The 105043-nt window shown below is 44.4% G+C and overlaps 1 protein-coding gene across 2 annotated transcripts; it reads right to left on the bottom strand.

The window, feature by feature from the left end:
• Positions 1-8573: 8573 nt before the first annotated feature.
• Positions 8574-64904, bottom strand: TRIM71 (tripartite motif containing 71). Of its 2 annotated transcripts, XM_074891732.1 has the most exons (5): positions 64493-64904; positions 63990-64450; positions 23377-23544; positions 12793-12927; positions 8574-10025 (listed from the first exon to the last, which is right to left on the bottom strand). In XM_074891732.1, the coding sequence occupies exons 1-5, from the start codon at positions 64902-64904 to the stop codon at positions 8574-8576; spliced, it is 2628 nt and encodes an 875-aa protein (XP_074747833.1). The 2 variants fall into 2 exon arrangements, with proteins under 2 accessions (XP_074747833.1, XP_074747832.1); XM_074891731.1 differs by having other exon boundaries at positions 63990-64904.
• Between the last annotated feature and the right edge of the window lie 40139 nt (positions 64905-105043).

The raw sequence follows: 105043 nt of genomic DNA, 5'->3' as shown, positions 1-105043 counted from the left end.
AATCTCCAGAGTAGAGCTGGGATAACACCTTATCTCCCCATGCTGCTGCCATTGTACTTTGCCTCCAGCTACCACCAGGAAGGTCACTTTTCCACATGGGCACTGGGATGCAGGGCCTGCAAGTTCTGCTCTCAGCAACTTGAGCATCAGGGAGTGCAGATGTTTATAGGAGAGGAAGCCAGCAGGACAGCCCTGGGTTTGCCCTCAGGACCTTGAACAAAGAAGCCACAACTGACAAGAGTAATAGCAAATGTATGGAACAATGTGCAAGTTGTAGAATGAGTACAAGTGTGTCCCTGCCGCAGGACACTAGCCATCGTGAAGCAGTACTGGCAGAAAGCTCAAGACCTGCTACTGTCCCTCTTCTGTTTTGTTAGATAAGTGGCTTTGCTACTTTTCAATGCTTTCAGAGTAATAACCAAGTAACTGACTTTTTCAATAACTTTTCTATCACTGTAGGAGGTGGCACCCACTCTGACCTCAGGTAAGGGCAAGCAGTTTAGAAATAGGAAAAAAATAATCGGGAAACAGTATCTAGAGATCACCTTTCTGAGGGAGGGAGAAAGGGAGCCCATACATCCCTCGAGTCAAAGCAGATTGACTGATTAAATACAAAAAGGTTGAAGATGCTCGCTGTGTGGTCCCAGGGCCTGAATAGAGAAGTATGTTCCCTGCCCTTCCCCCCCAGGCATGCGGGGCATTCACATGCAGAAGATGCTAATGCCTGACTCCGGCAGCGCCCAGCTCCCTTGCAGGCACCCAGCGCCCCCCCGGAGGCTCGGTGAAGGGTGGCAGTTGTTGTTCCCCAGATCCCGCGCATCTTATCACAGCTGCATTTGCATGTCAGCAGAAGCCTTCAGCCCCGGTTCTTCCCTCACAATGACTCTTCTGCCCCAAGGCAGGTGCATTGAGCAGAGCAGCTCCGGGATATTTTTTTTTTCCTTGCCTGTAGCACTGCTACTTAAAGAGAGCAGAAGCAGCAGAAGCTGGGCTGTGTGTTAAGAAGTCAGTAATAGTTATTATTTTGGTTTGGGACACTTCCTGAAAGAAAGGCTGCCTGTCCCTCTCTCCCACCCTCCCTTTGCCTCCAGGATCTCACCCCTGCAGTCACACCCTGGCTCCTATCCCCACCAAAGGAGAAAGGGGTTGCACTCCCTTTCCCACCATAACCCCTGTTGGTATCTCAGCCTTGTTGCTCACATGCTGGCATGGGCTCAGAGCTAAAGGTTTTGGCAAGAAAGTGAACAACAGTTACCATGAACATGGTGCAAGAACAGCGCAGCACTTGTGCAGCAGTGTCCAGAGCCATGTCATGGTGCTCAGCGAGCTTCCAGGCTCTGGTTGTCTTCAGGGAGAGAGCACAGAGAAGCCAAGGGACAATGGAGTACACCACACAAAGCTGGTCAAGTTGGTAGTCATGAAACTCACCTGAACAGCCTTTCCCCTTCCTTTACAGGGTCTTCTCCCTCCCTCCTTTCAACTTGAAGCAACCTCTGTACTGCTGCCCCATTACCAGCTGCTCCAGCAGGAAGAAAGAGTTGGTCTGGGTCAAGGGTTTTCGTGGATAGAGCACAGCATGGTGCTGAGCACTCCTATGGTTGTACACAGCTGGGGGCAGAAAGCATCTCTGCTTGGAAGAGCTAGTGCAGTCGCAGCACTTTCAGAGACGAATCTACCTCCACTGCTACACATGCTAGGAATTCATTCAGTGGCCTTAATTCTCAAACCTTACTTATTATTCTCAAAACTTACATCTTCCCCTATTCACCATTTCTTTTCAAACCTTTTCCAAAAGTAATCAGGGAAGAGCACCTTTTTTGCTTACCCAACTTAATGTTTAGTCTGCTCTGCAAGATGCCAGATACACTATTAAACGATCTGGTGGCTTTGCTTTACACTACCACTCAGTAAAAGCATTACTTTCACAGTTGCAAAAGTGAAGAAATGGACCTAAAAACATTAAACCAGGAACCTTCTGGCAAAATACTGTAAAAACTGCACAGAGTAGGGGTGGTGAGTTCAGTATCAAAGCCATTTCCTCCAGTCATGACAGTGAGGCTGTTTTTTTAATAGACCAGACAACTAAGAATTTGTCACCGCATCAACACTCTTTTCGAAAACACACTTCTCTCCACAGCACCCCAACATTTCTTCTCTCCGTTCAAAACAGGTGCCTCTGGTTAAAGTTTTCAGCAGTCATCATCTGGAGACAGCCAGGTTCTCATTCAGGCAAGTGCTTTTTCCTTTTTGCATCCTGACAGAGAGAAGACTTTGGGTAACACAAACACACACACACAAGTTTGCCATGAAAAAAACTCCTCACATTTATTTGATTAAACAAAAATAAAATAAACTGCATAGGAACATTTTAAAGTCCAGAGAGACACTGACTTTGTTTTAAGGCTGCCAGTAGCTGATACATCGTCTCCTTGCTACATCCTTCAGCCTTCCCTATGGACCACAAAGATACATTCAGAAGCCTCCATTAACACAAGGGTTCTAACATTTTGTTCACTTATTCTACATAAAAGTTCACACAACCTGTCATGCTTTCTTCTCTGCAGTACTCAACATGTGACATCCAAAAATTATGTCTCTTTGTCCAAGTAGAAATGTGATGCCCTTTTTGGAGCATGGAAGTTCTTGTCACAGCCTGTCTCATTATCAGTTAAGATATAAAAGCTCTGAGCAGCTCATTAAAAGCAGAACACTGTCCTGCTGAGACATTTTTATTATTATTAGGAGAGCAGCATGATTAACCACTAAAGTAGAAGAGAAACTACTGCAATAGAAGAGGCAACTACAAAACCAAATCGACTCAAGATGCTCAACATCCAAGGACTGAAAATCATTCTGGATCCCGATGCAAACCTCCACTGAGGCAACGCTACTTAAACACCAGTAATGAAGTTTTGTAAGATGGGACCATACATCCACAGTCAATTAAATGACGGGAGAAAAATGCACATTTGTGACATTGGTTTCATGTGGATAACCTCCATTTTGTTCAAGGCTTCCAATTTCTATTTGGCTTAAATTGCAGGTGTGTGTTCCAACACCCTCACTACTCCAACAAATTGTGCATGAACCAAGCAGCGCATGACAGGTTAATGCACAGTACAAACAAGAGTCACATACAGTAAGAAACCCCCACCAACTCAGGTGACTAAGCACACCTTACAAACTAGTTAAAAACTTTTTAGTCATTTTAGAAAAGAAACTAAAAACCCAGAAACAGACATCTCTCCCTCTGAAGGAAAAACTACTACATTGTCTGGAAAGTACTCTACAAACCTATAAAAGTACTTTTTTTTTTTAAACTAGTCTGGTAGTTCAAAAGGAAGTTACTTAACTACATCACTACACAGACACTTAACATTCAGTCAGTAAGGCTCTACGAAAAGAGCTTAAAAAATTATCTACCTGAGTTTGTAAGTTGATACAATCATTAATAGAAGGTCTAAGACCATGCAGGTACACAAAGCATTTTAGAACCATTATTGGTTAAACAATGATGGAAAAAGATGCCAGTCTGGCTCGTTAACCCGTAAGATCACTTAGAGACATCAATGTACATTTTCCACCATAACATTTACCAAACCCAACACAGCCTATTGTTATTAGGGGTCTCCTGTACCCACTTCTGTCATCCCCTAATGTAAACAGGGGAGCAAAAAAGGTTTTTTCAATATAGTAATCTGAGAATGTGCTTCTGCAACTTTACTCCACAGGTAAAACAAGGGGCATGTTGCATGTCACTACTAAAGCTGCATAAAACCCCAACATACTGGTTTTAAACTGCCTCTCCTGAGAATGTCTGAACCTAAACTGCCCTCCAGGAATAGGAACTTGGTTGCTTTGTCATGGTGGAAAAATCCCATTGAGTCAAGAAAGTTACGAATACAATCACCAAGTCAGAAAAAATCAGGACCTTATTCCCTTCAAGCATTTGGTATAGTGTTGTGTTTACAGCAACCATAACATTAGTCTTTCCAAACAGCACAGATTTGTAGGCATGCGTGAAAGTTTTTCTCTTGTAGAGAGAAGACCTAAAGGTCTTACGGACATAAGAACACTGCAAATGAACATGAAGTATGTCATGTCAGCTAGTAGTGTCATAATACTGAAAGAAGTTTACATTTCCATACTTCGTAGTGAAAACAGAACAATCTCAAAAGTATTTCAGGTATCTCCGTCCAGTTTGCCTGAACATACAAACATTTGGTTTTATTTACAGATTCTCCAGCAAGGGCAGCTTAATATTTCCATGGGCAGGCAGCAAAAACAAAAGCAAACAAAAGCAAGAAGTCACCACATAGTACACACTCAGTATCTCTGTTTCAATTAAAATGCTTGTCCAACAGGCAGCATGAATCCTTCCCCCAGGCAGATTCTCAATTATTTCTCAAACCTGTCTGATGCTAAATTGAGGTAGACGATTTACTTCTGCAAAGTGAGGTAGAACTTCAAGAAAAAGATAGTGGCATCTCTAGTTGTGCATTTTGTACCACAGCAAACTGGGTTTCAAACTCCCAAGGACTCAAAGACCAAAGGTACAATATTTGTCTAACGCAAGTACCAGTGTTCATTTTTTATACAGCTCCAAACTGTTTGTCTAAATATCTCTATCTTTAAATACCCTATTACCTTTTGGCACCATTTGGCTTACACTCCTTTTTTTAAAAAAAAAAAAACAAAACACTTTGGCACAATATTTTTTTTTTTAAACCAGAACTGAACAAAGAAATCTTATGATCAAAGTTATGGCATAAGCCTAAAAACCTGCTCTCTTCAGAAATTAATTTTGGTTTAACTGCAATGTAACAGACTGGGCCCATTTTCCTGCAATTCCAAGGGAATGCCACATCCAAGTGCCCTGCTGTTCTTTTTTCTCCCAACTTGGTTATGTCTGGCCCCAATACGCATTAGTTTCCAGGTGTTGTCATCCTTCCCTTGCTTTCTTTACAAGTTTAAGGTTTATGGGCTTCCTGGAATAAGTTGTATTTAAAAGGTACTAAATAAAAAGGAGTGAATTATCTGAAGGACCTGCATTATCAAGTACTGAGTCTGCTTCAGTTTGCTACTGAAGTTCCTGCTTAAGTAGTTCTGAGAAAGAAACAAGATTGCTTCATAGGCTGAACCCAAAACAGCCATACTGACTGCCAATTAACATTTTGTCAAGCAAAAAGTTCAGAGAGCCACTGGTTTAACCCGGCATAGTGAAATTCCTTTGGGAGTTCTAGTAGACAGGTCTGTCCCCCACATCTGCTGTTCCCCAGCCAGAGCTAAGAGAAAGAGGCACACGCTCACCTCACCTTTCTCCAGGCCATTTCCACTAGCTAAGAAGATTACTCTGAATGCTTGTTCGGTTTGCAATCTGGCTTCAAAGCCTTATTTTTTCTCTCTGCACACGTGTATGTTATGATACTGGGGCATTAACCTGAGAACATGCATAGCCTGAGAACAAGCACGGAAAAAACAGAGCAAGGTTTGAATCTCATTTATTACTTTTTAAAAGCCCCTATGGGGCATCTGATGTTGGCATTGTATGTTATCACTATGTATTTTCATTGCATATAAACCACTCCCCTTTTATAAGCTACATTACCACTCTTCAATAAGACCAAGTGTGCTTAGCACTATCTAATACAAAGGTAAGGTATTATTTTGGGTAGCTAGATAGTAGTGTTTTTAAAACGAAAAAGCTCCCCAACACATGAGGTCAAACACTTGAGGTTTGGTTTGTAAGCAAATCCCACTGAATTAAAATGACAGCAACTTAGAAAGAGTTGAAGTCATTCCTCTTCCTGACAGAGCTGGACTCAGGGTTTGTGCAATGGCTCCGTACAAGCAACGGGCAACTTCAGTGTCTGTCACCTACATGGTGCAGGCTGGAGAGGGCCAAAGAGGTTTCTGCAGTTCAACACAATCCTGAAAGCACACCTAACTTTTGAATGCCTGAAAAAACTCCCTTCTAGTCCCAGAGAAGGGGGAACCCAACAAGCATTAAAGCACAAGAGCATTTCTAGCATACTCCAACACTGTCAGCCACTCTGGTCAAGGTATTAAAGAGACCTGGCATTTTTATTAAGACATGATAGGATAAATGCAAGGACACCGCAAACTAAAATTAAAGCTTTTTAAACCAGTTTTCTTTGGTATCTAGATCTTGCAGGCTATTAGTTTTCACAGCCCAAGCTGCAAATCATTTTTAGACTGAATAATACAAGACAAACATGGACATCTGTCACAACTGTCAGCCACCCCCAGGAAGGGAGGCATGAAGAAGAGGCAAGCAGAACTTGAAAAAGTTGAAGGTAAACTAGCTTTCTCTCATACCCATTTTTTGAGTGGCCACAGAAATTTAATGACAGACATCTGTATAAAAGATTATCCTTTAAAGGCTATTTTTAAACCATGCTATCCTAAGATTAAGCCTAACTGAAACACACTGCTTTGAAGAGTTTGCTTCCTTGAGGCTTTGGCTGAAAGGCAGCACAGTTATTTTGTCTTATTTAATTTAGGTGTTTTTCCTCACCCTTCTTTCAAAAGAGGTTTTGTCATCTCAAATCTGTCTGTCTCTTTCTGGTCCTATAGTTTAAGCCTCCTAAAGTGGCAGCTATCTGTCTGCACACATTATCAGGATTTCTACAAAACCCAGAAAGTTAACACTCCTTGGAGGGGAAAAGCAGCAAGAAGGAAAGTGCACCTTGTGATTTCTCACAAACTTGTAAAGAGCCTTTCAATCTCAGGTCGTTTTTGTGCATGAAGGTTAGCAGAGAGATGAACTCTTTCTTTGGAGGATGGTTAAGGCTCTTCAGACTTTTTGATAACAACCATATTTACATTTCAGAGATCTTCTCTTGCAAACAGTAAGGTAAATCCCATGGCATTTCCAAGCCTGTGAGTACTGACACATGAATTTTTCCAATTGCAGAGAGAGAAAAAAGCCTTCCATTCCCTACTTTAACCATTCTTGTTTGCCACCCTTAGCCAGAGGGTGAAGCAACAGCTCTGTACAGACCGAATCTGCATTAACAGCTAAACTGGAACGCAAGAAATTGAAGAATTAAACCAAATACTTCCAGGGACTCAAAGTCACCTTTTGCTAGAGTTCTCTACTCTCCCCCCAATTTTTTTTTCTCTCAGAAAAGCTGTTTTTATATCCCCAAAAGGGTTAACTTCCCCCTGCCTCCAAGCTTTTAAGGATCATATACATTTATTTTACACAGAATTCTTTGGTACTGACCTGGAAAAAAGCAGCAAAGCTTCATCTTGATGCAGTTTGCCTTATGCTGGTACTGGTAACTTTTCACTTGGATCTGTAGTAACAGATACATGGAACTACAGGCCCACCCCACCCTAAAAACTACAGTAGACCTTCCTGAATTTTTCAGTCCAACTCTCTGGGGAAGCCAGAAGATTTTTTTTTTTTAAAAAAAAAGGTATTTTTTTGTTACTGATAGTTATTGCAATCCTCTTTAAACAGAAAAAACTGTTGACTTCTCCAAAATGCACCCTGAATCTCCAAAGCTGTGCTTATTTCTTACTTTTGGAAAAAAGGTACCACTTCCATTCTAATAAATCCATCAAACGTTATTCCCTTAAAGTCTCTATGGGGAGGGGCAAAAAGAAGCTAGTCATTCACAAGAAAGTAAATCAAAAGTGTTTGATTTCCCCTGTTTCAATGCTCCTTGTAACCTCTTCTGTTATCCAGATTAGGCGCACTGATAAAAGAAACAGTAACTTTCTTAAAACTAATTTAGCTTTCAGGTGAAAAGGGTAAAAAGAAATACTCAATGACAGGATACATTAAAGGAAGCCTTGCTTTTTACCTAATCTTTACAACAACCGCACTAAGTCACTAAAATGAACAATTTGGTTTAAACTTAAAGAATTTTTGTGCATTTTCATCAGCTTCACTTTGTGCTGTTGGATTACTGTGTTTCAGAAAAAAAAAATACACAGAAATGCCAAAAAGATGCAAACTTGCTCTTCCCGGCGAGTGAATTCCACTCACTTTCACAAAAAGTCATCTGGGAACAAGACACTGTGCTCACCAGTAAATCAAACACACTGAGGTATAAAAAGGAGAACAGGAAAAAGTTCTCTGCTGCAGCAGCAATTCAAAAAACAAAAGTCCCCCCTCCCATGTCCCCACCCACAGAACTGCAGTATGGTCAAGAACACAAATTCTCTACGAACACCTACTAGCATTTTCTCCATTAAAAAAGTTACAGAGCCTTTTTTGGCTTAGTCTACAGAACTCGCCACACAAACCACCTAATGTGCACAGCAACACTTGTTTGTGCATGAAACCCCGTCAGGGGGAGAGGTAAAACGTTCTGAACTGTGAGTGTGTGGGGATGGGGAGGGGGCGAGAAACCGGGGAGGGAAGGGAGGACAATGAGGTAGATAGAATTTAACTTTACAGGCTCACTCCCTGCAGAAAAGATAAGTACATTCATCTGTAAAAAAATTAAAGATGAGGTAGGTTTGAATTAACGTTGTATTTTTTCATTTTCTCTTAGAAGAATTTCCCTGAGACAGTTTCTTCCTAATTCAAACACAGATTAGAAGACGAGAATTCGATTGTTTCCAAAGTCGACCACAACAATCATGCCATCAGGGGTGACGGCTATACCTGAAGGACGGTCCATCTGACCAAAGCCGCTTCCCTGAGTGCCGAACTTGCATAAAAAGCTACCATTTGACTCAAATATCTGCACCCGGTGGTTCCTGGAATCGGCCACGATGATGCGCCCCTCCTGATCCACCGCCACTCCCTGCGGGCGCAGGAACTGGCCGTTCCCGGTGCCCTCCGAGCCCAGAAAGCGTGCTGACTGGCAATCTGGATGGATGACCAGAAGGCGATGGTTGTTGAAGTCTGTCACTACCAAGTGGCCCTCGTGATTGAAAGTCACACCTCTGGGGGAATCAAAGTGCTTCCAGAGTGCCCCTTCGAAGCCATACTTATTCAGAAACACACCGTCGGGCCCAAACAGCTGAACACGATGGTTCCTTGTGTCAGAGACCAGGATCTTGCCCTCTGCGTTGACGGCCACATCCCACGGGTAATTGAATTGCCCGTTCTTTGTTCCTTTCTCCCCAAACTTCAGAATGAACTGCCCCTCAAATGTGAAGATCTGGATGCGATGATTGTCCTTGTCAGCCACAACGATCCTACGGGAGATGTCACAGGCCACGCCAGCAGGACGATCAAACTGGCCCGGCCGGGAGCCCAGTGTGCCAAACTTGTGATGGAAAGTCCCGCATGGTTTGAACACCTGGATGCGGTTATTACTGCGGTCAGCAACAATGATATAGCCTTCTTTGTCTACACTAACCCCCCAGGGGCGGCAGAGTTTGCCGTCGCTGTCTCCCTCGCTGCCAAAGGAGAGCCCCGGCAGCCCAATGCCTATGTAGCTGCGGCCAGATTTCACCACAACTTTGAAGGGGCTATTCTCAATGTGTTGGTTGCACATCATCACGGATACCAGGTGCTCTCCCTCTAGCTGTGGACGGTAGCTGACCAGGTAGGTCCCGTTCTGCTGATCACTGACGTCTGCCCCGAAAAGGTTTCCATCCGGGCCCATCACCACTGCAGAGATCATGTCACCTCCTGAAAGGCGAGGCTCACCATCATGGTCATAGCCTATCACTGTGAAAGAGGCCACTTTTCCCTGCAGTGCACGCTTCAGGCCTTCCCCGGTGGCTTTAGTCAAAGGAGCAAAAGCCCCGCTGCTGACAAAGCCCATTGATTTAATGGCCATATACAATGCCTGGTCAGGGGGAGTGAACATGATCCTGTCATCTTCTTGTGGCTGGAGAAGGCCTCTCACATTCTTCAGCTCCTGCACCTGAGCCAGCATGCGGTCCCGAGCCAGAAGAATATCCATGGTACGACCCTCCTCCAGGACCTGCTGAACAGCACTAATGGTGTTGTCCAGCTTATTTAGGTTCTGACGTAACTTTTCAACTTGCAAGTAGAGCGACTTAGCCTTGACTTGACGAATCTTTTCCACCTTGGGGAGGGGACGACAAGAGGGAGAGAAAAGCACACTTACATCAGGAAAGACAACCCGTAACACAGAAACATTTCCTAATGTTGCCCTTCTACATAAAAGCCACTTGTGCATGTTGACACAGAACTGCAGAACAAGTCTCTAAAAGCCATGATGTAGAGAAGCAGAAATGAGGAAGAGTACTTCTTTATCCGAATTCAGGATTATTATTCCCTCCTATCCTCCAGCTAAAATCATACTTTAACTCTGCAGATGTGCTGCACCAGAGTGCCATTTGAAAGGAAGAGTCACTTGCTTACTAATAATGATTTGGTTCCTCAAATGCTATTCTGTTTTCTAATTGCAAGGTACTGGGCAGATCATCTGAAGGTACATCTTAGACTCCAGAGAGGACAAAAGTTACCGCAGCTGAAGAAAGAGCAGAGGCTGAGGCACCTCTAACCAGAATTGAGACCAATTTCAGAAGGTAGGCTGTTATCACACAAAGCTGAGGCTAGGAGTCAGCATCAGCTAATGCACATGGGCTCTTGTCATTCCCCTGCCTGCCAGAACTGCTCTCATGTGACTGGATAATACCAGACATCTATCTCCAGGGATTTTTAGGGTTCAATTATTTTAATATTTTCTTGCGAATACTGGCAGTCATGCTGAGCTAGTGCTTTACAACAGTATGCTTTACAATATCACTTCAAATGACAGAAGGTCACTGCCAGTCCCTGCTTGGGGGGCTGAAGCTCAAGAGAAAATGGTTTGTTTGTAACTATTTTATAAAACCCTGTGTTTATCTTTACTTGTGAAAAATCACTTTAGGCCATCTGGCAAAGACACCTGCCTTGTAAAACCAACAAAACATGTAATTGCTTTACTGGTGCAAAAATACATTTCCTTATGTCTGAATACCTGCTTGGCTGCAGAACAATACCAGCTATGTATTTTAATGAGGTACAGCTCACTGTCTGAAGACTCCTTGGTTATACACTGACTAGATAACAGATGTACAAACATGCTATTTCATTTAAAGTTAAGGCATGCAGGTTTTACCAGACTGTTTAAAAAGAGTCAGAGATGCTTCCTCCAACAGATTTCCAAAAGAGATTACTAACCTTAGGTCTCATCTTAATCTTTATTAGCCTCAGCTTTGGCACCCAAAATTATTCCCTAACACACTTCACATGAAGGCTTAATACACTCCGCTTTTTTTGCTAGAATTGTTTACCACCACCACCCAGTTTCCTTCTTAAAATAATGTTTTATAACCTGAAGAGAACTTGCTCTCAGTGCAGACATTCTCTAGTGCATTTACACAGCCCCTTGGGATACAAATATCTTCGGGGCAGTTCTTCTCCTGTACTAGGAATACCTCAAAAGAGAAGCTTCTTGGGGAAGGCTAACTGGGGAAACTGAACTCATCTCCCTCAACCCAAATACCTCAGAAAAAGCACCATCAGATGTACAGTAACTACACAAAGTGCATTTTTAATCTTGCCACTGACACTTATAAAAACTACAGAAAATCAAACTTCCCTTTTAGGGGATTAAGTCTCACTGTAGCTAGACTAGTTCCCTACAAAAAACTCTTACCAGAGGGGTCATTTTGCTGCCAACTGATATTAAACCAGAAAATTACTGTTCCAATCAATGCTGATGGAGAAGAGGCAGGGGAGAAGTACTTTAGCAGGATGGCACTGCTTCTTGGCAGCATGTGCCTCACCAACCACATCCTGCCTGGCTCTGCTAGTATAGGCAGTGACCACACAGCACCTGCTTTCCTGACACACTTTGCCTGGTGCAGCTACATATTATAGGAGCATTCTTAATTTACTCCTAAACTTTTCCCATCTTGACCACACATTTTTGCTCCCCTATACCAGTATCAGCAATCATGTGGTCACAGGACAAGTCAGTTTGACTCACTGATCTAAAAAAATCTTAATTCAACAGCAGAGCATGGGTTTCTGTTCAATTCTACAGGTGGGACCCGAAGGGCCAATCCAAACTAACCTGTGCTAAACAAGCAGAGAAGAGCCATGAGCACTAAATTACCTTTCCAGAGTAAGAAACCTTGCTGTTACTTCCTTTCCTTCTCTCAAAATACCACACACACATCACAGCTGAAGCAAGTGCAAGAGTTTGGCATTGTGGCAGATACTCTTGCCAGGGAGTATTCTTTTCTTCTACTAATAAAATAAAAATCAGAGGGACACTACCTTCATTGAGAGTAAAGTTAAGTTTTTAGATGTTGGGACAATGAAAGCTAAGTCTTGCAGAATTTCTACTAGTCTTTCCAAGACCTTTCTTAGACACAGCACATACAGATTTGCTCGTTTCCTTTGTTTATGAGAAGCAGATCACATAAGAAAACCCTATACTACACACCTACTACAGCAATGTCTTAAAGAGGTTTTAAAGACAGTCTTTAAACAAGGTGTGTAAAGGCAGCCTCTTCTCCAGTCAGTGCTGCGGTGGGAGTCAGGGCTGTGAAGCCGGCAGGGGGAGTGCCTGCCCTAGCCATGGGGCTAAACTTCTGCCAGCATACAGTAGTTCCTCCAAAAACCCAACCATTTCTCAGATTAAGAGATACCTTCAGCACAAAACCAACCAGGGCCAGAATCCAGCATCCTATTACCTACAGAAAAATGTTCACAGTAAACTTGAGTGTTTCAATTCAGTGTTCCTTGGGAGAGTATCAGAATCTGGCCATATACTAGTTAAAAAGCACATTTTCAATTTGAAAAGGCAGTTCAAACCAGAAATGTAAGGTGCATACCTTCCAGAGCAGCTCACACTCCCGCTCTTCCAAGGCCTTCTTATGTCTAGTAGTCACTGCTTTGACTTCAGACTGTACCACCTTCGCCTTCATCTCAACCTGCTCTGCCACAGCCTGGGCCTGTTCAATACTCAGCTGGGCAGAAAAAAAGACAACACACTTAGGACTCAACCAAACCAATTAGAAATACATCAGAGGACTGCTGCTTACATTTCACTATCCTTCAGGCAAACTCAAAGTGACAACTCTTGTTTTTTTACTAGGCCTTCACCTACATTTCATATATCAGAGCCTGAAAACTGACTTTTTTAAAATCTATTACACAGAGTTTATGCCTTCAGTGTACCATGCACCAACACCACAGGACTACGTTCCTTGTGCAGTTCCAGAAAGCAGCTAGTATGAACTCAAACAAGAGACTCACATAGAAATTCATACTCATGTTTTCCTACGTATAAAGAACCCAGTTTGTTTTGTCCATCAGAATAGTTCAGACCGTTGTTGTGTGATGGTTCTGCTTCTAGTAAGAAATGACACTGTAGGGAGTATCATCTATGCATCTGAGCTGCACAGAAATACACCTAACAGTATGTGAAGTTAATCAGTTTTAAAAGAAAAAAACAAACATTAGATGGTTATCATTAAAAAGCATTCATATAGTTACTCACACCTTGGATAGACACCAAATTCTTTCTAATAGAACCTTGTAATTCTAGTATTTTAAAAACATTCTGTAGTAGTATTCTGCAAATACGCAGAATTCATCTGGAAGGAACATGTCTCTTCTCCCCTCAAAGAAAGAATTGTTTCCCTGAAAAATCCTTCCCAAGCTGCTCCCAGTTTCACAAAATATTACAGAAAAGGACATAAAGCCAAACAGGATAAAGAGCAGGCAGATCTGAAGGATCACAGTTTCCAATGGAAAGGGTTCAACAGCTTCAGTTAACTGAATCTTTTCACCATCTTTGTCTGTCACACAGTGAACCAGCATTAACATGCAAATGAGGTCGTGAATCTCCAAGAGGTTAAAGGTACTGGTTTATTAGTTATAAAATTCTAGAACAAAATTATGGTATGTGAAGGTATTCAGCCTAGAAAGACAGAGCTCGAGGGGGATCTTAGCAATGTATACAAATACCTGAAGGGAAGCATACAAAGAGGACAGAGCCATCCTCTTCCCAGTGATGCACCCCCGCCCCCCCCCCCAGCAGCAGGCCCCAGAGGCAATGGGTACAAACCCAAACACAGGAGGTTCCTTCTGAACATCAGGAAACCCGTTTTCACTGTGAGGGTGACTGAGCACTGGCACAGGTTGCCCAGGAGGTTGTGGAGTCTCCATCCTTGGAGATATTCAAAAGACATCTGGACACGGTTCTGGGCAACCAGCTCTAGGCATCCCTGCTTGAGCAGGGAGGTTGGACAAGACCTCCAGAGGTCCCTTGCAATCTCAACCATCCTGATTCTGTGACTGTAGCATCAACCATTTACTTTTTTCTCTTTTCACAAGCTTGGCACATTACAGTATCTTTATTTCTAGAGTGTTAATATTAAGCAATATACACAAGACATCTAAACACACTAAACGGGACTACAGCTCGACAAGTTGTTGACAGCTGAGAAAGTAACTCAAACTCACCTTTGTTTTCCACATTACATACTGAAAGTCATGGAAATAGCCATGGATATTTGTTTTTAAATACAACATTTTAGATAGACTTTACAACACACCTTTCCCCCACCCTGGTCTGAGGAACTGGTCCATTTCAGAACTTGAGCTGTTTCAGACTAAGTAGCCAGGGAATGCGCTAGCAGAAAACATCTTTAATCTTCAGAAATGCAGGCTTGATAAAGTGGGCAAAAATGTAACTTAAAGGCTTTACTGTGCATTCAGGGCCTTATGGAAAATATCTTCAAGTTTAAGTTTGCATATGAGTATGTACCAATCTAAGAACCACCTGATACAACACCCAGTGTGATTCTGCTTTGTCTAGAAATTCAGACAGGGCTTCTTGTTATCTTTCGCGTAGTTAGTTGTTAGTATTTTCAAGGTCTGATCTGGCAAGTTCTACAGCATCTAGCTTATGCCAACAATGGGAGTGCTAAAACGTAAAAACAGAAGTGTACTGTTACTTGGATATTTTCATTCCAGGTTGTTATTTTAAGACAACTAGTTTGCATTAGATGTATTCTTCCAGGTCAGATAGGAGTAGAGAACTGAAAGGAAAAGGAAGACTAACTTGGACAGGTGTTTAGTCTTTGGAGACAAGATGAAGACAACCCTGCGAAAATAAGACAAGGCAATGTTTCTCATCTTTTATCCAAAGAAGTCTCTCGCAAACTGGCAGGGAAAAACAGGAGTGCTACTTGACAGCCCCTCTGCAGCACAGGGCTCAGTAGGAGGAATATGTCTTTCAGCTGTTCCTCCTTCACGCAACTCCCAGGTCAGCCACCTTCACTACATTTTTAACAGGGAATGTCTTCAAACTCACAGACAGTCTAAACATCCCAGTCCCACTGGAGGCAGACCTGACCTGTCTTCACACAAAGCTTTTGGCAGACAAATTTGACCCAACAATTCAAGTCGACAGAAAGTGAAAGTCTCATTACAACAATTAGCAAAGCAGACATGAAGTCACAACTGGCCACCAATTAAGGCTTCCTAAAAGCCAGTAAGTCTCAGTCCTAGCTGGAAGAGTCCACATGTGCCTCTATCATCTCTGCTTTGCCATTCAAATACAGAACCAGCTTCTACTGCAGGGAAAAGGTATGTGATTCTTCCAAAATAGACCTGGATTCTTGTCAAGTACAGCAAAACACTCTCCTTCTCTTGCAAAGAGAAACAGGTATCTCCTTGAGAAGTGTTAGGGAAACCATGCTATCCACTCATATTCCAATTCTAGCAAGCATGTCTGTGAAAGCAGGAAAGTCTTGGTTTACTTGTTTGAGCTTTTTATGTATGCTTTCCTCATACCTTATAGGTAAGAGCCATCCCAACTTCCCTCACAGTTCTTCACTAAAACCAGAGTCCACCTTTCAAGAACTCCATCACAGAAGGAGAGTTATTAACTCCCTGTGTATGCTGTGATCTTTCATCTGTAGGGACCAGTTACAGTAGGGCAAGTAACTATACTCAACAGCACAAGGTTGCCTACCAACAACTCATGCTATCATCTGGATTTATGCTTACTTGCCTGAGTCTGAACAGCTCAGATCAGTGAGGGCTGCCCAAAACACTAAGGCTCTAATATTGTCCAAGATATTGGTAAAGTTTTAGTAAAATTCACATGATCCTGCACTCTAGCAAAAGAGGCTAGAAAAACCTAGGAAGGCTAAAGCTGACCAGCATCAAACACACAGCAGCAGGCAGTGGTATGGGGGGGAGGAGAGGGACAGCAATAGGCAAGTTATCTGAAACAAAAGCCAAGAGCTTTAAGTACAACTTTTGGAAGCCTTCTTTACATGGAAATCCCTTGTTCTCTCCGATTACTGTAAGATATCACAGATCTGCCATGATAACTCCCTCCTGCTGTTCTGCAGGCATTTCCTGTGCAGAACTTGTCTCAGAGAGGTCAACTTCTTCAGAAACATGCTAAGCAGCAGCATTTCTTATTCTGGTCAGACACCACACAATCTTTTTAACAACAAATCCTTTTAAAGAAAAGCAGCTTTTATGATGCGCTCTCCTCATGGTATGTCATAATTATTCCAGTGCTAGTCAATGAGATAGTCGGCCAGTTCACATGCTTGGAAAAGAGAAGACAAGGCCTGTGTTTAGCAAAGAATTGCACTGTGTTACTGAATTTGAGACAGAAAACAACTATTTTGTGTCCTGCTGTTGGCCAGTACAGTAAATCGCCTATTTGCAGCCATACCTATTCACTTGTGACTTCTCAGGGGCCCAAAAATGGCCAATACCACTCCCCATTCTATTAGAGATGTCACCAGTGCCCTGTGTTAAAAAAAAAAGAGAGAACTTTGCAATGTTTCTTGGTAAATTCTAGGTTTGAAACTGGTACTTCCAATTCCTCAGAGTAAAATTTAAATAACAGTGTTTGTGCAGGTGATATGAACCAGACAGAGGGCCACAACAAAAGGAAACCTTGCACACACAGCTTCCAGTGGGGCAGACAAAGCGTGTTTCCATGAAGGAAAGCAATGCAGGCATCTATCGCTAGCTACTGCTACCAGCACATTTCAGAATTTCTTGCTCCTCTCCCACCCAAATAGCAATAAACAACATTCAAAGCACACACTAGCAAGAGAGGACAATGGCATGCAGTATTACCTGTACTTTCAGATTTCAAAGCATTTAATGAGGATTATTGAATGTGCAGGTCTTTGGTTTTATTCTCTGGACATTTTGTCCAAACAGAAAAGGCTACTTTGACAGCTCAAGGTAGCTATTCCTATAATTCATACAGCATTTTACATCTTTCATTAGACCTAGCTCTGCATAAACACCCCCCCAATGTAAAGTGTCACTGGCACCCAGGGTGAGCTTGTTACAGTGGCTTTGACATGGCAACTGCTGCTACAACACAAACCTATAAAGAAACGGACAGCAAGAGCCAGAACTAGCAAACTCGGTTGCACTTGTGGATATCTGGGCTGACTACAGAGGGGTCCAAATTAGGATTTGCCATTTTGTAGAATGCCAGTTTCCAGCCTTTTTCACATTTCCTGTCTTCTACTGGACATTAGGAACAGGAGCATCAAGTTAACAAAAAGCTTTCTACAATTTAATCTTAAGTTTTCCTATGGAATATCACTACACCCAAGTTTTCACTAGTGCTGCTTTTTTTAAATGAAAAATTATGATCAGAAGCATACAACACTCCAGGAGAAAGAAAAACCATTACAAAGCATGTATTCTGATGGACTACAAACAAGAACTGCAGAGCTACTGTAAAGGTGCCGATGCCGATCATTGCATGGTTTCCAGTCTGATACCCAAATTCAATCAGTGTGTTCACAGTTATGTCCACACAGCAGTTATTTAAGGAGGCTAACTTAGGTATCAAACAGCAGAGCCTATTAATCCAGATCTAAGCCATGAGGTTAGACTGTATGAATTCAGTTCAGAAAATCACCTGTTTGTACAAACCGCGGCACAACGTGCCACTGTGGCAATACCATGAGATATGTAAAGGCTGCTTATGGTAACTGTATTGCAACTCATCAATGCTAGCTTGCATGTGCATTTTTTAAAAGGTCCTTAGGATTTTTTATTCCACCCATCCAAAGATGGGAAGGAGGTATCATTTTCTCAGGCATTAATTCAAACATTTAAGTTTGCTAGTCTAAGTTTTCCAATGAAGCTGCAAACCTCTGGAGAGAAAATTCAAACTGAAAGCAAACTTAGTTTTCTTCAGAGGAATCCTTCAGTATTTCAGAGGTGAATGGACCACAGCTAACAGCTGAAGAACATTAAATACACAATAGAGAGGATTTACACTTTAAACACTAAGGAATTTAAGAGGAAGTTAATCAGACGGGAAAAAGAAGCTTTGAGATGCATATTCTCTGGCAAACAACTCTCTAGCTTTTAAAAGCACATTAATTAAAAAACTTAAGGAAACCTTCCCTTGTATCCCAAGTTAGCCTTCTTCCACCACATGGAAGGTGTTCCATCCATAGTTTGCTTTCATTTCCTTAGGGGAAACAAAAAGATGCAGAGGGCTTGTTTTCCAATTACTTATCACTGTTTCAGAGCAAGATAAAACAACCAGAACATAACAGACAGCTTTCTCCAGCATCAAGAACTGGACATAAACTTCCTAGTGTTCTTATACCAGAAAAAATTAACTGGAAGATACTATACAAAGTATAGTTGCAGTAAAGATACTGGGATTTAACAGACTTAGCAGTGGCTTTGCAGTAATATTGGTGCAACTATAGCACAAGCCACAGTGGTTGCACCAATTTAAAGGTTTCAGCCTAAAAAGTGTAAAATGATGAAAAATTCTCACATAGAGAGAATTTTAAAATAAGCTTTAATGGAAGGAGGGCTATAGGCCAGGTTAACTTAAGACAGAAACTGACACTTTTGTTTGTACTGCAAGAACAGACTTTTTGCCTACAGTTTTAAGCAGAACAGTAGTTTGGACAGTGACACATGTTAAATTTATCTTCCCTGATAACCATCTGCTCATATGTTACACTAATGAACTCACTAAAATACAACACAGAACAATAACTAGAAGTACAAAGAATTCAGCCTCTGTTGATACAAATCCTGGACTTAGAAAAGCACAATTGACTCCATTTTGTTTACAAAGCTTCATTTCAGATTCTCAAACCTGCAAGTCTGACTTCAAAGGCACGCACAAGGGTGCCTGAGCTAACTCAATGTGACAACCCCAGAACGATCCCTTGCAGCACAGCGGTGCCATCCTTCTCAGGTATCGACCTCCCAGCAGCACAGATCCATATGGCAACCCACAGGGAAGCTTCCACTGAAGGGCAGAGGCTCAAGGCAACAGATCAGCTTCCTCCTCTGGCTGGACAAGTTTAACAGTGCCTCCCTCCCCCCCCCTTCCCTAGAATAAAGTTGTTAATCGACTTCATACCACCTCCCCCACAACCTGTGAGTGCCTTAATGGCTGACTCAACTTACCACCAACTCCTAAGCCTTTCATGCTGGTACAAGAGAGTGGCTCCCTCTATGTTCTGCACATGACCAGTCTTCACTGAATTAATTTAAATGTGAAAGCCTGCACTGTCAAACACACTAGCAAAAACAACTATAGGCTCAGCTAGGAAAGAATTTGTGTTTCCAATAAAACCACTTTTAAGACAACTGACATGAACAGATCAAATTGTATTTTAACATGATCACCTGGAAATTGACCCTAAACAGGAATGAGCACTCAATGCTTTACTGTTACACAAGTGCATTAAATTACACACACACATACATATATACAATTACACATGTATAGATGTATTTTAAGAACATGACATTTTGAAGAAGCCATCTATCTTTCATCATAACAGATTTACGTTCAGTTTGCGGCCCAGTCCTTGGAAAAAAATCTGAAAGAAGACAGCTAAGTGTGCACTTTCATGAGGTAAAACAAGGCAGCAGGACAAGCTCCCTGTATAGAAGGGCAACAAGTGCTGCTTCCCCTGACACCATTAATCCAGTGTCAACTTTGGCTTTCATATCATCCTGTGAATCAGTTCAAGTCTCTGAAAAGGCTAGAAAAGTATCCCTGCAAGGAGGATACCTTTCCACTGAGACAAGAAAGAGGTCCTATGAGCAACAGAGTTGGGTGTTTCTGCTCCATTCCCTGGCACCATCAACAGTCCTTGTAGCATTGCAGTGACTCAACCAAGGGGCTGACCCAGCCAAAAAGTATTCCCACAGAAAGGTTACCCTTTCAGCTGGATCAGCTCACCACTCAGGCACACAAGCACAAGTTCCTTGTGTTAGGGACAGGCTTAGAAATATATGATCCAGGCCAGGATCAGCGCAGCAGGGAAGCTTTCCATTGCTACAGAACCTCACTGAGGAGGAAAGCAAGCTTCTTGCTGCCAGGCTTACTAATTCTTGCAGACAACTTCAACTCCTTTGAAAAGTGAGGTTTGGACTTTTCAGGAGTGACAGACTACATCAGGCTTCAGTGGATCAAGAGGCTGAAATGTATCCCAACTCACAGCATTTATTTTTTTTTTTTAAAGTCTGAAAAACAATCTTTCCTCCAAAGCCGCAGGAAGAGTTTAAATAAACATTTCTTCCTAAAAGCCTTCAACTTCGGTTAACCAGATACTCTCCAGCCAGTTGACTCATGGCTTGATTTCCTCTCTGAAATGCCCTTCAAATTCCACCTTTTCCCCTTTACTCTCAACTACCCCTCCTCATCCATCCTCAACCATCTCATGTCAGAGAGCTATCACTTTCAGAGCCTATTAAGGAAGGGTTACTAGTACAGCAGTATGAATCAGTCCCACTAAGAAGTGGGGCTTTTCTTTCTTATTTTTCAAGCCTCTTAGCAGTCCAGTCTGTGTTCCTCATATTGCATCTTGTACTGGTATTTATTCTGTTGACCTCTTCCAAACTTTAAGAAAAGCACTCAAGCCAATTTCTTTTAATTTAGAGTGTAGTTACTTCAGAGTTTAAATTCATGCTGACATGCCGTCTCCTCCCTAGGATAAATATATAGCCTCACAGTCCTATCGTTCCAAGAACAAGGAAAACTCTGCTCCATGAAAACTTTAAGAGTCTTATGCTGCAGGCTCACTGCATCAACCCCTGAGTCAGGCATCTCTGCTTTTAACTACATCACATGCTCTTCTATAACTGTTGCTCAGGTAGTAGCTGTCTTGAGTCGTATAGTCTTCCTGTTCCTGCATATACACACAGAGATTACCACCTCCTCAACTTTATCAGTGATCTGCTCACTCACTATCCTTTTTCTGTACAACAGTCCAGATTAAAAAGCTCACTAAACTAATAAAAAACTCAGTTCTTGAAAAGCATGTTCATTTTACAGAATCTTTATGGAAGTTGCCCAGTTAACACTTCCAAGATAGCCTTTTAACCTGGATGGGCTGTAGTTAGACCAGGGAAAAGCTGTACAAACTAAGTTCAGTTGGAGGTGCTTGTTTGGGTTACGTGAGCGCAGTCAGTACCACCCACCCTTTACCTGTAACATCACCAAGTAGTCAGCTCACCACAATGGCAGAAGCCTCCAACATAGAAGCCAGAAGAAAATGGGGGGCAGCGAGCAAAGTAAACCCATCAGGAAGCAAGCAGGCACAAAAGCATTTATGCAAGAGTAGTACTCAATGATATTCTGCTGGTTTCCACTCCAAGAGACAGTCCCTTCTTAGATGATTTATCTGCACCAGTTAGATGATTAAGAGCCCTGGAGGTCAGAAGCAGTAATTTAATTACTAACAGACAAGCCCTTGTCTAGGACAGCCTGCAGAAATTCAGAACACTGCACCAGTGAGGTTCTTTAGTATAATCCCTTCCTTCTTGCTCTTTTTGGGGACATGTGAAATGTTTCAGTATGGATACTGCTGAAGAGCCTTATGATCCAATTTAAACAAATCTTGGAAGAAGCTAAGGTTTGCAGGATTCTGTCTTAAGATAGAGTTTTTAGTTAGCCATCCAGCTCCAAAAACTTGGGTGTTTGCTCTTCTGTTGTAACAAGTTAACATCACAAGCTAAAGGGAGACATCAACAACAGTTTAGTATCTATAGCATCATAATACTTACTATTTCATTCCACAAGCGCAAAGACTTAAGGAGAGAAAAAAAAAAACTTAGCTGCTCCTGTCCCACTCAAAAAGCTTGAAGTTATAGTTATCTGACAGGCTAAAAGTTATGGCTTATTCTTGTTACCCAGTGAGGCAGAAAAATTGTCACAGAGCACTTCAAAACAGCCAGTCCCTAAGACACATAAGCTGTACATCTAATGGCCTGCCCAGAGTACACAGGAACTCCACAGTGCTGCAGGAAAGTGATCTAGGAAAGACTGAAAGAGTGGTCACTGCCAACAGCAATAGATTTAACAGCTTCTATTTATTAAGAAAATTTAAGAGACTAACTGAAATCCCCATCTACTGGAAACAAGCGAGGATGGGTGGACAACGGGTTTGCTTGGGTTTTAATTATTATTGTTTGTACCATGCATGTGCCAAGAAAGTACACCGAATTCAGAAAGTAAGTTTACTTCCTATAAGTGGCATTCTATCAATGTTTACTCAAAAAAATCTTATTAGTTAAATCACATAGAAGTGTTGAGTTTCAGAATAACCAGCTTAAATCTAGAGCATCTGAGGCTAGCAAAACTAGAAGGTAGTGTGGAACGTAGCTTCCCACTATGCTTTCCCCATCTTAAGTCTCTTTATACAGGCAAAACTACTGGTAATATCATAATAGTTACTGCTAGATATCATTCAGCAAAAGTAACTATCTACCTATCCCTGCAACTTAATTCCCTATGTAAATTCCTTCTGCAGTTTGTAGCACTCTACTACCTTCCTTCCAGTCCTTGCCTAGTATTTGTATTTGCATTATAACACATAGCTGAGGTAAGATACAATAACAGGCAGCTGTGTGGGCAGAGTAATTCTTGTATAGAGATAGCTCCAGATTCTCTGCACAGATGGGTCAGAACTTTCACACTAATCCAACAGCTGATTAGTATTTTATATTTGGTGGCAACACTGAAGACACAGAGTCATAGGTAGTTACAGCGCTAGATACTGTACTGGCATGAAAGATAGCCGAATATAAGTCTCAGTTGTAAAAACAAAACCAGGCTTAGCACTGCTATACAAGATCAGAACTTTCTTCAAAATGCTTCACGCTCAAGTGCATTTGTACAGAGCTTCATATATATTGTAATTTACATGACAGGATTATGCTGCAAGAATGCAAAATTCATATAACAGCACTTTGTTTTCAGTTCCACAGCCACTTCTGTCAGAGATCTGAGAACAGAAGGGGTGAGAAGACTGACAGCAGAAGCAGAGAGCTTTGTGCCTTGACACCTTGCCCTGTAACAGACAAGCTGGGGAAGGCAGAGGGAGAAGGAGGGGAAAATAAAGTACAAGTTGTAAGTATCTTACTTGAATAGCCTGTCGTCCTTGCTGAGCATCTGCCAGGAGCTGAATGGTGAGAGTCCTGGAATCCTGTAGGGCATCTTGGAGGTAGATAAAGCTGTGACCCACATGTCGTCCCATGGTACATTCCCGACATATGGGGACAGAACAGGTATCACAGTAGAAATGCAGTACCTAGAAGAAAAAAAATATCTGCATCACTATCTAATGAAGAATTAAAGAGAAAACAGTGCCAGGATGAAAAAATCCAACAGCTCAGCTACAATGGAGATGATTAGAGGCAGTAGCAATAGGCAAAGACTTCACAGTAGTTTCTCCACAGAGGACGAGCTATCTCTTCCAGTAAGCTCCAAATCATTCTCTTAAGTTAGATGGAAGTGTCATTGTTTTCTTTGCAATACAATACTAGGAAGAGTGTCCACATCAGCTCCTCTTAAGAGCGGAAGCCATCTGCCAACACTTGCAGATTGGAGATGTCATCTATGGCAAGTTTCAGGTGAAGACTTTTCCTGCATACACAAACACCACATTTGCTTAAGTGGGTCATTTAATAATCACTGCACTGGAAAACTGCAGCACCACCACACCCACCTCCCAGAAGGGAAAAACAAAATATGCATGCCAAGAAGCATCCTCCCCCCCCCCCCCCCCTCCCCCCAATCCCTTATGTTCAGGGTGACAATATTAGGCAAGAGTCCCTCCTGCCACTCCCAACAGCAAAGCAAAAAAGCTTCACTATGACATACTGTTTCTATGCTAGTGGTACTTAAGAGATGCTTGAGTTGGAGAACAAGCCTGGAACATTAGCATGCCCATCAGAATGCTACAGTGAACTGTGGGTAACCACTAAAACCCCATTCCATTCACAAAGCACTTAAAAACCCTATATTCAAACACAATGACATCTTACAAGATGTTAGCCTATAAAGCTGGATTCATTCATCAGCCACAACTGTTCCCATTCCACCCAGTAGAGGGTAGCAGGACACAGAAATAGCATCTTCCATGGATGTGTGTTTTCTTAGAGGCAAGCAGAAATCAGCTGTTTTGTTTTCAAAGATGCAAGTGAAGGAGTACAATACTTCCACACAGAAAAGTTCAGCATTCTAAGTCTTACTCTTAACTACATACACTATTTTTGTTGGAGTGTGACATTAGAAAATCTATATTGCCACAGAACAGTCAAAAATGGCAAACAAGGTTTCATACTACAATTTTTCAATCACCAGCTACTTGAAATCTACCTTGCAGAAAGGAGCAAGAGCAGAACAACGATTGGACAAATGTTTGACATGCTTGTCTTCTCACAGCTGTCATCCAGTCACTCCCAATTCCAGCTAACAGTTCATGATATGGTGCATAACATCCCCCTTTCCCTTCTCCCTTAAAAGGAAGGGGGAGGACAGGACAGGTGATTCCCTCAGATTGCCTGTGCTGCATAAAGTGACATTTTAAACTCATATAAGCGCAACAGCTGAAGCGGTATATGGATTAATTTCTCAAAGGGGTATGTGTGTGTTAGTAAAATCTGACATGTGTGCACAAACCCTCCTTTTTTTTTTTTGAAAGTTTTGCTGTAGAAAAACTGGAACAGACTGTTACGTTTTGCTTCTGTTCAAATACTAAACCATCAAGCAGTGTCTCAGATCATCTGCCTTTTCTAAATAAGAAGCTGCCTTGGCTCTGAAATGTGTTATTCAAATGCATTATCTTCCTCAACTAGAGGGTTCCTTGTTTTTACACTGCGGTTGTCTAAATCTGTATACAATGTTCACTTTCTCATGCAGTTCTGTAATTTTGCTGTTGAAATTACAGGGAATGTTTATTACATGTTGCTGAATGACTCCACTTAACAACTGAGAAGTTGAGAGAGAATGAAAACCAAGACAGGGTATCAAGTTAAGTCATATGAATCTGATATACTTTAAAAACATACAGCAGGGATTTGGGGCCTCAATCAAGCAGAGCAGCTGAAAGGAAAATGGTGACCATATGAACAGAAGTCCAGAAGCAAGCTAAATCTGTTATTAGTCCTCCAAAATAGTCAACACCAGAAGCAAAAGCTCAGTAAAACACCACAGATCAGCCCTGTCACCCGGGGCCCTCCTGCCGCAAGGTAACAGCATCCAGTGGTAAAGAATCATCCAGCCATTCAAACCAAAGAGAAACAAAGTTTGAACTGTTCAGTTGCCTCTTGCCACCCACCAAAATGTGGTGAAAACCACTGCTCCTGAATTTAGAATGAAGACAGACAAGAGTCATAATCTCACTTCAGAAATATGCGGATTACATAGGACATGGCAGGGAAAAATCTTGGGTAAACACTACAGAGTCATTGATAAAGCCTCATATTTGTTTCTTAGTAAACAAAATGGTGAAAACAACCTAGACTTAAATCTGAGAGCAAAGGAGTTAACAGGCTTGGGCAAAAAGAAGTAGACAGCGATGGACTGATCTCCATCATTACACTGTTATTTAAAACAGTTACCTTAAATACAAACAGGAGGAAACACAAACTCATAATCCCTATTGCTCTCAGTGCAGAAGAGAGCTAACCACTAGAAGACTGGAAGAGTCAGCCAGCTTCAAGATGAACTAGGTAGGAACCCCCCAGAAACTCCCTTCTGGACACAAAGGCCACAACAGAAACCCCAAACTTGGCAGAGGTACAAGAGCAGCAATTCTTCTCCTGTGGTCAATCCCACATACTCACTGTCAGGAGCATTCCCAACAGGCCATAGATCAGCTCTACCCAGCAGTGGGGCCACACTCCCAGAGAATTAAGCTGGAAAGCACCCAGCTGTGCAGGGTGCAACAGCAAGGGGGGTTTGTGCCAGCTGGGCTAACAGAGCTTGGGGCACAGCATCCAGCTTGTCTGTGCTTGCAACTACAACCAGGCATTTATTGTTAAACTCAAGCCTGCTCACATCCCAGTCCCTAGGTCATGGCCACAAAGGTCACGTACTGCTAGATTAAGTTTCTATGCCCGTTTCTAAATAGAAGGGGGAAAAAAATAAGCCAATACACACATCCCCACTCCCAAGCGAGACCTACTGCAAAAAATTCATACCAACAATGTAAGTAGGACAACACACAAGTGTTCTCAATTCAGATTTGATGCACTTGTAGTATACCTAAAAGGTTGGCAGAGACTCCCCTTCTTCCATTTCAGCAGTGTGAAAAGGCCACCCCACATTTCACTTGCACTGTTAATATAACAACATACCGCTCCTTCTATGCTCATTATATGACAAATAACAAGACTGGTCTTGAAATGTGGATGGGTAGGGGCAGTGGGAAGGAAGGGTAGAGTAATACTAAGTCTTCCATAACAGATCAGTTTAGGATACTCAGCTTAAAGAAAAAAAACAAACTACACACAAACCAGGGTACTTGAAGACAAGTCCTAAAACTTCCCCCCTCTCCACCTTATCTGAAGAGGCAGAGATGACACAGTCAAAAGATCCATCAAGCTGTAAATTAACTATTGTCCTGTTAATTTCACTATTTTCCCAAATGTATGAAAAAAATGTTTTGTAAACAAAAATCTTCAAACATGTAGGTTTTTCCAAACCACACAAATGTTCTGATAGGCAGCAAGGAAAGAGAGAAATTAAAAGAAAAGCAGAGATCTCCTTTCAAAGAAATTCAGAATTGTGTAAATTGCATTTAATGATTTGTTTACATAATTAAATAAGTAAAAATAAAACAATTGTATTTTTTACTTAGAAGCAACTGTTTTTAAGATAAAAATTGGTGCCTTTCCAACACCCATTTTGGTAACTATCTAGTAACAGAAAAAAGATTCATAAGCAAGTTTAGTAGATTTTTTTTTCTGAAGAACTGCTTCACTGCATTAATTAGTATTTTAGAATTTCCACCAAAATTAAATGAAGAGAGAAGTCAAAAGCAAGAGGGGAACAGTTTTAGAGATAGTTAAAAGTGATTTATTTCAAAATAAATCAGCTATGGGTTGATTATTTCCCAAACAGGAAATATTTCCTGAATTGGTGGCATACAATTTTAGACACAAAACAATAAAGGGAGCCTACTTCAATTTAAACAGAATCAGTGAACCATATTACAGGGCTATTCATCTTTTACAGCCACAGCAGCCCAAGAAATACAACAGCAAGGCCATAAATGTGATTGCTTCAGGAAAGGCTGTACAGTGCACCGTAAAAACATTTTACAACAGCAGGAATTCCTGGGTGTCGCTCTCCCCATTTTTTGGTCCATCTGCTTTCAAAGGGGGCAGGGGGATGGGCGGAGATGTTGTTAAACGTCCCCTGGGACTGCACAGCAATCAATCATCATCTGATGAATGGCCACTAAAGTTAAACCCTGACCCCACTCCACAATTCCCACACCAGCGCTCCTCTCCTTACTGCTGACCAGCTTCCAGCATGCGCCCCCCACCTTCCAGCCCTCACCAAAATTTCCCAAATACCAAGCCCAGACAAAAGCAATGGAATGTAGTAGGCACCATGACAGAGGAGAATGCAGCAGCAACAGCATCTGAGGAGACTTATCCTTAACCTGTGTTTTAAATAAACGTTCTTTCAGTTCCCTTCTCCTCCCAGCTTGCAAACACTTTCGTTTCTCTCATTTCAGAGCACATTTAAGAGCATATATGCATGCAGTTGCCAATAAAGCATGTTGAATCTACCGTGTTTAAGCATTTGTTTTCTGTCACAACATTTCAGTGTCTTGCAATGATTTTATTTAAGCCTACAGTATTAAGAATTTGTACAAGGCAAAAACACATTAAGTCACATTATTGAAGTCTGATGCTCTAAAAGCTACTCTAATCTTAACCAACAATTAAAAAAGTCTACAGACAAAACAGTAGCCTCTTGGTTTCTGCTTTTGGAAAACTTTCAGTATGGCATTTGTAAGTTAACATAGTTTGAGTTTATGACCAAAAAAAAAAATAATCATACTCACCATAGTCAGCCTAAAGTTTTCCATTACTGAAGGTGTTTTATTATCTAGATCCCTTGACAATAACTCAAACACCAGTGGCTTTGTTAGGTAGTGTGTAAGGCTTAGATGACTACGAGTTCAGTATAAACTATTTTTCCAATGAATTTTGGTCTTCCTCCCTCAGCACTCTTTGCTTGTTTAGTGGGTTGTGTCCCATCCATTCCGTGTTGTCCCACACACACACACTGGAGAAAATGCTGCTTCCCTGCATCATGCATGCAAATTCATTTTTTTAAACACCGTGTAAGTACACCACTCAGGATGACCAGTTCAAAGTTTGGTGCAGATAATTGTCAAGTTTAAGTGGAAAGATGTAGTATTTTTACTCTGTAGGAAGCTGGTCCTTAGTTTCCATTTTAATAGCAATTGTTACAGTTAACTTACTTCACACCATTATCAGAGTAGCATTTTAGGAACCTTAACTTCTGCACTGATATAACTCTTGGAATTAAAATACTAACTGTAAACACTGAAGATACAAGGGCAAGCCATGTGATACACATCAGAACTGCAGACTATTTCCCAGTACACTTGAAACATTTCACTTTCAGATACTTGGAAACCTCATGTTTCTGTACCAGTTAATGATCAGATAACTCTTAGAATCTGTGTTTTGACTTAATGCTCCACTCCCACCAAAAGGGACTGTTTTAACACCAATTCTCCTCACTGTACCCAGTGGCAATGGGAAATGGTACACCAACTTCAGAAAGGTCTCCACAGCAGAGAAGAGTTAATTCCTTAATTCAGGTCAATATTCTAGTAACAAAATTTCTACAAGAATATGGGCACCTTTGAAGCATTACAGCCCTATACTACACAGGGCATGCAGCATGCACAGAAAGTTATACCAAGTGGGATTAGTGAAACCAGTTAGCTATTTATTACCTTCCTTTGCCACTTGGATGAACAGCGATGGGGTTTGATCCATTAAATTCATCAAGTGCAAGAGGATCATTCTGCCCTTTTGTTAAATTCAGTTTGATTTCCTTACTCTACCTGGAATAATAAAAGCCCAGCTAACAGATGACTAAGACTCATGCAAATCTGTGCAAATAAAACTAATTCCACATGCATTTTTTCCAGCACTAGTGTTAGTACCCTTCCTTCCCCAGATGCTCCAGTGGGTTCTGTTCCTTGCTCTAGTTTCTCAGCCACGCAGGTATTTCTTGGCCCAGCACATGAGGAGGAAGGAAGTTCACTAAAACCCCCAATCTAACCAGCACTGCTCCCAATGTGAAACCACACACAGCTCAAGGCTGTCATTTCACTTCACCACTTAAGCTGACAGCCACTCTACAAGTAAGCGAAATACCTCTTCTGCCTTCCTCCTTTCCTCCCCTTTTCACCGCTCCTCCAGTCTCAGTGAAGAGATTGAGGGATCTTCACAAACAGCAGAAAATTAATTTTTGAATGAACTGTTTTGTATCAGCTGACCCTGGGATCAGAATAGCAGCAGGGCTAGCACAAGAGAGGCTGAAGAACCCACAACTAAGGAGACATCCGATGACATCTATTAAATATCAGCTGAGCTACAGTACTAAGCCACATGGTTCAGCTATGGTACTGCCAACCTCACAGCTGGAAATCAGTGTAAATCTTCTCATTGATAGCATTCATCTCAAGCTGTAACTGGAGGAACAATATCTAAACCCAAGTTGAGTCTGATAAGCTAAACAGGCTGTTAAACCAAACTGACTACCACTACTGTCAAGATTTTTGATGTTTACCTTCAATCCTGCTGTGATATCATGAAGCCAGTAAAGACAGCTGCGTGTTTTAGAGAGTGGTGAGGTGACAACATTGGGTCGGTCAAATCATCTAGGTTAAAAGCTAAGGTTTTTTGGAAGACACATAGGTCCATTAATCAAGTTTAGAAAACCCAAGAGGTATTAACAGTCAGTTGGGAGTGGAGCAGAGACCATTGAAGTTGTCTTTGCCAATGCAAACAGCATTTGCAAAATCCAAAAGAACCTGAGTTAGAAGTGACAATCAAGATCCACTTCATTCTGAAGGCCAGATCATCACTGTAATGGTGCGACAACAGGCTGCAAACTGGGGCTAGAGGACAGGAAGTCACACCTTTGACAAAGCTGGTTTAAGAATCTGCTGGCTCCAGCATACTTTAAAATTGCATCCTCTGTGTTTTGAGTTAAAACCTTATAAATAAAACAATGCGATGACTCTAGCTCCTGGTCATAGCCACTCACCCAGAAGTGCAGCATCCCAAGCATTCCTCTCAGCAGCACCTCTGCCAGCTGCAGTACCCCACTGTTCATCCACTCCAAATACGGAGGGAGCACACCACCACTCACCTGGGCTTTGCCCATCTCATCAGCTAGCTTTCTAAAAGCCATGAGTGCAAAGTAACTTGACCATCTGATCTGATGTACTACCTCAGAGATCCCAGTTACTGATGGACTGGGAAGAACATATCATATCCACCTTAACTCATCACTCCAATTCTTCCCAAATAGGGATAAGCAAGGCTTAATATCCTTCTAATGTTAATACTGAGGTGGCACAGGTATAATTACCCACAGTGGGCTGTCATTTAATTACTGCATAACTGTAAGTCTGTGTTTTGCAACCTTCTTTTACAGAAATGGGGGGGGGCTGCGTGCAAGAAAAATCTGTATTTATTTTTAAAAAGTCATATCACCTGCTTCAACACTACAGCAGGTCAAGTAGCCAGACTATGGAAAGATGCAAGAGTATCAGTAGCTAGTAGATTACTTAGCCAGTGATAAATCAGCTCTTTTACAGATTTCAATAGAGGAGACCAGCCTGTGCTTCAACATGCAACTCATTAGCTGTTTAAATGCAGCTTCTGTGCCAAATCTACATGACATGAGTAGCAGCAGGGTGGTCTTGGCACAGGGGACAGTGGGTGGATCTAAATATTCAACAGTTCAAGCAACCAAGCTAATAGCCTGCTGTGGAAGTAGCTATTAAGAGTGGGTCAGGACCCAGTTCTACTTTCAAGCTCATCTGTCCAAGTTACTGCTGTAAGTCCCCCGCAAACCCTTCAGTTGGGTCTCCCTAACTCTTCAGCTCTCAAAGCTAGAGTGTCTCAAAGTTCTCAGCCAAAGCTTGGCCATGATTTCAGTGATGCTGCAAATCACAATGGGTTGGCAATTGCTTTGCTATTGCACATGGCGTTTTGTTTTTAGAGAGAAACAAACTTCAACACCTCTACAAACTCCTTACATAACATTTTCTGGTTACATAGCTCAGCATTTGAGCTTTTGAAACTTTTCCTTCTATGCACAAGAAGGGTTAGACTAGGAGTCAGGGTACACTTGAGGCTCCTGCGTTCTGCTCTGACCAACACCAGTACAGGCCTTGCCTCTCAAAACCTCTATTCCTCAATTCTGTGCTGTTCCTACACCACTGCAGAGAACACTACCTCCACTCAGGTCCTCAGCAACTGTGGATCTTCACATGGAAAGCTGACAACAAGGATGCAAACAAGCAGTTAAAGAATGTTTTGTCTCTTAATAAACTGGAGACAAACCTTATTCTTTTTGATTTGAAGGGGGAAGGGAGTGGAAAGACAAACAACCCTAAAGTTCCCAGATTTCACTCAAGGGCCAGCTAGTCCTCATGCCGAGACAAGCCAATTGTGAAACATCTTAAGCAGACAGGCTGCATGCAGTTTGCCAGAGTTTTCTTGATCCCACCACAAACAGGTCATTTGTAGGATTAATTTTCTTATAGAGCTAGTCTAGTCAAACCACCACTAAGAAAACCTACTTTGGTGCAACAGATCCACACTAATATTTTTAGAGGGCTTCTCTGGGGTGTCAGAAAGTCCATCTTGAATTCATAACGCTCAATTGTTAGGAAAAAACTGAGTATGAGAACTAACACATTTATCCAGGGAAACTGTAGCTTTACCTATTTTAACTTTGACAGGTTCTACCCCAGTTTTTTTTGTTTGGTGTGGGGTTTTTGCATTGGTGGGTTTGTGTGTGTTTTTTGTGGGTTTTTTCCCCCCCTTTGTTTTAAGCAGTACTAGAAGCCTTGGTTCAGAAGAGTGTTCTTTAGAACATGTTTGCACTTACTCTTTCACACAGTGTAATGCTTCAATTACATCACCTACTGCTTATGGGCTACAAGAAAAAAGAAAGTGCATATTTGAAAACTCCCACAGTTGAACCAACACATGAATCTCAAACTGCAGTAGCTAGAGAGTACTAGTAAACTAAGCAATTCGGAAGCCTGAGCCCACTTCGCAGCTTTTTTGTCTAGTTGTTCCCCCTTGCTTGTATGGCCTTACTGCCAATAATAGGAAGAACACAAGAACCCAGAATCAAAACAACTAGTAGAGAACAGTGTTCAAAAAGTGATGTTCCAGATAAAGCCATTCTGACATGGAAGTACCATTAATATACAACCAGAAATATGAGGTAGCTCAACATCTTTAACTTCTATCTTCAAGTGCATACTCTATTTGGGGGATGTTTGTCTGTACCAACTATTCACTTAATTTAATAACATTACATAATCTCTACAGAATTTAAAAAAGCATCTCTTTATACCTTTTTTTAAAAGGAGGATTTGTGTTAGTATGAAGGAAAAAAATCAACTTTTAGACTAACAAATCTCAAAGTCCTTTTAACAAAGAGGGTTAACATACATTTAGCAAAATGAAGCAATTCAGATATCTAGCACCATCACTACTAGACTCTGGTAATTCCAGTTTATGAGTAACAGCCTGGTAGGCAAGAATCAGTCCACATACTTGTACAAGACACTATCCCTCCCCCCATTTCCAGTACCAGCTCTTCAACAGAGATTTACCTAGTATTATGCAAGCTAATACTGCTACAGAGATAGCAATTACTGAATGGATTAGGCTGCTTGCAATGACTACTTGTGGTTAAGACTTAAGACTCTTCACATATACAAGAGTTAAATGCCTCTATCAGTTTAAGTTTAGAAGTAGAACCATAGTGATCCTATGGCAGTTTAAACTATGGAGTAAAACTAATTAACAGCAGCAGAAATTTATGCATTAGGGCATAAGCTGATCACCTGGGGTATCACAGGAAGGAATCCCTCCCTCACACTCATTTTCTCAGTGGGAAACTGTCCAGTTGGCCAAGCATGTGAGGCAGGCAGGAGGGGGAAGAAAATGTCATCCTTCTTCCCCCTTCCCTCTCCCAGCATTAGGCATTGGCTACTACTGCGGCTAGTGTCTGATGGGAACAGTGCAGTTCTGCTATTTCTCCCACTTCTGCCTTGCACCTCTTCTGTCTTCAGAGGAAAGCTGTAACAAGAACAGCCATGGTACTGAACGCCCCCAGCAGGAGCTGTTAATTATTTTTTTTCTTCTTTAATTGTGAAACAATCCATGCCTATTAAACAAGTCCAGTTACCACCGGTGCCATATGCACATCAAACTCAGGTCAAAGTGAATATGACCAACTATAGGCTTTTATTAGGAAATACAGGCAAGACGGTTGTCTGGGAAAACTGACATATAAACCCATTCCAAGTGTTTTATACTGCAATGTTTTTAGTTACTGCTTATGTGGAACAGGTTTTGTGGAAAGCACAAAGGCAGCACTGAATTGGCCTACTCTGTTCTTTGCGTTCCCTGCTCCTCTTGCCTTACTCTGTCCCTAACACTATTTTTACAACTATACACCCACATACCAAGTCCTTACAGAATAAGGCCTTTGAAGGAACTTCTCTTCACTGAAAGCCAAAAATGGCTGACACGAACATTTGGAAAGTATCTTTTCAAAAAGCATTCAAGCTCTCCCTCTATACCATCATCCTCTCAGACGCTCACACACTAAAAATATGCATGTGTAAAATTTTTACTAGCTTAAGTACACATGTTTTAGAGCAGGAAGAAAAATTACGACATGTTGAGGTTTCAGTTGGGATTCCTCATAAACGAGGAATCTTAATTAAGCAAAAACAAATTTGAATTGCATTGCAGGACAAAAAAAAAATATTGGTTTGCTCCAGACATGAGGCAGTAGTTTATAAAAGCGTTATTATATATTGTATCATAGTTCCTCAGTTAACTCCATTAAATTGTCCCATCCATGTCAAAAATAATCATTATTTACTCCCAGCATGGGACTTAGCACATACACCAGAGCATCTTACTCAGAGAAACAATGTTGTCCTTGAGGATCAAAGCTTTGCTGCTTGTAGTACAATACCAGACTAAATTCGTCAGATTGATATGCTTGTTACAATTACTCTTTATTTTTAAAAGGATTAAACAATCGCATTTTATGAAAGACTCCTCATGGCAGTGTTATCCTATGGGTGCTGGCACTCTTATTACTTCCTAGTAAACTCTAGTATTTGAAGTTTGTTTTGGAAGACCTAGCTGTCTTAACAGCCACAGGGCATTTCAATAATCATATAACAAACACTACTGCAGGTTACTCTTTAATCCCTTGTGAGTGAATGAGTAAATTCTTGTCCATCTATCATATAATGACACAGCTCTGCAGTTACTGCCAAAAAGGTACTGTAAATCATAAAAGAAAAACCATGTAAGAATAAGGAGACCTGTTCCAGGAAGTCAAAAGTGTTTGTGCAGAATAGTTTTTTCTATCACTGTAGAACAGTAAGAAAAACAGATAAACCCTTGTTTACAAACCATTGATACAAAATGAAAGACGTTTTTATTTCTATCTTAAGATTTAAGACAAGCCCTGATGGACAATTTATATATAGCTGTTTGCCTCTCTGGCAACAGACTACAAGAAAGACCTCCTAAGTTTCAAAAATTTAAATTACTCACATGCCTCACACTTATTTCCAAGTGGGTGAGATACAGGCACAAGCAAGTTTAAAGCCTATGGTTCCCACACACATAAAGTGGTCTTTTTTTAAAAAAGAAAAACCTCCCCCCAAAAATACTTTCTGCCTTTCTGTCATAGATTTAAGTGTTGCATGGTGTTCTACTGTAATAGCCCTTTTCCTCATGGAGAGGACTTAAGATTGCTTTCCTTTTGAATTTGGGAGAGGTGGGAAGAGGTAAGTATTCCAGGATGAATATTCAATTAAGTAAAAACTGAAGCAGAATTACTACTCCTTCAAACTGCAGGGTAGATTTGAGGTGTTTACAGTGAATAAGAAACACCAATAAGTGCATTTTGTCACTGTGCCATAGACCCCATTATTGAGTATTGTCTCAGTTTTGGAAGAGCGAGGACAATCTTCCACCCCAGTCAAGGTTTAAGTTATGATTGATACACTCTATTTTTAATCCATTTCACGGAGCTCCCATGGGTTAAGTATATAGTGTACACATTCATAAAGCCACAAATAAACTCTGTTGTAGAACAGTCTAACCAAACTGTAGTGGTTTGGTGCCACCCTGTCATGGTTCAGTGATATATTTCAAGGACCTTTTAAGAATTTGAAAGCATTTTGATTTTTTAAGATACTTAAATACTTTGAAGCCTTCAGTTGAAAGCACCAGCCTTTCCAATAGCAGCACCAACAGTTCTACATAACACTAGCTTTAGATTGCTTCTGTATTGTGCACATAAGTTAGCCTTACCCTAAACTTTTAACTGTAGCCTTGTTTGAGCTTTAATTCAGGAGAAATGTTAAGTATAGAAGGCTTGCTCAATCATCAGTGAAGGGAAGAATGAAGTGAAAAGGGATAGCTACAAAGGTTTAAATCCTTGCCCAATTCTCAGAGACAAAAATACACACCAGCCTTACTACCAAAAAAACCTATTTTATGGCAAAATCCACGCTGCCTTGTTATATATATAATACAATTCTAAGGAAGGATGCCATAAGGCATATGGAAGTGCACCATGAACACCTGCATTAGAAACATGCTATTTCTGACAAGCGCTGGCAGGAGTGACTGCTGTTTAGGTACACCAATTCACCAAAAGGCCAGGTTTACACAAGGTATGGTTCCCCCCCACCCCAAAGAGGAAGCAAGTAGGCAAGGCAGAAGAAATTTTATCCTCTCCGAACAATCAGCTGGAAGTTTTTATGAACACTCTTGTGTACACACAAGTCTTGCATGTTAAGCCATGATCATTAGTTTTTTTATGTATTGCTAACTAGTCCTACACATCCTCTGCCTGCTAAGAAGTCGGTCTGAGGAGGTCATATATTATTTATTCACTCAAAAAAGAAAAATACTTCTGACAATCCAGGCAGAAGAACAGAACATGCTTAACTAGATTTCCAAGCACAAGACAACCTATCGAGTCAAGTCTGCTTGGTCAAAAGATTTTCCATGAAGCCACTGCATGCCTCTAGAATATTCTTCTATGTAGTGTTTTCTAGCACAGGAACTCACAAAGACAGTTATGCAGAATTAAAAAAAAAAAAAAGGGGGAAGGCCAGGCTTTTGGACAGCATCATCATGCAGTTCTTTCAGCAACTGTGTGCACAGTGCTAAGCACTGCTGGTTTCCTAAATAAGTTATTAGGTTTATTTATTCCAAGACACAAATGGCTTATTGGGACAGTGTACTGGGCGTGTGTGATCAAGAGTGTAAGGGAGAATTAAAACTCCCTAAATTAACACAGATTTCAGGGAAAGCTGCATCTCTACCTTTGTCCTCTACCGAAAGGTTAACTTGCTGCACCCCACATACCACCTTTTCTATCAAAGTAACAGAGCAGCTTTAAAAGCCACACACAGGCAAGTACCTCTGGTAGCTTACTACTAAGACAGATCTACTGCATCAGGAACATCGCTTCCTGTAACGCTGCTTTCAAGTAATAACCAGACCCACTGATTCACTTAAGATTTAATGAGATTACAGCTTGAGGTGATTTGACTGGAGACCATAAAAGTTTTAGGAGCCCATCTGCTCTGCAAAACTAACCTCTCACACACCAGCCCGGGTATGAGCTGACCTTCTGAGAGCTGCAGTGTAGTTCCGGCAGGATTCAAGTCCGATTGGTACTTGTGATGGGCAGACAGACCAGACAAAACAAGAGATTTGCACTTTCAGGCAAAGAGGAGTTACCATATGCATCAGTACTCGAGGGGGAGTCTTTCCAAACAATCAGCAGGCTTTTCATGAATAAAAAGCTGGTCACCTTAGGGTGCTTATCCCAACATTATCACACCATTAATAGCAAATTCAAACTGTACTGGCAACGGCTGCAAAACTACCGGTATTGCAAAAACCTTGCATACAGCAAAAATCCATGACAAAGTACTCTTGACCAAATGCTGTAGTGCTTAAAACCCACCCCCACCTCCCCCCAAAGGAACGTCCTAGTCACAATCAGAACTGCTTTCCATCTCACTTTACACTTCTATTCCCCCACCAACAGAAAGCACGTGCTTTTTCAAGAACCAACTGGTTATTTTTCTGATGTCTCCCGGTATCAGATGGAACATTGACTTTTCTTCCAATAAAAAGAAATACTGATTTGGAGAGATTGAGGGCAGAAAGAGAGCTACTGTTTTCACTCTGTTACTTTTTACAGACCTGTAGAAAAGCAGCATTTCACCAAGACTGCCGTTAAAATACTTTAGATGTAAACGGTGGACAAATATTCACATTTTGTTATTCTAAACCTGACCTTGTTAGCTGTGGAAGAGTCGGTCTCACTGGACAGCTGTATTTTGTAGCATAAAAACATTTAGGTGCTGTTATTTTTCCTTCCCCTTGAAGGCCGAGATGTTTTGTTGTTTTGTTCTCACTTCAGTAACAGGCCTCAATATGCAAGTTACATCTGGAAACAGACAAAAGCCAACTGCCCAGCAGTATTGGAAAATTAAAACATTGGGTCAGACTCAAACGGACTAGGAAGCCAAAGGTCAAAGCAGCATTAAATCATTAGTTTCCCAGCTGCCACCAAGGCATGGAGTTGACCTTTGATTTTGTAAGAAGTGGTCCAAGCAATTTTCTGGTGGCAATATGGGCAATCTGGCACAGTGGAATATTATCCTTGAAACGGGTGGGTGGGAGGGAAGGAGGAGTTTAAGGTCTTGAAGGCAAAGATTAAACTAACACTTTAATCTCTCCAGACCAAGTTTGTACTGTGAAGCTGCAAGTGCAAATAATGAATATGGAATTATCAAACTTTAAAGCAAAGACACTCAAGCATTTGAATCATTCAAGTAGCTTTTATTCATCTAGCAGGGTGAGCAGGTAAAATTTAAGAATATTAATGCACTTTAGAGAATACTAGAATATTCTATTTCTTTCCTGAAATGATTGAAGTTTTCAGAAATTACAGTTGAAAGCAGTTTACTTAGTTGTGTATTTTTAGAACAATACATCTGAGATGGAGATCATGCTTCTTCAGACTGAGGAAGGACCAGAACACTGCATTTTGTACCTTTGTATCCCCATTAATGATCACTTTTTTTACATAGTTGAGGTATCAAAGGCCAGATTCTTATTTTGTCTTTCTCTAGCCTCTATGATCTTAAGTTTCATCTGCTACTGCCCTCTGGTAATAGTTCCCAACTGGTCCTTATAAACTGCCCCACTGAATGTCTGTGTTGTACGTGACGAGTTCTGGTCTGGCTGCTTCCAAGTTCCTAGGAAGGGGTGGTTTTACTGCTGCTTGGCAAAGAGCAGCACAGGTATCAAAGGGGTTTCTGACACAACCAAGCTACATTTGAAGAGCATGTTTGATCCTCCATTAGCAGCTGAGCACATGTACACACATGCAAAACAGTTTGCAGGCAATCAGCTGTTAAGAAACTTCTGTGTATTTAAGACATTTCTGTGTGTATTTTTGAAGTAATTTCAAGCACTTTCCTTAATCTAAAAGGGTCACCCAGTCCACATTTTATTGTAAGGGTGATAAAATTAAAAGCTGTTGCTTTCCTTTGTGTTTTAGGGACAAAATTGTCCAAACAGAAAATGAAGAACCCCCTCCCCATCCTATACCTCAGTGTTCCAGGATCAGGCATTACCAGCTAGTCACCGCAGTGACTTTAGGCATGGACTGAGTCATATATCCACAACCCCTAGTGGTGGGGGGGAGGAGTATTTTCAGAAACCTGCAATTAGGCATTAATTACTTGAGTAAAAATACATCCCTGTGCTGCTAGCCACCCGGATGTGTTTTGGTTTTAGTTTTGTTTGCTTTTTAATATAATGAGTATTTTCACTGGCAAGGTGAAAAGCACAACACCTTAAATACTTCAGTGAGTAAGGATGAGCAGAACAACCTCTCTTCCCACACCCTTCCTTTCTAGGAAAGGTTCAATATAAATATATTGAACAGCCAATACAAGTATAAGACATTTGAACATATAGACTGTTATATACTGGTCACAGAGCTAACCACAAGCAGCAAGACCTCTCTCCAAAGAACCTAATGCTAAATGCTCCAATCAGTGAAAGAATATTTACTAAAACAGAACACTGTAAGACCATACAGGCAATTTCTTAGAGAAAGCAACTTCAAAGTTAATCTAGTTGGCAAATTAAGAGATACAGACAGGGAGCTGATCTTAATTCTTTCTGCAGGTACCCAAATCCAGGTAGCATTGAAGGAGCAAAACAAATAACCAGAAGCCTTATATTACAGAGACTTGAAAGACACATATTTCCTCATCAAGACCTTTCAGAGGGGAAAAAAAAAAAAACAGCACTGACTTTTTGCTTGGTTAGCATTCTGGTTTACTTACATTAGCACAAGCTCAAATTCACTGCTGAGACACCATGGAAGTGTTACCCTCACTTTATGCAACCTGCGTGTGCCCACTCTTTCTTAGAGAGAAGATAGGTTCTACCACTGTAAGCTTCCCTCCAAGAAAAATACCAAAGCTTGCATCAAGTCTGCAATCTACAGCTGGAAGTAACTCTTACAGCTGTTGCTGCACTATGTTCCATGGTCCTGAAAGGGGTAAGGTGTATAAAGCTAAAAAGAGGCCTTGCTATGACATTGGTTTCAGACTAAGGTGGCTATTTCTAGAATGGGATACTACACTGACACAGCTTCTGCCCATAAAAGCTTATGAAATCCAGCTACTTGGATACCTTCTTTCCTGGAAAAAAGTTTATTGCTTGAGCTAGAACTAAGACAAGATTATGCCCTAAGAGGGTTGCGGGGTTCAGGTATACTCTCTGGACCATAACCAGCAGTCAAATGCTGGACTAGCACTAACAGGTAGTCATTTGCTCTTCAATAGAACACAGTATGGCAGTGGAACAAGATGGGAATCATCCAGGTGACTGACTAGCCCTGATCTTGCCTCAGCCCTATTCTGGCTGCCATGTGAAACTGAAAAATACCTTCTCTGCTTATACTAGAAAAAAAATATTTTCCATTAGACCTCCATTCTCATCTCTGTAAATAGACCAGAGCCAGGTCTTCAAGTTTACAGTAGATGAAAAACACCCTAAAACTTGAAACAATTCGTAAGAAACTCCTGGAGAATCACTAATGGTTTTTGCAAGCATCCAGCCTCAATGATGAAAACAATCCTGTGTATGCCCCACAGCTGAAGTTTTAGAAATAAGTCAAAAGGCCATTTTTTGATTGAATAGGGTAATAACTGCCAATACAGTCCAAGATAACACATGAAAAGAATAGTGTTATGCAACTATCCCCTTCTACACCCCAACTGAAGGGGTTCATTTGGTATCACCTAATGACAGTAAGGCATCTTGTAGCCTTCTATAGTGAAGGTTAGAGAGAAGGAAGACAGACCTTTGGGAGTTACACCAGGGGCAATCAAGAGGCCCCCTTCTGTGACTGCATGTCCCTCCTCATCTTTGCTGCTGTGTCTCTTATCACTAGAGCCAGATGCTAGGGGAGCCAGCAGAGAGCCCAACAGCCACCAGCAGAAGCAAGGGACAATAGCCTGGATGTTCGGGTGTGGTGGCCAACAGCAGCTAAAAACAACTACTGAATGCAAAGTCTTGGGCATGACTGAAAGCACCCCCACCCCACAGCACCTTCTGAGAGAAGCAGGAAAGACATACAGCTCCCCTCACCTAGCCACAGACCTCCTACGCACTGTGCCAGAACTATCAGCCTGAAACATCCTTCAGTGCAGACGGTTTGTTTTACTTTGTCTACTACCAAGCAGGCAACAAGCCCACTTCTACCTTCACAGAGATGCTCTCATGAAAGGCCCTCTTGCCTCCGAATCCTTTGTGATGCACACAAAGCAACCAAAAGGTAGTTTTTTTGTGATGTGATCTTTTTGCTTGGTCCTAACATGGCTGCTCTGGGAAGTAAGGAGACATTACTAGCCATCATAGTTTTCTTACTGGGAAGAACCTACCTGAGGGCAGTAAACAAAACAGAATTTGGAGCTTCCTCCAAAACCAGCAGTTAAAACCTAGTAACCCCCACAGTTTCAAGAACAAAGGGCTATTGTGTCTCAATCTCAGACTCCAAGGGCTTAGGGGACCAGCTTTCTAGTCAGCTCTCTCACTCCATGCAACTGAGTTTCACTAGAGACAGAGCTTCCAGTCTGTTTGCTTTCAGTAGAACAACATCCAGTTCTACTTTCCAGCTCATGGTCTACTTCTACCTTTGTTTTTTCCACTATCCAGAAATGTGTGTGCAGGTCTATGCTTTGGCAGTCACATGGCTCAGTCCCCTTTGGAGCCATTCAGAGCTTAAGTGGGGGTCAAATATGAATCCCCAGGTATCCCTGAGTAGCACAAAATACTCTTGGGAACATGGATATCTAGCATCCCTCTGATCTGAGCAAGGCCATGAACCTAGAACAGCTTATCAGCCAGCATCATTGTTCAGAGATACAAGGAAGGTTAAATGATTTATTTCTAGGAGATGTTAAGTCCTACCACTGTTTTCTTTTCTGCTTAGAAAAAAGCAAGGGCCAAGAGAGGAAGACTGTGTCTGACATGCAGCTGCACAGAAAGAGGTTCTATGAGAAGAGGAACCAGACCTTTGCTTTCATCCCATTGGCTTTCTTCAGCTTAACTCTCTCCCTTGGAGCTGCCATTAACACCTTAGAAAAGGAAGCACAAGCTACAGCAGCTTTCTTAAAAAAGAGATTACACTTGGACGCAGTAGGTCAGAAAAACTAGCTCAGGCAGAAGTGAAATTTGAAGTCTAGAGGGGTCTGCCTTTGGGAATTTTGGTTCAGCTGCCAGCCAGAGGCAGTAGGGGAATACAGGGACCCATGCGTAATTCAAACAGAACAAGTATTCCTTTCTGCTGCTGATATAATCTGGGACTGGCTGGCAGCAGACCCTTGTACTTTAAAGTCAACAGCTCCCTTAAAGGCTTATCAAAGATGTTGTCAGTAAAGACAAACATGGCATTTTCTCTATTAAGAGGTACCCTATATGATCTCTTAAGTACCTTCCTCTGCTGGCATAAAAAAATAGAGGGAAATTAAGTCACATGCAGTATTCTTGATGCTGCCTTACCTAGGATGGAAATACTGCAGATAGAGAAGATTAATATAGTGCTTTAATCTGGTAGATCAGTAGCTGAAAGCCTCAGCTAGGTAAAGCTTTAAATGTGACCTTTATAAGCAAAACTGATCTTGCAGGAAGTTGCATGCTAAAAAAGTAATTCTAGTGTAACAGGGGCACTCAAGATGCTTGAGATCTGGAGCTAATACATACCAGGAAGGGATTTCTTTTCTTGGGAGAAGGGAGGAGTCAAGAAGGAAAAAAGGAAAAAAGCTTACTAAGAATGTTAACAGCAGACATTATATCTAATTTCTTTGCATTCCTTCCCCCCTCCTTTTCCTCCCAGTTTTAAAAAACAGGAGCAAACTTGCGAGTTAAGGATTCTGATCAATGCAACATGTTAGGAAAAGAGAGCAGGAGGTCAAGAGGAAATGATTAATCCTGTGCAGAAGACTGGCAGGATGGGTCCTGGAATGGCTTACCAGAACAATGCCCCCACTAATAAGCAGGTCAAAAGACCCTTACAGTGAACAGAAGCCCCAGTTACACTGTACATTAATATTCTTCCCTTAACCCAAAGTTACCTTTGTTCATTAAAGCCAGATTCAGAAAACTAGTGTCAGTTAGAAGACAGGTGAAAAAGTTACAGTGCCAGACAAGCAGCAAATCTGAAAGATAAAGGATCACAATTTAACAACTCTGAAAGTGTTAAGAGCTCCGTTATAAGATATTTGCAGAAGGCTTCAGTAAACTGAGGAACAAGGGAAGAACCCACTATTACAGGTTTCCGTTGTAACACTGACTTTGTGTTCAGCTCATGCAGTGGACCAATGCCTCTTCTTGATAAAGACCGCTCTTCCATTAGCAGCATAGTTTAACATGCTGAAGAAAAAAGAGCAAGCAAATTCACTGCAAGCAATACTCTGGACTTCAAGGCACATGTGGTTCAAGGTTTACTGTAAGAGATCACTGTTTAGAACTGTGGTCTCATGGTGCCAAACAGAAGCAATGCAATCCTGAGAGATTCTCAGCTTCAGGTAGTTATCCCAGTCCCACCATTTCTCCCCACCAGTTTAGTCAGCATTACAAGTCCCCAGGGCTGCACCGTGGAAGCAGTCAGGGGAAGTCAGCTCTACTTCCAAAGAGATTAAAAACTTATACAAAGCATTCATCGATTCCATGATGCAGCACACAATAAGACCTCACAGATTTGTGTTTGCAAGTACGTATGTAGCAGGGGGTTCACAACTGCCTCAAGGCTGACCCAAGAAAATCCTCCTATTAAAGGACTGCCACCCGATCAGCATCCCCCCTGTTTAGTCAACTCTCTCATGCAAGCATTAGCACCTTGTAGTGCCATCAGAAAGCTGATCTGGCTGAAGACTACCCTGAACTTGTCCATAATCTATAAAGCTGCTCAGGAGTCAGCTCAGTTCCCTAATACGGCTTGTTGTACCGATGTTGGGGAAGTGATAGGAATACTACTACAGGTGTAAAGGCCGGTGCTGACGTAAAAGCAAGTGGTGGGGACAGCCAGCGGGGGAGTAAGAGGGGCCAGCCTGCCCCTCCTCCCCGCAGCAGCATGCACTTCGCTGGCTGGGGCCACTGCAGAACCACAGCCTGGAGGAGCAAAGTGGTGGGGAGGGAACGCCCTCCGGCAGCATTGCTGATTGCCTTTGTATCAGCAAACAGCCTCCATTTTGAGGAGCTGGAGGCATTCAGGGCAGCGTGGAAAGGCCAAACATCAGCTTCCAACGACTAGGAATAAAAATGGCAGATTCATTTGTATTAAGCGCTTTCCAACACGGGCTATCGTTAATGCCTGCAGCGGGTCCCCCCAGTCACAGGCTGCTTCGGTGTACAGTGAAGATTTACCCTTCAAGTCCCCCTCCCCTGTAACCTGGGCGCTGAGCCCCCCTCCCACCCCATGCCAGAGGAATAGGGCTGCACACAGAGCTATGGGCCAAGCACAGGACTTCGGCAGCAAGACCAATCCTCACGGCACAGTAAGTGAGAAACTCAAAACCTCTCAACTTTTACTAAATTGAAAATGAAAGCAAGGGCTAATCGTTTTAATATATTAATCTGCATTCTTCTCCCCCCACCCCCCACTTTTCTGCAGGGGAAAGGCAGACTGTGAAACGGTACACAGGTTTCAAAATAGGGAAACCTTTGGCAGGTCATTTCAGCCAGGGAAATCCACACCTCTCAAAAGCAGCCTGAAAACAAGGCTACAGTTTATAAGCATGATTGGACTCAGCTCTTTTGGTTAAGACAAAATCCAGCTAGTGTACATGTAAGTTTATGCCAGCATTTAAATCCCATCAGTATAGGCACAGTAAGCAGGCACAGCCTATTCCAGTTTGTGACCTCTTTCAGGTCTGCTGACAATCAACATATGTTGGGCCACTAATTTTTATTAAATCAGTGAATGAAACTGAAGTTTACCCCTTCACGTCTGGAGGAAATTGAGTCAGAGTTTTTAAATTCAGTTTTTGCAAATCCATTTCCCTATTTAATCCACATTTTCATAGGGAAACACATTTAAAAGCATTAGTTTTAGGCCTAAGCTACCCATTCCTTCAACATGTATTAAGAGAGACTGCCTTGATTATGACACATCCTAGACACACACTTCAGAATCTGTTCCCCAGCACAAGCTGAAGCAGTCTCAAAGCTGGGTTAGGTTGTACATCTCTCCACAGAATCACAAGCCAGTTTTCAGCAACACATGGGTAATGAAAGCTAAAGCTCCTGTGAGCTGACCAGATTGCTTTCTGCACCTCGTGCACAAATACATAGGACAACCCTATGTGGCTGATTCAACATGCCAAATACAAAGATGTTAAAAAGCCAAATAATTGTTATCTGAAGCTCAGCACACGTGCTGAGTTCAGTGCAAACATCCATTTTGCTCTGCCTCCCCACACAAAAGCCGGGAAAGTGGATTCCAAAGTTCAAGCACTGTTACTACAGAGGAAATGCTGAAATGAAATTCAGAGTCTCACTCTAGCAACGTTTCCACAAAATTTAAAGGACCAAGTGCCTGGACACCTCTGTCACACCAGTAACATGAGAACTAGGCTGCACCTCCTAAGCCTACATACTTATTTTGTCCTTATTCCATGACTAAAACCTCACAATGAGCAATAAAATACGGCTCCTACATCTACAGCCATTCACTGACATATAAGCCTATTTAAAAATGAAGTGGCTAATAAGTTTCTGAACAGGTAAAACTAGTAGTGACCATTATTAAAATAAGGGGTAACATGAATTCTTACAAGAGCCATTTCTTCTGCTGCCATTTGTTTCTCCTCTGTTCCCTGCAGTTCATTGTAATACACATTACCCAGGGTGGGGGGTGGTAAAGGGACTGACTGCTAACCAAAAGCTAGCACCTCACAACAGCCAGACACACACAGGTTGTGATGTAAATGCATGAGAACATGCTGATGTTTTAAGACGCTCTCCTCCTATTTTGTGTGTAACAAGATACCATCACAAGGGCAAATCCATTTCAACTATAGATGAATTTTATGAACAGGATCAAGTCACATTGCTCTCCTCCCTGAAAGGTGATTAACCTTTAAAAAACAGAACCACCATCCCACAAGTTTAACACTGTTCTTGACTAGCATAGATTGCCATTGATCCACCCTTCATCCTGCACTTTGTCAGAAAATTCCCCTCAAAATAGGAACTACACTGTCTTCTATCTGCCCCACATAATTAGTCTTTCCTTGACAGTCACCATCTTTTACACCACAATCCCCACAAAACATCAAGCACTGCTCAGACCCAAAATCAGTTTTTAATGTGGTCCCTTTTAATGCAAGTACAAAAGCCCAGTCTGCTGTCAGTGCAAGCATTTTTATGGAGTTGCAAGCCTCCAAATTCCACCCAGAGCAACACTATCCTTTTTGAAACTTTTCCCAATGGCTGTCTCAAAGCAAGAGCCCATAAAATGAGTTTATTTCATCAAACTGGAAGTTGTACAAGGGGAAACAGTCCTGTGAACACCACCATATTTAACTCGTTAGACTTTTCAAATGTTTTGGATTTTGACCATTTCAGAGAGGGAGGAAAGAGCCTTCCTCCATTTACCAGCCCTAGCCATGATTGATTTAAAAACAGTTTAGGAAAACAGAAGCAAGTGCAGGGCTTCCTTTCAACTTTGAAGAGAAAGGTATCTTGTTGTTGGCCCTCCGGTCACATTCTGTGCTGTTTTTCCTTAGGACCATCTAAACAAGACAGATGTAGCCAGTATCCAGGCAGCAGCTGAAGCCTGAGCACTAAAAAGGCACTCTGGGGTGGGGGATGGAAGGGAAAAGAGGGACAAGAGAAGGAGGAAGCCATTTGGCTATAAAAAGGATCTTTCTTTCCTGTTGAAATGCAATGGTAAAGAGTGTCAAAATGGCTTAAGGGTGGGGAGGTCAAACATGTTTTGAGATGTTAAAAACTCTTAAGCTTTGCCAAAAAGACCGAACAAATCTAAAGGTAGGTTTTTGTTCTTCCATTCAAAATACTCAGCCATCGTAATAGCTGCAAGCAATTCCGAAGTCTCCATCATCTGTTCACTTTTATCACAAATTAGCCAGAACGATTCAGTTAGTATTTTATCCTAATGAATCTGCCACTACAAAAACACTTCTGAAGATTACCGTTTTCCAGTAATTTTCAATGCATCGTATTTGCCCATCCTTCCTCCCTCCAGCAAGCCTCCATTTTAAAAATCAGTCATTACTGCTTATGCAGTATGACTGACTCTGCAATAATAAGGATGCTGGAAAATAGACACTAAATAGCAGTTTTATTAATGACACAGCATCAGCACAATACACCTTTAATCTGCATGCCATCAAAACTATAAACACAGAGGGGTTTTTTTCTGAACAACATTTTTTAAAAATCTCTGGGACTGTCATATTACTTGCCATTTAAATCCACAAATGAAATTTCAGAGGTCTAAACCATACAATTCAAAGCTAGACAACTAATGGTGCTTACAAAAAGTCAAGATGCAAGAAAAGGCTTTGTAAAGCTTGTCTACTATCTTTCAGCCTTTTCTATTTCCCCACTCTGTAAAAAGGAAGCACATAGCTTGCAGAGTAAAACCTTATTTGCTATGGCTACAGTAAGTCTTTAAGCAACTCCAGCTTATTTTCTAGTTTGTACTGCAGTAATACAAGAGTGAGTCCTCATTTTTTTTAACTCGGAATAAATAATTTAGTGATATGAAATAAGAGCCACTGGAGCACAGACTGGCACCCCAGACACACACCACACCCCCCACTACTGATGAGGAAGCCAGGCTCACCCTTGTTCTCTCTTGGGCCACTCAGGTTCTGCTCTATAAAGCTGAACAGCTCCCAGAAAGACTCCAGACCACCATCCCAGAAGTCAGACTTAGAAGCCCATTCATTTTTACACCTGCTTCATTTTGAGAGGTGTATACAATAAGGATATAAATAACAGAGCCAAGTCACTTCTCCACCCACTATGACCTCCCACTTCCACACTTGAAGGGGCTGGTGTAAGGAGACCACCTTTGGGAAAGGGTTTAGAGCTGCAACTTCTGAACAGATGCTGGAAACCCAGATCCTCTATTCCCATCATAGAGCTTAAATTACACATCAAGAAATTAATTCCATTTGCCAATATAGAAGTCAGGATGTTGTTACCATCCTGACAATCCTACTCAACCACTGAAGTCCTCTCATGTTCTCTAAGCACCTTGTCTCTGTCTCAAGTTTCTGCACTCCACTAAAACTTGTTGCTTGGGGTGGGGATTGCACTAACTGGTATTACAGCCCTTTGGGATAGGGGTGCTACTGACTGCACCAGAGCTGTTCTTCAGGAAAAGTCCTCTAAGAAGTGGCAAGTCAGACTTCCCTCTCACTTGGGCATGTTTTCAGCAGGAAGTCTTCCCAGCACTCCGTTGGATTGGCTTGTTAGAGTAAAAGCCAGCATCAGGGGTGTTCCTCAAGGCTGGCTTCATATTTGGCAGGTTGACATGGCTGAAGAAGTCACTCTTCTCTGTGCGTTCTCAGTAATAAGGTTCACTGTGCAACCTAACACTTGGCTAGGACAACACTGGATACTTATAGGAAAAGACAAGGCTGCTTACAGCAAGAAAAGGCATTTGGGTAGAATCAGAACTTCCCTCTCAATTGGGAAATCTTTGAGAATTAAGGGTTAATTATTATAACCCCATACAATAGCTGCAATATTTTAAACAGCCCTTCAAGGCAGCTTCACTAAAACTATCATGAACATGGTCAGAACCCAACATGAGCCTTTCCCCAACTCTGCGAATTCAGTATTTGATCAACATTGTTTATTTCAATTTGGTCAAAACTAAGATCAGTAGGAAATATTTTGTCAATCCCTTTTTAGAGCATAAAGGCTGAATCCCCTTGTGCTGCCTAATTGTCTGGTTAGCTAACCTAACAAGGACAGAAGCTCATCTTAGCCTAGTATATTTTTAAGGGAGGTATAGAGAGAGATGGATCAGAAAGTTGAGTCACTGAACCAAGTAGTACCCCCTCTTCCTTCTGTTCCAAGAAAGAAATCAGTAAATGATTTAGACTTTCATACAAAATCTCAGGTCTACAGAGTATGCAATATTAAGACTTTCGCCACACAACCACCTGATTATTCAGAAGCACAGCATCAGAAAACATCACAAGAAATAAGTATTTTTAAAAAGGTCAGGACAAAGACTAGCCAAGAGGTGGCAGTGTTTCTGTCTGGTAAACAAGAAAATTACTAATTGTTTATAGCATTCTAGTAGGGTAGGAAGTCCAGTGGCAAACAGTGATATACTGCAAGAGGCACAGATTTTAAACTGTTCCTCTCCCCCTTTCAGCTGCAGCCCAGTTAAACTGAATAGCCTCTTCAGGCGCTACATCCAGTTCTTGGTTAAAGCAATTGCTTTAAGTAGCAGCAGTAGTATACTGCTACAAACGTCTGGATTAATAATAATTGGATGCTTCTAGACAAGAAGGTGGCAATATTTTAGTGGTTAGTAAGCATAAACGAAAGCACTATAAGAGTCTATGCAGGTTTTTTTTATCTTGACAAAGAATTCTCAGCTTCAGAATAAGTATTTTAGCTTTTTCAATTTGACTTAGATTTACAAAAAAGAAAGAGTAACTGTATAAATCAGTACTTAAATTTCACTTGGCATTTAAGCTAGCCTAAGGAAATCCCAAGACTGCCTCACCTCTGAATTTTTAACATGGTTATTGAACACTGGAAGATGAAGTTTCAGTTCACATGTTCAGTGCAAAGGTCACAAGCTCTGCAAGACCATGATCAGAAACATTCCAGGGCAGTGTTGCTTAATTCATGGCAACAGCTTTATTTAACAAAAGCACTCAAGGAATGGTTTCCCTCCGTAACTCCATATGGGATCAAACATGAAACAAGTCAGCTTACTCCAAGAAGTGGCTTCTTTGACCACATGAGAGCTGGGTGTTTTGAGAATTTGTTTGGCTAGTTTTGTTTCTTTTTGTTTGTTTAAACTTTGGTTTATAAAGATCTTTCATTCTGAAAGCATTTCTACCTAGTTGTAGCAGGAAAAGAGCCATGGCATACATATTCAGCAGGAATGTCTCCCCTGCTTGGAGAAAAACAGATACATGAAATGGGGAAAAACAACCCACACACCACGATATTCAGACTCTCACTGATTTAGGAGAGTATCTTTCAACAACAGCCATTTGCTCCTAGTGAACTGCTGGCAGCAGTTTGCCTGGGTCAGACAGGGGGTCTCTGAAGAGGAGTTTGCTTTCTTAGATCACAAGTGTAGTATTTTATATCTTTTCACATCATGTTGCTCGAAGACATGTGCTACTTCATTAGAATATATGCATCCAAAACAGTTTACTAGGTTTACAGCTGTGGAAGTCACCTTGGATTATTTTCCCCTACTTCCCTCCTTAGGGCAAGGGACTATATATCTGTCTGTCAAAGCATCTCTGCCACAGGAGCCAAATGGAAAATTGCCAATCTGTTTCCAAAACGAGAATCTGCTAATACAGCTGGCAACGATGTCTTTACACACACCACAGGAAAAATCGTACCAGCAAGTTTTGTAGTAAAAACATAAGCCACAACATAGAATGAGATAATTGTTCTCAAAGCAAGGAATAAACTAAATTCTGTCAGTTCCTCAAGAACAGACAACTAGAATAGAATTATAATGATATTATACTCATTATAATGAGTAGTTTGTCAGATTTCCTTCCCAAGGTAAGCCATAGACAAATGCACTTGAATTCTGCAAGAAGGTAACACTGTGTTCTCATATGCTGAGGAATACCTGGAAGAGTAAACAAGATTTCCAAGACAGCGTACCAATTCAGGGAGTCTCTCACCTGCTGATAGCATATTTGGATAGCACATCATAATCTCAGCTGGGAGCTAGCACTATTCTATTTTTTTATTTTGGTGTTTGTTTTAATACACAACACTTCCTCTTTCCAATCTATCCGCTAGCTTATGAGAAGTGTTTCCTTTTGTTTCCTCCTTTGATGGCATTAAATTAATTTAAACTTCATACAATAAAAGCATTGATGAAAATTCTGTCTTCTGCTCTAGCCAAGATGGTATTAAATTTCATGCATTATATGATATTTTCAGTTTAGACCATGTTTTTTTCTGTTGGTCCGTATTATAAAACTAAGGTTAAAGTGTGTAAGACAGGACATCTTCAAGGCTTCCTCATGATAATTTTAGATACAAATTGGAATGAAAGGACATATTGTGGACCAGTTACTCTAGAACTATACAGCTTTCCATGGTTTTTTTCCTGAAACAGCTGTATTGAACACTGGTGAAAACAAAACAGCAGTTCTGACAGGATACTGGTTCAATACATTATTGCTAGATTGATTAACTGCCAAGACTTATCTTTCATTTAGGAAAAAGAATAAGTCAGTCTTACTATGCTAGCCAAACCCTCATAAATAGTATATAAAAATTATGTTTATGTAGGTATACTGACAATATACAATGAAGACAAATGAATAGCAACAGAAAAAGCATATTACTAAACAGCTGAGAAGAACGAACACATGCGCCATGTTTAGACAGAGACTTGCACTAACAGAAAAAGGAAGACAAATTACAAGTGAGATGTTTAGTCACAAGAATGCTTTATAAAGAAAAGCAGAAATATGGCTTTAACCAAAAATTCATTCAAAGCATCCAAGTTATTTAATTCCCTTTCAAAGTTTGGGTTGTTAAGATTTAAGGCAGAGCTGGGGAAGGAGAAGAGATTAACAGGTTTGGACAAGAGAAAAGGAACTTCGGTACTTTTTTCCTCCTTCTTCCCTACAGCATCTTCAGCTGCAGGGTCTTGCTGCCTCCATTGTCCAGCAATTTCAGCCAGCCTGGCACTGGCTTCCTTCCTCTTAGATTAGAGCCAGTTCACCCTGCTACTTGTTGCTGATCAGTGTGGAAAGGGATCAGATACAGAACACAGGCTGTCTGAAGGGGGCTGTAGCAGAAAGGAAATGCAGATTTAGATGACAAGGGATACCTGTGCCAAGGCTAGTGAGGCAACTAGCTGGGTTCTGTGTAAGCCACCTTCCTTTGCCTGCATATCAAACACTACCTCCCTCCCCCTATAATGAATGCAACTTTCTGTGCCTGGACCCTGCTTAAAGTCCACACCATTGAGGGGTTTCATCAGCTTGAGTTCCTTAGCAGCCCTGTTCTTTGCTGAATGGCATAAGCTGGCATCAAGAATAGGTTTCAGAAGTGACATCATATATGAACGAAAACGCTAACCTTAAATTGTATTTACAAGGATGTTACTGGAAAAGCATGACTCCTCTGCAAGAAACTGGTTGTCAAATAAGTCAGCTGAGTAAGTCCTCCACAAAGTTTTTGTGGCTAGATGAACAAATGGGAAACCAATTAAAATAAAGCTAGTCAGTAGTTTTAACACTCTAAATGACTTCTATGACTATAAAAATTGTGGTCCTTTCCATAGATAAATAAAATTCAATTGCTTGCAGCATCTAAGGACTGAGAGATGAAAATGAAACTATTAAATGAAGGAACGGTTCAAGGTGATTTGTTTCATTTTGTAAAGGTAACACCTGTACTTTTAAACTAAGGTTCTCCCATTTCTACTCTCAACTTGGAAAGTTTTTGGGCATTGTTACTAAGAGACCATGATAGAGACACTAGTAACTACTGTCAGTAATCACGTACTACTTGAACTCACTTCACTGACTTGTGAGGCATAGGAAAAGTAATGAAAGAACTGACAAGGAAGTGTCCAGGTGAAAGAAGAGCTTTGGATCTACTCCAAGCCAGAGTGTACAGTATGCCACTACAAGCTTAAGCGGCCAGCCATAGAACGCAGCTACTCCAGTCTTTGCAAAGACATGCTGACTTACCTATATCCCATCAATGCAGCGGCTCATGCAAGGGGAAATGAATGTACACACTATGCTAATTTACATTGCAGTGCTTCAGAACTTCCAGAATCTCTCTAGTGGTTCTCTGGAAGGCCTATCTTCCTAGACCATAAAGAAATTTTAATTGTAACTAGCAGCATCACATACAATTAAATAGCTCCCTGAAATTATTTCAAGCATAAGCCACTCAGAATGGAAGTCCCCACCCCCTTCAGGCTCATATGAACATTGCCCTGGGGTATTTCTACTTGTCTTTGGTACAGAGACAAAGAAGTTAGGCTGGCTTGACACAGCTGCTGCTGTTTAGACAGTAACAGTTCAGATTCAGAGGTACTTTACTGAACTACTTTTTGACAAGATGCAAAGATGGGATAAACATCACCTTTGCCAGAAAGGCAGTAACATGAAGATAAAATCATGTTTATTTTGACAAGTCACAATTGTCTTAAACTTATCCCATCAAGTATATCAAATCTATATGCATTTGTGTGCAGTCTGTCATTGGGAAGAGCACCTCTCAAGAGTGGCCTGAGGTTTGGAGCAGACAGCCCTCCAGCAGCATGCCACTATGCAGAGGAAGTCAGCTCAAGACCCTCCAAAAGCTTACTTCCACTCACACCAGCCTGCCTAGACTGCACTCTAACCTCCATACTAACCATCCCACCAACCACCATTGAGGGTAACTCAAGCAAGCAAGCCATGCTTCAACAACAGCTTTCTGTATCCCTCAAAGGGTCATACATTAGTTGTCTCTGCTCTAGAAAGAGGCTCAGAGTCCTTGGAAAAAAAAAAAAAATAAGTAATGCTATAAGAGAGCAAGAACTATAATGAAACAATGCTGTCAATTTAAATACATCTTGTCTAGAATGAAGAAAGCAGACACCTTCACTCTAAGAAAAGGGCATGCTGTTACCTTTTGGGACACTGTCAACAGCCACCATTTATAACCCTGATCTAATTCCTAGTTCTAATCTTATCACTGCTTCCATGATATTGGGATGGGGCAGTTATTCCACCCACCCCCTCATAATGGTATTAAGTACAACAGGGAAAGCAGCAAGAAGAGTATTACATCCTCCCCCTGTTACCATTTTATTAAGTACAAAAGCAGTGCTGGGAAGGAACACTGGGACCTCAGTGTTCCAGTAATTCATTTGTACTTCATCTGCTCCAATTCCCTGTTTCATTGTTGTTTGGTTGGTTGTTATTTCCTTCAGGGTAGAATCCACTCCAGACCACTGCCTGACATTTCCAGTTCTGGGGGTTTTTTAGGTTGTTTTTTTTTTAATTATTATTATTTTTGCTTTTATTTTTTCATAAACTGTCCCTCTTCTATGTTTAAAAGCCTTTAACTGAAGTTGACACCAAATGCATCGTGTTGGGACACCACTGCAACATTACAGCTGCTTCTACTGTAACTGGAGGGGCAGAAGTTATATTTACCATTTGTTCAGTCAATTCAATATGATACAATAGATAATTTAGTTATCTGCACAATAGTTTCTATAACTTGCAAGCACTTCAGTAGGAGAATCACAATTTTCATCTTCCCCTACAAATAACCATTGTTCTCTGAAAGGAGATGGTTCTCACAACAACTTTAGCTGGCTTATCAGTCATCAATTACAGAAAAACTGGTTTCCAATTTTCTCATCTAGCCGCAAAAACTGCGTTTAAGGACACACTCAGCCGGCTCATTTGGCAACCAGTTTCTTACAGAGAACTCATGCCTTTCTCAAGTAACATCCTTGTATGGATCAAGTATTCTTGAAATTTGAGTGACTTTGTCTAGCAGCCTGCAGACCCCCTTCACGCTCCAACTTCAATGTATTAAATCTCCAGTGCCTTTGGGCACACCATATATAGCAGTGGGGGCGGGGTGTGCTGCAGGGGGGTGAAATTTAACTCTTTACCAGCATTGCTTCTAAAGAAAAAAGGAGGCTCGGAGGGAGGCACGATGATTCTTTCCATTCTCTAACAAGTTTTTCCTCAAAGTAACACAGTCATTCTGCTTCACGTATACAGGCACTTACTAAAATATTTCAGAACTATATAGTTGACTTCCAAACCACAGAAAGACACAGCAACAGCAAGCCCCTAGAAGCTATCTGATCGTTATCTCTTACACCCTCAATCACCTGACATGGCATTACCCAAGGTTACAGAAGCTGAGGAATAGTAAACCTTGTCAGGCAACAGGGACCAGTACCGACTAGTTCACTGGCAATTCGCAGACCACGCTACCAGCCCTCACATAAGACAGCAGCATTCTCTGGCCCCTTTTTGCAGCACTAGGTTGGATTACAAAGCTTAAGGCAGCCATAATGCAGACAAGCTTTCAAGCTTTGCTTGCACCGAAGATTTAAGGCTAGGGATTTTTATATTGTACACCTAACTGTCTGACAAGTGTGAATGGCATGAGTAATAAGAACCACCGAACTGAAGGGAAAGGGAACATGGGAGGATTTGAAGTTTGATAGCTGATGTTTTCCCCTAAATAATAGTTTGCCTTTTGTTAACCAAGAGCAGCTGAACAATAGCCTGTATAGTATTTGTCTTCTAGCATGTGCCTGCCACTCTGGACAGCAAGTACCTAAACATGCAAACAGAACCCACACAACCCAACATGGGACAAGGGGAAGATACAGCAACAAACTCTTAACATTAGCATCTGAGAATTCTGTTGAAGTTTGATTTCTGAATGTCAGGTCCCTGACAGCCTTTTAATCCAGCCAAACACAGCATTTGTTAGTTCTCTACATTTACAATACCTCAACGAGGAAAAGGAAATATTTATAGTAGATGGTAGTTTGTAACAACACTGGCTATTCACAAAATGTATGGAATGAGCATGTAATACAAGCAAGTAACTAGAAAAGATAAGGTTTAGCAAATGTGACTAATATACCTTTAAATAAAATACCTTTAAATATTTTGGTTATGCACTGAGACCAACATTAAAGGGAAAATGCTGAAACACAAGTTTAGTTATTACCTTTACCTCACTAAAGGACCCTTCTCCCCCCAAAGCACTGAGATCCAAGGCCAGGCAGTTGCTATTTCGCCAATCCTGGAAAGTACTGGTACTGAGCAGCCTTGGTGATTATTTGTGTGATCTTAGTAAAGATTATATCATAGTAACAAATAGGAGTAAAACATAACTACTGAGGTAACAACAGGACAACAGTAGCCTTTGGTTGGATTAATCTGTCCATTTCGGAAGCAAGTTTAAGGTATTTCACATTTCCTTGTTCAGTAGAGACCATTTCCACTACAGCACTGAAGACATACCTCACAGTCCCTAAAATTTTAAATATTCAACTCTGAAAAGTGACTTGCACCCATTGCTAGTGAGACAAGTTTAGAGATTGCCTCAAGTTACCTACCTATGGCTGAAAGGTAAGCCATTTTCTCTCAAGTCAGCACCAGTGCAGAGGCATAATAGCACAAAGTACACAGAGTCATAAAACAATAAGCTTCTCATTTAAAGTTTCCTGTTCAAATCTTAGTCACTTCAAAAATTTTTCACCTACATATGTAGGAAAACCGCTGACCAGACATCATCCTATCCAAGCAGCTCACTATCTGAAGTTTTAGAAGTGCATGTTACACACTCAAGTGAGATAACAGGAATGGAGCTCTTATTTCTTACAGCTGAACGTGTAACTATGAATTCATTCTTGTGAGGAAGATGCCAGTATTGCACACATATCCAAGAGGCAGAATAGAACATTCATAAACCTCATCTGTGGGTACTGAGTTTTACTCCTTTTCATACTGAACAGCTAAAGCATTCAAAGCTCGTCAGCATTTTTAGTTCCTAAATAGTTGAAAATTTTGTTCTTTTGTTGAGGGTTAATGAAAAGGAAGAAAGAAGTAACTTAAGAGTCAAAAGAACTTTAGGAAAGAAGTACTACTCCTGTATTAGCCACACACAATTTCTCTTCTTTAAGATGGGAAAGGGAAGAGATAAAGTTGTCCCCAAGTGATACTGCATAGTAAAGAAGCTTTTGAACTGAAGTTAGAAAACAGCAATTAGCATTGGTCCAATTCTTTAACATGTTTTTGTTCTATTCCTGTGACTTTCAAATTGATTTGGATGCACAAGAGTCATGTGTTAGATAAGAGAACCAAACCCATCCCACCCACATAGCCCTCCAACAAGCACAGCCAGGGAAAAGTGGAAAACAACCCATAGAAGGAGCCGCAGCTGAGCTCATGATGAGAACCACCAGAACAAGGACATATGCCTAATATATTTTAGGATCAGGGACACCTATTCATTACATTAACCAATACTTGCATTGCCAAGCGGTAGTCCCATTCCCATCCAGTATTTCTACACTTTTAATTAAGACTTAGAATGATAGGGTAAAAGCATTACTAAAAATTATGTACTATATAATTACGATCCAAGATTTTATGTGTAACTGCTCTATTGAAAGTGGATTACAGCTAAAGACAATAAACCCCTCTGTGAAATCTTATCTGTAGTAACATTAGTCTTGCATTCGGTGCATTGTTCGTACAGCTTAAGATCTGTGCTCTCAACACATCATGATTCTTTGTCTGATGGAAAGACACCAACAACTTTGCAGGAAGGAAGGGAGTATGGGAGGAAAACTAGGAAGAGACAGGGTCAAGACAGTATTGAAAGAGGAATGATACCTTCTTAACTTTGAAACAGAGGAACTAGGTAGTTTTCCTCTAAGGAAGCATGGTCTAGCAAGCACATTTACATGCTCTGAAGATTTAGCTGAAAGGAGAAACTCCTACACACAATGCAAGATTTCATCACTAAATTGAAGCAAAAATTCAGTCAGACACTCTCTCCAAGTTATAAGATACACTTCAAGACATCAGCTTTAGCAAAACTGAAGTTAAAGAAAATTAAGTTCTCAGTATACAGGAGACTAGTTTCATGCCTATTTATTGTATCTACATCCCAAGTCCTATTTTCTCAAGAAAGTTATTATAACCTCAGAGGTCTATGCTGCAGCCTGCAAGTTTCTACTGTACTGATGCAGTTGGTTTTTTGAAGATGTTCTCAAAGTAAACACAGTCCTTAACAGACAACGCATTTGTTTCTTCTGATTTTAACTCACTGGAAACTATGTGAAGTCATGTTTAATTAGGCCAGTAGTGTAATGGTATCATGTTATCACCAGGAGAAAAAAAATAAAAACAAACTTTGCTGTATTTACCCTAAAATGTTCAGAGTATTTGAACATCAGTCACAGCAAAGCAGGGGAAAGGAGGGGAGGTTTTAAATTAGTACCATACTGGACACAATCAAGTCCAGCAAAGTTTTCATTCTCTTAGAAAAGAGAAGTAGTTAAATAAAATACTTTCATATACAGGGAAGAGCCAGGAGCTAAAGGTATGCTGGGGAAGGGGCAGCTAAAAGGAACATAAGGCAGAGTAATCTATGAGGTGACCTGTTTAGCACCAGATATCTGAACGTTATTTGTAAGTGTGAAATTAAGAGACTATTAAAACCCTTAATCATTCTGAAGATGTTAAGTCCACAATACATAGACCACATATGAACAAATTAACTCACTGCCTGCTTTCTTCACCAGGAAAAAATTAAAAAGGAAAACACAAGTGTCACTAACTGAATCTGAAGTACTGTCTTCAGATTAGGCACCTGCATTTGATATCAGAAAAGACACAGTAAGTACAATAAATGAAGGATGCATCAGTATGAAGTATATGCAGTTTCTCAGATACAGTGGAAGTATGAATTTCTCTAGCTCTTGTGAACATTCGCCTCTAAAACTGAAGCTATAGCAGCCACAACAGCAACACCACAATGAAGTATTATATGTCACTACCAGCGCCTCCAGGATGCACTCCTAAAAGTTTTAATCATTTTTTGTTAGGAGGTAAAACACCCTAACCCTTATAAAAAGGAACAGCAAGAGCCTGCATCACATACTGCAGTTTCACATAAATAGCCCTTGAGCAAGAGACACAGAAGTGGGGGCACAGGCATATTCCCTTTGTGTTAGCCAACTGTTTCAGTGAGACATGCGGGTGGACAGCATTAAGAGCACCATGGCACAAAGCTCAGTGCTTGGCAGTTTTGGCAAGCCATTACACAAAAGGGATATCTAACCTACCCTTCCTTCCTAGCCACACAATTCCTCCTTCTCCCTCATACAAATTCAGTTTGGGCCAGATTCCTCTGCAATTCAAATAAACTTCTACCAATGCTAGAAGAAGGAAGAAGGGAAAAAGTTTTCTAACACGTGAAACGAGTTAAATTGACCTAAAAAGAAACATCTCCTGAGTGCACACAACCAAGCCTGGTGAGAACAGAGGAGTAAGCGAGATCCCGTGAGATGTTAAGACAGCTTGCTCCCTATTGTGAAACCAGAGATTTACCGAGCAGTAGAGCAGCTTAGATACAAATTCAATCAGCAAGTTTAGCCAAGGTACCAGCTAAGTAGCTTTCAGTTTAGCAGACAGTTATGTGTTTGAATGCCTCCCCATATACATACACAAGCCTTCAGAACTTTTGGGGTTTTTTTACAGTCTGTAAGACAGTAAGGCGAAGTGTTATTTTTTTGTAGTCTAAAAAGACAATAAATTCAGGAACATATGCAACTCCAGAATTCAATATAGCAGTCTAATTTTAGCCAGTCTTACCCACATCCACCGATACCCCCATGAGCCATTTCAACTCACTGATCTGGCAAGAAACTTCTGAGTTTTGTGAATTAATCCGATCAGTGAAGAATCTGACCAAAGCCAGAACTAACACAAGCAAAAGGAAGGAAAAGTGTGGCTAAAGGCAAGGGGAAGGAGAACTTTAAAGTCCTTTCTTGCAGTGGGAGGGGAGCTGTGGTGCTACAGGGTTTTGCCTTGTAGTCTGTGAACCACTTCTAAAATGGAATCTGTAAAGCAATATGAGACCTAGGGGGTCACAGACCATTAAGTTGACTGAATTTGGCAACTCCGCACTTTCCCTAGAAAGCGTTAGAACTCTGCTATTGAAGTGTTTTGACCATCTACCACTTATCACCAAGTGATTCTAAAGCATGTAGCATCTGAGAGTTGGCCTAAAGGAAACCCCATGCTATTTAACTTGAGACTTGCAGCCTCTTCCACTTTCTGCAACAGCAAATGTGTATAAACTACCTGGCTTCAAACAAGCTAAGTATCCCACAGCTGTTTCAACATTTTCTAAGCATCTGGTTTGGTTTGCAGGCTATTATTGAGAATTCTATAAAAAGAAAAAAAGAGGTGCTCTTTCAGTCAGAGAGATGAGACAATCAAGCACACTGACATATCAGTTAGCATATTTAATTTAATTATGGATAAGACTAAAGTAAAAATCTTTTTCAAATTTAAAGTCCCATTCTAGTGGCTTCTATGACAATAACATCTAGTTACTACTGTAATATTGGTAATTCTATCCGTACAACAAACAGAAGAAAGAAAGAAGAAAGTTTTCAGGGTTGCAACACAAATATTGCTACATTGGTAGAATGCTTTGAAACATCTGACTGAGATGAAGCTGCCCTGATAGCATTTTACCTCAGTGAGGTTCCAAGCAGTAAGCAACCAGACTGGGTTTCAACAGCACCTCTATGACAATGAAGATTGTCTTTTGCTTGGTTTTGTTTTTTTTCCAGGAATAGTTTACCTTCTTTTCGTGCACTGTTGTAGTATTTGCTGGCACTAGCCACTCCGAAAACAGAGTTCAGAGTTCCACTTTCTTTAATGCCTGCCACTACAGTAACAGTCAACATTCTCTCTTGTCAGTGACTGTATGTACTCATAGCACACAACAGGTTACTGGTGTTTTACATGAGTCAACAGCTCAGCCGACATCAGAACCAGCTCAACTAAAAAGAGGCTGCTCCAGACACACCAGTAAAGAGCTGCCATCTACATTTCTCCACACTGAAAGGATGAGCAACTGCACTGATCTTATCTTGCCAATGCATATCTGTAGTCTTGAGACACCCAGTAAGTAACCACCCACAATGCTACTTCCCTCCTCACCTGACAGTCTCAAAATGGGGGTGAAAGGAAGGGAAATTATGGGGAATGGTCAGTGCTTCCCAGGAAGAGGAGTGGAAAGAACAAAGAGGAACAGAACCAAAGGCAACAAGTAGTGACCTTGGAAGAACAGGAGTTACCTTGTTCTAGGTGAGGAGGTAGGGAGCCAGCTGCTTTGGTCCAGAAAAGCCTCAGGGACAGGGTCAGAGTCAAACTCCTTATAACTGATCTCAAACAGGGTGTGGAGGATACATTGTGGGGAAGGAGAACTCCGCATCCAAAAGAACTACTATTCTAGTAACTTACAAATGAGATCTGCCTGTGCTTAAACTTACCTGCACAACATCAATGTCTGAGGGAATATCCTGTTCTGTCACCAGCTTTTCCCACTTACATACCGAGCAGAACTACGGTTTATGACCACTAATATTAAGGTTCCAAGCTACCATTCCTGCCTTGCATTTTAGGTTTGTTTTTACGCTATTAGACAGCCAAACAAAGTACTTAGTGCATCACTGAAGTACTCTCTTGGAAGGCTGCCTTTCTATTATCGTTCCTTTTATGAGGCTGTAAATAGCATTCTTAGAATTAAACAAGCAATAACCCTCACAGTTTTGCAGCCACCCTTTATCAAAAAAAAAAAATTGTACACCTCGCCCACATTTTTAGCGAAAGTGAGAAAGATTTACAGCATAAACTGTTCCCAAGTCAGTGTCTCTCCCAAACGTTTCCCCTTGAGCATATAATAAATACTTGCAAATACTGATCAGGCACACCCACATTAAGGAACCACACTAAACTCACTAATCAAGAACAGCAGTAGATCATTAATTTGCAGAATAAAAGCCTTTTCTCAACAGGAGCTGAAGGCTTGAAAATGCTCACTTGTTTTAAAACAATTTCTAGGTCTACAGGACACAAGGACACCCAAAACCAATCCTAAGAGACATGCACTCTTTTCAAAGCACACTGCTGAAAATGTAAGTAAAGTAAACTGATGAGCTTTTTAAGAATTTACTTCTAGAAAAGCTGTACAGTTTAACCAAAGCTAGAATATCTTTTTCCCCCTTTGCAATTTAAGCTTTTTTTAAGTCTACAAAATACCATGGAGCTCCTGTCCCAGCTACTCTTCACCAAGTGGCGAAGGACATCTGCTTTAGAAGCTGGATAGTCTCTGCTGTGGCGAACAGCCCTCCATTGTCTCATTTTACACACTTCAACAAGAAGTTCTGTCATACTGAGAACACAAGAACTAGAAGCTTTTTAGCCCATCCCACAAGTCCAAAGTCATACTCCAAAATGAATGCAGAAGCATAGCTTTTTTAGCTTATTGAGAACACCGCGCTTCATTTCATTCTGGCATTTCAGTATTACTTATGTACTTTAGGAAGCTCAGTAGCAGGAAGATACTTAGATACCACAAAAAGCTGTAAGCAGCCCAACTGCCACAAGGTTGCTGGTTTGTGTTTGGGTTTATTTGTTGGTGTTTATTTTTAAACTTCCTTGCTCCTCAAGCACAACCCACCACCTCCCCCGAATGCCATTTTAAGGTTTTTGCTTTTCCACAAAATTCATACTGTCTCCGACACTAGCAACTTTAAGAATTGAGAAAAGCTCTTCCAGAGCTTTCTAGAAAACGATTTCAGAGCTACAGCAGCATTAGAGGATAGGAAGAGCGTCCTTGCAAACTGAAGACAAAGGCATCACCACATTTCACTAGGTTAAACGCCTTCAGGTATCAGTTAAGCAAGCATCCCACAGAAAACTCTTGTACTACCCTGTCCTCAGGCAGGTTTTTTCCCCCTGAAGCGGCTTGTTGTGTTGCCCGATTTCAGACTGGGAGGAAACTACCTCCAACACTGAAGTTACTGGAAAATTCCAGCAAAATCCCCCGCGTTGACCCCCAGAGCAGAAGGGGGGGGACGGCAGACCGCCATTTTCCCATTTCAGATGAAAATCAAGTTTCAAACTCTCACAGCAAGAAGCTACGTCCCGATGAAACTTAAGACACTTTCAAGTACATTCTTAAGAAGCCGCAGCCTCTTTTAGATCTGTGCAACAATACTTAGGATCACCAGAGACAAAACTTGGGAGCAAAGTGTTTTAAATAGACCACGTAAAGCAGGTTCCCGTTTTTGTATCGGTCAAGTTCTCATTTGCACCACAGAGGCAGCTAAAATGTTGCCCAAGAGCAGGAGATGCAGCTAGCACAGGCAAGGGTGAACATCTTTGCTAACTTTCTATTTTCAATATTAAAAAAAAAAGTCGTTTTCCTCGTTACAGTTATCTTCCTTCAATATTTATTCGTTTTGTCTTTCTTCGGTGGAGTTACCCGCCGAACACAGCACCAAGCAGATTCCACGCAGTAACTTAACTCTGGGGTACTCCCGACTTTTCTCGCTTCCATCGCCACGGTCTCGCCACCCCTCGGTACGCGCCCACAAGCTCCCTCAGCGTCCGCTGCCCCCCGCCGCCTCAGCGGCTTCCCGAGGCTCCGACCGCCACCTCCCGGGACAGCGGCTCCCGCACCTCGCAATACCCCCCCGAGCCCGGCTCACCTCCTCCTCCTCCTCCCGGGCGGCGGCGCCCGGGGATGCCGCACGCCTCCCCCCCGCCCCCCCGTCAGCGGCTGCCGCCCCCCGCCCCGGCCTCCGGCAGGGCACCCCCCAACCCAACCCCAGCGGCAAGCCCCGAGCGCCTCCGCGGGGGAGGAAGCGCCGCGGCCGCCGGTCCCCACCGCCCGCCCCTCCGGGTGCGAGGCGCGGAGCGGGGTGAGGTCCCCTCTGGCGCCGGCGAGGGGCGGGAGCGCGGCCGCCCCCCCCCCCCCCAATTCCGCGCCCTCTACTCACCTCGTCGTCGTGGTGCTGGCAGTAGCTGGCCCGGTCGGGGAAGACGGAGAGGATGTTGTAGGGCGAGGCGGGGTAGGGCGGGCTGAGGGCGAGCGGCGCGGCGGGGCCGGCGGCGGCGGGGCCGGCGGCGAAGCGCTCGATGAAGTGGTCCTTGGTGAGCCGGACGCGCTGGTGCGCCCGCACGCAGTTGTCGCACAGGTGCTCCTGGCAGTCGAGGCAGCGGGAGCTGGCGGCGTTGCCCTCGTCGCAAGAGCTGCAGCGGGGCTCGCCCTGCCGGCTGTGGGGCCGCCGCAGCAGGAGCGCGGCCGAGCCGCCGCCGCCCGAGGAGGAGGAGGAGGACGACGTCGAGGAGGGCGCGGCCGAGGCGGCGGCAGCGGCGGCGGGCGAGGAGCCGGCGGCTCGGTGCGGCGGCGGCGGCGGGCGGCCGTGGTGGCGGTTGTTACCGCCGCCGCCGCCCCCCCCTCCCCCTCCTCCTCCTCCCGCGCCGGAACCGGCGGCGGGACCGGCCCCGGCGGCGCGGCCGTTCTTCTGCTCGTCGGCGGCGGCGGCCACGACGACGACGTCCAGCAGGTTGCTGAGGAGGAAGTTGGAGGAGGGCAGCGCGTCCATGCCCGAGGGCTCCGAGATCACCACCTTCTGGTCGCAGATGGGGCAGCGCAGCTTGAGCGCGTCCCCCGCGCCGGGGTGCCGCTGCGCCTCCAGGCACTGGCGGCAGAAGGCGTGCAGGCAGGGCAGGACGTGGAGCCGCCGCGGCGGGCCCCCGCAGGAGGAGCCGCCGCCGCCGCCCCCGGAGGAGCTGGAGGTCTGCGAGGAGGACGAGGAGGTGGAGGAGTTGGAGGAGAGGGGAGCCGGCGAGCCGCACATCTCCTTGCACAGCGGGCAGATCTGGAAGTCGGACTCGGGAAACGAAGCCATTTGCGATGGGCCCCGAACTCCCCGAGGAGGGGCGGGGGGTAGAGGGAAAAAAAAAGTATCTCCTCTCCCTCACAAAAAAGAAAGTGGGGGCGGGGGGGAACCCACAGGAGGCGGGGGGCGCTTCGGGCGGCGTGGGGAGAAGGTAGTTCTGCAAGCGGCTTACGAGCAAGCTGGCATCGATCAGTCGTTTTGCCAAGTGGGATCGATTGGCCGGTTTTGCAAATACGGTGTCATCGATCCGGCGGTCCGCAGGGAGCTGGATCCTCGCCTCGTACCTCGCGGCTGCCGCTGCCGGGCTTGCTGCTGCGGGGGGGTATTTTTGGTATCAAGGTGTAGCTGTCCCGTTCTCTCGGCAAATGGATCCTCTCTTCCCTCACATGTACTTAACCCCCGATCCCCCGTTGCATTAGACAAGTTGTATCGATTCCCGGAGCGGTCAATACCTCACACAGTCTTCTCATTTCCCCCTTGGGTCAGCAGTTTGACAACGTGGTTTGGTTACTTGTCTTCCTCCTAAACGGAAAGTGCATGGGCGCCGATCGCCCGATCCCCGCCGCATCCAGCGGGGACCGGACCTCTGTCCGCCGGGGCTCGGCTCCGGTTCCCACGGCCGCAGGACGGGGTCGGGGCGCCGGGGCGGCAGTGCAAGTCCCTCTTGGCCGGGCGGGGGGGCAGCAGGGGTTTAACTCAAGTTTCGCTCTTTCTTCTTGGGGCGTTGGGTTTTTTCCTCTTTTCCTTTAAACCTGTGCTTGTCGGGGGGGAAGGGGAAATTTCGTTTCAGTTCCCCCCTCCACTTTTGCAATCCAGAGCAGCTCTAGGAGAGAGAGAGGCACTGAAACACAGTGGCCAAGCAGACTTCTCCGGCTCCAGTCCTCCCCCGCCGACGCCTGCTCCGCCACCGCATGACTGGGGGGTGGGGATGGAGGGCGGCGTTGGTGCCCACCCCACCGGCAGAGACTCACGCTGGCGGGACGCGGAGGAGCAGGAGGAGATGGGAAGGGAAGGAAGAAGAAAAGGGCTCCGGGGACGGCTAAGGAGAGGAGCACTCCCCTCCCTTCGCTTCTCCGACCCCCGGCTCCCGCCGGCCGCCTTCCCCGGAGCGGGGCTCCCCGCGGAGGGCAGCGCCGAGCCCGCCGCGGCCCCACCACACGCGGTGCCCGGCGGCTGGGTGGCTCTCCCGGCGGCGGCGGGGCCGCTCAGCCCCGCGGGCTCGGCGCGGCTCCCACACGCGGCGGCGGCGGCCGGGCAGAGGAGCAGCGGCAGGTCCCCGCCGGCCGCCCTGAATTATTCATGGGGGGTGTATTATATTCGCTCGCACAAATTGGAGCCGCTGTGCAATGCTATCCGAGAGCGCTACGCTCGCCCCCTCCTCCTCCTCTCCGGTTCTCGCTCGCTCTGAGCCCCTGCAGCGCCTAGGATCACATTTCCTTTGTCATCTCGCCTCTTCGCGTGGTGTTTTATTGAGAAAACAAAAATAATATAAAACCCGAAGAGGGGGAGGGAGGAGAGGGGGGAGGAAAAAAAAAAAAAAAAAGCAGCCAAAAAACCCCAAACGCCCGCCTCCCCCGCGATCTGCCGAGCCGGAGCCCACCGGCCCCGGGGGGTGAATTAGCAGGAATTACTCACTGATGCAGCAGCACCGTCCCGGGCGGCGTGGGATCCGGGGAGAGCCATCGCGCCGGGCGCCTTCCCCCTGCCTGGCGGGGTGTGGAGGGGCAGAGCCAGGTGGGGAGGGGAAGGGAGGGGGGGGAGGGGGGTCACGAAGTCTCAGGGCGGGGGGCAGCGCATGGCCCGGCCCGGCCCGGCTCGGCGTGGCCCGCAGGGCTGGCTGCGGCTCGGCCCCGGCCCCGCTGCGGCCGCCGGCACTGGGGCGGCGCGGCGTGCGGGAGCCTTTTAAGCTCCGACGGCGCGGGCTGACTTCCGCCCGGCTGCGGGGGGCGGCGGGGGGCGGCGGCGGCGGGCAGGAAACATTCGCCCTCCTCCTGCCCGACCTGCCCCCATCCGCCCGCATCCAGCCCCGCCGCCCCCCGCCACCCCCCCGCCATTTCTTAACAGCGCTGGTTTCGGCGCCGGGGACACCCCCGCCCCCCCAACCCCCCCCTTTTTTTTTTTTCCCTTGGACGCGCTTCGGCCGCGGCTCCGGCGATTGCCACCCCCCCCCCCCCCCCCCCCGCGCCCTTTTTCGGTTTGAGATGCGAGCGGGGAAGGAGCGGGGCTGCGGCGCCGTTCTTTGAAAGCATCGGGGCGTCAGTGCAGCTTGAAACATTAAGTCGCTCGATTAATTGTTTTCTTACGCCCAGTCGAGGGGTGAGCTCCGGCTCCTTTCTGCGCCGCTGCGGTTGCTGCCGGGTCCGCCGTGCCCGGGAGGGCGAGCCCGGGGTTTGCTGCTTGGCCGGGGGCACACGTTTCCTCTCCTTTAAACTGACGCGATGAAGTTAGCAAAAATGAGCGGCGATGCCATTTGCGCTGCTGCGAGACCAAACTTAAATAAAACCCCAACAATTATTTGGTTTTAACGAAACGCCTTGCAACCAGCAAGTGCCAAAAAGAAAGTTTCAGCTGCAGCACGACTGAGTGGCCACCCTCTTGTCTCAGAGGGGCTCGGACTAGCGAGGGAGGACGCATGGCATTTTACCCTGAACAAGGAAACTGGAAATGGTGAAAAGTTGTGAAACGTGAAACTGGCTTAGGGCTTGGAAAGTCAAAAACATAGGAAAAGGAATACAAATAGGAAAAGATACAGATTTGTGAATGAAAGCATCTGTAAATACGCAAAATAAACTCAAAACAAATTAGTGTTATGTAATGATAATAAATTTTCAAAAACGCCACAGAAAAGGAAAACTGGCTATTAAAATATATTGAATGATGTTCCTCCTCTGTTTAGGCCTTAGATAGGCAAGTAACTAACGCTATTTAGGCCTTAGGCACACAAATAACACTAACTTACACTGCCTACCTAAAAATAAAAATGTCTTTTGTCTTTTGCTGGCAGATACTACACACAGCGATGAGCCGTGCCTGCGAGGACCCCTCACCAAAAGCCCTTCAGAGAACTGAGAAACTCGGGAGCCCTAATGTCCTTATGCAAGACCAAGAAATGGGAATAACCGATGAAGTCCAAGAGGCAACTAATGTGCATTAAGTTGTAAACAAGCATGAATATTTATTATGCCCCTCAGTAGTATATTCAGCTGGGAACTCGCCTTATGTATTGCTAAAGGATTTGGCTCGGGGGCTGTGTTCTTTAGATTACATACCCATATGTTCACATTTGAGCATGCAGGTAAAACCCACCACAGTTTTGACAAGCAGAGGTTAAAAAATCATCAAGCCTTGCCTCAGCTCTGTTTGTTTGTCCTGTGGTTGCTGCAGAGAGTTATGATGCTGTGGAGCTTGTCCTCTTCCAGATGAAGCCAGTTAGTTGTGAAGAATGGTAACTCCCCGAACACCAAACGTGGTGGTTGATCTGTTTGGGTTTACCAGACAACGCTTTCCACTACCTCCCTCAGTAGAAACCGTCATCTTTTGCGTTCAGAAGTATTTTAATTGGGTAGAAATTCCCAGATGCATGTCTCCAGGCATATCTGACACCCCTGCCTTCCTCAGTGACAGCTGTTTGCTTTCCAGCTAACCGGCTGAAGAGGGGAATTCTGTGCGTCCATGCTTCAGATGGCTCTAACGGGTTCACAGGGCTACCTATACGCTGCGGAAGGTCCTTTTTGCTGACAAGATCCACTGTATTTGTGCCAAAGCTCCTGAACTTCGTTTACAGCTTACACCCTCCCAGAGCTTGTAAAAGGCTATAAGCAATTCACTGTCCCTGAACAGTGGGTCCTTATTCCCCAGCTGTCATCCTTGTATTTGAGCACCTCTGTCTTTCTAAATCAAAGTCCTCCTTTTCTTCTCCCTCCGCCACCGCCAAAGGAATGCAACGTTTCGAGGCTTCCTCTGATTACAGATGGCTTTCCGTCTTTGTTATGAAAAACGCTGAAACGAAGCTAAAGGGAATATGCCAATATTATACTCCGTTCTGAAACATTAGCTGCTGGAGCACTTGTGTGCTCAACTACACAGCAGATAGCACCATGCATTTTTCTGCTTAGTGTATTGACTCAATGGTTTTCGATCCAATTAACTTGTTCTACTATAAAAAAACCCTCAACTCTCCTCAGATAGAGCAAGGCCTCAATGTATTTCATTTGTTTCCTAAACCAACAAACACATGGGTGAATAACAGTGCGAGGGCGATAGGTGAAGTACAAGAGGCTTCTGGTTCCTTGGTAGACAGCAGGATGAGAACTTATTTTTATGATTTTTCCCTGGGAAGCTAGTGCTTTGCATTTACCCTTTTTGTTTCTTAAAAACAAAAGAACAATAGCTATCCTGGTTAGCGGGGCTATTGTCCCTCTGTGCCAAATAAATGAAATCTCATTGCTTACGTGAGTGTCTGAGGCATTTCTCTGTATTCTGCTCGTTCTCCTTTGTGTCGCTCTGCTGAGGTTTCTCGCATTTATTCCCTTCTCTTCAGTATTTTTCACACCCGCTTCTCTCATCTGTCTTTTGTCCTCCATTTATACGCCATTGCTGGACTGAATTTGAAATGGTGTAGTTTGTACTAAAGCCAAGCCCATCATTTAAACAGTGTTGAAATCATAACTGTGTCAAGATCACATCAGAACTGTGTTAAAACATTAACCGTTAAAACATTCTAACAATGCTAAAATCTGGGCATGACTGGCCAGATCTTCAGAGACACCTAACAAGCATCAAAATAGTTCTGAAGATACGGGCCAACTTCCACCTAGTGGGAAAATCTATTTGGCAACATTTGTCTGTCCTTGACTAACTGCCTAGCCACTGCAGCTAAAGTAAGCATTAAAAAAATACCTTTTTTTTTTTGCTTTTCCCCCTTATATTTCAGTGGAAAATAGGACATTGAGGTAGAAGACGGCACCTGAGTCATTCTCTAGCATCTGCTTCCAATGTCAGGATGCGCTTCCCACTGTCTGTACTTGGAAGCTTCGTTTGCTTGAAGGAAAGCATCTGCTTTCTGCCAGCAGCACTACAGGACCAACAGAACAGTGTTCCTGCCAAAAGCAATACAGCTGGAAAAGCCAGGGGTCTGGAGGTTAAAAGCTTTGTTAAATAGAACCAGGTACAGTAATTGTGGGTTTGGGGATATTTCACTGTAATTTTAGAGGCAAACATTCACATAAGGAGCTCTCCCCTATACCACCTGCGTGAAATGGTCCAGCAGCCAGATACTGTTGCCCTGCTATGTTGTGTGCTAAGGCAGCGTGCAAGCTCAAAGCTCATCAGGGCTTGTCAACAGAAGTCACTGAGTAGCTGGTGCAAGTCTCTGAATGTGCACAGATAGTAATAAACATATAGGACTGAACTTCTGTTGTCGTTGTTGCTGTTTTGCACCTAAGGACCCAGAAGACATCTCCATCTCCAGTATTGCTATACCAAAGATGTCTGCAGACACAAAAAGCCAAGACAGTGGTTCATCGCTTCAAGTTCTGCATATTATTTTCTAGGGATTATAAAGACCTAAAGCTCTCTCTGTCCTGGTGCCCTTGAGAATCCTCTTTCTTCTTTATTTGTTAACAAAGAGGCAAGAGACACAGCATTGCATCCTGCTTGGATCTTTGCCTCCCACGCTCAAGAATTCAACTAGGAAATCAATGTATGAAGGGAGCACTTCCAACAGGTCTATCCACAGGGAAAGGCTTCAGCAAGACCTTGATGCTGGTGCAGTCTTTGGGGATTTCACATTTGTCAAATAGTGCCAGATAAATGAAAGAGGAAGGTTTTGCTGTTGTTTTTTAGCTCATTGTTAGCAACTTATTCATTACACTCAGAGGAATATCCATCTTTTTTTTGGCTTTCACCACAACTGTACTCCGTGGACAACTGTACACTTAAGTCCAGCCACTTTAGCCCTGATTTGTGCTTTTTTTTTTTCCTTTCCTCATTTTTCCTCTTGCGAGCACAAACTTCTAAATTTGCCTCAGATTCCAAATTTGCCATGCCTGCTCTCACATACTGACTCTCGCTCAACCGTATATCTGTCATTGGATCCATTAGTAAGTACAGTAGTAAGTTCAACTTTCTGCATGTGTTGCTGAGCTTCCTGTATGGTATGCTGGATCTTGAGCAGGGTGGAGGGTTGGGGAGCAAAGAAGTAAGTGTTGTCCCTGTGGTATAAATCATTGGGAACTGGATTGCTCAGCATATTAATTCAAGATCTTGACACCCCCTCCTCCACCCATCCATCTCCCCTACAGCAGGGTCACTTGAGTTTAAAGATGTGCTTGTTAGGATGTGATGGGATCCAGAGGGGAACAGAGATAGCCTCCCCTATACACATGTGCAAGTGAAATCTGTAGATCTTGTGGGTGTGCATCTTCCCAGCTCTACACCCTTCAAGGACCGTGGATCTTGCACTCAAACAGCTGACATTACTTTTAACCCCAGAGACATGACCAGGTTTAGGGATCAATCCCCTACTCTCTATTCCTAGAGAGAAGTAAATCCCTACCGTCTTGCCTTATAGCACTGAGCTCTGCAGGCAACTGAGGCAAAGGTGTCATTTTTGGATGTGCTAAAGAAAGGTTTTTCACTACTATATTGATAGAGTCTCTCAGAGCACCTTTATGCTTAAGCCTTGATCTAGCTCTCCTACTACTTGGTATGCACCTGAGAGAAAACTAAATGACATTTATTTTCTTTTCTTTCCCATGCATTTTGATTCATTCCTTCTTCCTTTCAGAAATTCTGCCTGAAAACTATCCATTTCTAACCACATAATGGGATTTAGCACAACAAGGACTTGTAGTGCCTTTACCTCCCAGTGACTGCATCTCTAAAACCAGTTTCCTCTTCCAGACTTCTCAAATCTCTCTCTATTCACCATCTGTTCAATCAGATTTCTTGTTAGACTGAGTACCTGTGTTGGCTTTAATCTCTGACGGTGACAGTGAGACTACTGCCCTCCAGGATGGGCTCAAGGCCAGAAGATGCAAATGTCTGTTCTTCTCCTCCTGACTCTACCCTTAGCCTGTCACAACTTTCAGACGTGATGCCTACCATTAAGAATGGTCTCAGTCCAGACTTTGGCCCTCAAGGAAGTGACTTCACTGTCTGGGTGTTGGACTCATGCAAAAACTGATGCTGGATAGTATTAAAGGCTCTCAAACTCACCTTCAACAAAATGTCCCATCAGATCGCTTTGCCCTTCAGAAAAAGCTTGGCACAATAGACATCTCTTGTAAACATGCTCTGCAGGTCAAGAAATGCAAGCTCTGAGCAGCTGGAGGTAGAAAGCAGGTGCCAACTTTATGGGCTAATAATTGCAAATGTTTTGTTATTAGCCTACCGTTTCCTGACACTGCTGCTGCTCTGATACCTCACTTCGCATTTATCCTCTCCGCACAGTTAACTCGGCTGTAACTCAAAAGTCTGCCCTACCTTCGTTCTTGTTCACATCTGCAAGATCCTTTTACTCAGCTGGGGGAGTGCTTTTAACCTCAAGAGGTGGTATATGCTAATGCTTAAGGGAGAATGGCTTGTCAGCTGCTAACGCTTCCCCACAGCTGTGTAAACTCCGGGTGCGGGCAGCTGTTCCCCTCCAGCTCTGGCTGCAGGAGCTGGGAAGCCTGGCACCCTCAGCTATTCATTGCCAGCCCCCATTCAGCCCCTAAACCAGGACATGTGGGTGTCCCTGCTGCAGCACCGAGATGGCTGAACGTATGCTGGGAAGGGTGAAGCACTTGTGTAGCCTGTTCAGAGGGACACTAGTATCTTCCATCTCTTTGTCTGGTTGCAAAGAGACATCTACATCTTAAGGCTATCTGCATCCAAGTGCTGACCTTCCCCTTCTGCCTCCTTGTCATTCCCCGGGGGAACTGGACAGACTGCTTCTTCCTCAGGGCCATGCAATGTAATTCCCTGAGCATCCGCAAACTGTGACCCTCAAGTGCCCTCCGATGATTTTGTGTTACATGCAGCACTAATCCTGACGTGCATTCAGGTGCTGCTCTCTCCTGCAGCTGCCCTGATCAAGGCAGGTCAGTTCCGGAGGCATAAATTGAATGCAGAGAGAGAAAAATGGAGGTATTTCTGCACTGGCCTTAGCAGGGAACAGGGACAGTATGTGCAAAGAACATGCTTCTTTACAAGAGTAAATGAACAAGCAAGCAGCCGTGCAGGGTGATAACCGAAGTTTCTGGTTCAGGTGAGTATTTGTTGTGTTTCCTGTAGGGAAGGCTGTAAGGTGGACTCAGAGGAAGCTTTTGCTACCTTGCATCGTTCGGTTCCTCCAGACTCAGGTTACAGGATGAGGCTGTTATGCGCTCCTGGGATGTGCAAAAGGTTGGAGTCTCAGATCCTGGCTTGTCTGCAAAGTCTCTGGGAACAAGAAGTGACCCATGAAGAGGCCTTTCCCCTCCTTGCTGCTCCACGAGGGAGCCAAGGAGGGAGAAGCTCTTGCCTGGGCAACTTTCCCTGGCAGTGGGAGTGGGTGGCTGTCTCCTCCCCTACGTGGGACCCCGACGGCACCTGTGCCATCCTTCATAAAAGTGGACTTACAAAAGCAGCCCATCACTCATGTCACAGTCCAAAGCCTCTCTCATGTGCCACTGAGAAAACAGGCAGCTGAAACCCTTTGGGTGAGAGCCTCCTCCCAGAAAATGCACCCCAAGGAGCCGCGTGTTTCTCAGAGGCTGTTCAGTGTCCCTCAGCGGCGTGCCTCTTCTCTGGGCCCAGAAGGGCCCTGTGCCTGCTGGTGTAAATCCTTCCCAGTATACCTCCACCACGGGAGCTATAAATAGGCTGGGGGATAAGACAAAGGGAAGCTTTCTTAAAATGAAGGATACCACGGGTACTGTTTGCAGGAGTGGGAACTTTAAAGGGGAGGCAGGGATTCAGAGAGATTTTAAAGCTGTTGATTTGGCTGATGCTGTAGGTCTCAGAGAGGGGAACGCTGTCACTCTGAGGATCTTTTCCCTGTTTCGCTTTACTAAAGCAGGGTGTTGTCTCTCCTTTCAAATAAAACTCACATACATTTACGATGATGGATGGCTGCTGGGAAGAGAAGTTTGTATATATTCTGTTTGCTAGCCGCAGAGCAGTGGAGTCGCGTTGAGCCTGACAGCCCCTTTTGTGAACCACTGCCTGGCAGTACAGATGCTCATTTGTTTAAATAAAAGCAGCCAAGGGGCTTGTGTGGTCTCCGCAGTGCAGACCCTACCCTTCCTCGGTGTTTCACAGCTACCGGCCTTTGGATGCTACTGCAAGCCAGAGAAGTAAAAATAAGGAAGGAGGGAGCGAGCCTCAGGAAGCCAAATCAAATGGCGGTAGCAGCATCTCAGGAAGCTCGCCCAAGGTGGTGGGGTGCAGGGCAGGTGAAGAAGATCAGAAGCGTAGGAAATCAGGGAAACAGATGTGGCCATGCCAGGCTTCGGGGAGGGAGCTCCTGAGATGCGGGGCCGGCATTCCCATGCGTTCCCATCTGGCGGTGAAGGAAATTATGTAAAGTGGAGGGGCCAGGGGCCCCCTTTCTTTTTTTTCTTCCAATTCTTTTCTCCCCTCACTTCCCATGATGCAATTAAACAGCCATTGCTGACATCATCATGTATGCACGCTGAATGCAGCCATTGTGTCTCGGCTGTGGTGCTGTACTATATATAGATTAGTTGCCAATCTCTGCTATGTATCAGCAGGGAAGACACCCAAGGAATCAAGTGAGCAGTTGCACTGTAGGACTCCTGGCTTTTGTCCTCTGGCTTCAGGACATGATGGACTATACAGTGGCGCTAGAAATAATCAAAGATAAGTGATTCGGAGACCAAGCCAGGAAACTTTTGAAGGATTGATTTGCAGCAGTGGTAGGAAAGCAGCCTTCTAGGTTGTGATGCATGAAGCAGAAAGACAGTTCGACCCAAGCATGTTGCTGGCTTCTTTTATGTAAAAATAAATGGTTAGTCAGTCATCTTCCCTCGCCAGTCTCTGTGCCAGGCAACATTAGATAGCTGCAGATCCTGCTTCCTTGGCCTTGGGTAGATGGAGGAAAAAAATCCACGGGGGAATTGTGGGTTTGGCCTTCTGGGCACTTGAGGGGACACAGTCAGTGATGTCCCCTCTGTGTGTTGTAAATGCACCCTGCAATCTACTGTGCAAAGACCAAGCGGAGAAGCCAGTGCCTGTCTTAGCATTGCCAGTGGCATGAGAGGGTGAGCATTTGGGGAGGACCGCTGTTACATCTGCAGCCATCATGTACCAGGGAATCCTTCGATGCTGAGCCTGTTCAAGTGATCTTGCCCGCACTAGGTTAGGGAAATTGGGTCTCGCATTTCCAATGGCAGGATTTTCTTTTGCAGCAAGACATTAGCTCCTTCTGCCTCCCTCCCGCCCCGCCCTTTGACAGGAGGCGACAGGAGGTGGCTAAGCCAATCTAACAGCTCAACACTTCAGAAAGGGGCAAGTCCTGCTCCTTCCCTCTAGCTCCTGCTCTTTGCTGCTCGTCTCTGGACACCCAGGGCAGCTGACAGCAGGGGCTGATGAGTGCTTGAGCAGAGGAGGTGGTGGGACCAGGGAGCTGGACCAGCACGAGAGGGTTGGGGTCCCTGGAGGTAAGCAAACCCTCCCTGTTCATCAGAGAGCTGTTAGATTGATTCAGACAACAGACAATTTGAGGGTGTAAATTGACCCTGAAAGGAAAGCTTTGATGTTGGAGGCTTTTTTTTTTCTTGTTGACTTCACTCCAGGCCAAATTCCAACTAAACTGTGGCCACTAGCAGCTTTCTCAATCATTTCATGAAGTCCCATACCAAGGTGATGAGACCGAGTGCTGCAGCAGCCCCAGGCACTCACCTTCCTGCCCTTACAATGCCCTTGGGCCAGTCACAGCTCTCTGTTCCTAAGAGGTGTTCAAATCTTCACTCAGTAAATGGTACTTTTTGTTGCTGTGGCTCCTGCTAGGCATTCAAGAACAAGCCAGGTAAAAATGTTTATTTCTTGTAGTCCCTGCAAGAGTGGCTGTTGCATTGGTAGCAGTCAGAGAAAATGCTACCAGGGTGGTTTTGAAAATCTTCAGGGATGGAGGTTCCCCAGCCTCTCTGTGCCCCTGCTCCCATGTCTGACCCACTTCTCACAACAAAGAAGGTTTTCCCTTATGTCCAGGTAGGATTTCCCTTCCTGCTACTCATGACTGCTGCCTCTTTTCCTTCCAGTCTTCTCAGGCTAAATAAACTCAGTTCCTTTAGCTTTTCTTCACACACCATGCTCCAGTCCTCTAACCATCTTAGTGACCCTCTACTGCACTTGCTCTAGTATATCCATATCTTTCTTGTACTGGGAACCCCAAACTGGACACAACACCCCAGGTGCAGTCTTGCTACTGCTGAAAACAGGGGGAAGGATCCCTTGACCTGCTGGTTACACACTTGCTGATCCAACCCAGCCTGGAGTTAGCCTTCATCCCCGTGAGAGCACACTGCTGGCTCGTGTTCAGCCCATTGCTCACTGGGACGCTCAGGTCCTTTTCTGCAGAGCTGCTGCCCAGGCAGTAGGTCCCCACTGTTGCAGGGAGTTGTTCGAGATGAAGTGCAGGACTTTGCATCTGTCCGTGTTGATCTTCATGAAGTCCCTGTTGCCCCATTTCTCTAGTTTGTCCAGGTCCCTCTGAATAGCAGCCCTGCTCTCCAGGGTAATGACCTCCTCCTGCTTTGACATTGTCTGTGAACTTGCTGAGGGAACATTATCTCCCATTGTGCAGGTCATGGGTGATATTGGTGTAAACCAGTTCTGGCCTCGGTATTGATCCCCAAACTCACTACTCATAATTGACTGCCTGATGGCTCTGAATCCTTGACCACTCCCTCTGGAGCCTAAGCATCCAGACAATTTTTCACCCACTTTCTCATCCATCCATGCAGCACATACTGCCTCAGTTTGACTACAAGGATGTTATTGGAGACCATGTTGAAAGCCTTGCTAAAGCTAAGGAAAGTGGCATCCACTGCCCTCCTCATCCCTGCAGAGCAGGTCGCTTATTCCATCGGGAGGGCAGGGAGGCTGGTCAGGCACATTTTGCCCTTGGAGAACCCATGCTGGCTATTTCTAGTCACTCTTCTGTCCTTTGTGACATGGACACAGAGTCCCTCAGGACTTGCTTCACAATTTTCCCAGGCACTGAGTTGAGTCTGACCAGCTGGTCCTTCCCCAGATTCTCCTTTCTGCCTTTTTTTTTTTTTTTGAAGGCAGGAATCTTTCTCCAGTCATCAGGGACCACTCCTGGTTGCTATGATGAGAGAGTATGGCCTTGCAGAGACATTGACCGTCATCCCCAGCACCCTCAGGTGCATCCCCTCTGGTCCCGTGGACTTGTGCGTATGCAGCTTACCTCTGTGGTCCCTAGCTTGACACCCTCCTGTAGTGTGGGGAGTGCCTCTCTCCCCTAGTCTGTGGAACCGGGCTGAGACCTTGCCAATAAAAGCGAGGCAAAGAAGGCACTGAATAAGGCTTCTCCAGGTCCATCATCAGGTGTCGGCTAGGTAGGAAGCTGTATGCCAGGGCACATCACAACTTGGTGGGGTTGGTGTCTACCCCATACGCCACTCAGGAAATTAGATGTCATTTAAATACAGAGCAGCTCATTACAGTTCTTGCCTGACCAGATGAAGTCTGCCTTTCTCTCAGATGGCAGCTAAAGTTGCTGCTGTGGAGTAAAAACGTCTCAGTTTATATGGACTGCAAGTCAGCACAGCACCAGGTCTTCCTCTAGCACCCAGCTTTGTGTGCACCTGATGGTAGGGGACAGCAGAGTGGTCCCCAGCATAACTCCAAGCTATTCAGCATGTCTCTAAGTCTGGATTTGGGACAGATTAATGCCAGCAGTGGTGCGTGTGCATGTGTGTCGCATTTTCCATCACAGCCAAGTGTCCTTTGACTTACCCAAGCAGAGAGCAGAAACAATATCATGTTTTATGTCTCACCAACCAAATCCAAACAGGATAGTACATGAGATGATGCTAACAGCAGACCTCAAGTCGGGCATTGATTGGCAGATCAGACACAGACCTGGTGGAAGCTGACGGAGGTACAAAGCAGCCTTCAAGTAAGATAAAAGGAGCAAGTGAAGATCCCTGTGCGGCGTGATCACTACTACTGTAGAAGCCACCACTCACAGCATCACTGCAAGCATTGCGCAGCCTGGAAAACAGCAGCCCAGCAAAGCCCCAAATACTGCTTATGGGGGACAACACAGGACAGTGACAGTTAATGACTGCAATTAAAATTGCAGAACTTTTGCGGTTTGACCAGTGACCAATCCATGGTGTTACAGTCTACTTTTCAAACAATTGAAAAAATCACTGTATTGGGTTTACAGATGTTCTTCAAGTGGAAGAAGAAGACACATTATCCTACACCATTGCTACTGTTAGTAGCCTGATGTGTTTCCGTTTCTGCTCATGGCTATCTTCACCAGTAAAAAGGAAAAACAGCATCAGAGCAGACAGAAAATACCGTGGTATTTCTGGAGGTACGAGGGAATGCTTTGTATTTCCTGGATGCAAACAGTATTTCTACTTGGTAATAGCTGTGCTGGAACCGATCGTCTTTCAGTCATTGTCTTTTTAAATCCCAGATACGGAAAACCTATATTTTTTTAATTGATTTTGTATCTTTTCTTGATGTAGCTTGATACAGCACCCTAAAAGCTTCCACTGAACTGGGTAATTATATTTTGTTTTTAAGCCAGAAATGTTTTAAATTTCCCATGATGTTAAACAGCTCCAAAGATACTTTGAATATTGGCCAAAAGCATGGCGAGGGCCAATGATTGGCTACATGACTGTCGAAACAAAACTCCCAGAGCACTGAGCACCCCTAGGAAACTGGGCATCTCAGGAAAATTAAAACACCCAACTCCGACAGCAGGAGCTGAGAGTTGAGGCAGCATCTGCCCTGCCTCGACTGCCCTTGGGCACCTTGCCATGTTGGCCCTGGCAGGTAGCTGCTCTGCGCTGAATTAGTGTATTTGTCTTTTAAGATGAAGTTTTGTTAAACTTTTATTCTCTGACTGCACAGATCCAAAAGTTAGGAGAAAAGTTGATAAAAACTGTAGTTCCTCAGCAGGGAAACAGAAAAGCGCTACCTTTTCGCAAAGCCTGAAGCGCTGATTCTCTCTCCACATGGTAGACCGAGGGTGTCTCCAAAAACCCGTAAATAGCTATCTGATCCCCGCAACAGTGATCTGCAAAGCTATGAAGCCGTCTCTGCTTTTCAGGTTTCTGATGCAAGCGACTTGCGTAATACCTCAGGCTTGCAGGTATAGGACCCGTAGCCAGGCCATAAGGCTGAATGCATATCTTATCCACCTTGAGGCCAAAATAGCCTGACCTTTAGATGATCTTCGGAAGATGATGAATAATGTATTGCATCTCCCAGAAGGCTGATTTCTGCCCATAGAGTAACTGACAGTTTTCCTGACATCAACCAACCGTGTCAGCTTGTATCTTTTTGAAAAAGGTTGTTGAGGAGAAAAACCTGTAAGGTGGAGGAAGGACTGCTTCAAAAAGAAGTCAAAAACTACTGCAACCATCAAATGGGAGTGACTCCTGGGACAGCCCTGCCGCCATGCAATGCCTGTAATGTCAGGATTCTCCTGAGCACAATAAAATCTATCAGAGAAGAAACATCAGCAGGGCTGGAGAGAGACAGCGAGAACCAAGGGCAAGGAGAGCACTTCCGAGGAGTTAATTAGCGTTGTGTTGGTGTTTGTGGGTGAGCAGACCTGTGAGCAAGGGCATATATTTATGAGATTATTTAGAAATTCCCAAAGAAGCTCTCTTTGTTGGCAAACGGCAGCACCGAGCCAGCACTGACACACATACTAGCTGATATGAGAGAGAATTTAGATGTCACTCGTTATGGAAAAGGCATTACAGGATAAAGTCCAAGTCCTTTCGTTCAAAGAAATCTCCAGGACTGCTTCAACCTAGCCGCCTGCCATCTCTGTCCACTTCCCACTGGGCTGGGGCTGTCCCCAGGAGCCCAGGGGGCCCTGGGACCAATTGGGTCTTGGCAAAAGAGACCAGCCGGGTCTCAGGTCTGTGCGAGGGGGCTCCCCCCCTCAGGTAGTGGACCGGCACCCTCCCATGCAAGGAAAGGCTTGTCTCCCTCTGTTCTCCCTTCTCCTGGAGTTGCCATTAAAAAGGCCCAGAAAGAGCAGCCTACTGTCAAGAGTCACCAAAGTGACTCTTAAGCCCAGAGGGAATTTTTAAAGTGATTTCATGCTTAGAAGTTTACACCTGTTCGGGGACAGGTAAAGCTCCTAAGCCCCGCGTTGGTGCTTTTGAAAATGTTGTGCCATGCCAATTAGCCACAGACGTCTTTGCAGAGTAAGAATGATGCTGCTTGGGTTTCCCCTGTTTTTCTGGGCTAGACCATTTCCTGGCAGCAAGCCTGAGCTCTCACCCTCATAGCACAGCATGGACAGCAGGAATGGGCTGCGCTTCCTTCTGGTGTGGTTTTGGGGCAGTGCAGCTCTTTGATGCTCTGTCTTGCTCTCTTTGCCACCCTCTTGGCACTCGCCAGCACTCCAGTGGGCTGTCTGCCTGTTTGCTCTAGCCCAGTGCTCTCAGCAAGACTGGGGTTGTCTTAAATGCTTTTAGTAGCGGGGTGGCCACTATTAAATGAAAATACACCTCTTAAATGAAAATATATCTTTAGACATGGCAAATGCCTTATCTAAAGGGGCTTTTGGGGAACAGCTAAGTTGCAGGGAACCACATTTTCTGCCAGCTCTTCACTGGAGTCAATACAACATCTTCTAAAAAAGCCTGTGTGCAGGGGATCGTATCCATCAGCAGGATTGGAACTGATTGGAAATAGGAGCACAGACTTCTTTTAAAACATAATAAAAAGAGTGCTTCTCTATGACTTATTACATATTCCTTATGCTTAAGCTGACACTACTTATGTTCCTTACGTGCTTTGCTCAGTTATGATCTTAAGCACTTGTATGATTTTAAGGACCTGGAGAGGCTGGCTGGCTTCACTGGATGCTGTTTGTGTTTAACGTGATGCGGGGGTTATGCTGCAGATATATGCTACAGTCTAACCAGGTAAAACTACCAGTTTTGACTCAAGCATGTTTGGTCTCTTATTTTTCTTGGGGCTTTATTTTCTGAGGTGTTACTCCAGAGTCTTCTCCATGCCTTTGGAAGGTAACATCCATCTTGTTGGGACTTGCTGCTTAAACTGCGTGGGAATGAAGGGCCATTTGACTTGCCAGGCTGCCTTAGGCCTGCTGCAATCTTTTAGCAGCTTGGGTGACAAAGCAGGAGCTGTGGCTTCCAGGGTCTGTGTTGCTCTGCAAAGAAGATGAATGCTTACCTGGAGGAAAGCAGGGACAAGGGAGCTGGGGATTCAGTGTCTTGCCACTGAGGGCAGTGGGTAGGAGAATGGCTCCAGAATATATCTCTGAGTATACCAAACCTTTACAGGAGAAGATGGCTGAACATGGCTCCCCCTGTTCTTCTGACCAGTGGGTCTGTGCTCAGACTCCCCGAGGTCAGGGTGGACTCCCATTGCTCCTCTGCAGGCTGCATTCACTTGGCTGAGCTCGGGCTGGGGCAAAGCCCACTCCTGGGGCGGGGTGAGGTGGACACAAAACCCTTCTCAGCTGCTCTTCAGCCAGCATCTTCTATCACAAGGAAAGATGACAAATTGTTTGTTAAATTATTTAAGATATTACTGACTGGTTATGAATTATTAAAGTGTTTATTACTTACCATTTGGATGGCAACTCAGCACAGAAAATCACAAGCCTTTCAAGAAACCTGAGGCCAGCCATGGCTTGCCAGACATGCTGGGGACTCTGGGGTGAGCCGAGGTGGTGGGCGCAGCAGCATCTGGTGTGAGAAAAGGCACTGCTAAAGCCTGGAGCATGTTGCAGCCTGCGCTGCTGCAGATGGCTTTGCCACTGGTGCTGCAGTCTCACAACCTCCTGCCACTCCTCCCAGTGCTATTTTTATTTGATATTTGCATGATGGCAGAGCTAGGACCCCTTTGTACCATGCGCCATATGAACAGACTGCAGCGACAATGCTTGCCCCAATGGTTTGCTCCCTATTACTGCAATTTTCTTATTAATTAAAGTATCTTTAGGTAGGAGAGGACACCACTAAAGCAAGAATATGCTAACTCTCATCAGCAAATGCATATATTTGTTTTATGGTTTTGTTCTGTTAAAGATACTTGAAGTTTTTTATGCCAGCCCTTTTTCCCTCCTTTCCAGCCTCCCCCATGTTTGGGGTTTTTGCTTTCTGTTTTAATTTTCCCATTCCTTGAAACTGTAATCACGTGCTGATCATTAGGACTTCTGTTCAATGCATACTTATCCTTTGTGGTCACCGTTCAAGAGTTGAGATTAGTGATCAAAGAAAGAGTGTGTCTTATCTTCCAATGTTATTTTGAGAAAGACAAAGCAAGGAGATAAAAGTAGCCCGTTTGGACATGCAGCTCTGCTTAACAATACCTCCACATCACTGTCGAGACAGTCAGGATTGGGCATGTGGTTAAAATATAACTCGTTGGAGCAAAAATTCTGCTAGTGAGTTCTGACTACCTAACATGGCTGCTAAAAAATGAGAAGAGGTTCACAATTACACTTTTGGCTGAGCAAGAAGAGTTTGATTTGCAGGCATACGTACGTGATGACATCCAGCATCCACAGGGTAGTCAGCGATTGCTGGAAATCTCTGAAAGTGTTTGTGAATACAGTCAACTGAATATGTTTGTCCTTGAAATGCACTGTTTCTTATTTAGTATCCTGTGTTCATTTTTCCTCCCTTGCAAACATTTCAGTCATTCAGCCCAGGAACTGATTAAACCACCCAGTAAACACAGTACAGATGTCAAAGTGAAAAATTCACAAGCTATTCATAACAAGCCATCTGCTGAAAATAATTTGTCTAAACTATTTGGGGAAAATTTACGAAGTAATGAAAACGCTCAGAGATATTTGGGAAGATTCTAATTACCAAAAATCAAGAGAAGGCGTAATGATATGTTTTGGATACAACTGAAATCTTTACAGCTCGTTGCAGGATTTGGGATAATAAATGCTCTTTGGCCTGCCGTGCTAATTACCGGCTGCTCAGTTTTGAAGCACGTAAACCTGTTTCACGTTCATGATTACCTTACAAGAACGAGCAGTTTGGTGGTAGTCTGTGGTCTGATTTATATTCCCAGGGCGATAAACGGCTGAACTCCCACTCAGGCTATATTTGGACTACACTGGAAATCCAACCTTCAGAAATTCAAACCACCCAAACAATAACATACAGTTTTGCTCAAGAAAAGGCATACCTAACCTTCAAGAATTTTTCATTCAGGTAAATCATTGTTTCTTTGACCATTCAAACTGTTTCGCTAGTGCCGTATCCCGGTTTTCAGAGCCCATGCTGAATCCTGGAGAGAAGCTCTTTCATCTGCTGTGGCTCCAGGAGCACGTTTCTCTGTTCTCTGCATCTCTTCTTTACCTTCATTTACACACTGGTGCTTTGACAGACACCTGAGCTGTCTAAAGTGATTTTTGCGTGCAAAATGCAGATTCGGGCCCCTGGGAAATGTATTTGATGGTAGATCAGAGATCTCACCTTTAAACCACAAGCAATTTCCTGAAGAAGGCTTAAAGTGAAATAAGAAAGAAGAGAAAAAAAGATTAGTATCTTCAGGCGACATTTTGCAGCACATCGCTTAAATCCTCCTCCCCAGCACACAGGCTGAGTAAAGGTTAATCCTACAGCATATAAAAATCCCATACAATCCACAGTCCCTCAATATACACATTTCCAGGAGGAATTCCTCTGACTGAGCATAGCTGGCAGCCACACAAAAGGTATCTCAGAGCTTAACGGCCACAAGTCAGTGGAGATCTGGGTCCATCAATCTCCAGAGGATATAAAAGTCACGCGGGGACATTGCTGCTGTCCCTGCACATGCAGGATGGGGTCTTCCTTTTGGGGGGGGGCCCATGTAGACCAAGAAGAAAGATCTCTCTGAAAGCCCACGCAAAGAAGCAGTTGTCAGAGCTTTCACGATGGGATTAATGGGCCTGGGGTCAAACAGATAGGTACGTGGGTACTTAATGAATTTTTCAGTAGATGTTACATCTGAAGCCTGTACTTACTGAGCCGTTCCCCTTTTCTTTGGAAACTGTCAGTGTAATTAGTCTAAATAGACTGAAATGTCCGTGAGTAGACCTGGTTGCTGAACTTCACCTATGATGAGCACAGGAAAATTTGTTTGATGTTTGCAGTAAGAACTTGCTTCCCATTTTTAAGTGACTTCTCATATTGAAGTCCCAATTACGTACTTTTAAATAGAGATGAGCTAATGCATTGTCCAGCTGCTCTTGCCACTATCCTGTGTTTGTTGATAGTTGCCCATCTGCTCTTTGCCAGCTTAAAAATAAACATCTACAAGTAATATGAAAAGTTGTTAATTTAGAGCATTATTCTGATGCTACACAATTCAGTGTTTTCCATCTAAAAGGTCATTCCATTCAAATAAAACACATGAAAAAATGTGGTAGATAGTGTTAGCAGAGGGACAAAATGAACTTTTGGAAAATATGCCGTAAAATGTTGCTGCCAAATTAAGAGTTTCAAAACCTGCGTCAGCCTACTTCTCTTGCTCCTTTGCCTTTTGTTAGTGTAATCTAACCCTCAGCTCGACAAAGATATTTGAGTGTCAAACTCTCATTGAATCCAGTGGGAGTAAAGCACCTAAATACTCTTCTAAAATCTTGGTCGGAGGGTCTCCAGCTTTGCATTGCACATAACCCCGACAGGGCTTCGGCACATGGTTTGTCTCTTATGCCTGGACAGCGTTGCCTAGCGCCGTACCCTGCATTTTCGATGGGGAAACGGTGGGAAAACGGGGAGGACCGGCGCAGGTCTTTGGGCAGAGCCCCCCCGTAGCTCCCCCGGCGGTGGGGCTGCCAGAGCGTGGCCTCCACCACGGTGCAGGTCGGTGAGTGCGGAGCGCTCCGGCCCGTCGGGGAGGCGGAGGTGCGAGGGGCAAACAGGGGACACGCGGTGTGAGCCTGGCGATGCTCCCGGGGATGCTGCCGGTGCCCGCCGCCGGCGGCACCCCCCACCCCCCCCCGCCCCCCCGACCGCCGCCTCTTCTCCGTGCAGCCCGGCGAGCAGAGGGGCTGCCCCGCGCCCCCATTTTCGCCGGTTTGCTGTCGGCGGTGGAGGCGGGCGGGCTCGGCGGCCCCGGCGGCGGCTCCCTCCTCCTCCGCGACGGTGGTGGCGGCGGGGTTTGGCGGGACGAGAGTGGCACCCAGCGGCTGGTGACGCCGTCACAGGGGCCGCTGCCCTCGCCCCGCTCCCCGGGCTGCGGAGAGGGGCCGCGGCCGGCGCTGCCCGGGCCTCGGCTCCGCGGGGAGCGGGACAGCGCCGGGCTGGCGGCGGGTCTCCAGCCCTGGACTCCCAGCCTTGGGAAGGACTTGTAAACTGCCTTTTTTTTTTTTTTTTTTTAATAAAAACCACACACACAAAGGAGCGGGAGAGGCCTGAGGAAGCCGAAGGGGAGGTCTGGGCTTGCTGCTGGGCCGGGGCCGGGGGGGGACAGGGGGACACGTGCCTTGGGACCTTTCTCTTGCTATTACAAATATCAGAGAGCAGGATTTCTCCATCCGCCAGTTTTCTCCTGAGGGAGTCCTCCCAAGACGAGGACAGTGGTACTTGCTCCAGGGCTGGATTGCATGAGGCAAACCTCAACTTTCCCTCCCAACAAGAGAAATGGAAGAAGAGATGAAAATCTGTCAAACTTAACTCCAATCCCAGTCAGAGGCATTTCGGTGGAGTTGCTGAGCCTGTCAGAGCACCTGAGTTGGGAGTACTGAGCTTAAGAACAGATTTTCAGCAAAAATAATTTAAACCAGTTCCTTAGAGTAACAAAGATCACATTAATCGTGCAAGTAATGGTGTGCGTGCTGGTGTGAACCAGCCCCAAAGCCCACTGCAAGCATGGGTGGTGTCTGCTGCAATGCAGCCGTGGGAGCCCACGGGCCAGGAGAGAGCAAACTGGAGAGCAGGAGCCAGCCCGTCACTCACATTCTTCCTCCAGGTCTGATCCAGAAGACAGCTTCAACAGAAACAGTGCCAGGCTCTGCCGGTTTTACTCCAGCTGAACTCCTAGGATGAGCGGATCTTAACCCTACCCTGTTTAGGGCATTGAACGTTGCTGTGTTTGTAAGAAGAGACTGTTGATAAGGATAATCCAGCTGTGGTTTTGGAATGTGATAAATAAATTGTACTCAAATGGCTGCATTTCAATAGAAGTGGAGTTTGGTGGAAAAAATATTTTTTAGAAAAAAACTGTATTTATGATTGGTTTTAATCTTTTAAGCATGGTTACAGACCATGCAGACAAGCTACTTTTCTTGTGGTGTAAAAGAATCCTCCTAAATGAATAAAATATGGGATATGTTAGAGCTGAGCTTAAAACCTAGAAAAAAGAGAAAAGAAAAAAGCAGAAAGAACACAGTCAAGACCCCGTCTCGGCTCTCATTGCCATCTGAGAATTCATGGTTGGGATCCTATGAAAGAACAACCCCTGGTGGGACAAGAATTAAAATTAGAAGAAGAAGAAAAAAATAAAATACAAAGTGACCCATGAAACCTAGCCCAGAAAGAAGGAGGGTCACCAGAGGAAATGAAGTTAAGGATATGTTTGGAGGGAGTTTGTTTTCTCAAAGCCTTCCGTTTCACTGCAGCTGATTTAAAACGAGTGTTGTGTTTCAGCAGCAGCCGTTGTAGGAGTGCGAGAGGGGAGCCTGCCACCTTGGCCTCTGCCGGCACGCTTCGCACGGAGTTGTTTCTGGGACCAGACTCAGAAGCTGTTTCTGGGACTGGACCCGGAGGAAAAGCTGCCCTTCTGCTCCTGCGGACAGAGCAATGCTGCGCAGAGGCAGGCAGAGGCATGAAATGTGTCCCTTAGCCTGGCTGCAGACAAAGATGCAAGTTTGTTGCCCAGCAGTTTTCCCTGCTTGCAGAAACGCTCAGCAGTGGTGCAGGCCCACACACTGATTTGAGCAGTGCAAGAGCTGAAGCAGATTTTGTGTGCTGAGGAGCTGGTGCCATGCCATTAAACCCTTCCTTCCACATGATAAACGCTTGTGGAGTCATCATTGCCCCATCAGCTCAACTTCTTCCGTCCCAGATTAATGGCCTCACAAATATGCCTATTTGCTTATTTTGTTTACTTCTTGTCCTCATTGTGAAGACAGCAAATCACAGAAGAACGCCTTTTTTTTTTTTTTCCCCATATTTACCTATTCAGCTCACTTACTGCCTTGAAAATATCTCTAGAGGACACCTGAGGAAGCCGTCACAGAGCAGAACTGGCCCTGAGACCCCATGCCAAAAAATCAGCCCCAAGCTGCTGTTCAACACAGCAAATTCCCACAAAGAGATTGGGGATGGATGCAGGAGCAGAGAAGGGGTTTGCTCCAGAGGACATGGGCTCCCAGGGCAGAAAGCCAGCATGTTGTGTGGTGGTGGTGGTGAGACAGCTCTGCTGCTGGTAGTAACCTCAGTGCAGCTGAGATTTCCATGTCATGGCTAAAGTAGTTTTTTCCTTGCGGCCAAGTGTTTGTTAAGCAATGCCCTGACTGCCTGTTGCCTGCCTCTCCTAAACACACCAGGCAACAGGAGGGGCAGGACGTCAAGCCAGGCTCAAAAATCACATTTTAGCAACTTCAATGAAAATTTCACTCCTTCTGCAAGTGTACATGGCCATGCAATGCACTCCATTCCCCCAGGCTGGATGTTTTCCAAAGGCTGGGGAGTCACAAATCATGAACAGCAGCACTTTTCATCTCAAAGTGCTTCTCCAAGAGGGCCACATCTGTGCTGCCCTCCAGCTCTGGGCACAGTCTGGATGCCCATCACAGACCTGCTCTCCTCAGGGCAGTCCCACTCCAGCCAGCGAAGCCCCGCTCCTCCGCACGCTCCTCCTTTTACCTTCTTCTTAACTACTGAACGCTTCCCTTCTCTCCCCGCATCGTGAAACTCTGTGGGGACTGTGGCAAAAACAAATGACCCCCGAAGATTTTGTAGCTCTTTGCTGGGTCAGGAGGCTTGGACTGAGAGATGGTCCTGCAGCAGCAGGTGGATGAAGGTGAGGTGGTGCCTGCTGCTCCATCTCTTCCAGTTGATGGCAGGAGCAGCCACCTTTGTTCCCGGTGCCCCAGGCTCCAGCCCTCCTCAGGGGTGTATTGGGGGTCTATGATGTCCAGTGATGTTAGCTGGAGGTTGCTGACACCATTAAGCAAATACATTTCAAGGGGTGGTTTAAATAATAGATAAATTACAGGGAAGTTTCTGCTTAGCAAGGATCTTTACACTTGGAATACTAGTACTAACCATGTCTGAAAATAGTGGTGTGGATGGGGAAAAATAAATCACACTGTCAAAAGCCGAGCTGAGTAAATGCCGCAGCAGGGATGTTTCAAGTTCATTAGCTCTTTGCAAAGCCATACTTATACTGAATCAAATAGAAAAATATCTCCAGCGAAGGGGTGCAATCCTGCCATCATGGTCCAGGGACCAAAGAGCCTGGTTGTCCCCTGCCGCAGCGCAGGTGCCCAGGTGCTGAGCTGCACTTTGGAGCACAACATCTAACTGTATGTCATGGCTGAGGACACTTTATTGCTTTCTGTCAACATCCTAGCACCAAGCTAGGAAGTAATACATGCTTCTAGTGATGTGATCCCTCAGATGACATTTTAAATCAAGCTTCTGTCTGAGGGGAGTCATGAAAGATCCCATGACACCATTTTTATTTCAAGAAGAATAAAGGCATTCATCTCTGCAACATTGGCTAGATTCACTGCCATATCCCAATAGACCATCTTCACATAAACAGCTGAATTAAACTGCAGTCTGGAGTAGCAGTCAGAGGTAGGAAGCTCAGGCCAGAAACTCAGGAACTAGTTTTACTTCTTCACTAAAACTATCCATGTTTTATTGCTCTGGAGGTGGGTTTGTAGTATGGCTTCCAAATAATGGTACCATTTCTCCTCAGACTCCAGAGTAATTTTTATTTAAATGCTGATGGCTGGTATTTATGTTTTCAAGCCCTGTCATGACCAGGAGTGTGAGAAGACAATCAAAAGCAAGCTTCAACCCCTATTTTCAAGGAATCCTGCCAAGCTGTGGGGGTCAAATTGCAGTTTAAAGATTTAAAACGCAGTTTTACTTCTAAAAGGAGAAAGATTGCACCAATACAGCCAAAAGAGAAATGGTGGTAACAATTTTAATACCAGTGGGAACAGCTGATTTGAATTAAGCCTTTTCTCTCAAGAGAGAGACAGCGGCCCTTATAAGGACCACATCTCTGCCACGGTGGAGCTTCTCATGACCATTAATAGTTATGACCCTCCCAAAAGCTGTGCAAGCTTTGAAAACATTATCCCCATTTTACGGATGTGGGAGTGTGGCCCAGGACTCAGCTCAGGAGCTCCCTGAGGGCATGCAGCAATCCTGCAATTGAGCCAGTACCAAAACTCATGGGAGTTACTCCGATGCCCTGCTCACCTTCCTTGCCCTACACCAGCGTTCTCCAGGCTGGACCTCACTCCCTGCCCCTTGGGCTGCTGAGAGCCCCTAGATGGATGTCCATGTCCTGGTGAAGACTGGCCCAGCCACTTTGTGTAAGGGCAGAAGAACCAGAAAGCTTCTCTGGCTGGGCTGATTTCATTCTCCAAGCAGCAGAAAATAAAGATAAGGAGAGAAAAAAAAATCAGTGGGAAGGGTAGAAAGAAAAGCTGATAAAGGGATATAGGTGTGTATACTTACCACAGTCTATGGTGTACTTAAATAACATAGCAAGGATTTTAGAAATCCAATCTTCATCCTTTTATTTAAAAGTAAGCCTCACTTGTGAATATATGTCTGGATGAGTTTATTATTTGGTGTTATTTTTAGTTCTTTGATTTGTTTATGCATTTTGAAAGTTGCTTCAGCCTCAGTGGGTCTAACAACCCAAGAGGACAGGGAAATGCAAAGCACATTGTTCTTCTATCTTTTCTCCTTTTTAGGTTTTGCATCAGTCTGAATTTTTGCCAGGTCAGTTTATATTACTGTTATTTTGGATCTGGGTGGGTGCATCACCACATTATAAAGATCTAAAGCCAGAAAGCCGTAATTCACAGATCATTGTTACTTTATAAGCATACATTTAAGAACCACTTTGAGTTTTCTCATCTCACCTTTTCACAGACTCAACAATTTCCCTTGTCCTTGGCAGCAACTGGGGATAAAATCCCCAGATGAACTGCTTACAGCATGACCTGCCCTATTCCTGCCATGGGGACTTCCCTGCCTTCTGTCTGCCTGCTCTTTGCAGAGTTTTCAATACAGCATCCATTTTTCTCCTGGCTCCCAGCAGGTCAGACTACTGGCGTAAGGGAAGAGCTCTGCTCCCTGCAACCACTTCTCCCTCCTCCTAAGCAACACTACTGGAGAGACACAGAGGTTTAGCATCTCCCACCCAGCACCAGAGATGTTTATGTGACATATCCCCTCTTCTTTTGTCCAGAAAGCTGCATCCCTCTCTCCCCAGCTCTAGGGTGGCTCCTGAGGAGCAGAAATCCAACCCTGGGGTGCCCATCCCGCAAAAACTGTACCTTGCTGGAGGCAAGTACTGCAGATCGCTGAAGCTGCTCGAGCCAACTGGGACAGCAGCCATCGGCCCCCACGCGCCAGCCCCGTGGCTCAGGTGTCCTCAGGAAGGAGAGAATTAGTGAGGACTTTAATGATGGATTAGGCGCCTCAAAGTTTTCCCTTTTTCTCCTACCACCAGCTCAGCCCATGGAAGCGGGCAGTCTCCGATGTGGGTTACAGCTTGGGACTGCCCCTCGGGGTGGCCATGTCCTCTCCTTGACCTGCAGCCCTGCTGCCTCTCCAAACATCTCCAGGTGGCCAATCCCTGGGGTGCACCCCAGGATGCCCTGAGGGCATGGGGATGGGAGCTCCTGGGGGTTACGACTCACAACCCACCCTGTCCTCTGCTGTGCAAAGCCTGGGGCTGAAATGGAGCATTTTGCAAAGAGGTCCTCCCCACTCTGTGTGCGGGGTGGATGTTAACTGGCTCCCAGGAGCCCGTCTTATTCAAAAGCCATCCACCAGACCATGGGTAGAGCACTCTGCACAAACAAAATGTCCTCCCCTGTGTTTTTAGGCACGTCCCTTCTCCACAAAACCTTTGGGATGTTCCACCAAGCTGCAGCTGTCCCGGCAGACCTTAATAGCCCTTTAGCCCTGGAGGAATGAGCAACACTACGTTGTGGCCTTGCTTTCACGCCACAGAGGAGTACATACCATTCCCCCTGTGGTCAGAGTTGCAACCATTAATGTAACCACTAGGAAACTGGAGTTGATGTGACTTGTTGAGTGGTATTTGGTAGGCTTCCTGGCTGGATTTAGATAGCCTGGCAGGCTGCCCTTCCACAGCAGTCATGTGGAAAGCCACAGAGAAGATCCAGCTATTGTGATAATGCCATCTTTCTGAAAAGCCTGTTCAGTGGCTGAATGAGCTCATGTGGATTCAGGACAAAAATCCCATAGTCATACATTGCAGAAATAAGAATTTAAAAAGATCTCTTATATGATTTTTCCTGGGACTTGCAGATTTGTTGAAACCACTGTGTGCTGAAAGCCAGGAGGACGTATAAGGAGAAGATCACTTTGCATTTACCCTGTTTCTCATCTTTCCTTAAACATCTGCTACTTGTTGTTGCTAGAGGGAGGTTTGAGGTGAGGAGACACACCAGATCTGACCCACTTTCATCAGTCTTTTACTTTCTGCTGTGTAGTGTTCATTTGTTAGCCCCAGTTCACTTTGAAGGGCTCAGCAAGGGTCATCTGCCACCCTCCTTGGGAGCTGCTCTGCACCTTCCGAGAATGCCCAGCTGAGAAGTTTTCCTCCTGCTAATTCATCAGCATTTCCCAAAGGGTAATTAAAAAGCTTTTGTTAAAATATGTCAGGTCTGTCTTGCTGGATTGAACATACCTTGGACACATTAGTTTGCTGCATTGTGGATTACAAACCCGTTCATGTCAAAAAGCCAGGGCATGATGACCATGCTTTGGCTCTCCATTTTAGCAAAGGTGCCAGGTCCTGAGGAACTGTATTTTGAAAGAGCAGATTCCTCCACTGTTTTGTGGTGTCAGGTAACCAGTGCTGTCCTCTGGGTGCCTGACAGTAGGGGAGATAATCCCACTTCTGCAGACTGGAAGAAAGTCTCCTCGTATCTAAGCCAAATGGCAAAGCAGCAGAAAGAAACGTGAGCTCCATATTTCAGAGGTATCACACTCATCAAGTGTTGCAAAGAGTTACCCATGCAAAACAGATATTTGGCCCTGGTTCCTCTCTTAAGCAGAGTTCACTACCAGATCTTTTCCAGCCTCTGAGCAGTGGTCCAACATGAGGAACTAAGTACACCAAGTCACATTATAATTTGCTGAGCAAGGGTCTAGGTACATGAGAAAGCTGAATTGTCTTCAGGAGGGCATGAAAACATGGCCAAACTACCTGTGCAGGTTACCATTGCTTGATAACTGCCCATGGACGTGTCACATACACTCCCCAGGGAGAAAACCAATCTAGCCAGGGACTGCAAAGAATGATACTTTATGTTTGCTGTGGGTAAAAGGCATAGAGGGATTAGCAGCATGATTGACAAGCTGAAGGAATTCAACCTGTGACTGCTCTTTGTGTAGAACAACCTCAGAAGACAAACCTCTGGCCCCAGAGGTTTGCTTTTAATTTGCTGCTCTACAGGTGCAAACAGTTCAGTAGGGAAACTGCACCCAAGCTGATAGCTCCCAATCCCTCCTCCTGCTGGAGGTGTGAGGCAGCAGGAGCCCAAAAATCATAGTTGCAACTCATCAACTAATTGAACTACATCTGCCACAGCAACAGTCGCATGCTGGTGCAGCACCACTTGGCTGCTGGGATATGAAGTTCCTTGAGGACAGCTGATGCAAAACTCATACTTTAGAAAGCTGGTGGAGTTTAAGGAGTTCATGCCAAAATGCCATGAGGAATCATTGTTTTTCACAAGACATAGTTTGAAGTGAGCTCAATTCTCCTTTAGCCAGTGTGATTTATCCCTCAGTATTTTCAGTCTTGTCTAAACCAGGCTTCTCTCAGGAAGTTTTCATTTCCAGCACATATTTTTCTTCATAGGACAAGTAAGAGGAGGTGGGATAATCTCATGGTACAGGCCCTGGGCTGAGCTACAGGGTGTGCCGAGTCAATTCGTAGCTCAAGCCACAGACCCTGTCTGCGTGTAATTATGCCACTTGGAGCAGAAATTTGAAGCAGATGGGGCACAAGTATGTTGGGCTTCTGTTGAATGTGTCAGAAGCCCTGACAGAGGATTTACACTAGTGCACACTGTGGGCATGTGCTCTGTGTACCAGAACCCACTGCACCACACACTGCCATGTTCTAGTTCCCCTTTGATGAACTCTGCAAAGTTGCTGCTGCTGCTTGTGGGTAAATGCCTGAGGGTCTGGCCAAGGTCAGCCAACGCTGTGGAAAAAAACCTTGAGAAAAACATCCGGAGCTCGGCTTGCTAGCACAGCTCTTCATCTGCCTGGACAGGTCACGCTGCACATCACAAGGTTGAGGTCCAGCCTCCTTGGGTAGGTTCAAGCTGCCCAAGCTGCTCAGCTCAGATGGACGTAGAGGCTAGTTTTGCTTGCACAAGCAAGTCAGCTTTTGGGAAAAGTTTTCATCACCTTTCAGGAGAAGCTGCAATCTATACAAATCATAGATTTTTTTTTGGACTGGACACAAGGTAATCCTGTGACTCCCAGTGCCGACACAGCCCCATGTACTTCGGCAGTCATGCAGCTGACAACATGCAGTTTGGCAAACGACCCCCCTTGACTCTGGTGGGAAGAGTGAGTCTGTGACAGCCCCTTCAGCTTGGCAAGAGCAAGATTACAATCCTCAAAATAGCATTCCCTGCTCACCAGCGGCGTGGGGCTGCTGTGCTAGGGCACTGAGGCCAGCACATGCAGTGCTCAAGATCATAAAACCAGTCGTCAAAGTCTTTGGGGCGCTGCTCTCCCTGGGGGGTCCTGGGAGCCCGCAGGGGTCTTGCTGCCAATGTCCCTTTCAGATGAGGCACAACTGTGGGAGCCCTATGGGAATGGCAGCCCCTGAGCCCCCATGTCCTTCCCTGGGACTGCATGTGGTCAGCCATCGAGTGGTTTTATTTCTGATGTCCCCGAGATGGATCTGGGAGACTGAAGGGTAGATGGTGCATTGGCATCTATAGTTCTAGCTGGAATTGATCAATATGAAGAATAAATAAAATTAATGGATCCCATTTTACAAAACACAGGTCAAGAAGGTGCGAGTGCATTAAACTTGCGGTTTCATAACACTGCCTTGCCTTTCCTCCACCAAGTCATGTAGGATGTTTCAGAGATGATGGCCCGCACAAATCCTTTTGGACTGCAAGCAGGGGTATCTGCTGCCTGGAGACACCTTACAGGTTTGAAGATACCCATGACCATGACCTTTCTTGTGCTCAACCACATGAGAGCTCATGCAACACCTAACGTTTTCACATACCTCTTGGCACCACCAGCTGGCCTGAGACAGTCTCCCACAGAAACTTTTTCATCAGTTTGTATGGCACATCCCATCTGGGACAAGGAAACTTCCTACTGTAAGGGCTTGGTTTTCATTTTTTTAAAGCAGCTCTTTGATTTATTTGACGAGCTAAAGTTTTTTAAGGATCCTGAGGCAAAACTCACCTCAGATGGTGGATCCTGGTATTCCAAATTAGCAAATAACCAGTAAAATGACATGCACCAGGATTCCTACACATCATTACGGAGGAAGGCATATGCCCAGAATAGATTTAAAATGTACAGAAGCAGAAAAATGCAGAAGTGATGAAGATTTTAAAGCAGAGAATATGCCTGTTTAGTAAATACTGATTCTTGTGTAAAGAAAAAGGGGTATTATTTTGAATATACTCTTTCAGAGTGATTTGCTAGTATTAACATTTCAGATTTTAAGCAAGTATCAATATAATAAAAATATTTAGTTGAAAAGCAGAACAAACCAATCCTGTGCTCATTAGCTGCAAATTCAGTTCTACCTTGTCAGCTTCTTCACTGTTTTTGATTCCTGTTTTCCACTGCCTCTTATACAAGATAACGGTTTTATTTACTTATTTTAATGATAAACTTATGCAGAACTTCATTCAGGTTTAGCACAGTGGTGGGAGAGGATGGGGGCAGCTATGCAGGATGCGAAAGTGGTGCCAAGGCCTAGGTGGGGGAAAGGGATTTGTGTGGTGAGCTGAGTCCTGGCAGGAGCAAGCAAAAGGGGCAATTTGGTGAGACCCCCATGCATCCTTCTGGGACACTAGCTGCTGGCAGGACAGCTTGTGCAAAGTGGGGCTACTTGCTGCTCTTGGAAAACACTTATTTTCTGTATGATAGCCACCACCTCCCTGTGTGCCACAGTTATTTTGGGCAAGGTTGGGTGGACTGGTATGGAGATGACTGTCTTTGAAATCCTCTGCTGCGCTTTATAAGGAAGGATCCCAGGTATGCAGTTGGAGGGCTAAGGGGCAGAGGGAAGCGAGAGGGAAGTGCTGGGAACGCAGCAGCTGGAGCTTTTTAGGTTAACAGCAGTGGACAAGAGCAAAGCGAGGGGACAGCAAAGCGCTGAAGGCACTGCAACAGTGCTGAATATTTCAAGCGGTTTGTCGAGGTTTATTTAATATGTCATTTTTTTCCCTCTTGCCCCCAGCCCTGGCGTGGAGGGAGCAGCGGCACTTTGCACACCCAGCAGAGAGTGAGGGGCTCTCCTCCCGTGCCGATGCTGCGTGGCATCCCCAGAAACCCAGAACTCCTCTTTCCCGTCTGCAGAAGAAACGTGTTATTGGAGCTTTGCCTGCAGCGATCATGCTTCACCAGCTCCTGCATCCACAGGCACTAGCCAGGATGTGATGCAGATTTTGTCTGCCCGCAGGTGCACTGAGCTGAAAGCACCCAAGGATGGGGTTTGCTGTGCTATTACATTCTCCTGCTTCAAGAAAATCAAACTATTGAGTAAAATGCTCCTGATAGGAAACAAAGAAGATCTGCAGATGTAGAGCACAGAGTGGGTTTTTGTTACTGTGCCAGCCTGGTACACACTGATAAACAGTGAAATATGGTGTCTTCTGCTGCAGCTTCCATAAATGCAGACCGTTGGGGTAGAGTTGCTGCTGGCAGAGAAAGAGGATGCTCTAAGTGGATCTTTGGTTGGACTCAGAGGGTGGATGTGTGCTCTGCGCTGCACCAAAAGGAAAGACAAGGCAAAGCGTGAGCCTTGACTCATGCCTGCACAGAGCACATATGCATTAAAAACAATTATCCAACATTTTCAGAAGTCATTTAAGCAGAGGAAAAGCAAAGGAAGATGGAGGGATTTCTCGCCAGCTGGGAAAAATGAGACTGTAATTGCCAATACACTGTATCCTCTGCCTTCCCTGCTCCTGGTCTTGAGTTCCCAGCATGAAACGCACCGCATTATTCTATTATGATTTGAACAAAGTCAGACTGAGCAGTGCAGCTATGTGGGCTGGCCATAGAAATCCAACACCCATGGGCTTGTGAAGGGAAAATGCTGGATACCTCCCTGTGCCCACCCAGCACGGAGAGGGGCGCAAGCACCCCAAAATCAATGAGGCTCTGGCAGGAGCCCCGGTGGAGTGGGTCAGTCCCACGAGGCAACCGCAGCAAGGAGCTGGGGATGGAGACCCGATCTCCCACCGGTGCTTTTCCCCAGGCGAGGAAGGAGCCAGTCACAGGCGGCAGGAAGGCGGACAGGGAGGGATAAAAAGGAAGAACCCCTCGACCAGAGGCCACAGCTGATGGCCGTGCCCAGGGTGTGCGCCCTGGCTGCTTCTGGTCCGGAAACGCCGGCGGGAGGCCCAGCGAAGGCGAGCCATGCAGGGAGAAAAGCAGCCTCAGAGCATGTCTAAGGTCATGACACTCGACCTTTTCATTTCTTTTCCTCTTTGAAACCTGATTACATCTATTTTTAGGCCCGTGCTTGGGGAAGGAGGGGGGCAGGAGTGGCCTGATCCTGCCCGATTGCGTGGCTCCGCTGCTTTCCCTCCCCTGCATGTGCCCTTCTTTGCACATCACAGCAATGGCCCCACATGTCCATGCATACTTGTGGAGTCACCGAGTGAGCAAGGTTTGGTACCAGGGTACTTCCACTACCCTAAATCCCCTGCAGACCAATGTCCGCCCCGTCCGCAAGGAGAAGGAGCATGTGCCGCAGCTGGTTGGGACAGGGAGCGGTGCTTGGCCATGAGCAGCTTCCAAGGGGATTCGCTCTGGGTGGCGGGGGGAAAGACAAGGTTTGGTGCAAAGGAGTGCGGTCATTGCTAGATGTCTGTTCCGTATTGAAATAACCCTGCGTGTGCTGCTGGTGAGCGAGGGACTGCTGGGAAGGTGCTGGAGAGGAGGAGGGACTTGGGGATGTCAGAGGCAGAACACAGAAATCACTGATTTAGAGACTGATTATTACAAACCAACATAGGCTCCGGGATTTTTCCATTTAAGATGGGCAAAATCACACTTGCAGAAGCAAGGAAGAGGAGGTGAAATAATCATGGGTGGTGATAGCACAGCTGGCTCCCAAGACAACACCCCCTTCACCAAGCATAATGTCTATTTTATTTTACCGTTTTAGCTTAGCTGAGCGATAAGAAAATAACAAAAAAACCCCATAACATTCTGGCAGACTATTTTGCCAGGTAGACACTGTTTTTCTCCCACTCCAGCTACCCAACTGCTGGGAGTGCAAAGGGGGAAAGCCAGAAGCTGAGCAGGACCTGTCAGTGTGAGGGGTGTCCCCAGGCAGGGCTGGGCTCTCCCTGCCCTCCCTGGGGGCAGCAGTGGCGGGGGGGCTGCTGGGACCTGGTGAGTGTGTGTTAGTTCACCCAGTATGAGTTTTGCATCCTATCACCAGTAGGAATGAGGGGTGAGGGCTTTCTGGTGCTTTGTGCTGTTTTATACATTGGTATTTTTTAAAAAAAACAACGCTGAAGGCCAGTTTGGCGACAATGGCCGGGAGAGAAGGGACTTGGTTCCTCAGGAATCAGTCCCCGTGACCATCAGCATGCAGCTTTTCAGGGGATGCAAGATCATGCCCTAAAAGGACCCTTCAAAACCCAGGAAAGTGCTGCTTGGCCTCGCTGACATGGCAGAATCTCTCTCTTTCTCCCTCTTTTTGTTTTTATTTTAAAGCAAAGGTTATCCTGTCCACCCAAGGCCTGACTTGTTTCACATTACTTATGCAGCAGTGTCTCACAACAACATTAAACAAAAAAAAAATACTGGGGCTCTGTATGCTAATATGATATTTACACGTTATTTCATATACCCCTAACACACACACACAGAGACAGCTTTCTGCTTTTTTGCCTTTTTTTTTAAAAGGCCCTGGGTATGGTCAACTAATTCTCTTGGCTGCTTAGCAACAGGCAATTGAGACTGCCTATCAATTCTCAGTTTGTAATAACCTGAGGCAGACCTAGATTTTTGTTTTCCCTTGAGCTTTTGTCTTCCCTTCCCTCTATAATAAATACCAGAAATGTAGGGGCAGCGTGTGTCAGAAATCCCCTGGTGGAATATCTTTCATCGCGCTAGCGGGGCTGCTCCTCTGGCAGGACAGAGCTCCAAGTCTCACACCCTCCTCCCCTTTCTTAAAACATTTTAGAGACTCATTCTGCATTAGACCATACTTTGCAGCAGATTTACGTTTAAAATAGTTACGTGAAAAACAGACATTTTCTATTTTGTATTAAGACGACCCAAAGAGTTCACCTGGACAGACTGAATGCAACCCTCAAGATACACAAATAACCTGGATATTTCTGTCTTTGAACGTGCTATAAAAGAAGACAGAATATAATTACTTTTGTGGGCTAACGGAGCCCTAAACAGTGTGTCCTGCACTGCAACTTAAGGGGCTGGAGCCAAGGGGCCCGGCCATGCTCCCGGGGGGATGTGGCGGTGGCAGCGCATGAAGGCATTAGAAGGACAATGCTGTGCCCCGGCTTTTGAGGAGGGCAGCATACGGCAATGACGGAGAGGAAGGGTGTTCAGCCCATCCTGACAGGTGCCTGATGGGCAGTGGAGGAGTGTGGCAGCGTTTCTACAGCCAGCTTTGCTCCTATAGCATGCTTTATCTGAAACCTTTTTGTCCTCCACTGGTAGCACCTTAGGGATGCTGCTTGCTGACTATCACTGCCCTTAGTCAGGATGGAAAAAGCAGCCTGTAAAGCCTGGAGAAAAGCCAAATCTGTGGATAAAGTGTGAGCAAACAGGGGGAGCCTGCTCACCCCCTCCCCAGGAGCAGCCCCATCCCCAGAGCTTGGGGCAGCTTCGGGCTGGTGGGGACTGTGTGGTCTTTTCAGGTGTGACTCCTCCATACCAGGATGGCTACAATTCTCATAGCTATGCCATACCAAACCTAGGCATTTCCATTATAAGAAGCATTTCTAGGAGACAGACACATGGTTTTTACAGGTGGTGAGCAGGAGGAACCCAGCCACCCCACATGTCCTGGATCACCCTAGCAAGGGATCAACACACCTGGTGCTGGTCCACAGGCCTCAGCTTCGTCAGGGTCACAGGTCTCCCACTCACACAGCACGGAGCAAAGCAGCCGCCTGCAGCCCTCCTGACAGCAGCTGCCCGCAGCCATGCTGCGCTCCCTGCCTGCAGTGGCCCTTGCCCCATCTCCAGGCCACCTCCAGATCTCCTGGATGGGCTCCCCGCATAGGACAAGCATTTTCCCCATGTGGGGAGCCCCAGCTCTGGGCGAGAGGTTTTGCACCAGCCAGCCCCTCACCCCACCAAGACATACCTGCTCACTGCAGGTCCCCAGACATCACTGGCCCATGACCTTCAGCAGCAGCAGATGTAACATCAGATGTAACATCCTAATTGCAGATGACCAATGTGACCTGCAAGCAGCACTGTCCCTCACAGCCAGGCTGTCTGAAGGGCACCTGCAAACAAACCACTGCAGGGATGGCTGAAACGCTCTCCTTTTGCTGAGGTCTCCACAAGTCCTGCAGACAGACTCTGATCCTTACCTGGTCTCCACTGTATGTACGTCGCAGGACCAAACGCTGTTTCTCCCCAGACCTCGTGACCTGAATGACAGTCAGAAACCACCAGCAATGCCTTTTGCTTTCTTGATCTTTCTGTGGAGATCATGAAGTCCTTCGGATGCTGGTTCATGCTGTTCCTGGAGGTGGCAGAGATGATGGAGACTGGGAAATCCAATAATATGCATGACTCTCCTTCCACAAGGACCAGACTGAAAGATCATCAAAACCTTCCCCTTGCAGCAAGAATGGTGGTGGTGCCAGGGAAGGAGGACTAGGGGGTCCCCATGGTTCCAGCGCAGCCTGGCTCTGGGCTGAAGCCTGATGATCTGTTCTGAGCTGCCATATCACTTAATACCATCACTCATCTTTTGTTTGATGAAAATTTAGCAGAAGATTCAGTTATTTTAAAATCCTGGAAACAACTCACAGCAGGGTATACATGGGGACTGGCCTACATGTTCACTTAATCAGAGGGCCCTGTTGTCCCCACAGAGACTGCTCAGCAACTTTCCGCACCTTGAGTGATAGGAGCATGGGACATGCATGTATTGCCCTAGTTGCATGGCTGTGTAATGTACAATTAGCAAATAAATACACACATATTCACGCATCCCTTGGAATATAAAGGCACATTGGGAAAATGCGTGTGTGGAAAAGCAGTACTTTGGATGCTCCACTAGGTCTAAAAATGACGTTTTAAAATCTCAAAACGGGTTAATGAATTAGTCACAAGTAAAGCAAGTACAGGAACTAACATTTGGCAGGACATTTACCAGCCCAGGAGGTGCTAAGTGCCCCTACAGAAAGGGCAGGAGCATTTCTAAAGCTGGAAGGGACAGAGCCTAGCCAGGAATATTAAAAACTCCTTCCCAACTTAAACAGATACACAAGAGAGGCAGTGGTGGGGGTTGTCTTGCATCATACCAACGTCCAAATATTGATTTGGCTTATACAGGTCCAGAAATCCAGAGCAAATCTGCCTAAACCAGGAACCACACCAGCACTAGCTCTAGGCTTAAGGTCTCCCCCAGCTGCTGGGGGATGCTGCACCCTGCCATTGACCCAGCCCTCCTGCCTTTGCATTGATGAAGACAGGGGTTGACCAGCTCCCCTCAAGCCTGCAATACAGTGTCACCAGCCACTCACCCTCCAGGCCACACACGTGCCACTGGGAAAGGAGTGGCTGCTGGCACATTCCAGCAGGGCTGCAGCTAAGCTGGTTTTGGAGGTATCAGTGTGCAAATACCCAGAGAAGACACTAGAAGGAAAGGGCTGGGTTCAGTCTTTGGCTATTGTGAGCTCTTCTGCCACGGAAGCAGCACATCACTGGGAATGCGAGTGGTCAGGACCTTTCTCCAAGAGGAATCGTGCAGGAAAGCCACATCTCTGCACGATGAGAACGCAGAGTCAAGGGACAGCTCATGTTTCCAACACCAGTGCCTGCCTTCGCAGAGGGAGTTCACCAGTGTGAAGTTTGTGGTACAGTATTCTCTTCTGAAACTTCTTAGAGTGGGAGGGAAAAGTCACATTGCTTTTGTTGAAAGTTCAGTTATAACTGTGTTGAAAATTGCACCAATCTATCTTCTCCCTACGTACCTCTCCCTGGGCTCTGCCCTCCTGTTAGGGTGGTAAAATTACAGGAGAAAGCAAGCTCTATCCTTCAAAACAAGATGTTCAGGAAAAAAAAATTTTTTTTTCCACAAAATCTGTGCATTTGACCTGTTCGTAGCAGGAATTAAAAATCTACAAAAAGAAATCCAGGACACTTGGTGCGCTATTGTTTGAACAATGATTGCTGGATACAAAGCATCCAACAGGGATTACAGAAACACCGAACTCCAATGCAATCCTTTAGGAATGGGGAAATATTTTAAAACACATCAGCTGTGGTGTAAATCAGAAACAGCTTCACTGAAGCCACACAAGGGCTTGTCATCACAAAAGTGATAACATTATAAGCATACACTTAATTTATGAAAACTCTGGTGTAATTCTCCAGTGGGAACTCACTTCTGGAACAGTTAATACACTTTTTAAAGTTGACTTATGGCTAAGAGTATATGTTTAAGGCAACACAACAACCAAAAAGAAAATGAAATACTGGAACAAGTATCCACACAAGAGGTTACACTATTTAATCACCCCAAATTCCACTCTTTTCCCAGATACACCCTTCCCATAGACCCTTGTACATTTGTGTAACTGTACATCTGGTGCACAAGGTGGAATGAGACCCTTTCACAAAGTGAGGATGCAGCACTATCATTAAGCAGTTTCTTTGAGGAAAACAGGTTTGCTTTAAAAAAAAGAAAAATTAGCAACAACTACAAAGTCCAAACAGAATAACATCGAAGATAGAAGAAACGTAATCAGGAGTGCAAGCTGCTGAGAAAACGACTTCAGTGTACAAGATAATTATCCATACTGATGCTGTGTAATTTGTGTGTTTAACTATTAGGCTCACACACATGGTGATATATTAAAATTCTTCTTGGCAAAATGTCCATTCAAAATTAAATGATGCTTTAGCCTCACCACCAGGATTTTTCTCATTCCAAGTCATGTTTGTAATAAACTTTATTAAATGTGATAAAATATTACACAGTTCAAACAGAGAAACCCAACAGGGAAATCTTGTCCATTTCTGTTAAACTAAGTAGCAGAGCTTTGTTGCTGGCATTAGGAGAACAGCTTTGAGCTTTGCTAGAGATATGTTCTAGAAAATCCCCATAGTTCTTAATGAATAATTGAAGACAATATATAACTGAGACGCTTGTTTGCTACCTCCAGAGCTGGATCCTAGAGGACCATTAAATTAATTTTTAATAACTTATGCTACGGTTAAAGTTATGGGACACAAAATTTCACTCTAAATATGCTCATCCTATAAAGAATAATCCCAAGGTTATAACCCAGGTAGCAGGAGGTTTACAATGACTAATAAAACAGAAAGGGAAACATTAGGAGAACTTACAGCTACTCCAATTTGTTTTTCACATATCATTTCTTTATGCCTCTTACCTAAAGACATACTCCATGACTTTAACAGCGCACTATGATGATAACACTCAAATTCTCCAGCACAGTTCTCCTCACTTACACAGCCACCTTTTTTCCCCCCCGAAGCCAGGAATTGTTCAGGCCTTTCAAGTGCGCAGGGTCTGTGCAAGATCCTATCCATTTTAGTTATTTATCGTATGTGGTAAGTGAGGAGACAATTTCTGCTAGTGCCTCAGGGTGATGCTGAAAATGTTTCACAAATTCATTATCCAAGAAGAATTCAATATAGTAAGTTGTCTACAAAATAAATTTGTTCAGAACAAAGTAATCATTAGGAAATCTAGGCCATTTTAAGTAATTATAACAGTTAAAGGGCTGGAACACCTCTCCCATGAAGACAGGCTGAACGAGTTGGGATTGTTCAGCCTGGAGAAGAGAAGGCTCCATGGAGGCCTTGTAGCGGCCTTCTAGTACCTAAAGGGGGCCTACAGGTAAGATGGGGAGGGACTTTTTACAAGGGCACATAGTGATAGAACAAGAGGTAGCGGTTTTAAACTGAAGGAGGGTAAATTTAGATTAGATGTAAGGAAGAAATTCTTCCCTGTGAGGGTGTTGAGACACTGGAACAGGTTGCCCAAACAGGTTGTGGCTGCCCCCTCCCTGGCAGTGTTGAGGGCCAGGTTGGACGGGGCTTTGAGCAACCTGGTCTAGTAGAAGGTGTCCCTGCCCATGGCAGGGGGTTGGAACTAGATGACCTTTAAGGTCCCTTCCAATCCAACCCATTCTAAGATTCTATGACTCTAATTGCTAACTGCACCTAGGCTTCCATTAACTGCTGCATAATAGTGTTTCACCGAATTTTAACTCTGTCCCCATGAAAGGCTGGTTTATCTTTGGAATAAATGAACATAATAAAAAAAGAGAGCAATGAAAGAATGACAAAACCAGCAGAAATTTTAAACCAAAAAAGATCAGAGGACTTACCAAATATCCTGTGCCATGGATGATGCAGTATTTGTACAGAATCTCTAGAACGTACTTGAATGTGGGTAGAGTACATTTTGTGACATACGATGGAACACGAGGGTTTAAGACAGAGAATGACAGCCCTTACCTAGCAAAGCTTTTACTTAATGACGAGCAGAAAGCAGTTTTGGAAACCCTGGTTTGTAACCCTGGTTCTTGACAAACACTTTGTCACCATTGCAGCCAATGGTCCATGTTCACTCAAGGTGGAGAAGCCTTTGCCCAATGGCATTAGTGCTTGAGATGACAAATGGAGGAGAGGAAGGAGGAAGACAGAGATGTGCTCAATACCCAATCCCTTCACACTCTCCTCTTAATCACTTTTGAACACAGACATTTAGAATAAACTGGTCTATCATTTGTACCTACCAAGAATAACCTCATGAAGGAGAAATTCAGGACACACATACACCTAGCCAGAACAGCAGTCCTTTTTTCCGAAAGAAACTTCTAGTCCCAACCAACTATGCAGACATACTATGCTCACTATACAACTTTATACAGTTTTGCCTGGACAACAGAGTATCTTTTCACAAGTGATTTTTTCAAATTAAGACATAATTAAGTTTCAAGGCTTCTAAGAGAGACGTGTGAGGTGAGAAGGTCTGTTAGGACTTGTTGAAGACGTCTGAAAATACCTGCAAAGGCAGAAAGGTCTCCACAGCTTTCAAAGAGCTGCCATGCAGGTAGTGATATGCTACTAAATACCTAGAAATCTCAGCTGGAACCTGCTCTTAAGGTCTGCTATTCAGCGTTGGCTATGACAAACTGCATTAGGAAGGAGGTGTGCAAAAACTCCAAGTGCCAAACTGCAGCAATCTCAAACCTTGTTTTTCCTTTTCCTCAATTTTAGACCAGAGCATAA

This window comes from Strix uralensis, chromosome 1 (assembly GCF_047716275.1).
Source record: "Strix uralensis isolate ZFMK-TIS-50842 chromosome 1, bStrUra1, whole genome shotgun sequence".
Taxonomy (NCBI): domain Eukaryota; kingdom Metazoa; phylum Chordata; class Aves; order Strigiformes; family Strigidae; genus Strix; species Strix uralensis.
This window is presented reverse-complemented; position numbering and strand designations above follow the sequence as displayed.

Bases quoted from the DNA above. Each gene is read 5' to 3' on its own strand.
- TRIM71 (XM_074891731.1), bottom strand. From the start codon at position 64,904: ATGGCTTCGTTTCCCGAGTCCGACTTCCAGATCTGCCCGCTGTGCAAG. The intron at 23,545-63,989 runs GTGAGTAGAGGG...TTTTTCTTCTAG, and splicing joins GCCAGCACCACGACGACGAG to GTACTGCATTTCTACTGTGA. The intron at 12,928-23,376 runs GTAAGATACTTA...TTTTCTGCCCAG, and splicing joins AAGGACGACAGGCTATTCAA to CTGAGTATTGAACAGGCCCA.